This window comes from Sphaeramia orbicularis, chromosome 17, assembly GCF_902148855.1.
Source record: "Sphaeramia orbicularis chromosome 17, fSphaOr1.1, whole genome shotgun sequence".
In the NCBI taxonomy this organism is placed as follows: Eukaryota; Metazoa; Chordata; class Actinopteri; order Kurtiformes; family Apogonidae; genus Sphaeramia; species Sphaeramia orbicularis.
In genome coordinates, this window is record NC_043973.1 from 33,782,244 (window position 1) to 33,926,422 (window position 144,179).

At 37.6% G+C, this 144,179-nt stretch overlaps 1 protein-coding gene and 2 non-coding genes across 3 annotated transcripts; all 3 read left to right on the top strand.

Annotated features, from left to right (window-relative positions):
* The first annotated feature begins 7,545 nt into the window (after positions 1–7,545).
* Positions 7,546–111,509, top strand: LOC115437385 (vasoactive intestinal polypeptide receptor 2-like). Its single transcript, XM_030160612.1, has 13 exons — positions 7,546–7,575; positions 11,411–11,516; positions 41,004–41,117; positions 47,570–47,661; positions 61,429–61,526; positions 65,900–66,032; positions 71,179–71,329; positions 80,186–80,246; positions 82,270–82,339; positions 97,181–97,272; positions 107,617–107,746; positions 107,825–107,866; positions 110,849–111,509. Exons 1-13 carry the CDS (start codon positions 7,546–7,548, stop codon positions 111,020–111,022), a joined length of 1,293 nt encoding a protein of 430 aa, XP_030016472.1. The 3' UTR covers positions 111,023–111,509.
* trnan-guu (transfer RNA asparagine (anticodon GUU)) lies at positions 105,775–105,848 on the top strand. Its single transcript has one exon. It is a non-coding gene; the product is annotated as a tRNA-Asn (tRNA).
* trnan-guu (transfer RNA asparagine (anticodon GUU)) lies at positions 108,273–108,346 on the top strand. Its single transcript has one exon. It is a non-coding gene; the product is annotated as a tRNA-Asn (tRNA).
* Positions 111,510–144,179: the final 32,670 nt, after the last annotated feature.

Here is a 144,179-nt window from a genome sequence, read left to right on the forward strand (position 1 = left end):
ATTTCTATTCAAAGGGAAGAAGAAAATGGAGTTTGAAAGGCGTGGTCCTAAGCTGTTTTAGTCAGTAAGTGAAGTTTAGTGCAGGATTCCAAGACACAAAACAGCATTTGCAAATTCAGCATTCTCATGTGTGTCCATGTGACAGTGGATCACATGACCAACAGAACTATGAACAGTTCCAAACTATCACACATTCACACACATGGTGAAAAAACAGCTACTGTCAAACCAAACCTGTAGATGGAGTTATAAATATGCATTTTTTACTGTTCTTTAATGTTTTAATTAATGTCTGTTTTTTTAATGAAAACATCAGCTTGCCCAGGGAATACAGGTGGAAATTAGCACTAGTGCTACAACCTGGCACACTACATCTCTTCTTTTTAAGGTTACTGTATGTTTGTGCATTGTCCCTGTCTAAATAAATAAATAAAAGGAAGAAAAAAAAAGACATTTAGCTTTTAATAGATAAGGACAGATTTGGCTACTCTGCTGCTTGGCTAAGAAGCTACTAAAACTGACTGCATTTTACTTTTTACCAATGTTTAAGTTCATTTATTTTAAGGATAAGATGACAAAAAAAACCCCAAAAAACACAAAGAAAATATCCATGTAAATGTTAAAAAAAAAGTTCAATTTTATTAAAAGTTCCATTATCCAATATGGCTGCCACCCTGTGACATCACAATATGCAAATGCAGACTCCAAACTCACCTTTTCAGAGTAGTCTACCCACCGTGAGTTTTACTCTATTTTACATCTGCATTTCTATTTATCGTAATTATTCTGTTTTCTATTTTTTTTTTTACTTCTTTGTATTTTATGCATTGTCTGTTTTATCTTGTACAGTGTCCTTCAGGGCTGTTAGAAAATATCGGTTCTGCAATCTATCGCGATATTTCATGTCACAATACTGCATTGATATTAAAAAGTACTGTATGGATATTTTTAGGTATTTATTCAAATGCAGATATTGGGGAGGGTCATTTGTGTTTTTTGTTTTTCTTTATTGTTTATATCTTATTTATTATTATTTAACACTGTTCTATGAAATAATGGTTCTTTGAATCATCCTAAAAGCACTTTATACTGTCTGAGAGGCAGATGGGAGTTCCTTTAGAAACTAGGAGAATTAGAAACATGTTGTGATAGAACATTAGATCCTGTTCTGATCAAATAAAAATGTGTTTAGTATTTGTGCAGATTTCTGGAGTAATTCAGTTCTTCCAGGAAATAATCTTCAAAAATAAGAAACAAACAAAAAATTGCCTTTTTGACAGTATCATGACATATTGTCATATATTGTATCGTGATCCTAGTATTGTGATTTGTATTGTATCGCCAGATTTTTGCCAACGCACAGCCCTAGTGTCCTCGGGTGTCTTGAAAGGCGCTTATAAATAAAATTTATTATCATTATAAAGTAGCTGAGAAAATGTACTCCCATAATACCTGAGTGACAAATTAAAAGTCAATGCAAGTAAATATCATCATAATAGATGCAACGGTGCTGCTTTTGTTTCTGCTAAATTAACGTTCTTTCACGTTTTTTCCGTACTTAGCATAAGGCTTAGTCACTGATTGGTCTGTTGGTCAGTTTCAGTCCATGAAGATGTCAGCTAACGCCAAAAAAAAAAAAGAAAAAAAGATTGATTCAGAACGCAGAATTTTTAACTAACTAGACCAGGGCTGTCAAACTCATTTTTTTCCAGGTTCCACATTCAGCCCAATTTAATCTGCAGTGGGCCGGACCAGTAGAATGATAACAGGACAGACAATAAATAATGACAACTGCAAATTGTTTTAGCGTAAAAAACATGACATTCAATCATGCCAATATTTATATTTACAAACTATCCAAACAAAAAGGATGTGAATAACCTGAAAAAAATGAAATTTGTTAAGAAATATAAGCACAATTTTATCAATATTATGCCTCGACTTATCATTTATAGGCTACATAGGCATTACAGATCAGATCTGCAAAGGCACAAAACATTTAGTAACGGGCAGAATATTGTTCAAATTGCACTGAATTCTCTTCAGACATTTCAGGTTGTTTATATTTGTTCAGGTTAGTCACCTTTTATTGTTAAAGGATAGTTTGTTAATGTAAATGTTTTCATAATTTAATATTTTTTGCACTAAATCAGAGGGAAAAAAATGATGTTGTCATTATTTAGAGGTTATTATATTATTTTTGAGTTTGATGCCCTAACTTGCACTTTGTAAATTCATCCTGTGGGCCAGATTGGACCCTTTGGTGGGCCGGTTTAGGACCCCAGGCCGCTTGTTTGACACCTGTGAACTAGACTACACATGTCTCCATCCAGATCCCACTCTCTGAAAACTCCTCTAATTACATTTTTATCGTATTCTCAGCACATTGTGAACAGAATGCCCATTCACATCCATTTTTGTTTTGGTTCCAAAACCGCTGACAGTTCAGACAAGGTTTAGTCGTCCACTGACAGAACGTCCGTTAGTTTTAGGATGTTTTGTAGTGAATGGACTTGTTCCGGGTCCTGTCTGAATATCAAACCCCAGTATGTACTCCAGTCACAGGAAACACTCTGTATGTGCGTTGTCTCCTGTCTGAATCATTGTCTTCAGATGCAGTTCTGGCTTCAGAAGTGTGGTAAAGGAAACAGATAAGAGCGCTGCCTGCATGGTTTGACTGGCATGTGACATTTGGAGAAAGCACTGCAGAAGAAACTTCAGATGGCAATTTCAGCCTCTTTTGTGTGCTCTGATGGGCGGTTTGTGTGAAAATACAAGCAAAGAGGAGCATGTGACCTTCATGTATCCTGCCGGAAAAAAGTTTTTATTCACCCCATGCATTTGTGAGATATGACATTAACCCTTTATAGGGCATGTAGAGAAATACAATGACAAAAAAAAATCAAGGACACAGTAAGACTTTATTACTTTTGTGAAATTTTTCAAAATTTTTTATTGTCATGTAGAAAATCAAGGTCAACGAAGTTACCATATTTGGTTCTTTGCCCATCAGTGTAAAAATAAATAACTAAATGAATTAATAAATAAATAAATCTAAGAAGTATATATATATATATATACACATACACACACATATATAAATATATATATGTATATATATATATATATATATATATATATATATATATATATATATATATATATATATATATATATATATATTACAACAAAACACATGCAATATGAAAGGAACATGTATTTTATAACATTAGACCAACATCAGTGCTGGTCCAGACCCCTGTCCACATCCACATGACCCCTTTGAACATCAGTCCTTACATTAGTACCAGTACTTCATGGTACCGAGCAGTGGCGCCTGCTGGTCTTTCAGACAGGGGAAGCTCATTGTCGCTTACATCAAAAAAATTGTCCAGTTATTTGAACATAAATTTGTTCCTCCGTTCCTTGTGTATTTGTGTTTTCTTTCAGGTCAGTAAATGAACAGTTCATTTGGTTTCTGTGATTTCACAGCAGAATGTGTGACGGTATTAAACTGAACTGTGTCAGTGAAGGAGCAGATCTGAAAACAGCTGTCAATCAAACCGCATTCAGCCTTTGGACCTGTCCTCCGAACGGCGCGGAAGCTCGGCGTCCGGCCCACCCAAGCTCCTCCCACAGCTCTGTTCGCCCTCGGAGACGCCAAGCGTCCGGGGGTGGGACAACAGGGTGTCATGTGTCCAGTGCTGGTCCAGTTTGTAGTGTTTTTTAAAGCAGTTCCACTCAGTCCCATTGAAGTGCATGGACGCTGAGCGTCTATGGACAAATGCACTGAGCAGAGATGGAATGAGAAAACACAGACACGGGAATGGAGGAGAAGTGAACAACATCCAGTCCACTGATTTGGGATCAAACTGATTCTGAACCAACTGGTCTGTGAGATGAACTTGTTCTAACATGTCGTGGAGGCGTAAATGACAAAGAAATTGGTGGAGAATGGGTTGGTTGTCAATCAGGCCTTCCTTTATTGTGCACAAATGAGAAACTGACAGACGAAGCTCCGCCCTCTCTCAGAAGTCAGTTCTGACCTGTCCAGGAAGTCCGTCTAACTTATATTAGCCTGTGCTGAGCTGAAATGGGATTGGTTAATATGATGTATGACACTGTTGCTAAGCAGAAGAAAAGAAAATAAGATACAAACAGACAGAATGGAAGACCTTGGAGTTGTCCTGGGAAGTTTGAGGGAGTTGGGTTGTGCTGTATCTGTTGGTATCGTTAGAGACAAAGTAGCTTAAAAACATGCAGAAGTGAGAAACTGACTGAGAGGAAACATTCCTATGTAGACCTGTGGTTCCAAAGAGAATGAAAACTGAAGAGCTATCATAGGGGTCTGATAAACTAATAGAAGACTTATGGTCAGGATTAGAATCAGTATTAACAAACACATTTGGAGTCAATGAAATGTCAACACAAGTGAACAGATTTGAGCATTTAATGGGAGTCATTTTGGGGCAGATGAGCTTCCACTGCAGTCTGACAGAAAACACCTCTGGTCCCCAGATCATATTTGTCTCGTATATTCTGGAAACTGTCCAGCTGCTCTTCTTTTTCTAAAACACACTCCTTCCCATTAGTGTTTTACTCATATTCAGTAATATTCTGTAAATCAGGGCTTGTTATGGAGTTCAGGCTGTTCAGTAGTACTACAGTCGCAGTTTGAGTTGCAGTGTGATAGCAACTTTCATCTTTTTGGCTCTTTACCAAACGGGCTGACATTTGGGGAGTGTGATTTATACGCTGAGGTTTGTAGCGCTGCAAAGCTTAATTTATTAGGATATGTTGTGACCTTTACCAAAAAATAATAAAAACTTCTGAGATTTGGGAAAAGCATTTGGCTGTGATGTGACCTGATGACATTTTGAGTCATTGTTTTTGAGCTGATATCCATAAGCGTTAGATACTTTACACGTGTATCCTGTAAACACGCTGAGCGGCTCCAGTCTGATGTGTGTTCAACCTCTTCTCTGTGTGGGAAAACACTTTCTGCCATCTCCACAGTCACTATGAGCTACATTCAGCTCTGCTAATTTGTTTGGACGGGAGAAAATATGAGCTTGCTCTGGCTGCAGCTGAATCTGCATAAATGGCTTTGCTGTTTATTGTTCCAAGAGCTGTGAATTCTGGCTCAGCCTCGTCCATGTGTGTCGTGTGTTGTTGCGTGTTGTTGACAGCCAGGGTCGCCTCATGCCAGCGGATAAAGAGCTGAAGTCTGTCTGCAGGGATTTGACTGAGTGATGGACAGGAGAGGAATCTGTCAACCGGGTCCTGTTTCAGATGCAGCTGATCCTATCTTTGGAATTGTGAATTTATTTTGGTCTGCTGTCAAGACTGGTACATACAGTCAGTGGAAGAGCTGAAGAAAATAAGTCCAGTGAATTAACACATACAGGTACAGCTCAAAAAATTAGAATATCATGAAAAAGTTTAATATTTTTTGTCACTCATTTCAGAAAGTGAAACCCATATATTATATAGACGTATTAGACGTAGAGTGGAATATTTCAAGCCTTATTTCTTGAAATTTGGATTTTTACAGCTTACAGATAATGAAAACCCAAAATTCAGTGTCTCAGAAAATTAGAATTTTTTTTTTTTATTGACTTTATGGAATATTCTAATTTTCTGAGACAGATGCATGTCGTGCTACTCTTGAACTTCAACATGATTAAACTTGTAATCTCAAATACTGAAGCGACCTGTGCCAATGCAGAGGCCTTTTTGGTATGGTTGATATTTATCACATGCAGCAACGTGGTCTTTGCAGCTGTTTCACCCATAACTAGATATTAATTAATTGTCTTCATCACAAACTACAGCTATCTTGGTTCGTAAAATTAACTGTAATTATCTTGCCTTTGACTGCATATGTTTTTTTTCTTTATATTTATTTATTTGTAAAATGAGGTCCCCTGTTGCTCAGCAGAAGGGGTGGTACTTCAGCTCCATTTGTCACTCAGTCTAATTCTTCTCCATTCTTCTTCTACAGAATCACTGTCAGTAAGTATGAGCCCATATTGTGTTGGAAGCAGGTCATTTATTCATATTAGTGACCCTAGTTTCATTTTCCTACCTCCTTTAACTGACACAATACACTGATTTTTTTTTTTTTTTTTTTACAGAATTTGGAATTTGTCATATCATGTCTTTCTACATATTTAGGACAGTCCAAAATCTGTAAATATGAACCCATTACATCTCGTTAGGCCAGTTCTCAGTTCCAGATCCTACAGTCTAGTCTCAGTTGACTGTGGACAAATATGAAACAAAGAACCCTGGTGTTTTATTTACCAAAGGAAAATGTACAATTAATCATTATAAATTATTTATCATTATTATTAGTATTAGTATTTTCTACTTTGCCACTTGTTTCTACTAGTGTTTTAATTGTTTATTCTGTGATTAAAAAATAAATAAATAAATAAATATATACACACACACACACACACACATATTGTGCATACTATATTATATTATAATATTGTAATGTAACAAGCTACTTATTATTATTACTTTGCCACTTATTACTACTTGTACTTTTCAATGTGCAATTGGATTTTTTTCACTAATATTTTTTATAGTTATTGTATTGCTTTTTTCTTGTGTGTTTTTTTGGTGTTGTGCTGCTTTCGGAACTTCAATGTCATGAGAGCTCTGCCCCCCCACCCCCTTACAGCGCCCAAGAGCATGGGGACGTTTGCAAATTCTGAGACTGCCGACAGTTCGGTTCAGGTGAACGTTAGTGCCAACGATGTAGGATATATGTTCCGAAAAGTGTCACAACCTGCTGTTATTTACATTAGTTGGTTGTCCCCACAGGGATGAAATTCACTGAGCAGAAGTAGGGATGCAAAAACCAGAGGGGGAGTTGACCCCCCCCCAAACAAATCGTACCCTGATACTCGTACTTCAACTAGGAAAAAGAATATTACGTGCAAAAAAAGTGAAGAACATTAGATTTTTCCAAGCTTTCACACTGTAAATCTAATTTTGTGGAATGGAGTACGGTGTCACAGGAACAAAGGTGCATCTGCTGACTTTTAGCCGCACTGATTTGTATGAAAAAGGAAAGAAAATGACAAAAACCATCCGAGTACACACCAGGTCTTTGTTTAGGGTTAATTGGTTTGCTGTAGTTGGTTGTATTTTCTCTTAACAGGGTTTTCTCGTTCTGCATTTCCACTGCAGGTATGGTCCATCTTCAGTGTGGATATCATCACAGCCATGCAGTGTAAACGTATGACATCATCAGCAAAACATCCCACATATGTTTTTTCAGGGAAAAATAAAGATCCTGTCTGGGGTCAGTTAATTAGGATAGAGCCCACTATGGCAGAGATAACCCTGTTCCATGCAGCATCATGAGGACACTTGTTTACTGACACGTCGATGATTCTAGATCAACCAGTCAGTGATCTGCAGGATTTTACATCACATTTAATGTCACTTTGACTCCCTCAGAACCTGATAGCAGCTGGTAGTCTGTGCTGTCACACAGTGGAACTTCTAACAAAGCCATGCTGAGTCAAGATGAGTCCGTCTGGTAATGATGTGAAGCTGGTATGGATGTTTGTGTGGTGGCCATTGTCCAGGTGACCACACTATTTATGCCCCAATGCTCTGTGGAATAACCTGACACCTTCTAGAAAACAGCTTTATTGAATTTTTCTTACAACAACTGGGCAGACTTGTAATTAGTTTAGATCCAGTTCCAGTTTTCTATCTTTGTTCAGTCATTGCAGGTCAAGAAAACAGAAAGCTGCTTTACCTTTGAGACCTGCATCTTTAAACAGTGTTAATCCTGAACAAAACACATTCATGATCCATCGGCTCTGATGTTAGTCTAATTAAATACGTTTATACAAGTGCCAAAAGTTTGATCTGAGGCTGTTTTATTTCAATACTTGGATTAAAAAAGAAGTAATCAAGTGGTTCCAGGCACAACAAACCCTGCCCCTCGCACATATTGTAACTTACTTTGGCATCAATTCAGCTGATGTCAGCAGATCAATTACCTCTATATATGTGCCAGGTTTGAAGAAAATTAAAACAAAATTGATGTTTTTATAGACATTTGAAATTTCGCCCATTATAAGTAAATGGAAAAAAAAAAGATTTAAAAAATTCATCAAAATGTGAACTTATACCTACTTTTCCCAAAACATAATAAAATCTATTCTGGTTCATTGGCAATCTATAAACCCAATTTGGTCTGAATTTAACCAATAGTTTTGCTCCTGCAGACATGTGAAATTTCGCCCATTATAAGTCAATGGGGAAAAAATTCATAAGAAATTGAAAGTTAGACCTACTTCTTCTGAAATGTAATCAGATCTATTCTGGGTCACTGGCAGTCTATAAACCCAAGTTGGTCTGAATTTAACCAGTAGTTTTGCTGCTAGAGCATTAATAAACAAACAAACAAACAAACCAAACCAAAAACCATACCCTTGCCTCCTCTTCAGGGGGCGGGGTAATAAATAAAAACTCACAGACAGACATGTAGTTTTCTAAACCTGTGTTTGAATATGCTTAATTGAAAACCTTGAGGGTGTGTCCAGTGCTGACAGACAGACTTCATTGTTTCCTTGTAGAATCAGACACTGTTAAATCATCTGCTTCTCCTGGTTTTAAACACAGACAATGACAGGCTGGTCGTATAAGCTGCTTATCTCAGCTGCATTTTCATGTCATAACCTTTAGATTCGCCACATGTTCAAATATTTCCCTCATTTTACCTTTACCGGATGAAGTAGTAAAAGGACAGTAACTTTAGAAGATATCCACTGGACTTCACTATCCTGTCACTTGTTGAAAGTGAAAGTATTTCCTGACACCCCTGTAAGTCCATTTAAGATTCATGAACCTTTAATATTTAGGAAGTTATTAAGGAGGCAGATGAGACCCAACATTTTATTTGGATAATTTAATGGAAGTTATGTCCATAAGTAGTCCTCTCTAAAATCTGACGCGTTTTCATGCAATTTGACTCTACATCCCAGGTGTTTTGTGTCCGACTGTAGTGGAAGCTCCTCTGCCCCTAAAATGACTCCCATTAAATGCTCAAATCTGTTCAGTTGTTTTCCTTTCATTGACTCCAAATGTGTTGGAACACGTTCATCTCTCAGACCAGTTCGTACAGAATCAGTTTGATCCCAAATCAGTGGACTGGATGTTGTTCACTTCTCCATTCCTGTGTCTCTGTTTTCTCATTCCATCTCTGCTCAGTGCATTTGTCTGTAGACACTCAGCGTCCATGCACTTCAATGGGACTGAGTGGAACTGCTTTAAAAACCAATACAAACTGGACCAGCACTGGACACATGACACCCTGTTGTCCCGCCCCCGGACGCTCGGCGTCTCTGGGGGCGAATGGAGCCATGGGCAGAGCTCGGCCAGGCCGGACGCCGAACTTCCACACGCCGATCAGAGGACGGGTCCAAAGGCTGAATGCAGTTTGATTGACAGCTGTTTTCAGATCTGCTCCTTCACTGACACAGTTCAGTTTAATACTGTCACACATTCTGCTGTGAAATCACAGAAACCAAATGAACTGTTCATTTACTGACCTGGAAAGAAAACACAACCACTGGACTAACTGAGTACACTGAACTGAATTTACACGTTTTCTTGTTTCAGTTCCAGAATTGAATCATTTCTTGTTCAGTTTCATATGGTTTTGTAGATCATTACATCAGTCAGACTGAACTTACTATCGAACAGGTGCACACGATGGCAGACAACGCTAAAGGAACAGAGGATGAATTTATGTTTAAATAACTGGACAATTTTTTTGATGTAAGCGACAATGAGCTTCCCCTGTCTGAAAGACCAGCAGCTCCACTGCTCTACAGACTAACCATCTGCAAATGGGTCCAAACACAGTCATGTCCTTTCAGAGTGAACTTTAATTGATTACCATTCCAACATTTATTTCACTATAAAGTAGCTCCTTGTTTTGGTTAATCCCTTATGGTCCAACTAAAGCAAAAATTAATTTAAAAATAATAATGTGGGTCATTTAGCGACACTAATCTGTCAAACAGTCTATAAAATGTCCCATCAGAGAGATTTCAAATACCAGGTTTTGACCCAAATATAAATCCATCTTCAGAAGGGAACATTTCTGATCTATACGCACAAATGCAGTCCCACAAGCACTGAGATGTAATAAATGTGTCCCTGTGCAGTTCCAACAAATACATTCTCCTTCAGAAATGGGATTTTTTTTTTTTTTTGTAACTTCGGAGGCTAATGTCCCTGTCAGTTCTGTCAGAAAGCAAAGAAAATGTAAGGAGAGACTGAGGAGAATATTCAATTTGGTGCAATTTTCTCCAGTTGGTAAGAGATTTCTAAAGTGAACAAACCAGAATTACTTAAAGAGTTCTCATATTTTACTTAAATTACAGAAATTAACCCATAAAGACCCAAACAGCCACAATGACCAAAAGCATCTACTGATCTAAAACATTTAATAACTTCTGATCCATTAATCCTATCAATACATGTCAGTAATTGGTGTTAAATACAGTTCTTCGTCTTTTCATGGTCATCAGATAAGACCCATTTGGATGTTCAGAGGCTCCATAGCTACCATGGAAACACTGTCATCTTCTACAACATTGATTCACCAGTCAAACCCATGGAGTTGGATCAATGACAGTGGATGAAAATGCACATAGTTTACTGAAAATGTCACTTTTTCTTTGTATTTTTCAGTTTTTGGTATGATAACCCTCAAATCTAATTTCAGCACATTGATTAAAGTACATGATCAATAAAATAATCACCGGAAAATACTTGATTTTTACTGGAAAAATGCAAAATGTGCAGTTAATGACGTATTTTGCTGAAAAAGTCCCTTTTTCTTTGGTTTTCAGTTTTTGATATACCATAATTTCCAGTCTATAAGCTGCTACTTTTTTCTGACTCAAATATGATGCGGCTAATTTATGTTTTCTCGGCTAACGATCGATCCGGCTGTCGAAGAAGGAAATAGAGCTGCTGCACGTCAGCTTAGCATCAATGGATCAATGGTGAGACGTTGGAGACAGGGTGGGTGTGGATTATAGTCAGGTGTGGCCATTAGTCTGAAAGGTACGGTAATAACCCTCAACTCTAATCTGATCTTTTACAAACATCCACATGATCAGTGAATTAAATACAGGAAAATACAGGATGTTCACTAAAATAATGCAAAATACAGAGGATTATGTCATAATAAATTGTGATAAATCACTTAAGAAAAGTTAAATATAGAGACAAAATCTTTTGGAAGTTCCACAAAAGTAACACTGGGCCTTTAGGGGTTAATCCTCATATGTACCATTGACAGAGTTAGTATGTGTTGTGCTGCTTTAACATACAAATTGGATATTCTTCTTCCTCCCTACAGGCCAGCGGCCGACATCCAACCTGTAACTTCCTGTTGGAGGTGGAGAAAGACCAGATGGAGTGTCTGAGGAGGCTGAGGGAGGAGGAGGCCAACCGCATCCATAAAGGTCATGGTCACTCACCTCCAGACACAACATGCACTTCCTTTAATCCATGATCTGGTGCTTCATCATCAGAGCAGCTAAAGTCACAGTCTGTGTTCACACCAGACTCCACACTGTACATGTGCACGCCATGGGATTTACAGATGCACAGGACGATGGCAGCAGCTTTCACATTCTGCTTTAACCCTCTCTATTTAACCTTTCTTAAAGCTGCGGGAGACTTTCGTCACCAATTTTTCCTCAAATCTGTCCATCGTCAGTCATTTCAGGTTTGAAATAAACATGTGAAATGAAATGAAATATCCTCAGTATCATGAATTCGTAAGTCTTTCTGTGATTGCTCACCTGAATCTCTTCCCTCAAGGTGAAGAATTTCAAAGTGTACTCCACCAGAAACAAACCATATGTTTACAAGTAGAGCCGGTTGGTCACTCAGGCATCTTCGGAATTTTGTCACGACGTGCATTGTGGGAAGCGGAGGCTTGGATAGCCGCCTGGCAGCGGCAACAGCAACAAACATGACACAGAAACGGCTAGAGCTCCGTTGCCCTCCAGCCGTCTCCCCGTTTCAGCTCTTTCCGTGTTGTGTTTGTTGCAGCCATATGATATCATATTGTGCTGCCGCTGCCAGGCGGCTGTGCGAGCCTCCGCTTCCCAAAATGCACATCGCGACAACATTCCAAAGATGCCCAAGCAGAGGTTGCACTAGACATTTTTATTGTCCGTCATTTTGATGGACAGGGTCGTAAAAATTCCGTCGTAACATATTATTATCCGTCATTTCAGATGTTTATTTTTTAATGATAATCAGATCTATTTAGTGTTATTGAATGTTCCAAACCATCTCAGTGATGCAGCAGCTGTGGTTTCTGCTGGCTGATAAACCAACCTGATCTCACCACTGGTATAATTCTGTCCTCCACTCTGAACTGCTGTGTTCTCTGTACACATTCTAAACTGTCATGTGTTTGTTCACACACTGTCCAATCCATGAACTGAGGGTTAGAGTTCAGCTTCTGTGAAGCACAGATCTGGAAACAAATGAACATGAAATCAAATAACACAGTAAAGGTAGAACATGAGTACATAGAACACACCAAATGAAAGAAGAACTGGAGTATAACTTGCTTGTCAGTCATCCTTCACTCCATCAGTCCCTCTGTTTTCACTGCATTTATCGATGCCATCACATTTACTGGACTGGAAAGAACTGAGCAGACTGGGCTGTCTGCACAGTTTGAACTAAAGGAGCATCGAATTTAGGCTGAAGTCAGAGAAACAACGGTTACCCTCAGTGTTTTAATCTGTCAAAATGACGGACGGCCTTCAGAATTTTCCGTCACTTAAAAAAAAAATCTGTCAGTGACGAAATATTTTCGGTTAACGTGACCTCTGTGTCTGAGTGACCTACCGGCTCTGTTCGTAAACACATGGTTTGTTTCTGGTGGAGAACACTCCGAAATTGTTCACTGTGAGGCAAGACGTACAGATTTGTGATACTTAGGCTATGACCGGGGTTCTACAGATTTGATGAAAAATTGGCGACGAAAGTCTCCCACAGCTTTAAGTGATTTATCACCATTTATGATAATATTATCCTCTGTATTTTGCATTTTTTGGTGAAAATCAAGTATTTTGTTATATTTATTTCACTGATCATGTACTTTAATCATCATGCTGGACCTAGATTTGAGGGTTATCATACCAAAAACAGAGAAAACCTTAGAAAAAGTGACTTTTACAGTAAAATATATCATTATCTGAACATAAACCCAGTGTGTCCACCCACTGTCACTGATCCAACTGCATGAGTTTCACTGGAGAAGCAATGTTGGAGAAGATGACGGTGTTGATGACCAAACAAAGCAGGTCTAGTCACTGCAGAGGTGGACCTGACAGACCCTGGAGACCACACTGGACCTGACAGACCCTGGAGACCACATTGGACCTGACAGACCCTGGCGACCACATTGGACCTGACAGGACCTGGAGACCATATAGGACCTGACAGACCCTGGAGACCACGCTGGACCTGACAGACCCTGGAGACCACACTGGACCTGACAGACCCTGGAGACCACATTGGACCTGACAGACCCTGGAGACCACACTGGACCTGACAGACCCTGGAGACCACATTGGACCTGACAGACCCTGGAGACCACACTGGACCTGACAGACCTTGGAGACCACATTGGACCTTACAGACCCTGGAGACCACATTGGACCTGACAGACCCTGGAGACCACATTGGACCTGACAGACCCTGGAGACCACACTGGACCTGACAGACCCTGGAGACCACATTGGACCTGACAGACCCTGGAGACCACACTGGACCTGACAGACCCTGGAGACCACATTGGACCTCAGATTGTGGACTCACTGTCCTCATTGGAACTGTTACTGTCACTATCTTGTAATGAATGCATAGGGAAATGACCAAAAATAGTCACTTGCCTGATAAAGGGTTAAACATGTTTTTTTTTGGTTCCAGTGTTTGTCATTTCCAGATAAAAAGCAGCAGTCACTGATTATCAGACACACAGAAGGAGACCATTTAAGCGGAACATGCAAATTCTAGTCTGGTTTCATCCCTGATTTTCTGATCAGCCATCCCAGGACCAATCAAGGACATTTTGCTTGATTGGTCCTTTTCAAACTACTTGTTCAGCTAAATCTGCGGGGCTCGTCACTGCACTGATTCACACAAACACTGCTGAACAACGTCAAACTGTATTTGACACCTATTATTGACATGTATTGATATTATTAATGGATCAACGTGTATGAAACAGTTCAGATCAGTAGATGCTTTTGGTCAGTGGTAGATGTTTGGGTCTTTATGGGTTAATCTGTTTTATATTCCATCCTGCAGATTCCAGATCTGCCTTTTCTCACATTGGTAGCTCACTGAAGATCTCAATAGTTTATCTGCAAATGTCACACCTGGAATAGATGTGGATATAGGGTGAACCTGATAGGGCCTGGAGCTGACAAAATAGATGCTATCACATATTGAGATGTGACTTATGTCTGAATTGTTTTTCACACTTTTTGAAGGCTTCTCTGTGGAGGTGTTCTCTGTATCGTATCTACTCAGAGCAGCATTATATTCATGCTATTTGGAAAAATGTTGCAGACTTCTACCAACCATAGATACATACAGTGCCCTGCATGCATACTAGATTTCATTGGACCACTGTGTCTTTGTGTATACACCATGTTTATTCAATGTAAACATCCAGACTTGCATTATTTTTTTCTCTGTTTTTTTTTTATTATTAATGGAAGAGTTGGACTGCTACATAAAGTCTTCTCCAACTCTTCCCAAAGTTTCTCAATAAGATGCCAATCCACATACGGAAATGGTGTTTCATGGCTCCTGAATTAAGTTTTCATAATTTAATTCAAGAAAAAAACAGGTAACGCTGAATCTAGGCCATGTCGAGGCCATCCTTTAACTGCCAGATTTTTTTTTGCTTAATTCAAGCAAAAAAACGTTTAGGTGATGATGTCTTATTTTAAGTGTGATGAGATATTTGGACTAGAAATGAGAAAAATACACTTGTTAAGATTTAGATTTTTTCCAGTGGAGAAGATGACAGTGTTTCCATATTCACTACGGAGCCTCTGAACGTCCAAATAAGTCATATCTGATGACCACGAAAAGATGACAAACTGCATTTTACACCAATTTATTTACATGGATTCATGTGATTAGTGGATCAACAGGTATTAAACAGTTTAGATCTGATGAATTTGGATAAATATTGGGATATGAACTACCAAGGACATGTTCTGTATTTGGGTCATTTAACAGGAAAAAAAAAACCAAGTAAGGATAAATATTTGATTAAAATCCTCTTGGTAGCGTCTAAAAAAGCCATCATACAAAAATGGTGTAAAGAGGACCACCCTACCCTAAATAATAATAATGATGATGCCGTTAGGGAGGAAAAAACACTGAATCTAGTCCATGTCCAAACTTTTCCTGTCTGATCTTTTTCTTTGTCATTTTCATAAAAGTGCTCCGTAAACATGGAGTCATTACAGGAAGTATCTGCGTCCACATGAAACCACTGGAAATGATGTCGTACAAATGCCAGGCCTGTATGTGGTGTTGGAATACTCTGACAAAAGAACAGAGAAGCAGCTGTGGAGCATGTGCATAAAGTTTACTTGGTTCTCCTGGTCTGGTCCAGTATTTCCTCCTGGTTTCCCCTCTCTGCTGTAGATCCAAGAGCATGGAGTGAATATTGTAGCTATGGTGGTTTGTTGCTCATTGTAATGAAAGAGTAGCTGAAGATTTGGATTCAATATTTCCAATAAGATCAATAGTACTGTTGTAGCACCAGCACTGCTCTGTAGTCTGCTGCTGCTGTTGTTGTTGTTATTATTCCCTCCTCCAGGAGCTATTGTGATCACTTTGCCACTTTGCTTTGTGTGTGTTTGTTTGTTGGTTTGTTCTCAACTTCATGGTAAAACTCTTCCACCCATCTTTCCCAAATCTCCCCCACAGATAGGCCTAGGCCCTGGGACCAACCCATTACATTTTGGTCCAAGTAGGCCAAAGTTCAAGGTCACAGCAAGGTCACAACAATTTTCCATCTGTCATCATTGAGACATTTTCCAAAATTCATCCAAAATTCCAAACGACTCCAATTCTCCTCCAGTTGGATCCACCTGTAGCTTAGAACAATCTCTTGTATCTGGAACTAAACTGTCCACATCCACTGTGGAATGTGGACTCTGTGGACATTTACATTGAACACTGAAAATCCCATTTACCACAGATTTAAAATTAGAACTCAACTAATATTGATGTGAATTGAATCTAATTGGACAGACACATGACTGGTACCAAGCTGCAACTTTGGACCAAATATGGTTCCGCTTCATTTCTCTTCTGTTATGCTCTGTTGACTTTTGTTATGTTTTATGCACCATTTTCAAAAAATCCTAATAATTAGTATGATTATGAACATAGTAATTTAAACAGAAATAGTCGATCCACACATGCACACTGTTCAGGGTGCTTGGTGGACGTTTGCGTTCTCTGAACACTTGTTGTGAAGTGGCGTCTTACTTCTGGGGTGAAAGGTCAGAGAGGTGGGGCTATGACATCATCACTTTAGAAAAGTTATGGTTTTAGGCGTACAGACGAAGACGGAAAACTGGCAATTTCAAATGTATCCACTCTGGGACTCAGTTTCAAAAAGTTGCAGTTTCAGCGACTGAAAATGCTGGAAACTGGAAAAATCAAAGAAACATTTTATATTTTTTTATCAGGCATAATATAGGTGGAATTCCACTGAGGAAACCCACTTGGATTAGCACTTCAGCTGCACATAAACATACATTTTTGACTGATATGATACATATTTCTGGTTCAGAAATGCTTTACTTATTTGTGATTTGCAGAAAATAGAATGCCAGCATTTTATTATAAAAGCTTTATGTAAACTTTTGAAATGGAATCCTTAAACTGAAATGACTCTTTCCAGTCCTAAACTTCTTGAAGTGGACAGAGTACACGCTGTTTGTCACCCTGTCACCACAGTCCCAAATATTAGCAGAGGCTGCGGTGTTTACATTCTCTGCTGTCAGTCGACATATAATTAAGACGCCAATTTGTTGATGTGCCAGTGTTCTCATTGACAGTGCATCCCATTAAACTGAAACTGAAGAAAGCACACTGATGACAAATGCTCCAGTTTTACTGCACCAGATGACAGATTAATTACAGCAAATATCTGTGAATATTCTACTCTTCTGTTGAGTTTTTACCACCAGAAACACTGATTTGAAGATTAGGTCACATGACTGCACCTAAAATAATCACATCTCCTTTAATACTGAAAAAAATTATAACAATAATACTATGCTTTACTTCATGAATTCTTTAATATATTGGATGTTGGTTGTGCAATATGGAAGCAAATCTGTGTCATCAGAGATTGAAAGGTTGTATTTTGCAATAATTTAGGTTGAAAGGTTGAATTTTGCAATAATTTAGGTTGAAAGGTTGTATTTTGCAATAATTTAGGTTGAAAGGTTGTATTTTGCAATAATTTAGGTTGAAAGGTTGTATTTTGCAATTTTTTTTTGAATGGTTGTATTTTTACACATAGAGTTTCATATTCTGAATTCAATTATTCAAAAAAAAAATTTTTTTAAATTCAATATTCTTAATTATAATGTGTTTCAAATTCAATCTAAAAAAATTCAACCTAAAAAAATTCGATATATCATCTTGACCAGGCAAAACCAATGGAGTATGGAGCCACTCGATCTAACTTTCACCCAACCATACGTCGCGCTGAAGATCACGTGATGCTCACTTAGCTGCACAGGACGGGACTCCTGTGAAAAACCATGCTCTTGTTTCGCCGCCGTGCACATTCTTGGACCTACTCCCGGTTGCGCTGCTTCTTCATGATGGGGAACAGCAAGACGGGGTCTGGTACTGGAGACGCTCTCCCAGAAGCAACTGCTGCTCTTGTGTTTACAGTCCTATCTTGTAATCCACAGGCGGAAGACACACATATTCACTCTGTGGCATGTGTCATAAACATAAATATGTAGGTTTCTATTGGACATACGTAGAAACACAATGGAAGAATAGTCTGTAAACAGAGAATTAGTGAGGTCAGCAGAGCGGGATTGTTATTCAAGTTTATGTGAGGCATAAGAAAACAGACAAAATGAACTTTATGCATTTCAAATGGGTTTATTTACACTGAAGTCAAAAAGAACTAGGCTCAAATACAAAATGCTTTCAAAACTTGACAAAAGGGAAGAAAAATCCAGGTGCTGTTGCTGTGAATCTGCCTCTTCGTCCATGGACAACAACTGTAAAGAACACAACAAAAAGCCATGGTTTAATGGGACATGTTCTCCCCAGTGTGGACAATAACCCTGTCTACTGGAACTGGGTTCAGTTAACTACTCGGTTCAGTTCTGACTTTTATGAAACCACTGAGAAACAGCGTTGGAGACAACACGGAACTGTTACTATTAGCTTGTTGTTAGCATACCACTAGCTAGCGCTTTAACATCCCTAACGTTTGTACTTTACTTTCATCTCTAAAGTCGACTTTTTGTGAGCCATTAGCCATGTGTTTTAGAAACAAAACTTACCAGTATCGTCTACCGCTGTCTGAACTACAGACTCGCCCACAATCAAAAGCCTCCAGTCCGTGTCTGCTGTGTCCCAGTTCAGTGCACCTGTAGTCTGGTTCACTGGTCCCCTAAAGTCCAGTCCAGCAGCTCCAAATGGGTTTTTTTGAGGCTGTCCGCTGCGTCTGTTCTGGTCCCTGTAGTCCATCTTTAACTTCTTTAGTTTGTTTAGAAGCTGGTCCAGGTCCGGTCTTATCCAGCTCTCTTTATATTTTTTTCGAACCGAATGCCGGTTCATAGCTCGGTGCCGCGGCGCCGGTGCCGTGGTACCGGAAGTGAGCCACCGGTGGTGTTGGTGCCTCAATATGCACTCGCTGTCTCTCCGCTATGAACCGGCATTTTAAAAACTACAGCCAATGTTTTTTTTTTTTTTTTTAGTTTAATTTAGTTATTAGAGAAAGAGTAATAGATGGCAAAAAACAAGCAGCAGTGGACGGAGGAGGAGCCGCCGCGGCACCGGCACCGCGAACCGGCATTCGGTTCGAAAAAAATATATAAAGAGAGCTGGATAAGACCGGACCTGGACCAGCTTCTAAACAAACTAAAGAAGTTAAAGATGGACTACAGGGACCAGAACAGAAACAAGAGCATGGTTTTTCACAGGAGTCCCGTCCTGTGCAGCTAAGTGAGCATCACGTGATCTTCAGCGCGACGTATGATTGGGTGAAAGTTAGATCGAGTGGCTCCATACTCCATTGGTTTTGCCTGGTCAAGATGATATATCGAATTTTTTTAGGTTGAATTTTTTTTAGATTGAATTTGAAACACATTATAATTAAGAATATTGACTTAAAAAAAATTTTTTTTTTTTAATAGTTGACTTCAGAATATGAAACTCTATGTGTAAAAATACAACCATTCAAAAAAAAAAAAAAACATTGCAAAATACAACCTTTCAACCTAAATTACTGCAAAATACAACCTTTCAACCTGAAGTACTGCAAAATACAACCTTTCAACTTAAATTACTGCAAAATACAACCTTTCAACTTAAATTACTGCAAAATACAACCTTTAAACTTAAATTACTGCAAAATACAACCTTTCAACCTAAATTATTCCAAAATACAACCTTTCAACCTGAAGTACTGCAAAATTCAACCCTTCAACCTAAATTACTGCAAAATTCAACCTTTCAACCTAAATTATTGCAAAATACAACCTTTCAATCTCTGATGACACAGATTTGCTTCCATAGTGCAAACCCCAAACAATAGTATGAATTTTACTACATGAAAATAATAAAGAGACAGTTATAGCAGCTCATAAGGTAAGATAAGATAAGATAAGATAAGGCAGCAGCAACGTGTATTAACGTTGCTGTTGCTAACATGTATTATTATTATTATTATTATTATTATTATTATTATTATTATTATTATTATTATTATTATTATTATTAATACATTATTTGAGTGTGATGGTGCTGACTTCAGTTGTAGCTAAACTTTATCAGTGCCACACACGCTGATAGCAGACGCCTCCATATTTACTTCTGTAAACACAGTGCGTGCTGCATGTCACGTATTCCATCAGGACCTCTTTTGCACACAGGGGTCACTTCAGGGTCGCATTCAGTTCAGACTGAGAACTGATAGAAGTCGCATTTAATTTGTAATAAGAACAAGCACACAAAAAATTGGATTTCACAAAAAATCGGAACTGTGTGTTAAGACCTGCTGTGTGGGCGGAGCCTAAGTCAGTGTGAAAGGTTGTTGGTCTCTGTTGTTGGTCAGCCCTATGATGAGGTGCAGCTCTGTACACTTTCCCAGACTGACTGTAAAAGTCCAGTTAAAGTTGACAAACAGTGAGTAAAACTAAATTACATCAAGAACAATGTTATGCATTCAGATTGCTGCCCTTTACCATTAGTGCTGTTGTAGTTTTTTTTTTTTTTTTTTTTTTCTTACCATTATTGGTCTGTAATTATTGCTGTTCTTTACCACTTGTGCTATTGCAGTTTTTTGTTTTTACCGTTGTTGGGATGTAATTATGAAAATGTAAGATGAGTGTTAACTGTTACCGTGGTAACACCACCAGGAATGTACTTTGTTTCTATTTTTTACACACATTTTGGTTAAATAATGTAAATACTGTCAAATGAGTTCATTCTAATTTGGTTTAGGTCTATGTTGTCCATTTGTTCTGGCTTGAAGTCAAAGGACAGGAGTGAGGATTTAAAATGTTCTTATGTTCAGTTATTTGATGATGAGAATGGGGGTGGGATTAAATCAGGTTTTCTTCTTCCCACTCCTTTTCGAGTGTAGATGAATAATTTTTTGTTGGAATTTTGAATTTGCATGTTTTCTGTAAATGCTTGAAATAAACAAACAAATGAAAATGAATGAATGAAAATTATCACAGCAGTGGCTCAGATGAAGTTTTTTTTTTTTTTAATATCAGTTTCAATGTCTTGCTTTTGAAAGGACCCCATTAGTTTTAATTTGATATGTGGAATAATAGTAGCATATTTTAGTCTATATTTACATCTAAGTGTTGAATTAAACCTGCAAATGGAATTATGTCCTGTACAGGTCTGTGTTTAAAGCTAACAGTGCTTTTCAGAAAGTGAAAAACAAACTCATCCTCGTCTTTAAAGGGTAATATTGTCTAAAACTTTCCATAAACACACTTCCATTTTCCTGTGTGTTTGTGCAGCAAACGAGGTCGACCGTCCTCTCCAGTGATCTGTGGTTTCCCCCTGCTGTGTTAATTAAAGCTCAATGACATGAAGAAGAGAAAAATAATAACATGGCTCAAATCCTTTGCAGGAGAAAACTGCAGGGGATAGGAGTTTTTTTTTTTTTTCGGAGCTCATTCATTCATGTAGTTTAGTGAATATACCTTAGAGGGTTTCAGAACATGTCTGATACAGGGTCCTGTTCAGCCCCTGCAGGAGACAAACCCCAAACCTCATCAAAAGTTTGGAAAATTACATTTATAACGTGATGCCCTATTTGGCAGAACAGTGTTATTTGACAGCGCCAGTTCTAGAAGTGCTGTTTGACTGTCTGCCAATGACATTTGTATTAAAGTTGAGCCACAGATACAACTCTATTACAATTCAGGATCAATTACATGTACTCTCTCAGTATAAAAGTCAAAATTATTCCTATGAAGGACATTTACTGTCTGTTTCTGTGCAAACCTAAACTAAACCTGACATACTGTTGGGTGCTCTGGACAAAAATGACCCCAAGATCTTCTGAGGCAAAATTATGATCCATGATGACTTTCCCACCTCTACTAAAATGTCTGTTCCAACCAAACTTTCTTTATGTTTCTAAATTCCTGGAGGCTTAGTCTTTTACATCATTTTCAGAATGTTTTGACATTATCTAGATGAAATAAATGTAAACTCACATTTTCATTTACTTACAGCAGCAGTTTTCTGGACTGTCGTTTCCTTATTTGTCCTGCAGGAGTTTTATGAATGAATCAATAACCTTTTCACACACCAACAGAACTCTGACACATCTGTGCAAATCAGACTATTAGTAGAGAAGTACTAGCAGAACTAAAAGAACTACTAATAGTACTAGTAGAAACAAACAGTAGCAAGGCGGTAATAATGAAATAATAACAACAACAGCAGTAATAATAATAATAATAATAATAATAATAACATTTGTGTGAAATTCATCAGTTATCCCTCTGGTATCCCGTCCACCAAGGCCCTTACTAAGCACCAAGTGTGCCTTTTTCACACACTTGTGGAATAATGTCAAGAAAATTTTCCTAGTTTGTTTTGAATTCTTTTACTCTTTTTTCTATTTCATCAACTTGAGCCGTAAATAAAAATACCAAATACTCAATAATTGTCACATTTTTTAACCCTTTAAATGTCATGTTTGTAATGGAAACAAACCATTTTTTTTGGATACAAAAAACACTTTTTTTTTCCCCAGTATGCTACATAAAAAGTGGATCACATATTATGTGATTTTTTTCATCCTGGCATATGTCAATGATTAACCAATGTTGGAACACTGGTTAATCTGCATTATAATTTTTGGTGCTAGGTCAAATGTTCAAAAACACTAGCATCCGTCACAAAGTGTGCGTAAAATGCACACTTATAAATCAAACTATTAAATATTATATATTGATTTATTTTTCTGCTCTAATTTGATTTTATTTTTGTAAATCCAGCTCAGTCCTAATCATACAGATCAAATGTTAGAAATAGTGCATTTTAGGCACACTTGGTAGACAGATGCTAGTCTGGTCATTTTCTTTTGTTTACAATATGCACATTTTAGTTGGTGGACAGAATTTTAAAGATCATGCAAAAATGAACAACTTTTGAATTCTAACCTTAGTTAAATTATGAAAATAATATGAAGTTTTTTCAAACGAAGGGCAAAGTGTGCATAAAAGGCACACCTGGATACTGGAGGGTTAATTAAATATAAGGAGTGAAAAATGCATATATTTGTGTGAGAAAGTAGAGGATAAAAGTACAAACTTGTCCAAATGCAGAAGGGGTTTTACTGGAACAGGTTCATGAGATTTAAACACAGCGCAACAGTGACTGATGAGTCATATTTACCTTCAGTGTTTGAACTCTGGTGTTTGGCCCAAATACAGTCAGAGTCTGTGGATGGATGATGTGCATTTAACAAATCTAGAATGGAGAGGAGGTAGACCAGCATGAGTGAAGGAGGGAGCTGTAAATTCTGACCTTGTTGGATAATGTGTTGGCAGTTTCCTTCACCTTTGCTGATGTAGTGCAGACTGATAGTCTGAACAGCTGATCTGGGTTCTGACGTTCATCTGATTTGTCTCATCTCATCTTTTCTGTCATTTTCATCTTGTTGAATCATGTATAACTGATGCATGTGTGTATCACAGTGCTTCGGTGAGGTCAATATTTATGAATTCTTCCACGTTTTCCCACTGTCCTTCTGTTGGAATCAGGAAACTGCATTTGTACAACACAGTATTTTTATACTCATCCACTCTCATCCACCTTCTCTTGTGTGATTATTTTTGTCCGTATTTGTCTCTGTGTTTGTTCTTTGATTACCATTTAGTATTAACTCCGTATCTGTTTACCTGTTTGATGTGTGTTTGTCCCTTTGCTGTTTATTGTAAAGTGTCTTTGAGTACTTAGAAAAGTGCTATATAAAACCGATGTAGTATCATTATTATTATTATTATTATTATTATTATTATTATTATTATTATTATTATTATTATTATTATTATTTCCTCTGACAACTGGTGACCAAATAAAAACAGCTTTTTTTCATCCCGACCCAAAATTTGAGAAAGCTATAGATTAGGGCTGCACGATTAGTAGTTAAAAAATCGCGACCTCGATTCACACATGTACTCGATCTTATTTCTAAACACGGATGGTTCTTAAGGATTTTATTTCACGGCTGCATTACAAACAAACGCCCACAAACGCAGAACCGCCTCCGCAGCTGCCGCCTCCCTCAACCAGTGGTAAAGAGTCTTTCCAACACATGACCTGCTGCAGCTCAGTGAAGAAAGAGTGAATGACAGCAGAGGAACGACTGTGGTAAAGAGAGGGAAACAGATGAAAACCCCAGTGGGAGGGGCCAGAGTCCCCCACCTGAGCCGGTTCACATTCAGCGGTGTTCATGTCATGTCGGTTTGTTCTGTCGTCCAGATCCAAGTGTCTTTTCACTTTCACTTCTTCTTCTCCTTTTCTTTTCTTTCCCGGTGACGATAACTCGACCTTTAACCAACAATCTAAAGTTTTGCCCTGTCCAAAAATGTTAAATTAACCCTTTCATGCACAGTGGTCACTCCAGTGGTCAGTTTATTCTGCAGCTGTTCTCTTGTATATTCATGGGTTTGTTGTTTTAGTTCCATATCAGTTGACACAGTTGACGCTTCTGCACCATCCTATAATAATACACTGACATTCAGACCAGTACTGTAACTGTGCTGTTGTAACATAAACCTGATCTGCAGTGACATGTTTCAGTGGAAATCAATTATTTATTAGAAAAAAAAAGTTTCGTTTTTTTTTTTTGCATATTATCTCCATGAAAAGAGTAATAACTAGCATTAGAATATGTGAAAATGTGAGAAAACATCATATTTTATTTCATTGTTTTCATATCACTTTCTGATATTGGGTTTTAAACACATTTCTTTACTTCAAATTGAAATGCATGGACATTTTTGTAACTTTTTTGGAAAAAAAACCAAAACAAAAAACAACTTAATCACATTTGTCATGCCTATGGAGGAATAAAAACACTCGAGAAAACAATCTTAACTAAGGTTCTCATTATTAATGCATGAAAGGGTTAAAAAATCCCATTGTGCCGGTTAGGAAGTTTCTCTGCACTGCAAACTGCGGACTACTTGCAGTGATATGAAAGATGTGAATCAGAGGTTAAAGAACCCGTTTTCCTTGACAGCAGTCGATAAACATTTTGTGACAAAAATCGTGCTTTTAGAATCGTGATCTCAATTCTAAGCAAAAAACAATCGTGATTGACATTTTTGCCAGAATCGTGCAGCCCTAGTGTAGATATTCAGCTATAGATATGCTTTTAATTTGCTTATAGATTAGGAAAGTGAGATGTGATCACAAGTGAAAGCACCTGCAGTACCTCCACCCTCCGACTGCAAAGAAATCACTGAGCTGCACTTTGTCCCACATGCATACTCACTTTATTCTGCACTTCATTCTGCTCCACTGCAAGGGCATGGCTGTTAAAAGAAGGATGTATTTTAGGTGTGTTTACTTATGTATGTGTTTTTATGTGTCTGGGTTTTTTTTTTTTTTTTTTTTTTTTTTAGATATTTTTCGTTTTTTTTATCCTATTCTTGTCTTATTCCTGGGACATGATACAGCTGGATACAGCTCTGGAAAAACTTCAGAGACCACTGTAATGTCCTCTGAAATCAGCATGTGTGCATGTGTGACAGCCAGTCCAGTCCTGTGTCTGTTCAATTCCAACACAAGCACACCTTATAAAACTGAATAAACACCTGATCCATGTGGTCTTTAAGAAGGACAATATCTAAATATAATAAATATAGAAGTATATATAATAAATAAATATAGAAGTATAAACACCACTACAGTGACCATCACTATCTTCTTGCAGCAAGACTAGTTAGGTGGTAAAAACAGTGCTATTAGTACCGCAAAAGTAACTGGAATCCAGTGGCGGCTGCTCGTCTTCCAGACAGGGGAAGCTCGTTGTCGGCTTACATTAAAAAAAAAAAAAAAATTGTCAAGTTACTTAAACATACATTCGGCCCTCCGTTCCTTTTTAAGAAAATGCTCAGTGACCTTATCGTACCAAGTAGGCGTCTTTTCCAGGGACTGGACCAGTGTCCTCTGAATGTCCAGCAGAGCTGGGCTGCTTAGATTGCCTTGGCCCATTGTGTTGTGGGTGTAAGACTTCAGCCTTTTTAAACAAGACATGCTCCTTTCACTCCGACCAACAGTTTAATTGATTTAAACGGTGGTATCTACAAAACGATATTAAACTCAAACAAGAAATGATTAAATTATGTAACTGAAACAAGAAAACGCTGAAATTATGTTAAATTGAAACAAGGAAGTACAATGAGTGTGTTTTACTTACAGTGCAAGAAATGAACGAGTAATTTCGTAGTGGTTTCTCTCTTGATTTCACAGCAGAATGTGCGACGGTATTAAACTGAACTGTGTCAGTGAAGGAGTAGATCTGAAAACAGCTGTCAATCAAACGGGATTCAGCCTTTCGACTGATCCTCCAATCAGCACGTGGGATTCTGGCGTCCAGCCTGGCCGAGCTCCGCCCACAGCTCCATTCACCCCCAGAGATGCCCGGCGTCCAGGGGCGGGACAACATTGTGGCATTTATCCAATTACCGTCCAGTTTTGAGGCAATGAAAAAAATTGTTTCACTCAGTCCCATTGAAGCCCAGAGACGCCCGCAGTCTACGGACAAATGCACTGAGCAGAGATGGATGAGAAAACAGCACAATGGGAATGTATGAGAAGTGAACAACATCGAGTCTATTGATTTGTGATAAAGCTGATTCTGAACGAACTCGTCTGTGAGATGAACGTGTTCTAACACATTTGTAGTCAATAAAATGTCAACACAACCGTACATATTTAACCATTTAATTTTCGTAATTTTAGGGGAAGCCGGGCTTCCCTTGCAGTCTATGAGAAATCGCCACTGCTGGAATCAAAAAATAACAAGTGATGCCAGGCACAACATATTTCACCCATTAGAAGTAAATGGGAAGATTTCAAAAATTCATAAAAAATTTGAACTTTGACCTACTGTTCCCAAAGTGTAACAAGATCCTGTTGTGGGTCACTGACAGTCTGTAAAGTCTATTTGGTATAAATTCAACCAATAGTTTTGCTGCTACAGACATGTGAAATTTTGCCCATTATAAGTAAATGGGAAAAAAAAAAAAGATTTTAAAAATTTAAAAAAAATTTAAACTTTGACCTACTTTTCCCAAAATGTAACCACATCTATTCTGGGTCATTGACAATCTATAAACCAAATCTGGAATGAATTCACCCAATGGTTTTGCTGCTACAGACATTTTAAAATTTTGTCAATTACAACTAAATGGGAGAAAAAAGATTTTAAAAATCCATAAAAATTTTAGCTTTGATCTACTTTTCCCAAAATGTAATTACATCTATTCTAGGTCACTGGCGATCTATAAACCAAATTTGGTCTGAATTCAACCAATAATTTTGCTGCTAGAGTGTTAGCAAACAAACCGAACCAAGAACAATAGCCCTTATTTGGAATTTGGGAGAAATGTTGTCTGTCGTTTAGAGAATAAAACAAATGTTCATTTTACTCAAACACATACCTATAAATGGTAAAACCAGAGAAAGTCATCATTTTTCAGTGCTCTCTTATTTTTTTTCCAGAGCTGTATTTTGTTCTCCATGTCCTATATTGAATGAATGACAATAAATTGACTTTAAACCTTAGTAGGAGGACTGGTTTACACTCCATCTATTTTAATCTGCTTATTGTGATGATGATTTATGGCTCCACTCTTATACTGTCTAAAAAAAAAAAAAATTATACACAGAACTACAATGCAGAGGAAGTGTTTAATTCCCAAAGACAGTGATGCTCCTGTGGTTTCTGCATTACCTGAAGCCCTTGCATTGAAAATATTTGACCGGAGATGAGACTCCAAATGGAGTTGACGTCATATGTGGTACTGAGGAGCTTTATGCTTTGAGATGAAAGGTTCTATATGAAAGACATCCATCTGAGTGAAGATATCCTCAAAGGCGCTATGATGAAAAACATCAAACACGTGGTCCTACACCTTGAAGGAATCATTGTCAACTGAACATACAGATTACTCCTGTGTGGTATTTTTTCATTATTCTCCAGTGGACTTCTGTAACCATGGGTTTATATTGACTCAATGTTCATGCTTTGGCCTGTCCTTGATAATCCTATGAAGGCTGGCAGATGGAGAAAATCCCTGTGGCAGGCTGTGAATTTCACACCTAGACCTTCAGTGGTGTTCTGACTGACTTAATCCACCTTTTAATAACAGTACTATTCCATCAATACTATGTCAAAAACACAACAGCAGGTCATTATATCACAGACAAGTATGGAGGCAAGTATGAATGAATGTCATAATTAAAGCAGGAAACCCAGTGAAAAACACACCTCAGCAGGTCTGCTTCCACTGCAGTTTCTGATCAAGCGGTAACATGTGGTGTTCAACCGTCTCTGGCATGTAAGCTGACTAACTCAGTGTTTTTCAACCTTGACCCCACGTGGGGTCACCTGGAATTTCTAGTAATTGATTAAAAAAAAACCCAAAAACTTACTAATAAAAATATATATGGTGAGTTGTGACACAATCCCAATCCATACAAGACAAACTGTGGTTGTGAAACTGCAGCACTGTGGTTCTGTTTCTATGTCAAATGTTCATTGTGGTCAGTTTCAGATGCTGCAGCTCTTTCATAATTCATAGTTTCAGTTCTTGTTTGTTCAGTATTAATTGTCCTCCTTGTAAATCACAGCTGGACTGACTGAACATATCCTGACCCTTTGTGCAGTAATCTACACCTGGATTTACTGCCTCTGTCCACAATAATAGACATTATACAGACTAAATATCCTCTAACAATAATGTTCATTTGCAACATAGTATAGCAAACTATTACATGATCAAAAACAAATGAATTTTAGTGAAGAAAAAAAGTCTCTGTTTTGAATGTCTGGGGTCCTCAGAAATTTGTGATGTTAAAATGGGGTCACAAACCAAAAAAGGTTGGAACCACTGGACTAACTTCTTTGCATGTATTATACTTATTTGAGTAGGTATTTATAAGCACTTCAACATTATGTGTAACAAAATTTGGAGAAATAAAATTTGTAGGTGAAAAATGTCAAATTACTGCTCAGTAACATGTGGACTTGAAACAAACATTTTTTTTACGCTTTACGCAAACATTCAAAACATGTGGCTCTCCACAGAAACTGATATCAAGTCGAACAAAACCTTTTAGATATTATGTTCAGCTATGCTGAAAATACATTTTGGAGTAAAATATTGAAAAGTCTCTGTTTTATTGACATGAGAATGTGTTAACATGTGGACAGGTTACCATAGTAACACATAGATGACTCTTACCCATTGTATGCATCACCCAAAATATATCAACAGATCATTGCTGTCTGAAAGTTTCACTCAAACATCTGAATTATAAGTAACTGGAAAATTAAAAATTGGTATTTTTGTGATAACATCTGGACAGGACCTTTGAAGCAACTCACAAATGTTCAAACTCATAAATATTAATAATATTCACAAAATAATGAAAATCTAATACTTGAAACTTAATCATCTCTATAATCAACAGATTGAATAAAGTTTCAATTTTTTTAGATTTAATTTTTAGTGTGAAATTCGCGCCATGGCTCTGTTGTACAACGGATACAATAGAGTGCTGTACTGTAATAGAGTATTATACAATAGATGTACAATAGATAAAATCGGTTGTTGCTTTGTGGTATTTTAGTGGTATTTTAAAAAGGATAACAGTTCCATAAAATACAGATCTGTAGCTAAAAATGAGCCCAGTTAATAAATGATGTGTGTAAATGTACTGTTTCATGTTGATCGGACCCTACAGCCACAGCTGCACCTCGTACATCATCTCAAGCACAATCATCAATATTGAATGAATGACAAAAACATACAAATGCTAATATTATACATTATACTCAGCAAAACTTCTGCTTATTTTTTGGTGTGTCTTCCCCTGAGGGGGTCGTAGTGAGCTGGGAAAACAGCTGTTAAATCTGATATGTGATCTTATGTAAGTCACTACAGATGTGGTTTGACAGCTGAACTCGCTCTGACTAGAATGTTGTTTGACCGTCCAATCAAATGACGTGAAAATTCTAACGTCATTGTACACCTGCTGTATCACCGCTGTGTTGGTGACATGACATCTGACTGCTTAAAGCAACAGGTTCACTGTCCTGTATTTGAAGCTACAGATCCTGAACTTGATTCTACAAGACTTAAGGTGGATTTATTTTACCCGGTAACACATGATGGCTGAAATATGATTGGACAAACTCTAGCATACAGATACAGTAGCAGTGAGTGGCTCATCTGACTGCGTTTAGGACGGAAAAGTTCAGGAGATCCTTTGTTCCTACAGCCATTAAACACTTAAACAACCCTCCATCTCTCCTTCCCATCCCCAAGAAAGACTGGATTATGTGCACAAATTATTTTAGTTTGTTTGATTTTAAGCTGTTGTTATATTCTGGTACTTTCTATATTGTTACAGAACTTTTATATATATATATAACTGTACATACTTGCTCTGCTGTTGTGATTGTGGATTTTATGTGAGCTGTTGGACCCCATGAATTTCCCCCATGGGGATAAATAAAGTATCTATTCTATTCTATTCTATTCTATTCTATTCTATTCTATTCTATTCTATTCTATTCTATTCTATTCTATTCTATTCTATTCTATTCTATTCACTACTAGAAGCAACGACCAAGACAAAAGCAAGAAGAACAGACTATTGGGAATAATTTAATACATATTCATGGAATTTATTTGTTTGTTTTTTCATCTATCTATCTATCTATCTATCTATCTATCTATCTATCTATCTATCTATCTATCTATCTATCTATCTATCTATCTATCTATCTATCTATCTATCTATCTATCTATCTATCTATCTATCTATCTATCTATCTATCTATCTATCTATCTATCTATCTGAGAAGCCCACCACTCTGAACTGGAGATAAATAAAGTATCTATTGTATTGTATTGTATTGTATTGTATTGTATTGTATTCTATTCTATTCTATTCTATTCTATGCATGTTTTAGATGTATTCCTCTTCTTACACACCTGATTCAGATGTTCAGCCTATCACCTGTTAACGACCATCAGGTGTGTTAGAAGAGGGAAACACCTAAAACATGCAGGATACTGGCCCTGGAGGACCAGGACTGGACACCCCTGTTCTAGACCACCTCTCCAAAATCCTCAGCTTTCTCCTAAAAGTCTGAAGTGTCCCTCCCATCACTTTAAATATTGCCAAATAAAACAGCAGAGGTCTTTTTCTGCACGTTCCGCAGGCTTTTTAGCTTCATCAACTGCGTATCCATCATATGCAGAACTGTATAAAAACAACTTTTGCTGCTGACTGGGTTTGGCATTTTCACTCACCCGTTCACTTCTGTTCATGCGACGCTCGGAGGAAATGTGAGCAACACAGAATGTCCCTGAACTCAGTGAGACCGTCACAGAGCAGCGCTGGGTCACTGTCCCTCGTTGGCCCTCCATCCCTGCAGACAGTAATTGCGTTTCTCACAACCACATCCAGGCTGGAAGTGCAGGACAAGTCTCATCTCTGTGGTATTTTGGACAATGATGAGTGAATGGAAGTGAAAACTGAGTTTAAAAATAAAGTCTTCCCAGAAAAGGTTGGAGGTTAATGGGATACAAATCCTTAATGCACACAGTTTGTTTATCTAACTATGAAATCAGAGGAAAAAGCTGAGAACAGGCACTGTGCTCAGTCAACTGTCACTTCATCAACTGAAGAATAGAAGGCAGAGGATTTCCCTCCAGACTCTTACTGCTGTGCATTTACTCGCTTAAAGACGACGGATGTGTTTCACTGAGAGCGCACAGTGAAAAGACTGATCACTTAGCGGGTAGATGGAGTTTGTTCACGCACCAGTGGATCTGCACCACAGCCATTTTTACCCCCAAAGACATGTCACTCTACTTCCTCCTCCCTGTCCTCATTTTTCTCATTCTTCTTCGTTGTTATTCCCCTCATTTCCCTTTTGAAACCACCTCCTTTTCCCTTCCATCTGCTCGTCTAACTTTTATTCCTGTAATAGTGTGTCTGTCTGTAACCTGATGACCTCACTTTTCCAGATCTGGGGTCTGTAGCTGCTCAGACTGAGGTGAAGTTAAAAATAAGCTTCAGGTCCTTTCAAAAAAACAAGGTCATCTTCACTCTGACAGCGAATGGAACAATTACAGTAAAGCCTTTGCCTTGTTTACAGATGGGGCCATGCAACAGTAAAGATATGAGAGAATGGAAGAAGGAGGGATTCTGGAAAAAAGGCAATAAAAGACAAAAGTTTATGGAAAAAAAAACACAGATAAACCACAGTGAAAAAACAAGTGGTTCCAGACACAAACCCCGCCCCTTGCACATATTGGAGCTTATTTTGGCATCGATCCAGCTGATGTCATCGTGTCTCTACATGTGCTGATGTCATCGTGTCTCTACATGTGCTGATGTCATCGTGTCTATGCATGTGCTGATGTCATCGTGTCTATGCATGTGCTGATGTCAGCATAGACACATTTCACCCATTATAAGTAAATGGGGAAAAAAAGATTTAAAAAATTCATAAAAAGTGTTATCTTCGACCTACTTTTCCCAAAACGCAATCACATCTGTTATGGGTCACTGGTAATCCATAAACCCAGTTAGTATGAATTCAACCAATAGTTTTGCTGCTAAAGTGTGTAAACCAAACCAAAAACAATACCCCTAGCCTCCCCTTGGGGGGGGGGGGGGGGGCAAGGGGTAAAAATGCCTATGTGTGGTTATAATTTGCTAAAAATAAAAACCTAATGACTTTAATAATAATAATAATAATAATAATAATAATAATAATAATAATAATAATAATACATTTTATTTATATAGCGCTTTTCATAGAACTCAAAGACACTTTACATGCAGCAGATAAAAACAGAAACAGACATATTAAAATAAATTAAAAGCAGGTGCAAAAGGCAGGTGTATATAAAACTGTTAAACATTAAGATTAAACATTAAAAGCAATCTTAAATAGAAGAGTTTTTAAAAGGGATTTAAAGGTGTTGGGGTTGGAGCAGTGTCGGATAGAAGGTGGGAGGGAGTTCCAGAGGGTTGGAGCTGCGATGGACAAAGCTCTGTCCCCCCAGGTTCGGTGCTTGGCTTTCGACTTTTCCCTTGTACTGTCTATTTCTTCTCAATGTTTAAAAAATGAAAAACAGAATAATAGAACAGCTATGACAGAATAAATCACATATATTGATTTGTGATGTCAGAAAGTGATGCGCACACATGTTCTTTTTACTTTCGACACGTTTACTCTTTTCCTCCCTTGCTTAGGCTTTTTACGAAGCAGAAGTAAATCGAACCGACTCTGCAACAAAGGACCAGGCTGATAGTCCTGTTTGGAGCTGTCAGACCTCTAGGTCAGAGTTTGGACCTCTGCAGGAGCCAGCATCGCTGTCTGCAACAATCCTGCAGTTTTCCAAGGGATTCTGAATAATGAAGACATCTGCTACACCACCTAAAACAGGGCTGTCAAACTCAGTTTATTCCAGGGGCCACATTCAGTCCAATATGATCTGAAGTGAGCCAGACCAGTAAAATAATTACAGCGAAAAAGGAAAATGACATTATGAAAGTGTTTACGTCTACAAAGTTTCCTTAAAAATGTGAATATCATGAACAACCTGAAGTGTCCTAAGAAATATAAGTGCAGTTTTAAGAATATTCTACTTCAGTTTATCATTTACACATGTGCATTTCAACTTACAGATCACAGTGGATCTACAAACACACTGAACATTTAATAACAGGCAGAGTATTGTTAAAATTACACTCACTTCTGTTAACATATTTCCGGTTGTTTATATTTGTTCAGATTATTCACATTTTGTGTGAAAGGATAGTTTGTAAATTTCAACATTTTCATGCAATTTAACTTTTTAACACTAAAGCAAAGAGAAAAATTTGGAGTTGTCATTATTTATGTGTTATTATGATAGTGTTTTACTGGTCTGATCCACTGGAGATCGTATTGGTCTGTAAGTGGAACCTGAACTGAAATGATTAATGGCTTCATAGTAAAGTTTTCATTCACAAACTCATCCCACGGACTCTTTGGCAGGCTGGTTTTGGCCGTATGTTTGATACCTGTGACCTAAAATATCTGATTTATCCTGTTTATGTCATCCAGTTTGGTTCTACAGATTAACCCAGGTCTGTCAGACTCATGTTAGTTCAGTTCCACATTCAGTCCAGTTTGATCTGCAGTGGACCCAACCAGTAAAATAATAACTGTGAAAAAAGAAAAATTATATTCTGATCAGGTTTACATCGACAATGTTTCCTTAAAAATCTGAATAACATGAACGTCTTGAATTGTCTGAAGAAAAACAAGTGCAATTTTAACAATATTATACCTCTGTTTATCAGTTTATCATTTACACATGTGTGTTACAATCGCACAGATCATTTAATAACAGGCAGAATATTGGTACAATTGCATTTACGTTTCTGAAGACACTTCTGTTTGGTCATATTTCTTCAGCTTATTCACATTTTATAAACATTTTCATCTAATTTTACTTTTTTACACCAATAAATCAAAGAGAAAATTTGGGGTTGTCATTATTCATAGCACAGGTGTCAAACATGCATCCCGGGGGCCAAATCCGGCCCACCAAAGGGTTCAGTCCGGCCCTGGGATGAATTTATGAAATGCACAAATTACACTGAAGATATGAACAATCCTTTTAGTTCAGGTTCCACATTCAGACCAATTCAATCTGCAGTGGGCAGGACCAGTCAAATACTATCAGAATAACAGAGAAATAATGACAACTCTAAACTATTCTCTTTGTAAATGTAAATATTTTCATGTATTTACACTAAAACAAAGTATAATTTTGCAAAAAAATGTGAATAACCTGAACAAATATGAACAACCTGAAATGTTTTAAGAGAAGTAAGTACAATTTTACCAATATTCTGTCTGTTATTAAATGTTTTGTGTGTTTGTAGATCCATGGTGATCTGTCAGTTATAATGTACATGTGGAAATGATAAACTGAGGCAGAATATCATTAAAATCACACTGATTTTTTCAGTTTGTTCGTGTTATTCACATCTTTTGAAAGGAGAGTTTGTAAATGGAAACCTGTTCAGAATGTAAATGTACTTTTTTTGCTGTAAAACAGATAAAAGTTTGGAGTTGACATTATTTCTATATTATTCTGTTATTATTTGACTGGTTCGGTCCACTGCAGATCAGATTGAGCTGAATGTGGAACTGAACTAACAGGAGTTTGACAGTCCTGGTTTATAGGTTATTCTGATCATATTTTACTGGTTCTGACCCACTTGAAACCTAATTGGACTGTATGTGTCTGTATGTGGAACCTGAATTAAAAGGATTTTAATACCATTGACCGTTAATATCTTTAGTTTAATTTTTGCATTTCACAAATTTATCCCAGGGCCGGACTGGACCCTTTGGTGGGCTGGATTTGGCCCCTGGGACGCATGCTTGACACCTGTGGATTAAAACATTTCCACTCAATGAGAAAACAGATGTATTGTTGAGTATATATTTATATAAATGCATAAATGTGTTGTTTTCCTTTCCTATCTGGGCCTGACGTTACTAGGTTTATTTTCATAGATATTTTCCAGGTGGTCTTATGTCCCAGCAGCAGGGATGTTTGGGAGAAGGGCTGCGTTTTACTGAGCTCACTGTCTCCATTCATCTATTGCTAAAAAGCCTGGTTGACTGTTCAGTTTGCCAACAGCACTTTTGTACCCATTAAGGCCCATGCTGAAGCGCTGGATGCACTATTTTAAGAAGCAGTTTGTTTGTTTAGTTTCTGGAGGGTGGAGGGGAGGCAGTTTGGTGTTCGCTCTGTCTAAATCTGCCCTTCCCAGACCGTCCATCACCAAACCCCACCACTGTGCATTTTTATCTCCACATCTAAAACCAGAAAACACATGCAGCTGAAGATCCATGTATTTTAGATGGTGACGGTCCTCTAATAACAAATGCTGAAGTTTGGTTTGACCAACATATCCAGATTATAATGAGGAACATGCAGGGGTTGTTTCATAAATGCACCAAAATGTCAGCAGACAAAATTACAGTGTGTTTGAAGTAGACTTTCCATCAGCTGATATTTATCTGCCGAAATTTGTTTAAAAAAGAAAAGACCCAAACATCCACATATATCCACAAACTAGGGATGTAACGATTACTGGTATAACGATAAACCACGGGAAAATTCCTGATGGTTAGTATTACTGTTTAAATTCTAATTTTCATGATAACTGTGTTTGATTACTGCACTTTGAAAGAGACAGAGAGCGAGAGAGACTATCTGTCTATGAAAAAGAAACTCAAACAACTCAAACTTGATCTGGAAAATGGTCAAACAATGACCATAAGGTTCCATCTTTAATGCACATGTGTATGTTTTATGTTTACATGGTAATATTGGAATGTTTCTGCAACAGAAAGTACATTGTGCCTATTATATATATATATATATATATATATATATATATATATATATATATATATATGTAGATATATATATTTATTTTATTTTATTTTTTTTCAAAATCTAACTTGGTTAAATTATTTCAGTGTGTGTATTAGTACTTTTTGAACATTTTGAACACAATTCAACAATACCGTGATAATAATGATAACCGTCATAATTTCAGTCACAATAACCATGATATGAAATTTTCATATCATTACTTCCCTACCACAAACTGAGTCTGGAGCTACCACATTCTTCAGGTGCAGGACACAGTGTTATAAAACCAGCTTTGTTCCTGTCGCCGTCACTGAGCTCAGTAAAAAATAGTGACATTGCACTTTATTTACTTATTTAGTTATTTATCCTATTTCTTTGTTCTATTTATCATTGTTGTGACTTTTAATTTTTTAGTTTTATTTTATGTTTTATGTGTTTTTATCTTCTTGAGGCTTTTTTTTTTTTTGTTTCGTATTTTTATTGATGTGTGTACAAGAAAATGAAAGGTACATGCCAACACCATGGCACACTGATGTCTACATTAAGCAGGTTTGGAAACACCATTACTTTCAGATTTGCATATTTTGTAAGGAACAAATAACAATGAAACCTGACAATCAATACAATGAAAAGAATACTAAGACATAGTCAGAATAAAATATTTCAACTCGTGACATAAACATTAGAAAATAAATAAATAAGTAAGTAATAAAGAAAAAAAAAAAAAAAAAAAAAGGGAGGGGGAAGGGAATTACATTGTCTCAAAAAAAAATCCATAAACAGTTTCCATTAATTGTAGAATTTGTTCAAGTTTCCCTGTTTTGAATCTCTAATTTTCTCTGCTTTTAAACAGGACATGACCTCATTAGTCCATTGTTTGCTGGAAGGGGCTGTTGTAGATTTCCAGTTAAGGAGGAGGTGGTGTTTAGCGATCAGGGAGGTCAAAGTTAGTATTTTAACTTTTTTGCAGAGTCTTCTTGAGGTTTTTATCGTGTTTTATTGCATCTAGTTTTTATTTATTTGATCTTCTTTATTTATTTTATCCTTCTCCTTATCCATGCTGTTATACTGATGAATGGTGGAACACTGAGCACTTTTTGTCTGGACACTCGATCAAGTACCTGCTGAACATCAGGTTCAGTGTGTGTTTGGTTGTAATGCCAAATGCAATCACTCTGTCTGCCAAACAAATCAACCCACAGGTACAAATAAAGTAACCTTCAACCTTGAAGTGATGCCAAGGAAATCCTCTTTCCTTGGTACAGGAGGGGGGCAGAGGTTCCAGCCTTACGTAGGACTTTGTTCCATTGTTGAAACAGGTTGACTCTCACAACAAAAGGGTGAGGAGGCTCTTTGTCTAATGGCTTAGGGCGGAGGGTGCAGTGCGCCCAGTCCACCATGGGTTTACTGTCCAGGCGTAGCAGATCCCATAGCAGTGTGGCAACAAAATCAGTTGTACGGGGCGTTCCGAGCCGTCAGGGATCCCCACGAGATGTATGTGGTTCAGCCTAGAGCACCCCTCCAGATCTTCACATTTTTGCAATAAAGAGTCCAATTGGTTAGTTAGTGATGCTACTGTAGCCTGTAAGCTAGTTAGCTGGTTGTCATGGTCAGTAGCGGTGTGTTCAAAGCTTGCAATAGTTTGACTGTTGGCACTAATTTTCCCTTCCAACGGCCCAAGAGCCACCACAGTTTCTCTATGGATTGTCCCAGATATTATTTGCTGGAATTCTTTACCCGTGTGTGCACATGTTTTCCATCATTACCTCCATGTGCATTAACAGGTGGTCGTTAGCATCAGGCTCATCTTTAGCTTCGGGCTCAGGCGAGGAAGGAGGCTTGATGCGGCCTATTTTAGCCGCTCTGGATTTTCCTCAGGTTGCCATGATTACGCAAAAATTCTCCAGTAGACCAGGCCTGAGGAGATTGTAGATCAGTGTTTCTCAGCGGGGTTGGTACTGCCCCCCAGGAGGCTTTGGGACACCAGTGGGGGGCATTTGGAACGAGAAGGGGGCACTGAGACTGAAATGGGGCTATTAGTCTGCACTGTTATGTCAGTGGTGAATCACTGCCCCCCCCGTTCCTCCACAATAACGTATGTCACGGTACCCCCCCCCCCCCCCCCCCGCTACATTTACATTTACATTTATGCATTTGGCAGACGCTTTTTTCCAAAGCAACTTACAGGGGAAAACCAATCAAATCAATCAATCAATCAATCAATCAATCAAATTTTATTTGTATAGCGCCAGATCACAACAAAACTTCTCTCATGACACTTTACATGTAGGGTTGGTCAAATCCAGACTGAAGCCAATTTACAGAAACCAACAGAATCCTCCAGGAGCAAACACTAGGAGACAGAGGAGAGGAAACCTGCCCTTTAACAGCAGAAACCTGGAGCAGAGCCAGACTGAGGAGGATGGACGAGTGACAGGAGGAGAGAGAGGGTTAAAGAGAGAGAGTAAAGGAGGAGAAAAGAGAGAGAGAGATAGAGACTGGGGGAGAGGGGGAGAAGGGGGGAGGTAGGGGGAGACACATGGATGCAGTTGAGGATAAGTGAGTGATGACGATGAAGGCAGGAGAGAGGCAGGACCACCGCAGCAGGTCCAGAGATGATCCAGGGAAAACCTGTGAGGATCCAGGGAAAACCTTATTAATATGTTTAAAATGGAATGTGTGACAGTGCTAGAACAGGAGGTGGTCTGTGCAGAGCTGGGTCTGCAGGAGCTTCTTGAAGACAGGCAGGGACGCCTCTGTTCTGGTAGTGCTGGTAGAACGTTCCACCAGCGTGGAACGACCCATGAGAAGAGCCTCGTACCTATGCAACGTATAAGCTCGATCAGACCCACTCCCCCTGTTGGACAGGCAGGAGGGTCATGATTACATAAAGGGGCGTTTGCTCAAAAAAAGTTCAGAAACGCTGTTGTAGATGCTACTTAAAGCTGACGGTGCCAAGTAAAGTTTTAGAAAAAACCTGCAAAAATACATTTAAATGTCACGTTCCAGCAGAGCTACTGCAGACACGTCTTACATGCTCAACGCTCTACAGCACCCCCTGTACAACTGCTTTTAACTGAATCAGGATGAGAATAAACATTATAATAATTCAAATGACAAATACATATAATGGTATGTGCATTGGTAATCATAAATGTGTATCTTTATCCAGGTTATTATCAATGAATAATCGCAATTTTGGTTAAAGGAGTGTTCCCAGTTTGTAGTTTAAACAGGCCTGAGACTGTTGAGGTTATATTACAGAACTGTTTCTGACATTTACATGTGTGTGGTATTTCTAATATCCTTATTTTGGCCTAAATTTGGAAACTAGACTGTAATTAAACATGTTTATGGATCAGTTACATAAGAACTAATCTCTTTTGCAATTATCCTCAAGACTCAGCATCTTTTTTGCCTCATCTGTGCCCTAGATTCTAACCAATCCAGCCCTATAAATGTCTCTAAAGCGGACAGTAATCAGTTATTGGTGGACGATCGCTTTTTGGCATGACACCAGCAACGGCAATGAAAAACAGTACAGATGTTACGGGTCGTGAACGTGGTTTTCTGAAGAGTAATTTGAGGAGTCAGTTCATTCATGTATATAACCCTGCCCTGAACTGTGGTTAAATAGGCCCTGAAATGAGTGAAAGTGTGTGAATCATAGGTTTGTTCCACTATTTAAACAAATAACACTGCACCTCTGCTGACAGACATCCTGATGTTGCACATGATGTTTAGTCTTCTCACTATTTAGTTTAATGCACATGGAAACTGTAGAAGGACACGATCACTTCTTATTGTCTTTTTGATTGATTTTCCATCAAAAGTCATCATAGAATAGAATAGAATAGAATAGAATTGAATCGAATCGAATACATAGGTTGGTAGGTAGATGAAAGCAAGTTAAATTTCAGTTCCGTTTTCATGCTAGTGCAAGTGACGTTATGTGTAGACCACACCCCCCCCACTCTGACAGATCAGCAAGATATTGAATTTTATGAAAGGGCCCACAACGTTTAGCTTTCATGGGGCCCACAACTAGTAGCCCCCCCCCCCACCGACCAGACCAGCAAGAAAATAAATGAATAAATAAAGTAGAAAAGCACTCAGAGAGCACAGACCTCTGCCTTGGCGGAGGTCTGTGCTCTCTGAGTGTGCCCCCCCCCGATCACCACCAAAATGTAATCATTTGTGCCAGTATCAACATTTCCTGAAATTTTCATCCAAATCCGTCCATAACTTTTTGAGTTATCTTGCACATGGACAGACAGACAAACAAACTAACCAACGTCGGCAAAAACAGAACCTCCTTGGTGGAGGGAATAATTGAAGGATGTTGGGGTGGATGGACAGGTGAACCAAACAGGACTTAGTTGATTTTGAATTTCTGTTGGACATAAAACTTTACTGATGAAGCTCCTTTTGGTTTTACAGGTCCTGGCTGCAAAGGAGTATGGGATAGCATCGCGTGCTGGGATCGAGCTGAAATCGGCGAAACCGTCATCATCCCCTGTCCTCGAGTCCTTAAGACTGTATTTGGCAGAAATGGTAGGCTGTTCTTTCATCCATATGTGGAAATGTCCAGAATTTTACAGTCTTTAGAGAAAATCTGCTGCAGCTGCTCAAACAGTGTTTAGTGTTTAGTGTTTAGTAGAGGCATTGTGTCCCCTTTGGATCTGTCTGTCCTCAGTTCCACTCTGGTTTTCTGCAGTAGATTCCCTCCTTGTCCATCAGCCTTTTCCAGCCACTGACCAGATGGCACTTTGGATTTCCTCTGTGATCCGTACTCTGATTTACATTGATGACTAAACATTATGTAACCTCCCAGTGGCTGTTTGGGGCCGATGCTGCGCTGATGCCCCCCCCCCATCCCCCGTCTGAGACCGATCCAAATGCCCTGTTGTGACAACCCCCTCCTGTCACATTTTACAAAAAGAGGAAGGTCTCATTATGTAAAACAAGCAATTTGCATTGGCAAGAGCCTGAACCGCAGGTAGTCAAAATGTCCTAACCAGTTATTGGCAGAAATTCATCTTTTTTGGCATGTTTTTTTTTTCTCAGATTTTAGCCTCGTGTGACAGCATGTAATTTTATGCAGGAATGGGCCTTGTCAGAGGAAGTTCCTACTGAAGACATAATCAACAGTGGTGGGAAAAAGTTTCTGGACAGCCCATGCATTTATGATATATTGCATTAAGAATCTGTTTATGTTCACATTCCATTGGAAGTGACTGTACTGGTCTACTTTGTGGTTTGGCACCAGAGCTTGAAAAAGTGGCTTCATTTCATGCAGAACTGGCTCGACATCCTGCTTTGCTAAAAATATATTAGACAAGAAGGCAGATGTCTGAATGTCAGAAGGTGCTCAGTCAGCCTGTGCAGCCTCCTGCTCATAGAAGACCACAACTACTGTTCAGTTTCATGTAAGTGAAGAGGTCTGGAGGAAACAAGACCTCACCCACTTCTCTGGACTGTGTTTTAGAGCTGAAGGAAATCTGAGGGAAATCTATCAGTTGGTCGGTCGGTCTGTTTGTTTGTTTGTTTGTTACACCTGCATGACAAAACCTCTTCTCCCCAAGACCAAGCACCAAACCTCAGACAACCAAACCTTGTCCACTACCTCCTCCTGTCCTCTGGACCTGCATCCCATAAAACATCCCAGACTTCATAAGTCTTTCTTCTTTGTGGTTTATTGCTCATCACTGATGTTCTTGACATGTTTATATTATTCTGAATAATTTTGGATGGTGCGGTGGTGTACTGGTTAGCACTACAGCAGGTTCCAGGTTTGACTCTCAGTTGGACCAGAACCTTTCTGTGTTGAGTTTACCTGTTCTCCACACAGGTTTCCTCCATTTTTACCTTTAAAAAAAAAAAAACTGAAACAAAACAGGTCCATATAGGTTAATTCTACTGTCAGTGCCCATGGTGCTGGTGACAGTGCTAATGCTAATGCTAAAGCTATATTCTACTGTATGTATATTACAATGGGTAAAATGCAAAGACCAAATTTCCCAATATGGATAATAAAGCGAGTTCACCTTTTAATCTTAACCTTTTAATTACTAAGCCTGGTGCAATTAGCATTATCATTGTAATTATCATTTGTAATGGAGTTAGCCAATGTCAGCAAACAGCCAGGGACATGCATCACAGAGTGAGTTTAACAGATGCACGATCCCTTCAACTCACTTTGTAAACTCAGCCCTCCTGATGCTGGTCATGAGCACACACACATTCACAGGAAAAACACAGATTTGGCAGCAGGTGACCCTTCACCGGCATGGGCAGCTCTGAATCAGCCACATGCATGTCATGAAGAGAACAAAATTATATCATTATATTAATTATATCATTATAAACAAGCAATTCAGAAATTTAATACAAGCAAAAAAACAAACAAACAAGCAGCTACTGCAGCTTAATTTATTGGTCATTAGCAGTCAGAAGGAGTGGTTAGGCTTGTAGGTTAATTTATGATGACAATTTACCACAGCGATTTAAGAAGTAAATCAACCAGGTGTTGTGATACTGAAAAACTGGGACTGAACCAAAAGATAGAATAGAATAGAATAGAATAGAATAGATAGATAGATAGATAGATAGATAGATAGATAGATAGATAGATAGATAGATAGATAGATAGATAGATAGATAGATAGATAGATAGATAGATAGATAGAGACCTCAGCTTCACTCAAAAACACACACAAATTCCACACATGAATGTTACATATTGAAGCGTTAAAACAGAAAAGTAGCTACTGTCACATTTGAGAAGCTGCTGCCATGTTGGAGGATGTCCAGAGTTGGTAAAAAAAAAAAAAAAAAAAAAAAAAAAAAGAAAAGTTCCATGGTTTTACATATAAGCAAATAATAATGATAATAATAATCAAAACTACATTTGGTCCTTATCAGGTTTAATACTTATTTAAATAACATAAAGCGTTTCCAGTGTGTCATTATTTCTTTACCACACTGGAAAAAATGAAAGTCTTACCAAATGTATTCTTCTCATTTCTAGTCCAAATATCTCATCACACTTAAAATCAGACAGAATCACCTAAAGAGGAACTGTTCAGTCAGATAGAAGAACTGATTTATAGACAATAGATCTGGAAAATCTGATTTCAGGAAATCTTACCAAGATAATTTTCACTTGTTCCATTGGCAGATTTTTTTTGCTTAATTCAAGATTTATTTATTTATTTATTTTTTGCTTAATTCAAGCAAAAAAAATCTGCCAATGGAACAAATGAAAACTATCTTGTTAAGATTTCCTGAAATCAGATTTTCCAGATCTATCGCCTATAAATCAGTTCTTCTATCTGACTGAACAGTTCCTCTTTAGGTGATTCTGTCTGATTTTAAATGTGATGAGATATTTGGACTAGAAATGAGAAAAATACACTTGGTCAGATTTAGATTTTTAGTGCAAAAATTAAGTCAAAATGCAGAAGCAGTGAGTGAAAACTGTACTGCTTCCACAGGAATTAAGAGAATAACTGTCTAACGCTCTGGATGTTTTAGCCGGTTCTCAGGAGCATTCAGGTGTGTGTGTACACAAAGTCAAAGAGGAGAGACATCAGCAATGACATTAGAGAGGAAACTGTTGGTGCCCATCAACCTGGAAGGGGTCCTGAGGTCATTTCTGAGCAATTTGAAGACTATCATTCCAGACTGACAAAGATGATTCACAGGAGGAAAACATTCAGGACAGGTGGCAGTCTGTGCAGGGCTGGATGTCCCAGAACCTGGAGCCCAAGGTCAGAGAACCTGCAGAACAAGCCCAGACTCTACAGGCCTGGGTTAGCATGTTAAAGGATGTGAGAGACAGACAGACGATAAAGCCAGACAGAAAACACTCACTTCAACTTATTACTGCTGCAGGTGGTTCAGCAAGCTATTTTTGTGTTTTTTTGTTCAGTAAATAATGGTACAGTGGAGTCTTTTGTGTTGGTTTACATTTAATATTAGATGTCAGAGCTTGGGGAGAACTGGAGGAGTTTTTTTTACAAAGGTCTGATGGACTATTGGTATCAGTTTACATCCAGCTATCGTCCGTCCGTCTGTTGTCTGTAAGAATTGGGAAATATTGACTTTTGAATTTTGTAATAATTTTTTAAACTTTAAAAATCCCCATTGGTTTATAATGGGACAAATTTGAAAGTGCTATAACTGTAAAACAGTTGACGATATTGATATAATTGCTATTGGTAACAGACAGGAAGTCACATATGGGCTTTCTTTAGTGTTATGACCTTTGACCTTGAGTGACCATGAAAGGTCAAATGAATGTCAGTTAATTTCTTTAAATATGCTGTTGGACTACAGGACTCTTGGTCCTACTGCCACAGTTCTGTGCAAGGTTATTATCATTAACGAAAACTAACGAAATGATGAAAACTAGAATTGAAAAAACATTTTCGTTAACTGAAATGAATTAAAACTCAAATCAGAAGAAAAAACAAACAAACAAACAAAAAAACCGATAACTAACTGAAACTGTATTGTGTGCTTACAAAACTAACTAAAACGTTTAAAAAATTATGGATAAAATTCCCTTTGTTTTTGTCCTTGTCAATGTCAATATATGATAGAACATGTGAAAATTTAATCTAAGATCAGCAGTAGAACAGGTATAGAAGTCGGGAGGCCAAGGGTGAAAGTAGCAAAACTAAGCATTCAGAAAAAACGACAACTAATGAAAACTAGCAAACCTGCTCTAAAAACTAATTAAAACTAACTGAATTAGAGAAAAAAGTCAAAACTAAATAAAACTAAACTATAATGAAAAATCCAAAACTATTAGAACCTTGGTACCGTGGCACAAAATATCAGTTTGTTTATTGCCACAGACCAATCAAAAGTTAGCATTTGTACTAGAACCAATCAGGGATACTGTTCCATGAACTCATTCGCCTCTTGTATTTTTTTTTTTTACTCATTATCCTCTGGTTGCCACAGTACTGTGGTGATATATGGTGTATACTTCAGTGCATTCTTTTGTGCATTTTTCTACCACAGTACTGTGGCAATTGATGTAAGAAATGACAAATTAGTGATAATATATAGTACAGAATAGGAATTATTGTTCTAAATTCTCTGTATGTTGTTTTATGGTGTTTTTTGCTCTGGAGGCTGGAGAAGGTGGGCGGAGCTTCATGTTAGATGTGGCAGTGTGTCATGTGACTTCAGTTCTGTGTCAGTTCTGTGGATTCTGCACTCTGAACATTGTCCCAGTGGCTGATTTATATCAATGTTGAATTTACCCCCTTATTTGAAAATCTGTAGAAAAAAAAAAACAGCTACTTGGACAGGGAATTAAACCTGGGTCTTTCCACATTGCACTCAATACGTTATCTAGTAGTGAGCTGAACATCCACTGGACCTCATGTTGACCTATTCACCATAGAATTGCCTTGGTAGTTTTCAGGATGTACATGATGGTCTGGACATGATCTAACGAGGGCTCTGATTGGCTCTGTGGTGATAGACAAACCCATATTTTTTGCCACAGTACTGTGTCAATAGCCACTTCGTTTTTTTTTTTTTTTTTTTTTTTTATGTCCTCATATCTCAAACTATGCAATTCAAAGAGGATGTACTTTTTAAATGTCATGACTGAATATGTTGGTAACAGCTGCTGATTAGCTTAGATGTTTTGTTTTCTTTTTGTATCACATTTCTTCACATATTAACCCCATAAAGACCCCCAACTATTTTAGTCACAACTTCCAAATGATTTTTATCACCATTTATTACAATATTATTCTCTGAATTAATCATTTTTCAGTGAAAATCAGGTATTTTACTATATTTCATTCATTGATCATATAGAAGTTCATTAAAGCTCAGAGTAAATTCAGAGGTTATTATATCAAAACAGAGAAAGCTGTGTCTTTTCCAGTGGAATATATCATTAATCGAACATAAAACAAGCGTCTCCATCTGCTGTCATTTGTCAAACTACATCTGTTTTACTGGTGAATCAGTGTTGTCGAAGATGACGGTGTTTCCACGTTCACTGTGTCAAATGGGTCATATCTGATCACAATGAAAAGATGAGAAGCTGCATTACATGTATTAATAGGATTAATGGATCAACGGCTATGAATAGTTTAGATCAGCAGATGCTCTTTGTATGTTTTAGTTTTTATTAATGTCTGTTTTTTTTAACCCTTTCATGCACACTGGTCACTCCAGTGGTCACTCCAGTGGACGGTTCTTCTCCAGCTGTTCTTTTATACATTCATGGATTTTGTCGTTTTAATTCCATATCAGCCAACACAGTGGACGCTCATGCACCATCTCATACACTGTAATTCAGACCTTTACTGTCACTTTACTGTTCTTCATAAACCCGATCTGCACTGAAATGTTTGAGTGGAAATCAGTCACTTATTATTATTATTATTAGACTGTAATTAACAGTTTGGTTTTTTATACAACAAGGTTTTTTTTTTTTTGCAAATTATCTGTTAAAATGTGAGAAAACATCAAATTAGCTGCATTAAAAAGGTTTTTATTTGATAGTTTTTACACACTATAACAGTAAATATGTTTCTCTACTTCAAAAATTAAAGGCATGGTTTCCAGCTGAGTGGACTGGAGTGTATTTTTGCAACTCTGTGAAAAATAGGTTCATAAAAAAAAATAATAATAATAATCACATTGTTTTTTTTAATGCCTAGAGGAATAAAAACTCTCAGGAAAAAGAAAAGAATATTGATTAAGGCTCTCATAATTCATGCACAAAAGGGTTAATGCTAACATCAGCCTGCCCAGAGACTACAGGTGGAAATGAACACTAGTGCTATAGCCTAGCACACCACATCTGTCCTGTTTAAGGTTAATGTATACTGTGCATTGTCCCTGTCTAGAGAAGTAAATTATATACAAAAAAAAAAAAAAAAACGCATGTGGTTGTCAGTGGTTGTTTGGGTCTTTATGGGTTAAACTGTCATTAGTTTAATTCAACATGTCCTCTTCTTTTCCAGGAAACATTAGCAGAAACTGCACATCAGCCGGATGGTCGGAGGTTTTCCCAAACATCAGCAGTGTGTGTGGGATGGACACCAGCCAGGATAAGGTCAAATACCACCGCTGACTTTTCCCCTTTCTGTTTATTCTTAGTTTGTACCATAAACCTCAGTGTTCCACCTGCACATTAATGACTTGTGAACGTGCTTTCGGAAGTGAAGCTGCAGCCCAGCGTGGACCATTAGCCTGCTGTAATTGACAAAGCCTGCGGGGCTGGATGTTAATTAACACGGCTTCGTGGTGAAAGGCTGAATCTAAAAGGTCAATATGTCCAAGTGTGGACTGATACATGTTTAAATGTGAGGGTCTTTATGTGCTTTTCTGCCTGCTTTTGCATCAGCACAACATCATTAACCTTATATTTTCTATGAGGAATTTGGTGATAAAAGCTCATTTATCCATTAACAAGTCTCTTTTAGTGAATCATTATTACTGTACTGAGCTAGCTATGACGTTTTTTGTATAATAGGACGCACAAAAGCATTTCATTGACCTTATTTGGATGTCCGGTTCAGGTCAACTCTTCTTTACTGTGGGCTAAGCAACTAGACTAATGGTGTTAAACATAAGGCCTGTGGGCCAAAACCAGCCCTTCAAAGGGTGTGATCTGGCCCACATGATGAATTTAATTTGATTTGATTTATTTATTTATTTATTTCGAACATGCAAAGAAACAAAATAAAACAAAACAAAATAAAACATTTAAATGAACAGAATCTATCTTCAGCACATACAAGTCTGAATTTTGCAAAAGGAAGAGGAAGAAGAAGAATAAACTGATTTAATCCAACCCCTCAGTGCTTTTACACCTTTATCACTAACTTAATACAACAATCAAACAATACTATTTTCCTAATTTTTGCATCGAACCACAACTAATCCATAACACAGTAACTGAATTACACACACCAGTCTGTTCATGTCAGTGCAGACATACAAACAGACTCAACAGTTCAACAGTTTAATTCAATAATTCCAGCAGATTTATCAGTTCAACATCATCCATGAACAAACAGGCCTCAGTGTCTTTATTAAATACTGTAACCTCTGAAGAATCCATTCTTTATATGTTTTTAAACTGAATTCTGTTTGATATTTGTTTTATCTCCACACACAGTTTTCCTCCACAGATGGTCATACGGAAACTTTTGAACCTAGTGTGTACTTTATGAATCTGTAAATTAAACTTTCCCTTTAAATCGTAGCCTCCCTCTCATTCACTAAACATTTCTTGAATATTGCCCTGCAGTCAGTTATTCTTTGCTTTATAGATTATTTGAATAGTTTTGAATTCCACAAGGTCAATGAGTTTTACAGTTTTAGATTGTAAAAATTTACCAAGTGTAACGATTAAACTGAAGATATGAGGAGTCGAGGGCGTCAAGTTTGTTTTAGTTCAGGGGTCAAATAGAGCCCGACTGGCTATTATCAATAAAATAACAGCATTAAAAAACTATAAATAATGACAAGTCCAAGGTTTTCTATTTTTTTTTAACATGAAAAATTGGAGTAAAATAATGTTAAATCACATTATGAACATTTTTACATTTCTAATCCATCTTTTCACAAAAATAATGTGAATAATTGAATTAAAAAACTATGCTAGCAACTGTGGGCCCCATGAAAGGTAAACATAAAATTCAGTATCTTGTCAATCTGTCGGAGCAGGGGGCGTTATGTATGCGGGGTGGGGGCAGCAGTTTTATATGTGGGGGTGTCGTCCATAACTAATGTAACTAACGCTAGCATGAAACGAAAATGAAACTTAACATGCTTTCAACGTCCGACTCCCAGTTCTGTACCTTTCTTATACAGTGGATCTCACACGAAATTTTCACAACTTCTGGTCTGTACCCACTGGACCCCCTCCACTGCTCTACGCCCCCCCCCCCCCCCCGACACACACTCACACACAAACAAATGCTGGGCCCCATGAATTTGTCACGTTTTACTGCCATTTTACGGCACCCCAGAACCTATGGATTTTCTCTTAAACTACTATCTTAATAAGCTATGAATAATGACAACTGCAAAATTTTGACTTTGTTTTGATGTAAAAAAGTGAAATTTCATGACATTGTTTACATTTACAACCATACTTTTCACAAAAAAAGTTAATAACTCGAACAAATATGAACTACCTGAATTGTCTTGAGAAAAAAAAGTGCAGTTTTAATTATGCTATACCTGTTTCTGATGCTTGTGTGTCTTTGTAGATCCACTGTGTGTAATTTGTAAGTCGTAATGTGCATGGGTAAATACTAGTGAGGCATAATTTCAGGTTATTCACTTTTTTTTGATGACAGGATTGTTTGTAATTATAAAAATGTTCGCAGTTTTTGGCTTAAAAGAAAGAAAAGTTTGAAGTTGTCATTATTTATAGGTTTTTATGTTATTGTTTTACTGGTCTGCCCTGTTTGAGATCAAATGTAGCTGAATGTGGAACTGAACTAGACCAAACATGCAAAACATTACCTCTATATTTTAAACACTAGTGTCCCACAGATGAATAAAACTATGTGTGATTATATGTGCAGCTAAAATTTCCTTAGGGGGTCAAATGAGTGTCCATTTTTGTCCAAATAAAACCAGTTGTCCTAAAGTCATAGAAGTGTGTGTAAATAATGCTAATCCATTTGTGCACAGACTACTGATATTCTTTGACAGTGGAAGCTCTATTTTCATAAATACTGGATTTGGAATAGCACGTGTATGTGAAAACTTTTGCTGGTGAACGGACGTGACATTACCCATGATGCTCTGGTCAGTACCAGTACTTTATTAGGAATAAACTTATAGACTTACTATTGATAATTCTGCTCTTCTTCATAAATGTTAGTATTGTGGATCTAAAACAATCCCAGCTGACACAAAAACACTAAATGTGTCAGTGGACGGATGTGACATGGTTGTTGTGGATCCCATCATACTGATGCTCTGCAGCCATGTCAGCGTTTACACTAATGATCCCTGTGCAAAAACTAGGATCACAATTATTTATTGGACAGTTTATCATCAGACTAAAGAGGAAAGAACAATATAGAATTGTTCTTTCTGTATAAAAATGCTTCTTATTGTAAAACTGTTGATTTAAACAGTGCTGTGAGACATTCTTCATGTATGTATTGGTGTAACATAAGCAGAATGGATCAGCACCATACTCCAGATTGAACCTGTACAAATAAAACATGTGATATGTAGGAGAGAATCTGGGACGAAAAACTGGGGAATCTAAAAGAAGAGAAGATTTGTTTTTCAGCTCAGTTCAGTTCAAATAGAACTTGGCCATTTGTGACATGAAAATATAGCATTAATTGTGCTGAAATTGGACATTTTTGATCTGAAAACATAGTTCATATGAGCATCAACATGTTGAACAGAAGTGAAATCCTGTCCATTTGCAGAACTGTCATTTACCAACACAAAGTTCCTTTGGATTCACTGAGATTGATTTAATATGAACAAAGACACAAAGAAGACCTCTGAGCACATTTGAGCTGTGTGTGACATTAAAACTCAGGGTTTGTCTAGTTTTGTCTGTATTTTCCCTTCTGTGTCCACACAGTAAATCTACAGAAAGGATGAAAGTGAGGTGAGGAGGAGTGTGTGGGGCTCTGTGCTGGGAATTGCATCTCCCGTCCACTTTCACTGTTCGAGGTCAGCTGGGGTCACTCTGGCTCTTATTCTGAATCACCCATTGTGCTTGTTAAACTAACTGTCTCCATGTTTTTCGCTTCTGTTTCTGCTACTCTAGCCTCACATTTCTCTTTTTTTTTTTTTCCTTTCTTCTATGTGCTTTGACTAGAAATTCTTTATTGGCAAGTGTATTTGTATAGCACTTTGAAATACACAGCACATTGTCCTCCATGTACTGAACAAATATCAAGCAGCTAAAGCCATCTGGGTAATTTAACACAAACAAAAACATGTATGTAACAATGCATTAAAGCAGATTAAAACAAATGACTTAAAAGTAACTTAAGCAATGAGAAAGACAAGACATTTAGCCAAATAATGACAATAATAGTCACTTTTCCATTGAATCTCAAATTGTGCAAATATAACTTGTGCATAAAAATTTACCTAATGAAAAAACAAGTTTCACCAAAAGTCTCATTTTCCAATTAAAGTTTTTGCGCTGGCAAGAGGTGTTTTTTTTGGGTGTAGTACAAATGTTATATCACGCAAAACTGTAATGGAAAGAGCTTTTTTCACAACTAGAGTCAGATGAATTAAAAAACCAGATGCTGACGTACACTACAACAAGTGAAGAAGAAGAAACGTGTGTGTGTATGTGTGGACACACCAGGAAACCACATCATTTTTAATTTAGTAGGAGATAGAGGGGGAATATAGAATAATAATGAATCTATCTGTAAATCAACACCATATTTACATTTGTCTCCATGTTTATGGAATGACTTCCTGTGTCATCTCACGATAATAAACAAATCATCGCATTTGTGATTTAATGGAAAAAGCGACATTACACACTTCTGTTTTTCGACAGTTAGTAAATATGGGTGAAGTTTTGTGCAGATGTCCAACGGAAAAGTGACTAGTGACCCCTCAGACGGACCCCCAGCTTAAGGATTGAGATCCGTTGTATAATAGTATGGGGGGCATATGTCCTCCACTCCAACCCAGTACCCAGGGTTCACAGGTAACCCACTAATCCACACATCACTAGTGAGAGGGGCTTTATCAACAGAACACACCGCATTGGGGCCGGTTCACTTTCACTTTCATTTTGTAAAGGGAAACAGGAGACTGTTGTAGCAGAGTGGATGATTGGTGCGTGCAGTCGTGCATATCTATGTCACCCTGCTCGCTTATGCCACGTTTCCACCACATGGAACCGACTTGACTCAACTCGACTCTGGTACCAGGTCCTATTCCAGACCGTTTCTAGCTGCTCTCTTGCCCGCTGCAGCTCGTGTTGGGACCGGGAAAGATGTGTGTATGTGGGCATTGGGGGTGTGCCAGACTGTTTCCATTCCAGGATACTACCCACTGTACAGTACCTGGACGTCAGGGATGTGGCGCGTTCAAGCCCGGATTAACCATATGGGCAACTGGGCAATTGCCCAGGGGCCCGCGACCTCTGAAGGGCCCTGGGTAGCTCGGGCATAACAAAAATATCTGGTTATCTTTTGCTTATAAATGAAACTGTCCGCTGCCCGGAGCCATTGCACTGCACAGAAACCCTGCTCCTGCTGTCTGTGACCATGAGCTGAGACCCTCTCCTCATTGGTCAGTCCAAAAAGCAAATCAGCGGTGACGCAAATCAATGTACGTGCACTGAGCGGGATGTGAGACGTCAAGTATGTTTATTGTTGAGAGAAAGCAGATTTCAAGATGTTTACATTGCACTTACTTGTTGAATTCTGAGGTGACAAGGGGATTTCTGTTTAAAATTCATATCTGATTCCATCAGATTATGTTTGTGTTTTGTCTGTGGGCTTTTTCTGACAATTCAATACATTTGTGTTGGCAAAAAGTGTTCTTAAATGAATACTGGATACTTTGGAAATGGTTTCTTATTTATTTTTTGTGAAAATGGAGGACACTTCCCTCTCTTTCTAATGTAGTGGATCAATTTTAGATTATACTGATGCTAATGTGTTTTGTTTTCATATCATCATATGCAAGTGAGTGGCCTTGACAAGAGGCTATAGTTGTGCACTTGTAGTTCTACGAGCATTTACACATTTGTACATCAAAATGCATTTGATGATAGTTATTGAAGTATGGGGTATATTTACATATATTCCTGGAATTTATTCTGTATTTTGCCAGGTTATAGGGATCCTGGGGTTGTGATGATGGGGCCCTTGAATATTGTTGCCCAGGGTACAATGAAGTGTTAATCTGGCCCTGGGCGCGTTACTTCCGTGCCGTCTTCTCAGAGTCGCTGATAAACTTGTTCGTTGTGTCTCGTCCTCTGACCATGGTGTAGTTTTACAGTTTCCTGTCATCATGTGGATTCACCTACCGCTATTTTTACTGTCAGCTTCTGCATCTGTTTTTGATAAAAAGGTGGGGCACAGAGACCACTCTGACCAGTCAGTGGTCTGCAGTGTTTACACAGTGTCACCTTTAGTATCTGGTCCCCAGTCCTGGAACCTCAGCGGAGGAGAGACCAAAAAACTAGTACCAGGTACCAGATTCCAGGTCCTTTTTCGTAATGGAAACACAAATAGACAGAGTCAAGTCGAGTCAAGTCAGTACCACGTAGTGGAAACGTGGCATTAGAGTACCAGTCAGGTGAAACTGGATAATCTTCCACAGCACACCTGATGATTTCTCACACTGGTGTGGAAACACTGATTTAACCTACATTCCACAGTTTAACACAAAATACAGACTTTTCCTCCAATATTTTCCATTGTGATTCAGTTGTCACCATGTTGGCTTTATGGAGCCAGAAGTGACCATATCTGGACAAAATGGGTGGAACTATGGGAGCCCAAGGGGTTACATTGCATTGTATTACATCACATTACATTGCATTACATTACACTGTATCACACTACATCAAATTACATTACATTGCATTACATTACATTGCATTACACTACATTACATTGCATTGCATTACATTATACTGCATTACACTACATCATATTACATTACATTGCATTGGATTACATTACACTGTATCACACTACATCACATTACATTACACTGCATTACACTACATCATATTACATCACATTACATTACATTCTAATCTGTTCTTGTATTTTTAGTCTATAATTTTGCTTTTTAATCTTCTGTACGACACTGTTTTTAATTGTACAGCTGCTTTATGTCTTTAATCTACTCATGTATTTTCTTTTCTTTTATTATTATTATTTTTCTTTTCTTTTTATTTATTTGTTTTTAGTATTTATTTATTTATTTTTGGTTTTCCCCTGTAAGTCGCTTTGGAAAAAAGTGTCTGCCAAATGCGTAAATGTACATTACACTACATTGCATTCCATTATACTGCATTACACTACATCATATTACATTACATTACGCTGCATTCCATTCCATTACTGCATTACAGTCAGTGGTCCTCTAATCTTGTGAATAAACACCATAGCTGTATTCAAGCACAACCACTCTCCACCTCTTTTGTGGGGTCTGCATGGGTCTGTCCTTGGCTCATGCCCGACCTTTACACCAGGTTTCATGGAAGTGGGTGGAGTCAGGTTCTTGCCATTCCGCTGACAAACACACATCACTGCTCATAGAACATCCTTGACCACAGTAATTAAGATCCTGACCGTGATAGAAGGACTTCAGTTATGATCTAAACCAAACCAGACCTTTGAGTCTTTCCCACAAACAGCTCAGGAGAGGAAATCAAACACTTCTTCTTCTTCTTCTTCTTCTTCTTCCTGAGGCAGCAGATGAAATACCGCACACACAGGGAAAGACCATTCATTGGAAGATTGTAATCTCTGTGTTTTTGTCACCAGCAGGAAATTATGTCTTCTTTGGCGTTTCATGCCAGATGCTTAAAGTTTTCTCACTAACAAAAGACTTTGTCGTCACCCTCCCTTTGGTGTCCCAGTATAATGAGCCAGCGCTCAGATCTGATGCACAGCTCTGTTTCCAGCACTGGGGCTTTATTTCATCACATCCATGCAGAAACACAAGGGACACCACTGGACTGACACTTTTCCTGGTAATTGAGGTACTTCTGCTTCTGCTAATTTCACAGCGCTGACCCTGGCTTTCATTTCCATTTTCTTTTTTTCTTTTTTCTTTTTTATCCCCATTACCTGACACTAAAGTAGAGGGTGTACTTCTTCACTAAAAGCCCATTCTTGTAATTATTTAGATCTAAACTGGGGATTCTTGCTTCAGGTTTCTCAGGCACTTTAATCAGCTCCAGGGTTGCCTCTTCTACCTGCCGGGTTCTGTTTTCCATCTCTGCAATGTCTGCATCTGTTAATCTTCTGGTAACGTTCTTCATGTCCTCCTTGAGTTCTCTGAAATTATTGCCCCGCCCCCAAAGGGGAGGTGAGGGCTATTGTTTTTGGTTTGATTTGTTTGTTAACGGTCTACCAGCAAAACTATTGGTTGAATTCAGACCAAACTGGGTTTGTAGTTTGCCAATGACCCAGAATAAATGTGGTTACATTTTGGCAAAAGTAGGTCAAAGTTCAAATTTTTTCTGAATTTTTAAAATCTTTTTTCCCCCATTTACTTATAATGGGCAACATTTAAAATGTCTGTAGCAACAAAACTATTGGTTGAATTTATACCAAATTGGGTTTATAGATTGCCAGTGACCCACAATAGATGAGGTTACATTTTGGGAAGAGTAGGTCAAGGTTCAAATTTTTAATGAATTTTTTTAATCTTTTTTTTTTTCCCATTTTGCTTATAATGGGCAAAATTTTAAATGTCTGTAGCAGCCAAACTATGGGTTGAATTTATACCATATTTGGTTTATAGATTGCCAGTGACCCACAAAAGATGACATTACATTTTGGGAACAGTAGGTCAAAGTTCAAATTTTTAATGACTTTTCTTAAATCTTTTCTTTCTTCCCGTTTACTTAGAATGGTCTTCATTTGTCTATGCTGACATCAGCACACACATAGACATGATGACATCAGCTGAATCGATGCCAAATAAGCTACAATATGTACAAAGGGCGGGGTTTGTTGTGCCTGGCATCACTTGTTTTCATTGTGACAGCGAGAATCTTTCAACTCTTGGATTTTAGTTTGTAAGCTAGCCGCCTCATTAGCTACCTCTGCTGTTTCTGGACCTGTCTCTGAGCCTGAGTGGCTAGCCTAGCATTCTTTGTTTATTTCTTTGTTCAGTAAAATTTGTTCTCTCGTCTGCTTTTTTAGTTTTAGTCATATTCCTCTCTCTTGTTTCCGGCACATATAAATTTATCTGGTATTCAGGCTGAGAGAGGACATATTTTAAACTTTTTCGGGGCAAAACACAGAGTTAAGCTATTGCCATTTTGTTTATTCACCCCGAAGTCCCTAATTATTTATTTCCAATAAACTGAAAAAAGCTCTAATTCCTTTAAACCTACTTTCCCCTTCCCATTCACTTTTATTCGTTGTTCTCTTTATGTTAAGCTACATTCACACAGCAGGTCTTAATGCACAATTCGGATTTTTTGGTGAAATACGATTTTTTTTGTGTGCTCGTTCATATTACACCTCAAATGCGACTTCTGTCAGTTTTGAGTTTGAACTGAATGCGACCCTGAAGTGACCCACATGTGCAAAAGAAGTCCAGATGGAATATGAGACCACATAGGCACACAGTATGTTTATGGAAGTAAATATGTTTTTCCTGCCACTGCTCCTCCTGGGATGCAGAATTTTGACGTTTGTCGCATTTCAGTGACGTAAAGATCGGAGAAATGTGACCTGGCTGTTCAGACTCAAGTATCAGGATAGAAATATCAGACACATATCGGATTTAGGACCACATATGAAAGTGTCCTGGGTCGGATTTTAAAAAATCAGATGTGTTGTTCAAACTGTCTCTAACAGATCAGATACAGGTCACATATGGGCAAAAAAATCGGATTTGGGCCATTTTTGGCAACAGTCTGAACATAGCCATAGTCTCACTTTTATTTTAAGTACATTATTTTTACATGTTTATGTGGGAAAATGTTTCTTTTTGGTGTATTTCTAATCTAAATAGAGCAAAAAATGTCCAATATCCAGTGCCTTTGTTTCTCAAATCTAAAGGAATTTGACCCGGTTAATTGGTGCTGACACATTACAAGATTTTTCACAAAAACAGACTGGAAGCACGACAGCGGGTCACGGAGAGGGCAGACTGAATGTATGGAATGACAAAAGACTGGGAATAAAGGAAAACAAGCAGAAACGTGTTTGTTACTGAGCGGGGCAAAGTGTGCATGCACAGCTCATGGGTTCTGGAGGGTTATGTGAGGACACTTACAGTTGAGTTCCTTTCATTTCAGATCACAGAAGTCCTCCGTGTTCAGATGTGGGATCTGTTGTGGTGATGTGACAGTACATTGATGCTGTTTCCCATTTGGTGGGGGTTTGCTCTCATGCTTATGTAACAGCAGTGTCCTCCTGCTCACTTTGGTTTGGGTTATTTTGGTCATTTTGCTGCTTGGTCTGTGTCTACACATCTCATCTCCACTTTTCTCCCAACGCACTGATTTTGAATGTTTGGGATTTAACTCAACAATAATGGTTTCCTTTTCTGAGTTGAGATGCATGGTTCTCACAGCCAGCAACGTTACAAACAGGACGATCTTATAGAACAGTGTTTTTCAACCTTGGGGTCGGGACCCCATGTGGGGTCGCCTGGAATTCAAATGGGGTCACCTGAAATTTCTAATAATTGATAAAAATAAAAATAAAAAACAACATACTAATAAAAAATATACAGTGAGTTGACAGAGATAATCCCAATATATAACAGACATGATGAACTGTGGTTGTGAAACTGCAGCACTGTGGTTCTGTTTCCGTGTCAAATGTTCATTGTGGTCAGTTTCAGATGCTGCAGCTCTTTCATAATTCATAGTTTCAGTTCTTGTTTGTTCAGTATTAATAGTCCTCCTTGTAAATCACAGCTGGACTGACTGGACATATCCTGACCAAGGAAAATCCCATTCTCCCTTTGTGCAGTAGTCTACACCTGGATTTACCGCCTCTGTTCACAATAATAGACATTATATAGACTAAATGTCCTCTAACATTAATGTTTATTTGCAGCATAGTATAGAAAACTATTACAGGATCAAAAACAAATTAATTTTAGCAAAAAAAAAAAAAAAAAAGTCTCTGTTTTGAATGTCTGGGGTCGCCAGAAATTTGTGAAGTTAAAATGGAGTCATGAGCCAAAAAAGGTTGGAACCACTGTTCTAGGAGATGACTGAATATTCACTATAGTTCAATTATCACTGAAGTTGAGCTCAGCCCTAAACATGTACAGACTGAAATGCAATATAGTAAGGTTAGGGTGCAGGCTGAGGTGAATCCAAAAAGTGGACTAAACCACTAATTGCTAATATAAGTCCTTTTCTGTTCTTTTCAATTATTTTTCTATTTTCCTTTTTTTTGTACTAGAATTTTTCAATCATGTTATAAAGATTTTATAATTTTGTACTGAATTTTTTAAAATCATTATACTTTTATTATTTTATGCAAAAAAATTTTCAATAATTTTTTTTACAGATTTTTTTTTTTTTAACTTTATACTAAACTTTTTCAATCAATTTCTTTGTACAGATTTTTATTGTTTTTGTACTAGAGTTTGTACAGAAAAATCATTTCAGGCTCTTAAATCTGTATTCCTAAATGTTGAAATTGCACTCAGTGTTCATGTGTATGATGGTGACCAACTGTACAGAAGACAAGACTGAAACTTATAGATAGATAGATAGATAGATAGATAGATAGATAGATAGATAGATAGATAGATAGATAGATAGATAGATAGATAGATAGATAGATAGATAGATAAAATCAGCTTCATAGTACCACAGGGCAGCATCATTTAAACTGGCTTCTACTTATGTACATGGAAAATGACATCCTGAAAACCACTGACTTCAAGCCAGTAATAATTGCTGTGAGTAGTTATCATGGGGGCCCCGGGACATTGTTTTGCCCAGGGGCCCATAATGCTGTTCAGACAGCCCTGGTCCCTAATGGAAGTGATGAATCAGTTTTACTGTGACTTTTTCTCTTTTAATGCTCACCTCTTTCTTCAGTTTTACATCTGAAACATTCCAGATTTCGTGCCTCGACACCATGACAATCATCGCTTACATCAGCATGGATGGTGTTGTGATGCAGGAAGCTAATCTCAACAACATCCGTGTAAATTTCCAAGTAGGCGCCGTCTTATATAAACAATGAATAGATTTGGCATCAAAACACAACATGACAATATCTTAAAATGATTTGTGACTGGGAAAATTGTCACTTATGGATTCTAGTTTCTTTCACTGACAGTGTTTTGTTAGTCATAGCTGCAGTCACACAGTGGACAGGGTCATCATGTGTTTACATAGTGTTGCTATGACAACCAGCAGCAATAAGGTAGTACCATCTACAACGGAAACACAGCGAACTGAGATACAGAAAAGGCCACACTGAGCCAAGTCAAGTAATGAAAAGACAAGGTGATCTGATACCATTCATGAAAATGCACATATATATTATATAATAAAAAATCCAATGACGACATTAACTGTTCATACTACCACTACTATAATTATACTATGGATGTTTGTGTAGCAGCCCTTAGCATCAATGAGTTCAACTGGTACAAATCTGAATTTCATCATCAAGCACCGTGAAACTAAAACACAAACATTTGTACATAAGTTATTTTGCAAAGTTTACTGAGGTTACATTTTCTTTAAAAGCACAGACATTATTACAAGCAAACAAGACATATTACTCATAATTAAAATTGTAATTTAACACACACATATTTCAAACAAAAGAACAAAACATGCCACTACACCCTTATGAAACAAAAATATATGGCAATATATCGAAAAATATTATGCATTATATTAAAAAATACATTTCCATATATGGGAAAGTAGTGCATATATTTTCCAATATACTGCAATATATGCTTTAATCATATATTGACACATATAAAACATATATTGCAATGAAGACAAAAGCTGCCCTATATTTTTACATATATTTTTATTGAAACTCAATTTCTTTCCATTGACAAGTTTACATAAAGCAGATATTTATCAACACTTACATTACTTGGTATGCATAATAACATATTTCATGAAAATATGCATCGTGATATACATGAAAAAAGTGTTAGCTGATAAAAGATGCCTTCTTAGTCATTTTGGCAACATAGGATGAAAAAGATGTACATATATACATGCATATTTTTTGAAGTGTTTTACTAAATATATAAATACATATATTTAGTAATACACTAGACAGTATATGTATGTATATATGCATACATACATTATGAAGTGTATTACTAAATATATAATGACATATATTTACATATATAAGTAAATATATTGTCATATATGTTTCAATATATGGAAAGCGGCAATTCCTTATGTATTTTCCAATATATTGTAATATAATACAAAATATATTGACACAATATATTATTCTGTATATTTTAAATATAAATATATATTATACAGTAATATATTTTTCAGTCAGTAATATATTGACAGTCAATATATAGAGAAATATATTTTCTTTGCATAAGGGCAGTTAATTCCCACATACCTTGCTCCGCCTACCGAGGGTGCAAACTCCTCACTCATCCAGTGAATAGTCAGAGGTATGTGAACCAAACTGCACTTTGACAAAAAAAACAAAACATTCCACATGACTATCAAGCTTGATACTTGTTCAAAATAATGTGTCAAACAAATCAAACTCACATGTTCTCTCTGCTCATCTCACTTCTGTTCAGCACAGTCCTGCTCTGCTCTATGCGGCCAAACAGGTGTGAGCCAATCAGCCTCATTAGATCCCAAAAGGGGGTGTGGCCACAATAAAACAAAATGGGAAGAAAATCCAACAGAAACCAAAAAAAAAAAAAAAAAAAAAAAAAAAAAAAAAAAAAAGAAAAATCTAGAATAATAAACCTGTCAACCTGCCACTAACAGTTTGGTTTTGCATCCTGAAGAAAATATCAATTATTCACACATGGTATAACCTCATTTCTCAGGGAAAAAAAATGTAATTAGATATTAGTAGGATATACAGAGTATGGATTTGAGGCTGCAGTGTGTTTGTGTTGTCTTTTATCAGCTTTCTGTCTGTCTGTGTTTCCTCTGCAGCTGGTCTTCTACGTGGTTGTGCAGGCCTTGTACACTCTGGGCCACAGTCTGTCTCTGATCGCCCTCACCACAGGAAGCGCCATCCTCTGCCTGTTCCGGTGAGAGAAAATGATAATTATCTTTTTTTTTTTTTAACCCATAAAGACCCAAACATTTATCACCAGCCAAAACCATCTACTGTTCTAAACTCTTTAATACCTGTTGATCCACTAATTTTATAAATACATGTAAATAACTGGTGTAAAATACAGTGACGTGTTTTCATCGTCATCAGATATGACCCTTTTGGATGTTCAGAGACTCCATAGTGAATGTGGAAACACCGTCATCTTCAACAATGTAATGTTCACCAGTAAAACCCATGGAGTTTGATCGATGACAGTGGATGGAGACACTTGGTTTTTGTTCAGTTAACTATATATTTGACTGAAAAAGTCCCTTTTTCTGCAGTTTTCTCTGTTTTTGATATAATAACCCTCAACATTAATCTGAGCTTTTATAAACATCTACATGATCAGTGAATTAAATACGGGAAAATCCATGAGTCATACTGATAAAATGCTTAATACAATGGATAATATGATAATAAATGGTGATAAATCACTTAAGAAAGGTTAGATATAGAGAAAATTTCATTTGGGAACTGACACTAAAGTAGCACTGGGTCTTTATGGGTTAACTTAGATTTTATTGTTACATTTTAGAAATTTTACAACACAAACAATTAGAACGTAGTGTCAGTTGCCGTCCTGTATATTGTCCATTTTTTCCATCGATCTTCACAAGTTTCTTGCTGTCGTCTTATGATATACATAAGTCTGTCCATGGTATGAATTACTTCCACAATGTCTCTCCAGTTATTTAGGGTGGGGGGGTCCTCTAGGGGGGGTCCTTTTTGCACCATTTTCATGTGATGTCTTTTTTAGATGATGCCAAGAGGATTTTAATGACATATTCATCCTTACTTGGTTCTTCTTTTCCTGTTAAATGACCAAATAGAACACAGAACATGTCCTTGGTAGTTCGTATCCCAGTATTTTTCCATATTCTTCACTGATATTTTTCCAATATTGGGATAATTTTGTGCACTGTCTAAAAACATGAGCATGACCCACATCCTGTTCACCACACACCCTCCAACAGGACTGAGTGAAAGATACTGAAGCCTTTTGGATCTGTGGTGGTAGAAAAAAAAAATTCATTATGTTTTTCCAACAGAATATTTTCCAGTTTCTGGAATTAGCTGTAGTCACTTGAGTTTCACATGTTTCATTCCATGTGTCATCACTTGATTCTGCCAACAGTTCTTTTTCCATTTATCTCTAATACAGAGTTGAAGTTTTCCTGTCAGACACCAACCCCTGATACAGTTTGGATCTCACTTTTCCTCCTTCGTTCTCATACGCTTTAGCCACAGTTTCAGTCATCTGGTTTATTTCACCTGGGGGTCTGGTCTGATCTCTTTATGATAACGGTCTCTGATCTGAAAGTACATAAAGAAGTCACCATGTTCGAAGTCAAAGTCCTGTTGTAAGTTTTGAAAGTTAATAATTTCCCCTTTTTTGATAAAAGCCTTAAATATATTTAGACCCTTATTTGCCCACTCTTTAAATGTAGTATTCACTGTCCCTGGTTTGAAATTTCTATCATAAGCCGACCAGCTGAATGAAAATGCTAATTATGAAGTATTACAACATGGGTTAAAACCGCAGTAATCCAGTTTGGATGAACACTGTTTTCATGGCTGAAAACAAAAGGAGAATTTGAGAAATGATGAATAGCAGTGACGCAAAACAGCTAGCTTGTGTTCATTTCATGCCCAGGTTTTTTTTTTTTTTTTTGGGCGGGGGGGGTGTCAGCTTTCCTCCTGTTTGTGTGCTTTTTGCCAGCAGTCTGATGAAAACTTGCTGGATTAATTGGGTTTTAAATGAACGGGCGCCAGCAATTAGTCACATTTTCATCTCTCAGTTTTATCAGTAATTGCCGACAATATGACTGTGTTTGTGTGGCAGCCTTCATATATTCAGTTCTTTGATTTAAATTATGTTGATTGGCTTTTTTTTGGGTTTCATTATTAAATATTGTTATATATACAGCAGATAAACAAATCTGTCCAGAGAGGTGACATTACAGCTCAGCTCCATAATTATAATTTAACACTCACTTTGTGTTTCTTTTTCACCGATGGCTGTAATTTATATTTATATTTCACACAGTGTTTCTCATCAGTGACAACAACCATGGCTCCTGCCATTATCTATTTCTTTCTTTCATGGTCTAATGATCAGTGAAAGTGTTGAGTCTTATATGTCCATGGATCTCAGGGTGTTGTTTGCATTCCAATGCACAGTGAAGAAAATCAAACTAAGCACACAAACAACACTTTACAATATTTTAGCCAGGTAAATAAGTTCCTGGTAATAAAAGTTCCCGGTATTTTGGTGGAAAAGGGCCTAATATGCACAATATGACTGATGCAGCAGAATCTGACACCAGAGTAAACTAAAACAGACCCAGTGACCTTGGTTAATCAGCACATAAGTTATTTCTTATTATTTATTTATTTATTCATTAGGGGCAGTGCATATTAATGAACATCTGCAACAATTGCAGCTGTAAATATGTCGGTTGTAGCAGCAGTGCTCATTTCCATCTGTACTAAAGATGTCAGTGTTTTTGTGAAAGCAGAAAAGAAAGAAAGATGCTGTTGGTTCTCACGTTGATTCCATTCAGTTTCTTGCCGTCATAGTGTAAATCACAGATGTTAACAATCACAACCACATGTCTATTATTTCATGAGATGAAAAATAACCACAGAACTGATAACATCGAGGAGCAAAATAATGCTTCAAAACAGCACGGATAAGCAGATGTGAAATTGAATTACCATGGTAACAGGATGACTGTCGGTTACTACACCTGTGTAAAATCATGAATACCTCAATAGCGAAATATAATAATTTAACATATTTGATTAATATACAATCCACAAGCTGCTCTGGCCTCACAGCTATTTTAATTCAATAAAGAGAAAGTTAAAAAGGTTTAACCCACGAAAACCCAGTGTTGCTTTTTTGGTAGTTCCAGAATGAATTTTTCTCTCGAACCTTTTCTTAAGTGGTTTATCACCATTTATGACCTCCACCAGGAGGCACTGTGATCGCTTTGCTTTGCTTTGCTTTGTTTGTTGGTTTGTTTGTCTGTTTGTTTGTTTGTCTGTTTGTTTGTTAGCAAGATAAGTCAAAAAGTTATGGACGGATTTTCATGAAATTTTCAGTAAATGTTGATACTGGCACAAGGAAGAAATGATTAAATTTTGGTGGTGATTGGGGGGAGGGGGGCACTGATCTGTCTTGGCGGAGGTCTGTGCCCCCAAGTGCTATTCTTGTTATAATATTATTCTCTGTGTTTTGTGTGTCTTCTATAAAAATCATGCATTTTCCCATATTTAATTCACTGATCATGTAGATGTTCATAAAAGCTCAGATTAAAGTTAATTGTCATCACATCCAAAACAGAGAAAAATGAAGAAAAATATAATTTTTTCTGCAAAATCTCTCATTAACTGATCATAAACCCAATGTGTCCATCCACTGTCACTGATCCAACTCCATGGGTTTGACTGGTGAATCAATGTTGTAGAAGATGACGGTGTTTCCACGGTAACTACGGAGCCTGTGAACGTCCAAATATGGTCATATCTATATGACCATGAAAAGATGAAGAACTGTATTTTACACCAATTATTTACATGTATTAATAGAATTAATGCATCAGAAGTTTTTGAACATTTTATATTGGTACATGATTTTGGTCAGCAGTGGTAGTTTGGGTCTTTATGGGTTAATGAACATCTACATGTACATGTGCCAGTCTCTCTATATCTCTATCGCTCTCTCTTTTCTCCTCCTTTACTCTCTCTCTTTAACCCCAACTGGTCAAGGCAGACGTCCATCCTTCAGGAGTCTGGGTCTGCTCAAGGTTTCTGCCCGTTAAAGGGAAGTTTTTCCTCGCCACTGTCACCAATCACAAGTGTTTGCTCCTGAAGGATTCTGTTGGGTCTCTGTAAACTTAATTTGATTCTGATTTGAATTGATAAAGCACTTTGTGACTCTGTCTGTGAAAAGTCCTCTATAAATAAAATTTACTTACTTACTTACTTACTTACATGATCAATAAATTAAATATAGGAAAATACTGGATTTTCACTGAAAAATGCCAAATACAGAACATAATGTTAGAGTAAATGCTGATAAATCACTTAGGAAAGGTTAAAAATGTAGAAAAATTCCTTTGGGAACAGCCACAGAAGCAGAACTGGGTGTTTATGGGTGAAGTCTGAAAAAAGGACCTTTGACCAGAAACTAGAAATGGCATCAGAGTATATGGCACTAAAAAGAAAACCTCCTGTCAGATGTTGTAGGTGGAACACATACTGGACTGCCCTCATGTTTTTGCTCCATATTTACAGGAAGCTCCACTGCACCAGGAACTACATCCACCTCAACCTCTTCTTCTCCTTCATCCTGAGAGCCGTGGCCGTGTTGGTGAAAGACGACATCCTGTTCAACCGAACCTCCCAGTGCTCCAACCAGCCGTCACTGGTGAGCTCACTTCCTGTCCCCACTGAGCCCTCAGGGTAAAATCATGTATTAACAGCACGGTGCTATAGAATGAAGGCATTTCCCAGTTCCTTAGCTCTTTGCAGTTAGTATCTAATAAAATCACTATTAGGTTTCAGCTGAATTAGATTTTTTAATGGTTTTCATGCCTTTGTGGCTGGAGGGAGTATTATTCTGTCAGGAGCAAATGATCACATAGACTGAGGGATGGGAATAAGGGGTCAAAGGTCAACATACTGTGACCTAACAGAACTCATTCTTGGACATTTTTAAAAACTTCATCAGCTAATTATGAGACAGTTTCCACATGAATGTGCAATAAGACAGAATGATGACATTTTATATCCAAAAGGTCAAAGGATGACTGTGGCATCATAACGTTCTGCTAAAACATTATTCATAGCCAGAATTGTCTGAATTTGTGTGGATTTGCACTGAAGGGATGTGGGTGCTTCAGTGAAACTGGTACTTAAAGGAGTGAGGTTTAGCTTTTTTCAATGGAATTCTTCCTTTTCTCTCATGTCCCTGTGGTCTCCATCAACTATAAATGCTCTGCTTGGCTCTGAATTCTTCATTCATTCAACTCCACAGGTCCATCTGCAACACTATTTCTGACTAATGACACCACAAAGGTGGTTTTCAGCGCTGGCCCTTTAAATGCAAATGAGACACCTCAGGCCCGCCCCCTCCAGGTTGTTGGCTGTGCTGCTCTGTCTCATTCAACCACTTGTGTTCGTTAATACAACCAACAACTGAACATTTTAGGTAATAGGCTCCAAGTTTGGACATATTTCAGTTTTTACTCCAACTGCTGATGCTGACAAACTATTCTGTCGAACTGGAGAAATATTCATCTGAAGTCTGGACCTGATATGTGCAAATGTTGTGAAGGAACTAGTTATAAAACGTAACAAATTTAGAAGGAATTAAAACAGGTTGTAGAAATACACTTGATTTTTGCAGGAATGAATATAAAGATAGTTTTGCAACAGCTGGAGGGTTCAAATTTAAACTGTATGAACTATTAGAGTCCAAATACACAAAGAAATGAAGCACAGACTAAGAAAAGTGGGTTTAGATAAATATGAGCCTTTTAAAAGCAGGACAGATGGGCTAAAATTCAGACCAGATGTAGACTAATGTTATGAAGCAAGTTTGGAAACACTTTGGGTCTATTTTAAAAATAAATATTTCCTGAGATAAAAGAAACTATTTTTCAGATAGAACACTCATGCTTATAAAAATCCTCAAGTAACACAGTAAAAAGGAAATGAAAATTATACAATGCTATTTTTTCTAATATCTTTTTATTCTCTCACAGGTACATTTTGGGAATGGAAGGAAACATGCAAGGCAGAGTGTTTCACAAAAATGACCGCTGCTGCAAAATCACTCACAATTTATATCCGTTTAACTGGGCAGGTTCCACATGTAACACGAGTGGACACAATGGGTTACACACGAAACCTGGAATGAGACTGCCAATTCATAAAAAAACCTGTATGTCTGGATTAGAAAAATCACTAGGATCGACAAATTTATCACAGTGTCTTTATTTCTAGTGGTGTATAAGACCAGTTACAGCCATGTTTTCAGATCTAATGCACTGACACCTGGGGGATTCTATGAAACTGGTCCTAAAAACAGGACATGGGGCTAAAAATTCAAACCAGATGTAGACTAGTGTTATGAAGCAAGTTTGGAAGCACTTTGGGTCTGTTTTAAAAAGAAACATTTACTGAGATAAAAAAGGAACTATTTTTCAGATAAAACACATTTTTGTTATTTTGCAATATTTTTAATACAATGCATACAATACAATACAATACAATATACAATATACTGTATGTAACACAGTCAAAAGGACACAAAAATTACGGACTACTATTTTTTTTTAATATCTCTTTATTCTCTCACAGGTACATTTTGGGAATTGAACTAATTATGCAAGGCAGAGTGTTTCACAAAAATGGCCGCTGTTGCAAAATCCCTCACAATTTATATGTGTTTAAATGGGCAGGTTCTGCATGTAATGCAAGTGGACACGAATGGGTTACACACAAAACCTAGAATGAGACTGAGATTCGTGAAAAACCCACGTGTTGATTATAAAAACCACTAGGATCAACAAATTTAACCCAGTGTCTTTATTTCTAGTGGTAATAAGAGCATTTACAGCCATGTTTTCAGGTCTAATGCACTGACACCTGGGGAGCTGTTCATGTCCCAGTTTTGGTCCTATTTTTGGCCCCAATATTTTATTTAAAATTTGTTTATTTTGGGATGGTTCAGAGCAAGAGGCTAGTTTTTTTGTTTTTTTTTTGCATTTTTGTGAGTTCATCATTAGGTCCATCCTGGGGGGAAATATGTCTACATTTGTCTTTTATTATTGGGTCTAAAAAGATAAACCCAGTTTAATGGAATCACCCATGTGTGAAGGATCCACATTTGACAGTTTGCAGTTTGATGCTTTTTGCAGCAGCGTAAACATTTAGAGCATAAATTGCATTTCTACCACATTTTAATCTGTGAATAAGATAAGCAATAACTTTATTGATCCTTTTATGGGGAAGTTGCAGTGTTAACAGCAGCAAAAATACAAACAAAGTGCAACAAAACAAGCAGAAACTTTCAAGAAATATAAAAGAGAATGTCATATTTATATTACTCTTTTTTTTTTTTACACAAATACATACTATTTAAATATATATACAATATAATTGTACATGGCATTGATTTGTATTTGACATGGAGGTATTTACTGTGAACTGTTGTCTGGTTCGATGAATAATGAATACAAGAGCTGGAACACTGACAATAAGTCCCATAATATGTTGTATTATTTTGTGTGGGAAGTTGGAATAAAAGGTAAATGACAGTAAGTGGAATAGAAACATATTACTTTAATAAATACAGAGAAACTATGTGTGCATGTTGAACTGACAAAGAGACCGCGATGTTTAGTGAAAAACAAACAGAAATGTGATCATGGATGAGAACCAGTAATGAAAGGCAACCAAATGTCAGACAAAGCTTTAACAAACTGTGGAAGAGTTTGAAATAACTTGGTAAGAGTGAGTCCTTGTGAAAACATGATTCAAATTATTAAATAAATTCCAATTCTTACAGTAAATGATGAGTTTGGACAGACCTTGGACAGTCTTGGAACTGCAGTGTGTCATTGTTTGGCATTGAACAAGTCTCATTTTAGTTTCAGATTTCATAAAATTATGTTAATTGTGAATAATTTAGCATTTATATGTGATTTTTATTTTGGTTAAAATTAATCTACATTGTCGAATTAAACTAGAAAACATAGTGCAGTTCTTTCTCACTCTTTTTTATTTTCCCTGAAACACTTTTTTTCTCTTTTACTTTTCAAAGAGAGCTCCACGAAAAAGAATTTAAAGCTTTGAAACAGAATAATTTAGGAAGCAAAGCCTGTAAAAATGAACTGAACCATGTTTGACAGTGTTATTTAGCAACAGCTCCGTAAATGACTGTAAACGTGTCTGGTATAATTGCAGGACGCTCTGACCTTTACGCTCGTCTGGACTCACCGATGTGATCTTTACATTAAAGCAAATCCTCCAGAGGAACTCACTGATCCCCTGGATCAGACTCATGTAAGGTCAGTTCCACATTCAGCTCAATCTGATCTGCAGTGGACCGGACCAGTCAAATAAGAACAGAATAATATAGAAATAAGGTCAACTCCAAACTATGATAATAATAATAATAATAATAATAATAATAATAATAATAATAATAATAATAATAATAATAATAATAATAATAATAATGATAATAATAATAATAATAATAATAATAATAATAATAATAATAATACTTATATAACGCTTTTTTGGACACTCAAAGACACTTCACAAACAATCAAACAAAAAGAACAGAGAAAGAAAGAGGCTGAAGAAAATGCCAGTTTGAACAGGTGACTTTTCAGCAATGATTTAAAGTTTTATTTTGAGTCTGAGTTCCTGATGTTCTGTTGAGTGAAGTTCCTGGGGGGGGGGGGGGGTGGGGGGGGGGGGGGGGGGGGGGGGGGGGGGGGGGGGGGGGGGGGGGGGGGGGGGTGGGGCGCTGCAGCGAAGGCTCGGTTTTCTCTGTGTTTTAGAGTGAAAAAGTCAAATTAAACAATGAAAATATTTAATATATATTATTTATTTATTTATTTATTTATTTAATATATATTATTTATTATTTTTTTATTATTTATATATATTATATAATATATATTATATATATATTTAATATCTACAAACTATCCTTTCCATCAATGTAAATAACATGAACTGAAAAAATCTGTGTAATTTCAAACAACACTATTCTGCCTCTGTTTATCATTTACATATGTACATTATAACGTACAGATCACTACAAACACACAAAACATTTAATATCAGGCAGAATATTATTCAAATTGCACTTAATTCTCTTTAGACATTTCAGGTTGTTCGTATTTGTTCAGGTTATTCACATTTTTTGTAAAATTATACTTTGTTTTAGTGTAAATAAGTGAAAATATTTACATTTACAAAGAGAAAAATTGTCAGTTGTCATTATTTCTCTGTTCTTCTGATAGTATTTGACTGAATCCTGCCCACTGCAGATTGAACTGGTCTGAATGTGGAACCTGAACTAAAAGGATTGTTTAATATCTTCAGTGTTATTTTTGCATTTCATAAATTCATCCCCAGGGCCGGACTGGAGCCTTTGGCGGGCCAGATTTGGCCCCTGGGCCGCATGTTTGACACCTGTGACCTGGTTGAAAACTACAGTATATACCTGCATATCAGAGTAATTAGCATTTAGCATAAAGACCTGATTAACCCTGAAGGATGTGTTGGGTGCAGTGGGCTGTAAGGACAAACAAAAGAACAAACAGGGTTCAGTTCAAAGGTTAATGTGCTTCATTTGTATGCTGATAGGTTTGTGACATTTAACATTCACAGCTTAGATGACAAAAATCTATACCTTAGTTCTGATATGTGACCTTTAGGTTCTTTTCTACTGTCTTTTTTTCCGTGTGTGTGTGTGTGTGTGTGTGTGTGTGTGTGTGTGTGTGTGTGTGTGTGTGTGTGTGTGTGCGTGTGTTTGTGTGTGTGTGCAGGTGGGTTGTAAAGCCAGCCTGGTGTTTTTCCAGTACTTCATCATGGCTAACTTCTTCTGGCTGCTGGTGGAGGGTCTGTACCTCCACACTCTGCTGGTGGTCATCTTCTCAGAGAATCGCCACTTCATCGTCTACCTGTTCATCGGCTGGGGTAGGTGATGATTTACAGGACAGTCATATTCAACACAACGACCACACGTGCTACACACACATTCTGGAAAGGTGATGAGCCCTTGCATTATGTCATCGTGTAGGAATCATTAAGTGGGATCTTTACGTACTTGGGTTTTTGTTTTTAGCTCACAGGCCCAAAGGACAGGAGCTACTGGGAAGAAACTGTGTCCACTGTCTACATCATTTTTGCCATCATCTTCGACGTCTTTGTCATCGTCTTTGTTGTCTTCATTAGCAATTTCTTCAAACATCTTCTCCGACAAAACTACTGCGCGGACTTGTTTCAAATTTTATAAGTAGCTTCCTTGGAACTGTGTCCGTTTTCTTCGTCATCTTTGTCCTCATCTTTGCCTTTGTCGTTTTTGTTGTTATCATCTTTGTCTTCGTCATCTTTGTCGTTGTCGTCTTCATTAACAATTTCTTCTAACATCTTCTCCGACAAAACTACATTGAAATTTTAGTGGCTTCCTTGGGACAATAGTTACAAAGTTTGTTCCCAGTTTTGAGAAATGTATTCAAAATGTGCCTTCATTTATAATGGGTCATATTTGAAAGGTTTATGACACGGAAATGGTTACAGATACCAGTATAGTTACTATCAAACACTGATAGGAAATCATATCTGGATTTTCATTTGGGTCTATGACCGTTGACCTTGAGTGACCTTGAAGGGTCAAACTAAAGGTCACCATTGTCCACAGTTCAGTCTTCTTCTTTTTGTACATATGTGTCACACTCTAGGCCTGTGGTCCACATCTGGCCCAGCATCCACTCATATCTGTCTGCATGTTTGGGAGCACACAGCTGTGGGAGAAGCTGCTCTGAGTGATGAGGTTTAACAAACCTGCACACAGGAGTCACCTGATGATGAACAGCTGCTGTCCACTCTGACAATGTCCACAACACAGAACCTCACACCAAACCACCTTCAGAACCTCACACCAAAACCAAACCAACTTCAGAACCTCACACCAAACCAAACCAACTTCAGAACCTTACACCAAACCAACTTCAGAACCTCACACCAAACCAAACCAACTTCAGAACCTCACACCAAACCAACTTCAGAACCTCACACCAAACCAACTTCAGAACCTCATACCAAACCAACTTCAGAACCTCACACCAAACCAACTTCAGAACCTCATACCAAACCAACTTCAGAACCTCACACCAAACCAAACCAACTTCAGAACCTCACACCAAACCAACTTCAGAACCTCACACCAAACCACCTTCAGAACCTCACACCAAACCAAACCAACTTCAGAACCTCACACCAAACCAACTTCAGAACCTCACACCAAACCAACTTCAGAACCTCACACCAAACCACCTTCAGAACCTCACACCAAACCAAACCAACTTCAGAACCTCACACCAAACCAACTTCAGAACCTCACACCAAACCAAATGAACTTCTTGCCAAGAAAAGATGCCAAGCATCCAGCTCTGGCACAATGGCCTAAAAGCAAAAAAAATTGAATGTTTTTATTTGTTGTTATTTTAACTTTTGCTGTAAAGTGCAATTTTTATTTATATTTTCAGGGTTTTTTTGCAGCATGCTCATATTTTGATTTTTTTTTTTAATATTTTGAATTCATATAATTTTGACAGGAGATATTTTTATGAAGAGCAAAATATTTAAATATATTTAAAGTTTAAGTTTAGTTTTTTTGGAATAATGTTGTATCCTGTCTGTTTCTATTCATATTTATGTTCAAAAAGCATTTAGGTTTAGTCTGTTCAATAAATGTTTATCCTGTTTGGGCTGTGACCTAAAGTCAGCTTTGAGTTTTGGTCCTCTGTGCATTTGAGTTTGACGCCCCTGTTCTAGTTGGACTGAGCTCCTGTTGAGTTCTCACAATTAATTAGTTGAGTTCTCCTCCAGTGAAAGTACCGCCCACTTCCAGCACAGACAGAACCTGACAACCTCATAAATTCAAGTTGTTATTGATTCTTGGTAGAACGTGCTGGTGAACTACAGAGCCACTGGTTCTATTTATAGTTTTATTTGACTGTATTTGGGATATTTGTTTGTTTGTTTGTTTGTTTGTTTGTTTGTTTGTTTGTTTAACCAATAAAAAGTATCACCGGGCTTCTGTTAAAACAGAACAGCTCTGCTTTAGTCTCATTTTGCAGCAGAGAATCCATGAAGAATGCATTAGACAGAAACCACAGACAGACCTGAACAGAAGGAAGCATATGATTGGTTATATTCACTCTAAATCTTGCCTTAAGGGTGTACAAGGATGTGAGTTTGTTTGATTTGTGATTTAAAACCACTGTATAACAATCTAAACACATTTAAATTCTCTCCGTCACATTGTTTTTCCAGTCGTTCACTCAACACTGCAACTTCCTGGTGTTCAGTGAGCACAGAAAAGAAGCAAAGTACATAAACAACAAGCAAGAAATGTTAGATATTTTACCTTTAATCTCTTTTTTAGTTTCATAAGCATGAGTTATTTAGAACTGTTTTTGTTTTATTTCACCAATTATTAGTTAATTGAAGTGAACAGCTTGTAACAGAGGTAAGTGGAACATGTCTGTGTGCATGGCGGCCCACAGTTTCCACTTGTCACTGGTATTTTTGCTAATTAGTCTGAAGGCGACACAACATACATGTGTTAACATTAATGTGTGTAGTTATGTCATGGTTATAGATGTGAAGAGGAATTATTTGCTTACAATTCATTTTTGGCTCTTATCTCAGTCAGTGGAGTTGAGGAACTGGAATCTTTAGCAATTAGCTAAAGAAGAAGAAGAGTGTTTTTTTTCCAACTGAAGAAGCTCACATTGAACTGTCTGACTGACTCTTTAGGTCAGATGGTATTAGTTTAGATCATACACAGGGGATTAGGGCAGTGCTTTTCAACTTTGGGGTTAGGACCCCATGTGGGGTCGCCTGGAATTCAAATGGGGTTGCCTGAAATTTCTAGTAATTGATAAGAATAAAAAAAAACAAAAACAAATGTACTAATAAAATATATGGTGAGTTGACGATCCCAGTCCATAACAGACAAACTGAGTCTGAAACTGCAGCACTGTGGTTCTGTTTCTGTGTCAAATGTTCATTGTGGTCAGTTTCAGATGCTGCAGCTCTTTCATAATTCATAGTTTCAGTTCTTGTTTGTTCAGTATTAATTATAAATCCTTGTAAATCACAGCTGGACTGACTGGACATATCCTGACCCTTTGTGCAGTAATCTACACCTGGATTTACTGCCTCTGTCCACAATAATATACATTATATAGACTAAATGTCCTCTAACATTAATGTTTATTTACAACATAGTAAAGCAAACTATCACATTATCAAAAACAAATTAATTTTAGCAAAAAAAAAATAAAAATAAAAAAGGCTCCGTTTGAATGTCTGGAGTCGCCGCAAATTTGTGATGTTAAAATGGAGTCATGAGGCTAAAAAGTTTGGGAACCGCTGGATTAGAGGAATAGGCTGTTTCTCTGCTTTCCTCTGCATTTTCCATGACCCTAGTATTACCTTTAAAATTTCAGTAATTGTAATTTTATTATTAAGTAGAAAAGAAATTAGTTACATAGCTAGTGGAGGTCCTTCCAGTGCTGTTCTAACACTTTGTTTTGCCTCCGATTAGCATCATTTCCAGCAGCAGTCAGTTTTCTACTTTATACTGTGTCTGTTGGCGAACAGAACACTGACAGTTAAAGACCTAGAGCCTTGTGCTGCCTTCATGTGCTATGGAAATTATAGGAAATACTACTTACGAACTCAAAAATTGCACATGAACGTCTCCTCATGTCATATTTTCCACTGGGGAATGGGGAAATGTGGAGAGGAGTGGAGTTTGCATATGCTTCCAAAGACATGCATTAATAGGTTAATTGATTAGCGCTAAACTGCCCATAGATGTGAATGTGAGAGTGACTGGCTGTTTGTCTCTCTATAAATGTGTATAAATGTCCCTACGCCCCCTCAAGGATTAAGTTCAGAAGATGAACAAATGAATGAACAAAAAAATGCTGTAGCAGATGAATTAACACGTGCAAAATGGTTTTACCTGCGTAACAGGTGATGATGAATTGTGTCAGCCATTTTTCATTTCACTACAACAACAAGAACACTTGAACACAACACACTGATAATTTTGAATTCACAAGTGGGAAGGATCATCTTCCCGACAGCACCTGAAGGCAGCATTCATTGCATGAGTTTCAAAAACAGAACTGAAGACAGGATGTAGAAATGAAATGTGAGAGGCATCATTATTGATTATTATTTACCCAAAAAGACCCAGTGCTAATTCTGTGACAGTTCCCAAATGACTGTTTTCTCTCTATTTAACATTTCTTAAGTCATTTATCACCATTCATTATAATATTATCCTCTGTATTTTGTACTTTTCAGTGTAAATCATGTATTTTCCTATATTTAATTTCCTATACTTAATTTAGATGCTCATGAAAACTCAGTGTAAAATCAAAGGTCATTAAATCAAAACGGCAGAAAAAGATCTGTTTTAATTGTCAACACTACACCATCATAGAAAAGTAATAAACATTTATGAAACATAATGTGAAACAGCATTGATAACCCGTTCAAAACAAGTAACTGGGATGGTTTTCTAACAATGCGTGGTAAAAATGTCCTGAGATCTGAACATATTAACCCTTAAAGACCCAGTGCTTCTTCTGTGGTAGTCTCCAAATGATTTTGTCAATCCATTCCTGCATTCCTAGTTGATTTATTACCATTTATTATAATATTATACTCTGTATTTTGTGTTTCTTTCAGTATAAATAATTTATTTTCCTATATTTAATTTTCTGATCATGTAGATGTTCATAAAAGCTCAGATAAAAGTTGGGTTTTATTATATCAGACACAGAGAAAACTGAAGAAAAGGGGACTTTTTGGGCAAAATCTCTCATGAACTGAACTTAAACCCAGAGTGTCCATCCACTGTCACTGATCCAACTCCATGGGTTTGACTGGGGAATCAATGTTGTAGAAGATGACGGTGTTTCCATGGTAACTATGGAGCCTCTGAACGTCTAAATGGGTCATATCTGATGACCATGAAAAGACGATGAACTGTATTTTAGACTAATTACTGACATGTATTGATAGAATTAGTGGATCAATAGGTGTTAAACATGTTAGGTCAGTAGATGCTTTTGGTCGACAGTGGCTGTTTGGATTTTTATGGGTTAATAAAACCTCTCACCTTTAATTTCTACCATCTGACATCTGTTTCCTCTTGTATATAATTCCACTTCATGTCACATATTAGATATAGAGCCAGTGTATCACACACATTCTGACCACAGTGTTACTTGTGCTTTTCCTCATGAGGCATATGTATTCTGTAAGCAGCTTTTAAGCCTCAAATCTCCAATAACACTCCCAGGCTCACATGAGCTTCTCCACCTCCACAGTCCAGAGGAAGTGTCTGCACTGTGTCATACTGACACCTGTGGTCATCTGTCGAGCATCAGCATTCGGACGTGGCAGGTGGTAGGATTCAGACCAGTCTGGTCTGCTTGTCCCCAAACATGAGTATGAATACGATGAAATCCAAGATAACACCAAACAGCGTCAAAGAATGGCATAAGGCGCGTCAAAAGTTAGTGTGGATACTACTACTAATGGATTGGATTTATATAGTGCTTTTCTAGACAGTATTTACGTTATTGACCCATTCTTCATTGGCTTTCACATTCTCCCTCTGGTGGTGGTAAACTACATCTGTCCTGACAATCTACGCTTACGGCCCCTCCCACCACCACCAAACATTCATACACCAGTGTGGGAGGCAGGGAGGGGGAAGTGTCTTGCCCAAGGACACAACAGACTGACTAGGACAGAGAGGGATTCGAACCGCCAACCCTTCGGTTATTGGACAACCCGCTCTACCACCAGAGCCACAGCTGCCCCTCATATGCAGTACATAGATCATATAGGACCGGATCTACTAAGACCCCAGTTTGCCTGGACTAATTTGTTTGCACAATCTAGAATTTTGCGTGTGGGGTGTGACCACGGTGTGTGGGTGATTTACTCAGATGGCTTGCGCAAATTACAACAGGTGTAAAGTCTTGCAGACCACCTTATTTAAATGAATGGTTTAGTGTGTGCTACTGCAGACAATACACTGTAAAAAGTGCTGTGGGATAAACCAGTGCTGATGGAAACAGTGACTGAATGAACCAGACACAAAGAAATGGAACGCAGGAGGAGTTTAGTCAGAGAAGGTATTAAATGAGTCATTCATGCATGCATTTATTTTTCATTTTAAAGGGGTGTGTGTGTGTGTGTGTGTGTGTGTGTGTGTGTGTGTTGTGGGTGTGTGGGTGGTGGTGGTGCATATGTCTCTGTTATTTTTTCTTCTGTCACTCCATAAATGTTCCCACAGGGTGTAAAATGCGTCGTGTTCATCTGGTTTCCTCAGTTCTTTGTCTCCTCTCCACCTCCGTGTGTGTCCTTACCCATCCAACCCGTCTGCTCCTCCTTTTGACACCTGTTAAATACACACTCAGTTTCTCTCAGCTAAATTTCTTTCAGGTTTGATAAATCACTTTGTGTGTGTTAAATTAATATATTTTCTTTTTCTCCTCCCAGCACACACACAGTTGTGTGTAAACGCCTCATATTTCAGATTCAATGTGGTAAACGTACTAACTGATGCAGACACACTATTTTACACCTCTGAAACACACAACCCTTAGTGTCACTGTTAGTAAATCAGTTTAGACAGTTTTTTGTGTGTGCAATGAGTTTGCACGTTTTAATACACACAAACCTTTGATAGATCCGGCCCTGAGTGTGTGTTGATGCTTTGGTGCATAAAGTCAGTGAACACAGCTTTTCTGACACTGGAGACGCCACTAGGTTCTTTCAGCTCATCCTTCACTCCTTTCAGCAGCTGCACATATGGACTGAAGTCTGGAAGGAAAACCACAGACAGATTTGGTGATCATACTGCATATCCTCATTATGTTCTCATGATTATATTAACCCATAAAGACCCAAACAGCCTCTGGTGACCAGAACCATCTACTGATGTACAGCAGTTTTGTGTTTTGTGCACAGTCAGAATTCAGTCTGATATGTGAGGACTTTTGAGTTGCTTAGTGAATCTGACATGTGAATTTAGGGTAGGTGGAGGATGGGGTAAGGAGGCAGGAGATTATAGACTAAACTTCATCCCACTCCTTATCGAATGTTTGACTTTCTTTTATATAATTGTTTTGTTGCTTGATTTTAGATAAACAAACAGTACTGATGTAAACTGTTTAATTCCTGTTGATCCATTATTTCTATCAATCCATGTCAATAATTGGTGTAAAATACAGTTCTTCATCTTTTCATGGTCATCAGATATGACCATATTTGGACGTTGAGAGGCTCCGTAGTTACCATGGAAACACCGTGATCTTCTACAACATTGATTCCCCAGTCAAACCCATGGAGCTGGATCAATGACAGTGGATGGACACACTTTTTTTGTGTTCAATTAATGATAGATTTTAGTGAAAAACTCACTTTTTCTCAAGTTTTGTCTGTTTTTGGTATAATAATAATAATAATAATAATAATAATAATAATAATAATAATAATAATAATAATTTATTTGTAAAGCACTTTCAATCAAAGTGCTGTACAGATATAAAATTAATCACAATAAAACATGAAAACTAAAAACATTAACACAGTAAAAACAAATCAAGACATATAACACAGAGTAAACAAGTGGGTCTTGAGCTTTGCTTTAAAAACATCCACAGAGCATGCCTGCCTTATGTCCAGAGGAAGACTGTTCCAAAGTGTTGGCGCACGGAAAGAAAAGGCTCGCTCACCAACAGTCTTTTTCCTGACTTTAGGCACAGTCAGGAGGCCAGATCCTTGTGAGCAAAGGGCACGAGAAGGTGCATACAGTCTAACCAGCTCCGTTAAGGAAGAAGGTGCCGCTCCATTTAAAATTTTATAAGTCAATAAAAGCACCTTAAAATCAGCACGAACCTGACATGGAAGCCAGTGAAGAGAGGCCAACACTGGGGTAATATGATCATATTTCCCAGCTCCAGTCAGAATCTGAGCTGCAGCATTTTGCACCATCTGCAGGACTTGGAAACTTTTTTTGGGTAATCCTGAGAGAAGAGCATTACAATAGTCCAAATGAGATGTTATGAAAGCATGAATGAGGACTTCAGCATCTTTGTCACTCAGGATTGGTATAATATGTATATGTAATCTCAGCATGATGATTAAAGTATCTGATCAGTAAAATAAATACAGGGAAATACCTAATTTTCACTGGAAAAAAAAAAAAGAAGTAAAATGGAGGCAAGGCAGGTTTATTTCTGTAGCACATTTTATGTACAAGACAATTCAAAGTGCTTTACATGGAACATTAAAAGCATTACAGCAGAAGCAGTAAAAAGTATAAGTATGAGAAAAAACAAATGAACAAAAAAAAACACATAAAAAACAGATAAACAGATAAATAGATAAAATAGATAAGCAGATAAAACAGATAAAAACTTTAAGCTTTAAAGAAACAGTGCAGATCTGAACTGATGAATACAAACAGCTGAGAACAGGTGGGTCTGTAACCTGGATTGAAATAAACTGAGTGTTTCAGCTGATCTGGACAGAAATGGATAGGATAATATTATTATAAATGATGATAAAATATTTAAGAAAAGTTAAATAGAGAGAAAAAATAATTTGGAAACTACCACAAAAGTAGCACTGGGTCTTTATGGGTTAATATGATGATTGGAAAATAGATGAATCAAATATGTGGCAATGTTTCATATGTTTCCCTCTTTGTTTTTTGTCTTTTTGCAGGAATCCCCACTGTGTTCGTCTTTGCGTGGGTGATGACGAGGGTTTACTTGGAAGACACTGGGTGAGTGTGTCCATCCGCCAATCATCCATCAGCATGGGAATGTGATTGGCTCTTTGTATTCTACCCACGTCACAATGCCCTTCAAACATATTACCTAGATTAAGTAGCATTATCTTAATTTGCATGCCACGCGTCGTCTGACATATTTAAATCATCTTTTATTTGTTTTGCATCAGGCAGATTAGTGAGCTCTGATGCTGCCATGTTTACACTGCACTTCTTACTTTTCTTTTATTAGGTAATAGCATGCAGGGATGTTTTAATCACAGAGGACAGAGCTCCATTTTGGTATTAGATGACTGCATTTTATTTCATTAAGGCCACAAATGACATTTTACTGATTGAATTCTCCAGCACATAAATAAGTGTTTGTGAATCCAGCTGGGTTCAGGGAGATAAAGACACAAACCTCAGTCCGAGTGCAATTGAGCCGGTGAGAGTTTTCAACGGCACCGCTCGCTCCAGCCTGTGTTTGCACATGAGGTCAGCTGACACTGCAGCTCATTAACAGGAGTCACAGTCAGTGGGCGTGATCTAAAAACAACACTTTGAAAGTGCTCTCCAGCAGCAGTGACAGCGGAGCCATCTGATTGGAAGAGACAGCGAGTATACGCTTCAGCTCCGAGAGAACAGACAGAGTGAAAAATGGAAATAAAACCAGAGCATGAGCCTTCATCCTTTAACTGACAGATAAGAAATACAGCAGAGAGTCTCAGGGGTCGGTTTCTAAAAGTTCTGTTTGACTGGTTTATTGATCAGTCCAATGTCAGTTAATGAAGACACATTCAGACCAAGGAGTCACAGCGACATTAGAGCTGTGTATTGGCCAGAATATGGTGATACGATACAAATCACAATACTAGGATCACCATACGATATATCATGATACTGTTAAAAAGGCAATTTTTTGTTTGTTTCATTTTTTTTTTTTTTAAATGATTATTTCTTTGAAGAATTGAGTTCCAGCACAAATCTGCACAAATACTAAACACATTTGTATTTGATCCCAACAGGATCTAATGTTCTATCACCAAATGTTCAAACTGTGTTCAAACTGAAATTCTGTTTTACAGACATTCCAGTTTCAGATCCTGTTCAAATGTTCAGATTCTATTAGTTCACAACTAACATCAGAACAGTATTTGAGTTCAATCCCAACAAAGGAACCAACATTATTGTATAAAAGAGTGTGAAATAAGAATAAATAAAATAGAAACCAAACTAAAATCAACCTCCACAATATCTGCATTTGAATAAATACCTAAAAATATCAGTACGTTTTAATATCGATACAGTATTGTGAATTGAAATATCGTGATATATTGCCAAACCGATATTTTCTTACAGCCCTAATCGACATGCGCATAAACTTTGAAACTGAAAACATCTATTTGCTATGTTGGGAAAAGCAGCCACTTTGTACTAGCATTATATAAGAAGATAGATAGATAGATAGATAGATAGATAGATAGATAGATAGATAGATAGATAGATAGATAGATAGATAGATAGATAGATAGATAGATAGATAGATAGATAGACTTTATTAATCCCCAAGGGGAAATTGAAAATAGTCACCGCTCCACAGAAACAGTCAAAACCACATCAACAATAAATAAATAAATACAGAGTTTAAGTAGCTAAAATACATTAGGTTAAAAAGAAAGTAGAATTGAAAGACAAAGTGTGTATTCTATCTAACACGTTAAACATATAAACATTAAAAAACCCCCGAGGACAGAAGTGTTCTTCTACCTGCTGTACGCTCCACCACAGCTGCTCCTTCTGTCTCCTCCCACTTAAAGACGGAGAAAGGAGTTTTGCAGCTAGATGGAGTTTGTATTATATTGAAATATCAAAGAATGATGATAATGAGAGCTGCAATTATTCTGTAGTTTTGATTAGTTTATTGTTTCCCTTTTTCACAGAACCCACTTTTTTAAAATGACAGGAAATAATAGAAACAAAACTCACAATTTGTTTTCTTCATGATTTTTTTTTTTTTTTTTTTTTTTTTTTTCAGTTGCTGGGAGAGAAATGACAACCCAGTACCTAACTGGGTGATCAATGGGCCGATCGGATTCTCCATCATGGTATGTCACTGTTCATTAACTCTTGTTTGTCTGCAGGCTTTTTAGAATTTATCATCAACTGTATTCCAGAGTTACCTTCTGTTTCCAAAGAAGTTACAGGTGTTTTCAGCTTTTATAAAGGCTGTCTGATTAACTCATTAACTAAGACAGTCTTTCTGAGCCACAGCGCATATTTTACATTAGAAAAATCACAAGGCACACCACCAAACAAATATTTTACAAAAAGTATATTTATTGAAACATAATGCAAATCTAGTCTGAAGTCACTTCCTCTGTGTGAAACCTGGGCCTGTTTAGTCCAACACAAAGCTGATATTGTTGGAGGAATTGAAGAAAGACACACAGGAATCTTCCTCAACAGCACTGAGTCTCTCTCTTTTTCGGGGGGGGGGGCATCGGAGGTGCATCGGAGGTGCATCGGAGGTGCTCGGGCACATTGTCACAGGACGTTTGGAATAAGACAGCTGACAGGGGTGTCTCAGCGGCCCCTTGGATGGACCCCTGGATTGAGGTCCGTTTCACAGTAGTATGGGAGGAGCATCTCCCCTGTAACAACCTGATACCTGAGTTTCGCAGGTAACTCACTAATCTGCACATCACTAGTGGGGGGGGCTTTGTCAACAGAACACACAGCATCAGCGCCGGTTCACTTCCCTTTTATTTTTTGTTTTGCAAAGGGAAACAGGAGACTGTTGTAGTGGAGTGGATCATTGGTGCATGCACTCGTTCATATCTATGTCATGCTGCTCGCTTACAGAACCAGTCTGGTGAAACTGGATAATTTTTCAGGGCCCACCTGATGATTTCTCACGGCTCACTGGTTTGGAAACACTGAACTAAGACAACTGTTTACCTTAAGGGTTAGGGTTACCTATTATGCTTCAACTTTTTTCTGATTCGTATCGTTTTAGTTGTTCAGACTGAAATAATATAGGTACGTATTTGTTTATATTGTAGCAGAGACATGTTTACTTCATACAGACAATACGAGGTGCGGCAAAAAAGAAACGAGACTTTTCTCATAAAGGTTTTATTGCAAAATCTACAGAGACATTACTCATTGTCCCCCTCAAAGTAATCCTCCTGGAGTTAATGCACTTCTGTAATCCCTTCTGCCACCCACTGAAGCGCTTGGGAAAGTCCTCCTCCTTGATCTCCTCTGCAGACACAGAATGAGCTCCTACTAAGGGGCCGTTTACACGGCGTCGGATCCAGTCGACTCCGGGAAGATTTCATCGCGGATTAGCCTTCTGTTAACATGGAAACGGTGCCTAGAGTGCCTGAATCCGGAAACTTTTGATACCAGGGTCCAGGGTGGAACGTTATCGATACGCTCCGCATTCCAGCTCCGTGTTAACGCAAGTCGGAGCGTTCCGGGGTAAAATATGATGTCATCGCATGCACGCGCAGCCAAGAACCGCCAGTTATCCCACTCCAGGCCAGTTGGTGGCAGTAATGCGCCTCCAAGCTGGTTTGCCAGCCTCTATGACACAATAAAGCTGCAGAAAAAGAAGGAACAACCACAACAACAATGGCCGGTTTCAGAACAACATACGTGCTGCTAACTGTGCTCAGCTCATCTGTCCAGACAAAGAAGTCCTGCGTCTTTATACGACCACTCGCCATTGTTGTTTGTAAATAGTGTTGTCCGCCTCGTCTTCTTCTTCTTCTTCTCCTCATTTAAAGGCTGTCTAAACCGGAAATCGTTTGTGCGCAGGCGCGTGTTTTACCGCCACTGTTTCACTACAGCTCTACATCGCCAGCTACTGGTCTGGCATGGCCACTACAGTGTATTCAGCCGTCCTCGCGGACTCATGTGAACGCAGATCGTTATCATAGCGGCTTCGTCTTAACGCGGAATGATTTTATAACGCAAAGGAGAAATCTTTGCGGAATTGGATCTTAGTGTTGCCATGTAAACATAGCCTAACACTTTCTTCAGCCTTGGGAAAAGCTAGAAGTCACATGGTCCAAGATCTGGGGAATGAGGAGGGTGGTTGAGAGCTGTGATCTGCTCATTGGCCAGGAACTACCTGACACTCAGCGTAGTGTCATGGTGGAACAGCCAGAACTTGATCCTCCAGAGAGCCCGCCTGCTGCCAAACCCAGGCATGGAGGTGACTGAGAACCTCCTGGTAGAGGGGTTAACTGCTCCACCCTCAGGCATGAAGTCACACTTCCACCTGAAGTGAGGGTAGGTCCCGAAAGGCTGCCTGGAAGAGCTCTAATTTGACCTTAAAACTAGAGCAAAAACAACAAGACAAAGTCCATTTGATTCAAAAAAAGGTGAAGAGCTTTATTGGCCTTAAAATGCATCCAAGGAAATAAGCAAATAATGACAATAACAACAAAAAAATAAGCCCACAGGTGTGCACAGCCCTTCTGTAACTGCTATAAGCAATGTCAGACCCCCTCCATTTAAAGGCTAGGCCCCTCCCACTGGACCATACCATTTGTAACTGGAACTAATTAAACATTTCATCTCACTCCATAGGTTATTTTCCATAGTTATATTACAAAACAATTTATGTGTTTTAAACTCACATCAAAGGACTCATCTAATTACTTCTAGAATCTACACCCCCCCTTTTAATACTCAGATTACCTGGTCTGGTGCAGTCCGACAGGCGGAGCCTATTTTCCCAGTTTAACTCAGGCACTATAAAAGGCAGCCTGACCCTTCAGGTCCTTTTCCACAGCCCAGAACCAGGAAGCACTATGGAAGGAAAGGAAAAACACAATTAGGAACAAAATCTCCAAATATAGAATTTATCATAATTACAGACCTAATTCAACCTTATTTGTGTTTGTGTGTTTTTGTACCATGTCATGTGAAAACAGCCCAGCAGACTGACTGGTGTTTAACTGTAGCCCAGTGTGTGCACCACCAGACCATCAGTAGGATGAAACCTGGCCGCTGTTTACGCTGTGGAAGGAGTGAGCGTGTGGTGGATGATCAGTGGCGGGGGGGACGGCCACACATGAACTCATGATGGACCACTCCTCTGACTGGGGGTCCTCGTCCACCCTCTCACAGCCTCTCTTGAAGCATTTGTGCCGCTGTTAGAGAAATATGATATTAGATGATTCTCTGTAAATCCCAGGTGTTCAGAGCATGAGTCATGGATGGATGGTGATGACATGTCCTGTAAGAAAACACCCAGGACACGTCCACCATTTCTGCTCTATCTGCATGTTTTCTGTCTGCTGGTGCCAGTTCAGGACCAGAGCTGCCTGCTGCCTTTGGGAGATCAGGCCATAGAGGGTCCGGTCCCATGATGTTTTTTTAAATCCCATTTATTTTTCCAGAAGAAATTAATCCTGAACAAAAGTACTTTCTCTTCTGTTTCCATGGAAATGTTAAACCTGAATAAAGGTTTACATGAGGTATTAATGAGGTAGAGAAGTGAGTAAAAGGGTTCTGGCAGCCCTTCTGTTAGCTTAGCTTAGCCCTTCTGTTAGCTTAGCTTAGCATAGTCACTGCATTTCCATGGTCACACGTATCGAGTTTTTTAAAGATGATTTGTCGTCTTTTGTAAGTGATTTTGTGAAATCCGATTCTCTCTAATTATTTCTTTAGATCTGCGACTTACTGCACTCATACAATCTTGGGACTGTTGTGTTGATGGAAGTTGGAAAATCTTTTTGTTGAAGGGATACATGCGCTAAATTAGCTTTGCTTTAGCGTTTTAGCTTTGCATTAGTTTTTATTTCCCAGATTTTATTCCTGCAGTAAGTCACATGACCATGATTTGAGCCTCAGTTTGTGATCATATTGACCCCAGCGGACTAAAGGAATGATTAGGGAGAACTGAATTTACCAAAATCACTCCTAAAATACTACAAATCACCTCTAAAAGCCTGGCTACGTCTGACCAGAGGAATGAAGCCATTATGCTAAGCTAGGCTAAGCTAAGCTAACAGAAGGGCTGCAGTTCAAACTGTTTCTCCCACTTGTGGAACTCATTAGTTCATGACAAATGAATGAATCCAAAGCCAGTGTTGAACTGTTCCTTCAGGGTTTTCCAGGCTGGTAGATCCCATCAGAATAGCCCACTGGAACGCTTTGGGAAGACTAGACTGCAGTGCATATTCTTCCACCAGCGCAGAATGTGTGCGTCATTGCCACAGGACAAGACACTGAGCATGTGCAGAATGGAAGGAATAAAGTCCAAACGGAATAAAGGGTTTACATGTCCAGGAAGAATTTAGACCGCAGTTAAAAGAGGACTAAACCACTGACTTTAATCAGGTTTAAATTTAATCCCAACTTTTCTCTTTCAACTGGAATAAGGTGTTTACATGGACATCTGAAATAGGATCGAACCTTTAATCAGATTAAACCAAGAAGAACAGTTGTCATGGAAACGCACGGAGTGTAGGTGGGAGAAGAGTACAAAGTGAACCCATGCATCACCATGTTTTGGATACTTCAGCCAATGGTGAACTGGATCAACGTCATTATGTTTGGACACTTGTCCACTGCTTGTATTCTCCATATTCTTTCATATGAACTTCGACTTCCTGGTGTTAGTCAGTCAACTGCTGCATCCTGTTGGATGGACTTGACTCCTTGCCGCAAGTAAAGTCTTCTGATTCCAGAATCCAGGGACTCTGTCTTGATTCTTAGATGGTATCCCAGAATTTTTCTATCAGCCACTCAAAGACTTGTGGCCACACCATTGCATCTTCTCCGTAAGCCTCACGGAAAAGTTTGAGACACTCTGTTGGACTCCTCCCCAACTTAGCAAGAAATTTCATCAAGGAATTAATTCTTTGCTCGGTGTTTGTTATCGCTGTGCTACACAAAAGTTGTGTGACGAGGCCTAACAGCACTATGTTACACAAAAGCTTGAAACAGAAGAATGGAGTGAGAGGAGTGAACAATATTATAGCAGACTATGGGTGAGAAGTTGCACAACACAATGAAATAAGCGCTTAGCCAATAGGCATTGAGTCATGAGCATAGCTGCCACTGTCTCGTTTCTTTATTGTTACACCTTGTATATAACACAAACTGTGAACTCCAGTAATGGACCGATAATAAAATAAGTACATATTGAAAGATTTAAAAGGTATACTTCAGTTTACCTTTAAAAATACCAGACCACGAAAACAGATACAGCCAAATGTCCAAGATCCAGGCACTGAACAAGTGGGAACTTCTGATATGTATAAAACATTTTTTTCAGGACACAATACAAAGCAATCGAAGCAATAGTTTAAAACTGGTGCACAATGGGACGGCAACAAATTCCTAGTGAAGTCAGTGCTGGCTTACCCTTTAAGTGTGCTGAAAGCAAATTAATTAGTATCTTCAACTTGTAGAAGTGAATGGGGTATTCATTAGTGTCTATGGATATTTAGGAATTAATCAATTTATTTTGATATTTAATTATTTAAAAAACACTTTACTTCAAGAATAAGACAATAATGACAGAAACACAAAGGAAATCCACAAAGAAAAATTTACAGTATATAAAGTGTCCTGCACTGTTTACGACACTCATTCTACAGTAGCACACAGACTTACTTATATACAGACATGTCAGAGTGACGTCCCTGCCTGAACAGACACAGAACACAGGTTTTAAATGTGATCTGTGCACACATTTCTGCCCACACTAGGCTCGTCTTCCACTGGGTGCAAAATACCTTGTTGCCAGGGTACACTATTTACTCTACAAAGTACACTATCCTTTTGATTCTCAGCATCTCCATTACAACCTGATGACAGAGCAGTCTATGTAAGCACTTATAGTTATGTTGAATGACAGTTGTGTAATGATAAAACTGCAACAAGTTTCCTTCACAGTTGAGACAGATCCAAAAACAATCATTAAAATCATATTAAATATGTTCACATTTTTGTGGTGCAGTTTTCACCAATCAATCCATTTTTATTTATATAGCGCCACATCTATACAAAAGTTATCTCTTGACACTTTACATTCAGAGCTGGTCTAGACCAGACTCTTGATAAACCAGTTCACAGACACTCAACAGAATCCTCCAGGAGCAAACACTTGGTGAGGAAAATGTCCTTTTAACAGAAACCTCATGCAGACCCAGACTCTTGGAGGATGGTCGTCTGCTTTGACCAGTCCAGCCAGTCCTTTGGTTTCTGAGGCAAAAAAGTTTGCTATAAATGCAGATAGTTGATTAATTGGCCCAAAAACCAACGCAGTTTCTACTTAAAAAATCAGGACCCTGCTTTTGATTTTAGAGATAGTGGAAAGGCCACCCCTAGAAGACCTGCTAGGAGGTGTACTGTATTTCTAGGGGATATATTCTAATCGATAGAACCAGGATTCTGAAGAGTTTCTAAAGAAGTAAAAGGAAATGAAAGCTCAGTTCTGTAGCAAAGGGGTGAACAGTGCAGACCTTTTTAGATTCATATAATGTGTTGTGTTTCATCATATTTGTAGCCGTAGAGGGCATTACAGTGTCAGTCATGCAGATAACACCGTGCATCAGTGTGTGTGTGTGTTATCTTTAGAGACAACCAGATGCACTGTTAGTTAAATGTCTGATGTTCAACACTGAGATCTGAATCAAAGAAAGCAGTTTGGAGCTGGTTCACAGGGGTTTAATGTCAGCAGGAGGTTAATGCCAGTGCTTGCGCGGATGTCCACATGCAGTCCTAAAGTCAATAGAGTATATTTACTTTTTTTTTTTTTTTTTTCTAAAGCATGCAGTGCAATTACATATAGATTTAGAAATAAGGTAGATGTGAAAAATCTACTATGGTACAGAAAATGTAGTACTTGATGTTAAACCATTTGAAAACTAAATCCACAGGCATCAGTGAGTCTCTTCACATCCTTCTGCATCCATATGTGGGAGCACCTTGTGACGAATGGTATTAAGTTCACAGGATTTCCCGCTGTGTGACGTGGCAGTGTAAGCTGTTTCAACCTTTAAAGGTCTCAGCAGGTGGGGTGTACTCTGCAGGAGATGAAGGTGTGGACGTGATGTGGAAGATCATTTATGCTGCTGCAGCCTGGAATGTGCATGCAATTTGGATAAAAAAAATAAATAAATAAGACTGTACGAGTAGTTCAATCTCAGGAGCGCACATTCAGAATTAATACAGTAAGATGGTATTTACAGTTGCAATGCAATAAATACAATCAACGTGATGGCAATATGAAGCAATAGAACACTGCAGTAACACGGTCTGTGCATTAAGAATAATTCAACTGCACTTGCTCATGATGAAAAACGTCAGTTTCGTTTACTTCTGTTTTACACTGTCCTACTTGTGCTAATGCAAATGTATGTCAACACACACAAGCTCCTTCTTCAATAGCCAGTGCTGCCTAAAGGCTCGTAACACTTTGCCAGTTTGAGTTATTGTCGCATTGAATGAGGACGTACTGTACAATAAATACAATTCAATGCTCAAACTAGAAAAGCACTCGGAGAGCACAGACCTCCATCAAGGCAGATCAGTACACCCCCCCACACACACACACCAAAATGTAAGCATTTGTTCCTTGTGCGAGTATCAACATTTCCTGAAAATTTCATCAAAATCCTTCCATAACTTTTTGAGTTCTCTTGCACACAGACAAACAAACAGACAAACCCAGATGAAAACATAACCTCTGCCGTTCCTTGGCACAGGTTAAAAAAAAAATTGGCTTTTTCCCCTGATCCAGTTTGTACAAGAAAAATTAAGCAAAGAAGTTAGCAGATGGAGGTAGAAACAAGTTGCATGTTTTGATGCATGTTGACTGTAATGGTGAATTTAAGGAGGTTTAGATACAAGTTTAGGCTCAAATCTACAGACAAAAGGGGAAAAATAGGGAAGTGACAGGAAAATTAACAAAAGAAAGAAGGAACGTATTAAAACTGCATAGTCCTCGGTGCTAGAATGCTATTTTTTAGTGCTGTAATTATGAAATATCTTAATTATCATTGGCATCTGTTGAGAGTCTTGTTTGGCAGACAGCTGGTACTAATGACTAGTGTGGATTTTACTTTTTTTTTCTCCATAATTTTGAGAAATCTTTGCCTTTATAAATGACAGCAAGGATAGACAGAAGGGATCATGTGCAGCCAAGGACCTGGTCTGCAGTAAAGCCCCCATATGTGGTGGGAGTTATATTCACATTGTACATTTTGGATGCATTCTGTGACTTTTTATCTGTTTCTGACGAGAACTGTGTGATATACATGATATAGCTCATTCCATATTCTGCTCTGCAACCTGTTTGTATCACTGGGATGCAAATCATACTCATTATGATGGTATTTTTGTCATGTGGGCACTTTTTCCACCACAGTGCAGACATGAAAATAGCATGTAGGCAACACACACAAACACAGAGGAGAGTGGATATGATGCAGAGCACATCCATACAAGAAGTGTTGTATGGAAGAGTCCAATCACAGAATACTAGCTGGTTCTAGAACTAGAGATGGAGAGTGGAATCCAGTGTTTTCAACCTTGGGGTTGGGACCCCACGTGGGGTCGCTTGGAATTCAAATGGGGTCGCCTGAAATTTCTAGTAATTGATAAAAATAAACATAAAAACTTACTATTAAAAAAATATATGGTGAGTTGAGAGAGACCGTCACAGTCCATAAACGACATGACTCTGAAGCGGAAACTGAAGCACTGTGGTTCTGTTTATCTGTCAAATGTTCATTGTGGTCAGTTTCAGATGCTGCGGCTCTTTCATAATTCATAGTTTGAGTTATTGTTACCTCCGCCATGGAGGTAATGTTTTTGTCAGTGTTGGTTTGTCTGTCTGTCTGTCTGTCTGTGTGCAAGATAAATCAAAAAGTTATGGATGGATTTGGATGAAAATTTCAGGAAATGTTGATACTGACACAAGGAACAAATGATTAAATTTTGGTGGTGATCGGGGGTGGGGGGGTCACTGATCTGCCTTGGTGGAGGTCTGTGCTCTCCGAGTGCTGCTAGTTTGTTACCTCTGCCAAGGAGGTTATGTTTTTGCCAGGGTTTGTTTGTTTGTTTGTTGTTTGTTTGTTTGTTTGTTTGTTTGTTTGTCTGTCTGTCTGTTTGTCTGTCCATTAGTGTGCAACGTAACTCAAAAAGTTATGGACAGATTTTGATGAAATTTTCAGGGTTTGTTGGAAATGGGATAAGGAAGAAATGATTAAATTTTGGTGGTGATCGGGGGTGGGGGGGCCAACGGGGCCCATTTCCAACAAACCCTGAACATTTCATTAAAATCTGTCCATAACTTTTGAGTTATGTTGCACACTAATGGACAGACAAACAGACAGACAAACAAACAAACCCTGGCAAAAACATAACCTCTTTGGCATGGGGGGGCCCACGGGGGGGGCCACTGATCAGCCTTGGCGGAGGTCTGCGCTCTCCGAGTGCTTCTAGTTCAGTATTAATTGTCCTCCTTGTAAATCACAGCTGGACTGACTGGACAGATCCTGAGCCTTTGTGCAGTAATCTACACCTGGATTTACTGCCTCTGTCCACAATAATAGACATTATATAGACTAAATGTCCTCTAAAATTAACAATTATTTGCAACATAGTATAGCAAACTATTTTAGTTTCAGCAAAAAAAAAAAAAAAAGAAAATCTCCATTTTGAATGTCTTGTGTCACCAGAAATTTGTGATGTTAAAATGGAGTCATGAGCCTGAAAAGGTTGGAACCACTGGTGTCATCGATTAACCTGTGTCAAAGTTTTACAAAAGAGGAGGACTGTTTCGCTTGAAAATATACAACTTCCCTCTGAAAATGTCTCCTCTGGGTCCAACTAAAAACATGAATTCATTCATTTTCTGGAACTGCTTCATCCTTCAGAGGGTTGTGGGGATACTGGATTCTATCCCAGCTGCCAACTGGTGAAGGCGGGGTACACTGTGGATGTGTGGCCAACACTGAATATTAATATAGATGAGCTGATGTCATTTTATGCAGTTGTGCACCAGCGTAGTAAGGCCACTTTTCCAAGCCTCCATGTTGAGACACATACCATCCACACTAACAGTGATATTTTTCTCTGGGTGTCTGTGTCTTGTTTTAGGTCCAAAAAATTGAGATTTGTAGAAACACTTTCCAAAGTGTGCAGATTTTCTCTGGTTTGTCCATGTGGAGACGGAAAATTGAGAAATTGGAAAATTATGGAATTGCACCCCATTTTGTGCATGTCTGTTATTAGGTTGTGCCATGAACCTGCACCTGAAACATCAAATATAGGTCCATATATGACCTGCAGATGGAGGTCAGCATGTATACCTTTGGGAGACAGACTGGACAGGCGTTCTGAGCAAATCCACAGTTTAAGTTTCAGAAACCAGAATGTCTGTATTGTAGGGATGCACTGATACCACTTTTTTCCAGACAGAGTACAAGCACTTACATTTGATTACTTGCCGATACCGTGTGCCGATATGAATACTTAATAATACCATTCCAGTTCTTAGTTACTTTTAAAAATGTGCTTTATTGTCGTTGTCATTAGTCTGACTGGAACAAGTGCTGCTACTGACATTTAATGTGTTGGAATGAGTGTTTGTCAATTAATCCACCAGGGGGCGCCGCTCTGAATTAACCATACTGGACAAATACCACGAAGAAGAGGAAAGTTTTTTGAGAGGAAGAAGAAACCTTTGCCTGTTAATATCTTCAGTGTCATTTTTGCATTTCACAGTTTCATCCCACATGCCACATTGGACCTCTTGGTGGGCTGGTTTTGGCCGTGGACCATATGTTTGACACCTCTGCGTCTGATACGTCCAGTCTTATTCACAGTTCTAAATCCAACTGAAACAATGGTTCATCCAAGTGGTCGTAGCAGTGTGTGGTCATTTTTGTGTAGAGATATTTTTCGTGTGGATTTGATCTTTTTAGAAATGTAGGAAGAAAATATCAATTTGGAAAAATATTCATGTTGTTGTGAACAGAGTAGAGACGTAGAATGACGTTCTGACAGAATCTGTTTAGAGATCTGTAATTACAGCTGTCAATCATGTATTTAAACCCCCGACCTGCCGAAAACCTTTGTTTTTTTACCTTTATTTAACCAGGAAATGACAATGAGGGCTGTTTATGGATGATGTTGAATTAATACAGGGTGGGGAAGCAAAATTTACAATATTTTGAGGCAGGGATTGAAAGACAGTGTATGACCAATTAGTTTATTGAAAGTCATGAGAATTTATTTGCCACAAGAAAATGTACATAATAGAAAATGTTTTTATTCTATGTGTCCTCCTTCTTTCTCAATAACTGCCTTCACACACTTTCTGAAACTTGCGCAAGTGTTCCTCAAATATTCGGGTGATAACTTCTCCCATTCTTCTTTAATAGTATCTTCCAGACTTTCTCGTAATAGTTTTGCTCATAGTCATTCTCTTCTTTCCATTATAAACAGTCTTTATGGACACTCCAACTATTTTGGAAATCTCCTTTGGTGTGATGAGTACATTCAGCAAATCACACACTCTTTGACGTTTGCTTTCCTGATTACTCATATGGGCAAAAGTTTCTGAAAAGGTATGGATAATAGTGTTAGGTATGATCATGACATCAATATATGTTTGGTTTCAAAACAATTGACGTAGTGCCTGCTGAGAAAAAACAACTAAATGTTCATTGTAAATTTTGCTTCCCCACCCTGTATATGTCAAGGTCAAAGTTACTTTATTTATACCCGTAGGTAGATGTGTTTTGCAGCCTGGGTGATAGCTTTGATATTACAACAACACATACATTGAACATGTTAGACAGGTACTTGATCACGCCTACAGACAGGACAAAAAGACAGGACAAACAGTGTTCAGTGTTCCACCATTCATCAGTATAGCAGCATGGATAAGGAAAAGAATAAAATAAATAAATAAGATCAAAAAAATAAAAACAAGATGCAATAAAACACAATAAAAACCAGAAAAGATAAGAACAATCCGGGATAAAAACCAGGATAAGAACTTAAAATTTAAAAATTTAAAGTCACAATAATAATAAACAGAGCAAAGAAATGGGTTAAAAAACTAAAATAAATAAATAAAGTGCAATGTCACTATTTCTTATTGAGCTCAGTAACGGCGACAGGAACAAAGCTGTTTTTATAAACGCTGTGTCCTGAACCTGGGACTAAGAACCTCCGTCCAGAGGAAAGGAGCTGAAACTCACTTGGTAAAGGATGGGAGTCATTATTAAGAACTGATGAAGCCATCCTCTGGACCTGTTTAGTGTACAGGGAGGCGGGACAAGACTGGGACTGACCAATCAGGCGACTGGACCATCTGACTATTTGATTTGATGATTTGATATGCTGTAATTATTGAAGAAAATTGTTGAGTCTGTTTGTATGACTGTACTGCGATCATCATATTGTTGTGTATAATTCAATTACTGCATTATGGATTTGTTGTGGTTGAATACTAAAATTAGGAAAAATGTATTAGATACCAAACTGGAAGAAAAACTCCGAGGCCCTCTCTTTAAACATTCAAATGCCTTTATTACCATGGCACGGTCATATCTACACCTAAAAAACACTACACATTTCGGCTTCTTCGTTTTGACTTCCTGATGAAAGCTTGAAGCCAAAAGGCGTAGAAGTGTTTTTTAGGTGTAGATATGACCATGCTATGGTAATAAAGGCATTTGAATGTTTAAAGAGAGAGCCTTGGAGTTTTTCTTCCAGTTTAGTATCTATTTTATGAATCCCTTTTTCCAAAGAGCACCTGAAACAAACTCTTTTTTGGTCCTAGAAGCGTTCCTTCACATGAATTTTAGGAAAAATGTATTGTTCGATTCTTGTTTTAAGTTAGTGATAAAGGTGTAAAAGCACTGAAGGGTTGGATTAAATCAGTTTATTCTTCGTCTTCCTACTCCTTTTGCAAAATTCAGACTTGCACATACTTGAATACAGATTCTGTTCATTTAAATGTTATTTTGTTTTTGTCTTAATTTGCTTTGTTTTGTTTCATTTTTTTTCTTTGCATGTTCGAAATAAATTAATTAATTAAATAAAAATCAAAAAAAGTCCCATTGAGATTAGGAGTCTCTTTTACAAGGAGACCAGGCCAAGGTAGCAGCCATACAAAGTCCAACAACAGAAAACACACACATGATACACAATGAACTACAAAACACAAGAACAACTGTTCAACCAGAATGGCATCAAGAAAAACAGTGACATTCTTCCTTCACTGCATTCTCCATGATACTTTTAAACTCATTAATAGAAATGAATGTGTGTAGATTTACAGTTTTTTGAAGATCATTCCTCAACCATGGTGCATGATAGGAAAATGCTGTTTTTCCAAAGTCTGTCTGATCTCAGGGAACAGTCAAAAGCATCCACCTGGAGGAACGTAGATGAAAACTACTAGAGCTAACAGAAAGAAATCCATCGGAAATCAGAATCAGAAAGAAATCCACATCACCACATGGGGTAGATGCTCTACAGCCTGAACCTACAGGACAGGACATGTAGAATACTCATGTTCTCTCAGACCACTTGAATTACAATCACCTGAAAGGCAATTGTGCAATTTTTCCACAATCCGTGTGTTTCCATGACAACTGTTCTTCCTGGTTTAATCTGTTTACAGGTTCGATCCTATTTCAGATGCCCATGTAAACACCTTATTCCAGTTGAAAAAGAAAAGTTCAGATTAAATTTAAACCTGATTAAAGTCAGTGGTTTAATCCTCTTTTAATTGCGGTCTAAATTCTTCCTGGACATGTAAACACCTTTATTCCGTTTGGACTTTATTCCTTCCATTCTGCACATGCTCAGTGTCTTGTCCTGTGGCGATGACACACACATTCTGCGCTGGTGGAAGAATATGCACTGCAGTCTAGTCTTCCCAAAGCGTTCCAGTGGGCTATTCTGATGGGATCTACCAGCCTAGAAAACCCTGAAGGAACAGTTCAACACTGGCTTTGGATTCATTCATTTGTCATGAACTAATGAGTTCCACAAGTGGGAGAAACAGTTAGAACTGCAGCCCTTCTGTTAGCTTAGCTTAGCCTAGCTTAGCATAATGGCTTCATTCCTCTGGTCAGACGCAGCCGGGCTTTTAGATGTGATTTGTAGTATTTTAGGAGTGATTTTGGTAAATTCAGGTCTCCCTAATCATTCCTTTAGTCCGCTGGGGTCAATATGATCACAAACTGAGGCTCAAATCATGGTCATGTGACTTACTGCAGGAATAAAATCTGGACAAATAAAAAGCTAAAACGCTAAAGCAAAGCTAATTTAGTGCATGCATCCCTTCAACAAAAAGATTTTCCAACTTCCGTCAACACAACATTCCCAAGACTGTATGAGTGCAGTAAGTCGCAGATCTAAAGAAATAATCATTGAGAATCGGATTTGACAAAATCACTGACAAAAGACGACAAATCATCTTTAAAAAACTGGATATGTGTGACCATGGAAATGCAGTGACTACGCTAAGCTAAGCTAACAGAAGGGCTAAACTAAGCTAACAGAAGGACTGCCAGAACCCTTTAGCTCACTTCTCTACCTCATTACTACCTCATGTAAACCTTTATTTGGGTTTAACATTTTCATGGAAACCGAAGAGAAAATACTTTAGTTCCGAATTAACTTCTTCTGGAAAAATAAATTGGATTTAAAAAACATCATGTAACCGTACCCACTGACACTAAAAACCCATCAAACACTACAACTTCGAGTGCAGCTCCTTTTCTTCTTTTTTGCTCGGCTATAAACTGCAGAACTCTGTGTTCTTTAGGTCTTTTATTTTCATTCATCGTTGAAATCTTTACGTGGATTAAAAATGTCCAACACGGCAAAAAAAGAAACCCATCCTTCACAGCTCGCTCTGACTGCTGTTTCCTGTCTCTGTCTCCAAGGTGAACTTCATCCTGTTCATCAGTATCATCCGGATCTTGGTTCAGAAGCTGAGGTGTCCTGACGTGGGCGGCAACGACCAATCACAATACAGGTATGTCACAGCAGGCACATATTCGCTCTCTGAATGGCAAAAGCCTACGCAGCGATGTAAATCCTCGGCTCTTCCTACTAGGATTTACGCTCAAAGGGTCTTTTTTCAAGCGATGGTTAATGAAAGTTGACAGAGTTCTTCAGCATTCACACGTCAGTAAATAAAAGCCACAACCGCTGCTGTGGATAAGAGAGTCAGCTAAATGCCTCAAAAAGTAAGAGCTGGATAATGTGAAACGTGCAGAACAGTTTTTTTTTATCCTCTCGGTGTTTGCTGTCTGGAGAGATAAGAGTGAGGCTAACATTCATTCGGCACAACAGCGTTTCATGATGCAGCTTTTATGGTTTTAAGAGTAGCGGGGTGAAACCTCCACGCCTCCGTTGAACAACACTTTTCAGTGTGGTTTTGAGTCTTGGCCCAGTCAGAGGCGGTGTGTTGAATCTTTAGGCAATTTTAGCCTCCAGTGGAATGTGAGCTGCGCTGAGTTGTCAGGTATTCTCGTGTCCTCCAGCTGCGAGAGTCTGAACCTCAGAGGTGAGAGGTGATGAGAAGCCTGGATGGGCTGGCTTTGCTCCTCTGCAGTCGGGCTCACATCCAACATCAGTGCAGGGAAGTTCAGAGGAGATCTGAGCAGAGCCGACAGCTGGGGACTGATACCCAGACAACAGATTTTACAGTTTCCTACAGCCATTATGTTACTTATACAATTGATACTAACAAAAAAAAAAAAAAATCATACAAAAGCAGTGCTCATTTCATCCTAAGTCACACAAGATAGGTATAATTTAGCCATGTTACTTAAAGGGGTGATATTTGTTTTGGTTTTTTTTGCTTTTTTTTTTGGTTTTATCAAATATTTTATTGATTTTCTGATGTGAAAGAAGAGATACAATACATGTTCAACTAGAAAAGCACTCAGAGAGCGCAGACCTCCGCCATGGCAGGTCAGTCCTCCCCCCATCACCACCAAAATTTAATCATTTGTTCCTTGTGCCAGTATCAACATTTCCTGTAAATTTCACCAAAATTCTTCCACAACTTTTTGAGTTATCCTGCTAAAAGACAGACAAAAAAACTAAAAATCTGTCTCCCCCACCTGATCACCACCAAAATTTAATCCTTCCTTCCTCGCGCCAGTACCAATATTTCCTGAAAATTTCATCAACCTCCCCCCATCACCACCAAAAAAGTGTATCATTTGTTCCTTTGTCAGTATTAACATTCCCTGAAAATTTCATCAAAATCCTTCCATAACTTTTTGAGTTATCTTGCTAACAAACAAACAGACAAACCCGATGAAAACATAATGTCCTTGGCAGAAGAAATTAAAGACAAAGTTTTTCGATACAGAAAACAAACATGAAACTTGCAACTACCAAAAAAAAAGCCCCCCCCCCCCCCCCCCCCCCCAAAAAAAAGAGAAAAACAAGAACCATTGATTTACCTTTAAAGCCCCTCATGATACAATAAATTAAATAATAAGCTGGTGTTAGAGTTTGCAGAAGAAGTCGGAGGGTTTTTGAGTTGTGGAAGTAAGTCATAAAGGGGCCCCACATCTTATCAAATTTCACATCAGAGAAGTGAGGAGAATAGCGGATTTTCCAGACCGAGATAAGACATGCAGTCCTCACCACTGAGCATGAGTGGGTGGGTTAAAACTATATTTAGCTTTTTTAAATGGAATTCTTCATTTTCCCTCATTTTCCTGTGGTCTCCATAAACTGTAAATGCTCTGTTTGGCTCTGAATTCTTCATTCATTCAACTCCACAGGTCCATCTGCAACACTATTTCTGACTAATGACACCACAAAGGTGGTTTGGAGCGCTGGCCCTTTAAATGCAAATGAGACACTTCATGCCACGCCCCCTCCAGGTTGTTAACTGTGCTTCTCTGTCCCATTCAGCCACTTGTGTTCGTTAATACAACCAACAACTGAACATTTTAGGTAATGGGCTCAAAGTTTGGACATATTTTCAGCATAGACTACAACCACTGCTGCTGATAAACTATTATGTCGAACTGGAAAAATGTTCATTGGAAGTCTTGTATATGTGCAAATGTCGTGAAGGAACTAGTTATAGATGGAACAAATTAAGCAGGAATTCAAACAGGTTGTAGAAATCCACTTGAGTTTTGCCAAAATGAATATAAACATAACTTCGCAGCACCTGGAGGGTTCAAATTCAAACTTTTGGAACTGTTAGTGTCCCCAAATACACAAATAAATGAACCACAGACTAAGAAAAGTGGGTTCAGCAAAATATGACCCCTTCAATATCAGACTAAAAAAATGTGTGAATGGTGACTCATTTTTTCTATATAAATAATTAACAGGACGCTACTATATTGTTACCCCTTATGGCGGCTTCCAAATGAATTTTTTTTCTACATGTAACCTTTGCTGAGTGATTTATCACCATTAAAAGTATTATATTATCCTCCACATTTTGTGTTTTTCAGTAAAAAAAAAAAACAAACAAACTAGACTGGACTGGTGACTCCACTGCTCACACTTTAAAATGTAATAATACTATATTTAATTTACCCTTAAAGACCTATAACTATTTTTGTGGTGACTTCTAAAACTTTTTTTCTACTTTTATTCTTTCCCAAGTGATTTAATACCATTTTTAATATATTACCCTGTGTGTTTTACATTTTTCAGTGAAAATCAGGTATTTTCCTGTATTTAATTGACTGATCATGTAGATGTTCATAAAACTTCAGAGTAAATTCAAAGGTGATTGTATAAAAATAAAAATAAAAACTGAAGAAAAAGTTACTTTTTCAACTAAATATATCATTAACTGATCAAAAAAAAAAGCATCTACAGCCACTGTCCTTTGTCAAACCACGTGGGTCTTACTGATGAATCAGTATTACAGAAGATGACGGTGTTTCCACATTCACTACAGAGTGTTGGAAAGTCCAAATAAAAAGCATATGATGCCACTGAAAAGCTGAGAGACTGCATTTTACTAGAATTATTTAAATATATTGAGAGGATTAATGGTTTAGAACAGGGGTGTCAAACATGTGGCCTATGGGCCAAATCCAGCCCGCAGGATGAACTTGGATAGTATAAAAATTACACTGAAGATATCATAAACTTGAGTGTTGAACTAGTTTTAGTTCAGGTTCCACATACAGATCATTGTGATCTCAAGGAAAATAAAAAACATAATAACCTATAAATAATGGCTCCAAATTTTCTTCTTGGTTTAATGTGGAAAAAATATCATGTTATGCCGATGAATAATGACAACTTCAAAATTTTCTCCTTGTTATAGTGCAGAAAATAACATAAAAAAACCCATTAAATTATGAAAATATTTACATGAACAAATTATCCTTTAACAATAAAATGAGAATAATGTCTCAAGAAAATTAAGTGCAATTTTAACAATATTCTGGTTGTTAAAGTGTTTTGTGCCTTTTTAGAACTGATCCATAATGCACATGTATGAATTGAGGCATAATATTGTTAAAATTGCACTTAATTTTCTCGAGAAATTAAATTTTTTTCAGGTAATTCACATCTTTTTTGTTTGGATAGTTTGTAAATATAAATATTTTCATAATTAATTTTTTTTTTGTTTTGTTTCTTTTGTACTAAAACAAAGAGAAAAAAAAAAACAGGAGTTGTCATTATTTATAAGTTATGCCTTTTTTTTTTCAAAGTGGACTTTGGAAGGTTTGACTTGTTTATGTGCTTTTTGTGTATTCGTTTTATGTATGGAAGTCTGTCTATAGCTATTTAATGTACTGCTGCCCGTCTTGGCCAGGAGACTCTTGAAAAAGAGATTCTTAATCTCAATGAGGTTTTCCTGGTTAAATAAAGGTAAAAAAATAAATTTTGGTCTGGCCCACTTGAGGTTAAATTGGCCTGAATGTGTCCCCTGAACTACAATGAGTTTGACCCCCCTGGTTTAGAACATGTTAAATAATTTAGATCAGTAGATGCTTATGGTTGTCTTTCAGGGTTAATATTAGTGCATTTCAACCAATATCATAATGAATCGAGGGGAGATGCATCTGGTTTTCACAAAAAAAAAATGTTAAATATGATCTGTTTTGGCGTGTGATATTCATCTGGTTTTGTGTTAAAAGGACTGTAGACATGGTGCTATAAATAAAATGTGGCCAGGTGGAACTGACGATGACCTGGATTTATCTAACCAGACCAGTGATATGGAGCACAAGCTGTTTTTAATGCAGAGCACCATTTGTGCCCATGGTTACAGTCAAACATGGTCCATTTTCTATTGACTCTGATGGTATGTAGGAAGATTCAGAAGGAATTTGAGAACGACAACTATGATGCCTAAGTAATCTGACTGCACTTCCACTGGTTATGTATGAGGTTGTATGGGTCTACACAGGTGAAACTGCAACTGAACGGACGGCACCCACAATATGATTCTGAAAACTTTTACAGTTTTCATAAAGTGGCTGATATGGAAGTCTGAATGTCCGTTTGGATTCTGTTCATCTCGGCATAACAGAACTGGTTAACAGTGCATTACATGGAATTATCGCTGGTGTTCTATGTCTGCCTGTGGGTCTCCGCAAACATCTGACTAGTACTGGAGGGCCAAGTGGTCGCTGAGGCAAAGACTCGGGCATGGGAGGAGTTTGGTGAGGTTATGGAGGAAGACTATCGATTGCCTCCCAAGGGATTCTGGCAAACCGTCGGGTACATCGGGGGGGAAGGCGGCAACTCACCCACACCGTGTACAGTGTTGACGGGGAGCTGCTGACGTTAACGGAGGATATAGTTGGGTGGTGGAAGGAATACTTTGAGGAGCTTTTCAATCCCACCAACACGTATTCCATGGAGAAATGAGGCAGAGAGACCAGGAGGCAGATGGACCAATCTCTGGGACAGAAGTCGCAGAGGTAGTCAAACTACTCTGTAGCAGTGGAGCCCTGAGGGTTGATGAGATCTGCCCTGAGTTTCTCAAAGCACTGGATGTTATAAGGCGGTCCTGGCTGACCTGACACGCTTCTACAACATCATGTGGACATGGGAGGTGGTGCCTTTGGATACTGGAGGGGGCATGGGCGTTGGCCCATCCAGTCCACATGTGTTTTGTGGATTTGGAGAAGGCTTATGACCGTGTCCTCAGGGGCATCCTGGGAGGGGTGCAGGGTGGATTTACCGGTCAATCTACGTTCCAACCCTCGCCTATGGTCATGAGCTCTGGGTAATGACCAAAAGAACAAGGTCGCGAGTACAAGCGGCTGAAATGAGTTTCCTCTGCAGCGTGGATGGGCTCAGGATTAGAGAGAGGGTGAGGAGCTCGGACATCTGGGAAGGACTTGAGTAGAGCTGCTGCTCCTCCATGTCAAAAGGAGCCAGTTGAGGTGGTTCAGGCATCTAGTGAGGATGCCTTCCAGTGTTTCAGGTGTGTCCATCCAGGAGGAGACCTCAGGGCTGACCGAGGACACGCTGGAGGGATTGTATCTCTTGGCTGGCCTTGGAACACCTCTGGGTTCCCTCAGAAGAGCTGGTGGAAGTGACTGGGCTTCTCTGCTGAGGCTGCTGTCCCCACGACCCAGTGAAGTGGAAGATGACGAGGTTCTATGTCTGAAAATATGTTTTTGTCCCTGGGTGGGCTCAAACCACCAACCTTTCGATTAACAGCCTAATACACTAACCGACTGATAGACAGAGACTTACCTACTGTAGCTATGCAGCTGTTCTCGGCGTGGCGCAAACAGTGCTGATCATCCACTTACATGCCGCGTTTTCACTATGTGGAACAGCTCTGCTCGACTCCACTCTGGTACCAGGTCCTATTCCAGAGTGTTTCCATTCCAGATCCTCCCCTCTTTCCAGTACCTGGTCATCATAGTGATGCGGTGCGTTCCTTCTGTCTGGTCTGCTCACAGTTGCTGATAAACTCACTGGTTGCCTGTTGTCTGGTCAAACTCCTGCTGAATGTTTGCGTCTGAACCTCCTGGACAAACCATGGTATAGTTTTACAGAGTGTCATCATGTGGATTCACCTACTGACAGATTTACTGTCAACTTCTGCATCTGTTTTTAGTAAAAGGGCGGGGCACAGAGACAACTCTGACCAATCAGAGGTCTGCAGTGTTTACACAGTGTCACCTTTAGTATCTGGTCCCCTGTCCCGGAACCTCAGAGGAGGAGAGACCAAAAAACTAGTACCAGGTACCAGACTCCAGGTCCTTTTTCGTAATGGAAATGCAGAAGGCCGAGTCGAGTCGAGCTGAGCCGACACCACGCAGTGGAAATGCAGCATTAGTCACAGTAATTGATACACACTGGCTATTATTATTTGTGAGCTAGCGGCCAATGAGGCTAGCATCGCATATTCATGATACAGGAGTAGTTCAGGATAGAGAATCACAAGACACCTATGAAGAATGGAGGCTGTGAAAGAGTTAGTGTGCATTTTTTACTATTTATCACTTGACAAATACCAGAGTAAAGTCAATATCGTTTAAGCGTGTGGTCTATTTTTCACCACATTTATTTCTATAATTTCAGTCTTTTCTGATGGGGAACTGAAACCCTGAAATCTCTTAAATGTACCAGATTTCCCCAACAAAAATACGTATTTTGTGGCCTGTGTGGTTTTGTCACATTTCTGTTTTAATCTTCCTCAAAGTGACAAAAAATCATTTGATTATCAATGTCAGATTCTTCAAAAGGAACAATAAAACAAAACACAAAACCCTGTTTTGATTTTCATTTTGCTTTTTTTACACAGTACCTGTCTCTATTTGGTGTCACTCCCTACAGAATATCACCAGACAACAGGAGATGTGTTTTGTTTTTTAAAATCCACCTAAATCTGTCTTTTGTGATTATATAATGGCACAGCCTGATACTGTGATTATTTCTGCAATTCAGTTAATTGTGCAAGCATAGTTAATACTCTGGTTTTATCTGAGAAGGAAGCTGCACAGGGTGACACTTCATGCCAGTGGTAGATCTGACTTTTCGTCTATTTCGGATGCTAATCCAGTTCAGGTGAAAATTAAGCCCCTGTTTAAGCTGCTGAGTTACAGAGTAGACCAGCAGAGTCAAACATGAACATAGACATGGTTACCCTACCCCACTGACCATCCATGTTCACACTAATGATAGCCAGTGTGTCTCAGTGACTGTTACTGTGATTCAGCACTGTTAGCGCTGCGCTCATAGCACAGTGGTTAAGTCTCTGTGATGATTTGGTTGGTTTAAGACTAAAAAAAAAAAAAAAAAAAAAAAATTACCTGCCCCTGCCCCCCCCCCCCAGACTCTGGAAGGACCTACCCCTGTCCCTCTGTGTGGTCGACTCCACAACTCAAGACATTTTTATTTAGGAAAGCTTTTGGTTGATGGATTTATCCTTTTTATTTATTTTATGAGGTTATTCTTATGCTGTTTGTTGCACCCATTTTATGTACAGCACGTTGTGATTTTTATCTGTGAAAAGTGCTTTATAAATAAACTTTACTTACTTTACATGCAAGGTTCTAATAGTTTTGGATTTTTCATTCTAGTTTAGTTTTATTTAGTTTGGACTTTTTTTTCTCTAATTCAGTTCATTTTAATTCATTTTTAGAGCAGGTTTGATAGTTTTTATTATTAGTATTATTTTTTTTTCTAAATGCTTAGTTTTAGTTTAGTTTTAGTATTAATTTTTGTTTTGTCATATCTTTTCTCTTCTTCTCTGTCGTCGTATTCAAATAAATCCCAGACAGGACTCTGTTGCTTTCTCCCAACTTTAGTCTCCATGTTTCCAGGTAGAGTGGGAACCAGAAGACGACTGGAAACCACAAGTGAACACAAGTGACGGACCCTTAAATATCATACGGTGCTGCTAGCTATAATTGCTTGAGGGAAATAAACTGATTTCGTATCAATCTGACACTGACAAAGACGAAAACGAAGGGAATTTTATCCATTATTTTTATATCTTTTAGTTAGTTTTGTAAACACACAATACAGTTTCAGTTAGTTATTGTTCTTTTCTTTTAATTATAGTTTTTATTTATTTCACTAAATGAAAATGTTTTTACAATTCTAGTTTTCGTCATTTCGTTAGTTTTCGTTAATAATAATAACCTTGCATACATGCACATATTTGCCTGATAAATTCATATATATGTCCTCCTTATACATGTAAATCATATTCTTCTCATACATATTAGACATTCTCATTTCCTTCAACCCTTAAACACAATCCAGAGAAGGGGGTAACAGTCTTGTTTCCTCTTCACTTACAGTATGCTGAAAGGTAATTGTGGTTTTATATGAGCACGAGGCTGCACAGGCTGACTGGAGCCAAGCCACAAAGTAGAGCAGCAGGGTTTCTTCTGATGGAATGTGACCATGAATGTGAGCAGACATGGATACCTGCTCCACTGGCCACTAGCTCACAGCTAAGAATAACCAGTGTGTGTGGATTACTGTTACTATACCTGGGTGAGCTGTGCTGTTAGTGCCGCTCTGAGAACAGCTGCGCTAGTCCAGTAGTCAAGTCTCTGTGGCGCAATCGGTTAGCGCGTTCGGCTGTTAACCGAAAGGTTGGTGGTTCGAGCCCACCCAGGGACGAACGTGTATTTTCAGACATAATTTACTGACAATAAATTCATATACTGTTGTCTTATACCAAGATCCACATAATACACATTAAATAATGCTGTGTTTTATATATCCGTTAAATTATGGGGGCAATCCTGGTCCAGAGTTTGAAGATTCAGCAGCTTACCAAAGGGTCGCCAGCTAAATTCCCCAGATCAGCAGACAAATTATGGGCTGATGTGCCGTTGAGATGTTGAGATTTCCTATAAAAAACATGGTCCAGGGAAGGTGATAGTCTTTTTCCTCTCAGATCTCTTCAGTTTGAGTATGCTGAGAGGAAATTGTGAAATTCTTACCCAATAGACCTACAAAAGTATCAAGTACTTTAGTTTTGCCCTCCCTGTTTAATCAGAGGACAATTAGACATCTGATCTGCCTTCAGTTTCCACTGCACTCCTCACAATAGCGCTATAGTTGTGTTGAGCAAGGCACCCCCCGTCCCCCCATGCTATAATATGTACTACTATAACTGTGTGAGTAACCCTGTTAGTGTCGCTCTGCAAACAGTGCTAACCGATTGCATCACACAGACTCTGCTGCTACTGCAGAATAGGAGCAAAGTCTGTGTGATGCAGTCAGTTAGCGCATTAGGCTGATAACGGAAAGGCTGAGGGGTGCAGCCCACCCAGGAAAGAATACATATGTTATTATGGGAAGGTTAATCAATCAATCAATCAATCAATCAATCAAATTTTATTTATTTAGCATCAAATGACAACAAAAGTTCTCTCATGACACTTTACATATAGAGTTGGTCCAAACCAGACTGAAGGCAATTTACAGAAACAACAGAATCCAACAGAAGTAAAGACTAGTGAGAGGAGAGAGAGGAAGGAAAAAATACCTTTAACAGCAGAGAGAGAGAGACAGAACGAGAAGAGAGTAAGTAGAGGTAGTACATGTACAGCGAGAGCAGAAGAGAAAGAGAGAGATATATAGTGATGGATGAATGCAAAAGTACTGTAGTAACAGCAGAGAGAGAGAGAGAGAGAGAGAGAGGAAGAAAAAGTACCTGTAACAGCAGAGAGAAGAGAGAGAAAAGAGAGAGAGAGAGGAAGGAAAAAGTACCTGTAACAGCAGAGCGAGAGAGAGAAGAGAGAGAGGAAGGAAAAAGTACCTGTAACATCAGAGAGAGAGAGAGAGGAAGGAAAAAGTACCTGTAAGAGCAGAGAGAGAGAGAGAGAAGAGAGAGAGGAAGGAAGAAGTACCTGTAACAGCAGAGACAGAGAGAGAGAGAGAGAGGGGAAGGAAAAAGTACCTGTAAAAGCAGAGAGAGAGAGAGAGAGAGAGAGGAAGGAAAAAGTACCTGTAACAGCAGAGAGAGAGAGAGAGAGAGGAAAAAGTACCTGTAACAGCAGAGAGAGAGAGAGAGGAACAAAAAAGACATTTCAGGTTGTTCATATTTGCTCAGGTTATTCCCTTTTTTTTTTGCAAAATTCTACTTTGTTTTAGTGTAAATACATGAAAATATTTACATTTACAAAGAGAAAAATTTAGAGTTGTTATTATTTATATGTTATTGTGGTAGAATTTGACTGGTTTGACCCACTGCAGATTGAATTGGTCTGGCTGTGGAACCTGAACTAAAAGGATTGTTTGTATCTTAGTGTAATTTTTGCGTTTCACAAATTCATCCCCAGGGCCGGACTGGACCCTTTAGTGGGCCAGATTTGGGCCCCGGGACGCATGTTTGACACGTGTGCCCTAAAGTAACAGTTTGTTGTGGTCTGTCTTTCAGGAGGTTGGCCAAATCCACTCTCCTGCTGATCCCTCTGTTTGGGATCCACTATGTGGTCTTTGTCTCTCTCAGTGAATCAATCGCTGAAGATTATAAAATATTTTTTGACCTGGCCCTCGGATCATTTCAGGTACAAACATTATTTTTTAAAAGGATTTGGACCGCAGTGGTTCTTGATGTCTGATATAACAGTGTGTTCTTTTTACAGGGTCTGGTGGTGGCCATCCTGTACTGTTTCTTAAACAGTGAGGTAAGCTTTCACGATATGAAACAGCAGACACAGACAGAGGAGCAGAACTTAGCTTCACACTTCCAATCCACATCTATTTAAGTTCAAAACATGTGAGTGTTTGATTACAGAGAAACAGCCATAATAAAGCAATTAGACTGGTTCAGTTCAGTTAGAAAAGAGAACAGCTGGAGAAGAACTGTCCACTGGAGTGACGACTGTGCATGAAAGGGTTAAACTGCTGAGTTCCAAAGTACACCAGCAGAGTCACCTCTGATGGAATGTGCCCATGAACATGAACAGACATGCATACCTGCTCCATTAGCTGCTAGCTCACAGCTAATATTAGCCAGTGTGTCTCAGTTACCGTTACTAGGACTCAGTTATCAGCAGTGTTGGTGAACAGCCGTTTGCCAGAGGTAGATAAGTCTCTGTGGCGCAATCGGTTAGCGCGTTCGGCTGTTAACCGAAAGGTTGGTGGTTCGAGCCCACCCAGGGACGACCTGTTTGTTTGTTCAGACTGTGGGTGTTATAATGGGAAAATGAATCAAGGGGACAACTTGGAAAATCAGCTTGTGAGGGTCACTAACTCTGTTCCCAGACTAACAGAAACTGTTAGCTGATTTAGCCTTGAGCACAATGCTTTAGTTTCACCCTCCCTGTACAAGATTCTATGTGTAATCAGAGGACAATTAGACAATCTGCTATTCATTTCCTCCATACCCCTCACAATAGCACTATTGCTCTCATACTATTCAACAGTTGCAGAAAAAATTATTAGACCATCCAAAGTCATCAAAAACAATGGTTCTGCAATCCAGTCCTAACTCCTGTGTGTGTCATGTGACTAAAACAGACAGAAATGAAAACATGGAATGAATAAAAGCACTGTTTCTGTCAGAACAATGACACAGATACTGATGGAAGAACTGAAGGGATTTGGGTTTTTATCCAGAAAACATGTTAAATGGATAGATATCAGCTGTGAAATTAAACTACTGTGAGCTATTTGTGTTGTTCTCATTATATTTGTCCAAACAAATGGACCTTTAGTTGGACCAGGCATTAAAATGAACAAGAAACTAAAGAAAACAAGGGTGGACTAAGAATTTTTTCTTCGACTGTATATTATAAAAGCCAGGTGGCCTCTGTGTGCATGCATGTGTGTGATTCACACTAAATCCATACAGAGCTGACAGCTGCAGTTTGAAATACTTAAGTATTTTTGGTCAAGAAACAGACTAGCAAAAACGGCAAGTTGATAGGACTGATATTTTGGGAGAGGTTAGTAATTTTGGAATACAATAGCCTTATAATCCTGTTGCCATGGCAGAATGCTGCAGTGACTGTAGGACAAATGCGATACAGCATGCATGAATACACAACAGCAGAAAAACCACCACATGTAGAACACACAGATCCCCACAGGTCAACGCACTAGTTACAGATATAACCCTAATACATGGATATACTAACACACAAGTATGGGAAGAGTATGGGTCACTGTCTTTTTTCCAAAAGTTGTCTCTCATAGGTTTTCATCCTCATCTTAGCTTTCACTGCCATGGGAGACCATTAGAGTGACTCACCACTCCCTCCAGTGGTTGCATATATTCACATTAGTCGCTTTTCCATTGGACATCTGCGCAAAACTTTACCCATATTTACTAAATGTCGAAAAAACAGATGTCCGTAATGTCGGTTTTTCAATTAAATCACAAATGCGATGATTTGTTTATTTATTATCGCGAGATGACATGAGAAGTCATTCCATAAACATGGAGACGAATGTAAATATGGTGTTGATTTACAGATATATTCATTATTATTAAATATTACCCCTCTATCTCCTAAGTTAAAAAATGATTGGGTTTTCTGGTGTGTCCACACACACGTAACGTAACGTACGTCAACATCCAGTTTTTTTTTAATTCACCTGACTGTAGTTGCGAAAAAAGGTCTTTCCATTGCAGTTTTGTGTGATATACCATTTATGCTACACCTGGTACGGTTACATGATGTTTTTTAAATCCCATTTATTTTTCCAGAAGAAATTAATCCAGAACTAAAGTCCTTTCTCTTCTGTTTCCATGTAAATGTTAAACCTGAATAAAGGTTTACATGAGAAACGTTTATTGGGTTCTGGCAGCCCTTCTGTTAGCTTAGTTTAGCCCTTCTGTTAGCTTAACTTAGCATAGTCACTGTATTTCCATGGTCACATGTAGCCAGTTTTTTAAAGGTGATTTGTCGTCTTTTGTCAGTGATTTTGTCAAATCCAATTCTCTCTAATTATTTCTTTAGATCTGCGACTTACTGCACTCGTACAATCTTGGGACTGTTGTGTGGACGGAAGTTGGAAAATCTTTTTGTTGGAAGGGATGCATGCACTAAATTAGCTTTGCTTTAGCGTTTTAGCTTTGCGTTAGTATTTATTTCCCAGATTTTATTCCTGCAGTAAGTCACATGACCATGATTTGAGCCTCAGTTTGTGATCATATTGACCCCAGCGGACTAAAGGAATGATTAGGGAGAACTGAATTTATCAAAATCACTCCTAAAATACTACAAATCACCTCTAAAAGCCTGGCTATGTCTGACCAGAGGAATGAAGCCATTATGCTAAGCTAGGCTAAGCTAAGCTAATGGAAGGGCTGCAGTTCAAACTGTTTCTCCCACTTGTGGAACTCATTAGTTCATGACAAATGAATGAATCCAAAGCCAGTGTTGAACTGTTCCTTCAGGGTTTTCCAGGCTGGTAGATCCCATCAGAATAGCCCACTGTCCGTGCATTTACATGACAGCTTTTCTTCCTGGTTTAAACTGATTAAAGGTTAGATCCTATTTCAGATGCCCATGTAAACACCTTAAATGTGTCTTCAACAATGCTCTTGTACACTTGACGACTTGACAGTAAGACCACCCTGAACCCTCCTGGGCTAAACAGAAACATACCTGAGTGCCCAGACTTCGGCATTAATAGAAGTGTCCTTTCTACCGTTGCAGGTTCAAAGCGAGCTGAAAAGAAAGTGGCGGAGCATGTGTCTTAACTGCCGTCTGAGCAGAGATCGCCACTTCAGCAACACCTTTGCGTCCCGGAACGGTTCGGAACACTTGGGCCAGTTTCACCGCAACTCCCGAACCCAGTCCATCCTGCAGTCTGAGACCACCGTGCTGTGAGGACCTGTAGTGATTGGTTTTTCAGAAAATAATGCTAACGCTGTAACCCGAAGTGAAGTACCACATGGGTGGGACCTGCAAAATCGCTCAAGAGCAGATTTTGGTTTCAGCTTTACAAATCTGAGGGATTCTCTACTGTAGATGTTCCTTCAGTTTTTCCGCTTTGTGAGGTGTGCTTGTGTCGGAGCCAACCAGGAGCCTTTTAATTCAGTGTTTCTATGTCTGTGACGTGAACAGGGATGCATTTTGTGAGCAGATTTTGCCACACTGGTACCCTAAGATGTCTAGTCTGATCTTCATGGACCTGTAGGCCATGAAATGCACCTACTTTGATTAGTGTATGTTGCATGTTGGACACATTTAATTCAGTATTTATATTTAAAAATATTTATGAAAGACATAGTGCCATTCTTCTCTTCAGGCCAGAAAACCTGAGGACTTATGATTGCGCTCTTAATGCAAAAAAAAACAAAAAAACAAAAAAAAAAACAGGGCAAACTAAAATCTGCCTGCTGTAGGTTTAATGCTCTGTAAAATGGCAGCTGTTGACACAATAATGATGCTGGATTGTCTGAGCCATGCTGACTACGTCTTATTAATATCCAAGTTTAGACTGACAGTAAATAAATAATATTATCCATCGAATGTTATATGTGCAACTCTTTTCATACAGATGTAAACAGTTCAAAACGCTTCACAGATGATTGAATAAAACATAGAGTAAAATAAATACATGAAGAGTAGTACAAAATATAATGAAACCGATAGAAAATAGGATAAAGCTACATAAAATCAATAGAATATGAGTAAAAAAAAGTAATTGTAAAAAAGCTGAAAATCCATAAAATCATACAACAGATTATAGGTTAACATGCATTAGATCCATAGAAAATAAACAGAAACAGAAAATAACACTAACAGTATACATAAACTGTAACTGGTGAATAAAATGTGGTCAGTAACATTAATCAAATGGCAAATTATCAAATGATCCTGCCTAGGATGATATTCAGAACTGATGAGCTGACTGACTTGGAATCTGTGCCATATTAGCCTTTTAACCGTGAAAGACTGTTTCTTTGGCTCCTCCCACAAAGGTCTCTGTACAAAACAACTCCTCATTACACCGCCAAGTCGCACTGGGCCGACGTAGGCTCAGGTGAAAAAAAAAAAAAGAGCCTCTGGTAAAGCTGTACTCGTTAAGAAACTCTTTAATCCAAACTCACAGATGTATAATTTGAGTAAAGTTGGAATATTGTTAAAGTGCGAAAACTCCCAGGATCAGTAATTCACAAACTAAACTTTGGTAAAACATCAACATTGTGTCTTTATGAAGCAAACTGCATGCTACATCTACAACTTCATCAAAATGAGCCATTAAACCATTAACTGATACTAAACTTAAAATGTGTTCATAAGTTCAAAAGGCAATCACCCTGATGATTTTAATTATAGGCTTTTATTTTCTTCTAAAGCTTTGTTAACAGTAGGATCTGAAAGAACAATATTACAAAATAGTGGTTCCAAAATAACAGCACATATCAATAGCCGTCTGCTAATTATATGACATTATGAATTTTGGAAATTTTTGTAAACTACTGAGGTAAACCAATGACTGTGTTTGCATGTACACTAGTATCCCAGTTGTGATCATATTCAGGATATTGTGTTTACATGATATACAAAGAAATGTAGACACTCATATTCTACTACAGATAAATACTAGTATCCCAGTTACTCATTACTGCAGTTTGTGCAGATGTTTATGATGTTTACAACATAACAAGGTCATTTAATCTGACATCTCAGTAACTGGTTCCAAACTGTAACCCTATAACGCCAAACGTATCATATTTGATACATGAGTTTTGAAGCCCTCTAAATGATCAGTGTGATTTTTATCGTTTTGAAAAACCTGGTGTATACAATTAGATACATGCAATACACAGATAATCCACCAGGGGGAGGAGTTCATTCACCAGAGGCCTTTGGTGACACTACAAGACTGACATTAATGAGGAAGAACTGGGACCATTTAGAAAAGGAATTAACAATTTTTTTAGACATGTTTGTGTTCTGTAATGTTTTTGTTTGTTCAAAAATAATTATATTTCAGCATTGAGACCTGATGTATCAAATATGATACAAAACTGAAACTCATACATGGAAATTGATATTTGGGAAAAAAAAAAAATTGGTAGTTCAGAAGGACCAATAAAGGCTCCAGTTTAAAATAAGTGGAATTTTCTGTCAATAATATAATGGTTCAGGCTTTACAGGGTTAAAGTTGCTGTGACAATAGAACACAAGGTCACTTTACTTTATAACAGACAAAGCTCTATTGAACACCAAGACCATGTAATGGGTTTGTCTCACCAGTATTCATCTATTATAGGCAATTGTAGAGGAGCTGAACAGGTGAACATGTCCTCCAGCTGTTCTTCTGTCACTGTCAGTGTGGAGGAGGAGGAGGAGGAGGTGAGGGTCTGCAGCTGGGACTGAAGGCTGAGCTTCAGTGTGATGGAGTTCACTGACTGTGTTCAGGTTAAACCACATAGTCATGTTAGAGTAGTTTCTTCACTGTGACCTGACTTGTTGCAGACAGACAAAACTTCATGTCTCTGTCGCTCTCGTAGTGAAATGCTGTCATTCCCACCAACATGTTTGGATTTATTTTACTTCATGTTGTACCTGCGCAGTAATCTGCAACTGTCAGTAACTGAGAGAAGATACTATCCCAGCTGTCAGGATAAGGTTGTATCTGGGATAATGAAATCAGGATATGATGTTTACATACAAAAATACAAAGATGGGATACTGCAAACATCCCAACAGTATCTGGGATACTGATGTGCATGTAGATGTAGTCACTGATGTGTGGTGTTGGGGACACTATAATGGACAACAAGTGGTTCCAGGCACAACAAAGCCCGCCCCTCGCATGTATTGTGTTTTATTTTGGCATTGATCCAGCTGATTTCATCATGTCTATGCGTGTGCTGATTTCAGCATGTCAACTGCCTCTATATATGTGCCAAGTTTGAAGTAAATTGAAACAAAATTGATGTTTTTATAGACATTTGAAATTTGGCCCATTATAAGTAAATGGGAGAAGAATTTTTTTTTTCAATTAATTAAAAAAAAAATTGAACTTTGACCTACTTTTCCCAAAATATTACCACATCTTTTCTGGGTCACTGGCAATCTATAAACGCAATTTGGTATGAATTCAGCCAATAGTTTTGCTGCTACAGACATGTGACATTTCATCCATTACAAGTAAATGAAATGTGAGAATTTAAAGACTCATAAAAAATTTGAACTTTGACCTAATTTTCCCAAAATGTAATGAGATCTATTGTGGATCACTGGCAATCTACAAACCCAATTTGGTATGAATTCAACCAGTAGTTTTGCTGCTGGAGTGTTAACAAACAAACAAACCAAAAACAATACCCCCTGCCTTCCCTTTTTTTTTGGGGGGGGGGCGGGGGGGGTGAGAATATAGATAGAATATAAAGTATTTTCCCCAATGAGAAGTTTGTAGAAGCACATAGATCCAACTCATTTGGATAAAAATGAAGTTCTAGCTTGTTTTCTGCATTACAATGGTTGGCTTTGTTTTACGTTTAGCTTATAGATAGACAGTCATTCCAGATTTTAGATCAAAAATGAAATTTCAATACAGTTGGCTCAGGAGGCAGCAGCAATTTTTAAATATGCATTATATATACACAAAAAGGCACTGTACAGACAGGATAGAATAAGTATGCATACAAAAACTATGTCTGGAGTATAAAAAATTATGGTTCTCTGATAAAATCTATTTTCAGTAGTGAATATTGCACAGTTATATTGCATATTGGAACAGTTCTGTGTAGGTGAGGGAGGGAGATATTATGTTGAGTTCAGCAGTCTTATTTTATGTGGAATGAAACTGTTTCTGAACCTGGCTGTTCTGCTATGAAGGCTACAGAACCTCCTTCCTCAGGCCAACAGCAAGAACAGTCCATTATGAATTATTATGAATTATTGATCCTGTAAATTCATATCTACAGTATAAAACTATTGTAGCTTTCCTGACACCACAAACTAGAGTATACATGTACATAGGGCTCTTTTTCTTCACCTGACCCTTGGCGTGCTCAGTAGCCTGATAGAACTAGCACTATCACATCATCGACACAGATCAGAAGTTGAGTTTGAACTGAAAAAATTCAACCACAGCACCAACGGTATTGCACATATTCTGTGGTCTTCTGTCCAAACCCACCCATCTGATACTTATACGCCTGTTTAAATGCTCGCAATGACTTAAACACAATTAAAACCAGGTCAGCACGTTGTTGTTGTTGTTGTTTCCAGGCTAATGGTAAAAACAGGGTGTTTTTGTATAATTTACAAACTGCACTTTTAATGTACATTGTATGGACTGCTGTAACTGGGAAGTTCTGTGCATGCTCCAAACCCTTTATCTGTGCTACGATGGATGTGCTTAGTGATCTGTTGTAATGAATGCTGGTGCTCAGACAGAAGATGTCACTTAAAGCTGGAAGAGACAAAATCAGGAAAAAAACACACTTTCCATCTGCAGCTGTTTCCTGTCATTCCAAATCAAAAGACTAAATATAAAGATGACTTGATGAAAAGTTTCTGTTAGGAGCAGTAGAGTCGGATTCTGAAGAATCTGAGGAAATAATATTTGGTATTTGCAGTGTTTTTAACACCCATACCTCTGTGAAAATACCTGTGAGCAGCCAAAACACAAAAACAGAGTCCAGAGAAGGAGGTGTACATCTGGTTTCCATTTAGACCACTGGAATTATTATATGCTTTAAGGTGATTTTTTGCCAAATGACACCTATAGTCTACCAGGTACTGCAGTGTTAATGAAAAGGTCCCAGGTTTAAAGGGGTCCCATATCAGGACTAGAAAAGCACTCAGAGAGCGCAGACCTCCGCCAAGGCAGACCCCCCCCCACCCCCATCACCACCAAAATTTAATCATTTGTTCGTTGTGTCAGTATCAACATTTCCTGAAAATTTCATCCAAATCCGTCCATAACTTTTTGAGTTATATTACTAACAGACAGACAAAGAGACAGACAGATGAAAACATAACCTCCGCCGTTCCACTTAGCAGAGGTAAAAATGCATCTTAGGTGTGTTTTAAAGTGTATATAACGTAGTGTACAATCAAAGCTGGGCATCCTGTCATGATACCACACTTAAAGTCAGTGAGGTCCGAAGTGCAACCCATTCCTTCACAGATGATTGTAGGAGCAGTCTACATTAGTGCTGCAACTAACAATAATTTTAATAATCGATTAATCTGTAGATTATTTTAGTGACTAATCGATTCATTGGATAAACACAAAAGACTCAATTCTCAAAGATTGGTATTTAACCCAAAGCAATATAGGCAGCAGACAAATTACTAATGATTACATTCCCGCAATGGCTTTGGGTATAGTTAGCCCGCTAGCTAGACTTGTTATGGCTTGACCAGCTCCAGTTATAGGTTATCAAACTAACGTTGTATGTATTCATTCCAGTCAGCAATAGGTAAGGTTAGTGTGGTGGCCTGATAAACGGAGATGGATGAAAACATTAGAATTACAAGTGTCTACTAGTATTACTAGTGTCTAAGTAGCTAGTGAGCTAAAGTAATCACGACGTGTAAAGCCACAGTGTTTGAGACAGAAGCTTAGAAAAGTAGCTTTGGCATGAAATGGCATCAGATCATTATATTTTATAGTGTTTTGATTTGGATTAAGAGGAAAAGCTGCATTGTTTGTCCTGTATTCAACTCTTGCAGCTTTACAGCGGTGTGTATCCACCAGGACTCTGGTGAAACTGGTTGTACAGTCACTGGATGTGTCATACAAGAAACACCCAAAACACAAATGAAGACACTTCGCAGTCGATGGAAGTGAAAGTATTTGTAAACCAGAGAAATACAGTCTTCAAAATGGAGTTTGTGAACATCACATCACAACAAATGATTGTCTCCTGATGAAACAGACTCTGAAACAAACTTCACTGAAGTGCACAAACATGCTAAATACTGCATATTGAACCTTTAATTAAACTAAGTTCAAACCAAAGTGTGAAATCCTAGTTGAAACACTAATAACTCCACCTCCTGCAGAAGTTTAACATGCAGTAAGAAAATGTTTTTGTATAGTGTTAATTTCTCTTACTGTACTGTACAATACTGTATGTCTGTTCGGCACCAAAAGGAGGCGCTAAATCACATACATGAACAATCTTGTGCAACTTTTTTGATCTGTAGATAGATTTTCTCCATTTTATCAACTACTACACACAAAAATAAACAGAGTATAAAAATGAGCAAATCAGAGGCTTAAATTAGAGTTCTTCTGAGGGAAAATTGCAGATTCCAACCACCACTGCAGGATTTCTAACCAATCTGTATTCATGCAGAGATTCTTATCACGTCCTCCCACAATTCTATTTTGTGTCCATCCTACATGCAGAAAGCATGTTTATTCTTTGAGGCATTACATTTATTTAATTCTGAACAGATTAAGAACATTTTCAGGTGTTTGACTTGCAATCCTTACATTAAAAACAAGCACTTCTGCAAAAATCATAGGAACTAGTCAGAGCCTATAAACGTCACATTTCTGCCATGATGAGCATATTTGGATTTGGGCGCTTCAATGAAACTGGGTTCATTTTGGTACCTGGCACTTTGTCAACTTTTTCAGTCCTAATAATAAAAAAGAAATTTAGACTTATTTCCCCCAAAGATGGACCTAATGGTGACCTCAGATAAATGCAAAAAAAAAAAATTGGTACTTTTGCTCTGAGCCATCCCAAAAATTAATGAATTTGTAATAAAATATTGGGGCCAAAAATAGGACCAAAATTGGGACATGAAAAGCTCCCTCGGTGTCAGTGCGTTTGATCTGAAAACATGGCTGTAAATGGTCTTATATAGCACTATAAATAAAGACACTGTTAAATTTGATGACCCTAGTAGTTTTTCTCATCCAGACATGTGGGTTTTTCATGAATCTCAGTCTCATTCCAAGTTTCGTGTGTAACCCATCGTGTCCACTTGCGTTACATGAAGAACCTGCCCATTTAAACACAAATAAATTGCGAGGGATTTTGCAACAGCGGCCATTTTTGTGAAGCATTCTGCCTTGCATAATTACTTCCATTCCCATTCCCATTTATATATATATATATATATATGTATATATATAAATGTGTTTTATCTGAAAAATAGTTTCTCTTTTATCTCAGTAAGTATTTATTTCTAAAATAGACCCAAAGTGCTTCCAAACTTGCTTCATAACATTAGTCTACATCTGGTTTGAATTTTTAGCCCCTTTGTCCTGTTTTTAGGACCAGTTTCATAGAAGCACCCATTTGGAAATTTAATCTTATCTAAGTTTAGCATGACGGTGGAAAAAAACACAAAAATGTAGGAATTTGTCCAGTTGAAAGAGTCAATATGCTTCAAACATACTGTGAAAAAATATCCTCAGCAATGTCATACAATATGCAGTGAACCTGTCTGTGCACAGATAATTAATATAGGTGTAATTTCATGTTTTTATCTTCTTTAAACAACTTCAAAAGGAATTCAAACATCCCTTGACATGCACCAGTCACAGCAGAGGCACCGAGTGGATACCTTTAATTCAAAGTAAATATTAATTCTTTTGCTAATGAATGGGAACTCTGGTTGGTTTAACTCATGCAGCAGTTGCATGATAATCTCAGTGTTTGCCTTTTACTTCACTGTCGCTTTATGGCTGTCAATGTGTCTTTTTCTTGTAGAGGCTAATGTAAATTTTGTCAAGAAGTGACAGGAAAAATGAATAACTTAATATTTTCTTTTTCTTTACATGCTGTATTTAATTGTACCCACCAGACAAAAAATATCTGGTTTCATTTGACTTAAGGCATACAGACTAAGACTTCATGTTGTACAATCATTTTTACTCTAATCATTTGTAAAACGACGCACTCATGTTAAGGTGTTTTGTGAACAATGGATTAATTATTATTTATTGTCCAGTATAAGTGCCATAATGTGTTGAATTTGCACTGCCATTTATTGTGAAAGAGTAGGATTTAGCTTAAAATAACTTGTTGATACAAATTACATTGAACAACAACGTCTTCTAAATTCACCTGCTCTTTAATGTGCCTTAAAATTATATTTTAAAAGGAAAATCTAATCCGGATCAATTCTTTATTGATTTCTAGAGATTATGAAAGGGGTCTTATGAGTCAGGTTTCTACCCAAATGTATTGAAAATTTTAAGTGATTTTATTTTTTTGTTGTTTTTTTTTTAGAAAATATATGAAAAAAAGGCTAATTTATTTATGTTTCTGTCCTCTACTGTTCCAACTCTGAACCTGAATCTGGTTTTAGCTTTACCCCCCAAACCACTGGTAGATATCGGACACTTTTTTTGCTCATAAAACATTTTCCACTTGCTTTTTAGAATACGTCCTATTTTGTCAAAGCCGTGTTTCTGTGGCTGCTTCATTTTACCGTATAATGTGGCATTTATGTTTGTTTTTGCAGTGGTCCGGTCTAACCCACACATGTAAACACAATTAAATGGACAGTATGGATTATGTGCTGCTAGCATTTCTCATTCAAAACAAAAGCTCACATAGTACGCAATGTGATATCATAAATTGCGTACAGACAGCACACCACTTTTAATTGGCGTGTTATCTGTACGCATTATAAGCTTTCCACATGTAGGTTCACACCGCATAAAATAACACGTGATTAGCACAATTACAGACTGATCTCATGAAATCGCGTTGTATGCCACACCAGTTCTTATGGCATTTAGCATGCTATACGTACGCATTTTCATCCTTTTGCGTATTATTCAACGCCATTTGATCACATGTCAATGTACGACACGTTCTCCGGTTTACAAATCCATAACTGCTAACACTAACCCCAACCACTAATTGCGCTAATTGCTAACCCTAACCACTAACTGTCAACATGATATCATGAATTGTGTACAGATGGCATGTTGTCTGTACACACTGTAAGCGTTCCGCATGTATGTTTATGCCGCGTAAGATAACGTGCAATTAGCGGTTAGCACAATTACAGACTGATCTCATGAAATTGTGTTGTATGCCACACCAGTTCTAATGGCATTTGGCATGCTATACGTACACATTTTCATCCTTTTGCGTGTTATTTAACGCCATTTGATCACATGTCAATGTACGCCAAGATCTCCGGTTTACAAATCCGAAACTGCTAACCCTAACCATTAATTGTGCTAATCGCTAACCTTAACCCCTAATTTTCAATGTTATATCATGAATTGCGTACAGATAACACGCCACTTTTAATTGGCGTGTTATCTGTACGCACTGTAAACTTTCCACATGTATGTTCACACCACGTAAAATAACACACGATTAGCATGTTACAGACTGATCTCATGAAATCGCATTGTATGCCACACCAGTTGTTATGGCATTTAGCGTGCTATACGTACGCATTTTCATCCTTTCGCGTGTTATTCAATGCCATTTGATCACATGTCAATGTACGCCAAGATCTCTGTTTTACAAATCTGTAACTGCTAACACTAACCACTAATTGCACTAATTGCTAACCGCTAACCCTAACCACTAATTGTCAATGTGATATCATGAATTGCGTACAGATGGCCTGTTGTCTGTACGCATTGTAAGCTTTCTGCGTGTATGTTCACGCCGCATAAAATAACACGCAATTAGCGGTGAGTACAATTAGCGGTTAGGGTTAGCGTACTGCACATCACACAGGCATCGCTTTTGTTTTTACCATTAATAATAAAAGCCCAAAACGTACATTACAATATGTAACTGAACTTCATCACTCATTTGAGTAAGAGGTAACTGAGTAAATATTTGCTGATGTATATTCACATTATTTTGTTCTATTGAACGAGTTAATGTTAACCTAGTAAATGGGATATGACCCATTACAGGCGACCAAATGAAACCGACTGTTAACTATGAAATAATGATGTATTTCTTCAGATATTTCCATTCTACCATGTGTTTAATTGTATTTAGACATTTATTCACTGAATCTTTTTTCCATTGCACTTACTTGATTTAACCTTTTTATTTATACATCAACTTCTCCATTTGTAAAAACTTTTTTATTGTGATATTTGACCTTTTTTCCTGTAGATACACTCAAGTCTTTTTATGTGTAAATTACAAATGCACATAAACTGGATGGAAATGCACTCACAGATACATTAGGATATCTTCAGTATTGTACATGAGAATGACTGAGAGCCGAGGATCGAACCTTATGGAATACCATATTTCAGATCAACACAGGAAACTGCCATCTGCATTTGAATCTAGTGTCACTTCAACATTCATAGTTGTTGAGGATTAATATATTATTTACCAGTAACAAAAGAATAGTAGTTAAAAGTTGTGTTAAAAATATGAAGATAAACAAAGAAACAACAGACATTTGAATAATTCCCCATTATAGCTGTATGCCTTAAGAAAAGTGTTACCAAACTGATTACAGATGATCACCATGTTACTTGGTGTGTCATGAAGCATCTGTGTAACTATTAGTAGTTGAGAATATATATAAAAAAAAAAAAACATCTGCAGACCACCATAGATCATACAGTGTCGGCTTGTTGAGTGGTTTGATCTGTAATGTTGACTGACATGATGCTGAGTGTCATGTATCTGTTGAACACATTTATTTGTACAGACACTATGAATGTCATGCAAAAGATAAATGATAAAGGCAATCTTTGTAAGCATTTCACTGTCTGAATGGGACTTTGTGGACACTCCTGTTTCTCACACTTCACAAATACTCAGTAACTGTATTTTCCCAGTTCAAATGTTCTGATGGTACAAACAAACATATGAATTATGACATGGTCCGCTTTATTTATAGTATGATCATCCATAAGTATTACTTGATTATTGTTTCTGACTATTGTTTCTGAGAACACAACTCTGAAGAGCATCAGCTGATGTTACTGTGTAAAATAAGCCATGCTTTTGCAGGTTAGAAAGAAATCTTCACAAATCTCTCAACACAAATTCCGGTGTTAATTTTCTTCTTTTTTTCCAATAACATGATCTAAAGCTGGGATGTCAAACTCATGTTCTCTCAGGTTCCACATTCAGCCCAGTCTGATCTCCAGTGGACCGGACCAGTCAAATAATAGCAGAATAACCCATAATAATGACTACTCCAAATGTCTGTCTTTGTTTTATGCAAAAAAATAAAATAAAATAAAATAAATAAATAAATAAATAAAATAATAATAATAATAATAACAACAGTAAATTATGAAAATATTTACATTTACAAGCTATCCAAACAAACAAGATGTGAATAACCTGAAATAAACTTAAATTTCTTAAGAAAAATACATGTAAGTTTAACAATAAACATTTTTTAACAGGCAGAATATTGTTAAAATTGCACTTTATTTTCTTTAGACATTTCAGGTTGTTCATATTTGTTCACACTATTCACATTTTATTGTCATAGAACAGTTAACATAAATATTTTCATGATTGAATCTTATTTTTTCTAAAATAGCGAGGGGAAAATGGAGTTGTCATTATTTATAGGCTTAATGTAATACAAAATTTTTCACATTAAAAAAAGGAGAAAATTTGGAGTCATTATTTATAGATTATGCAATTATATTTTACTTGATCATATTGGCCTAAAACAAGTTCAGCACCCTTTACTGTTAATATCTGCAGTGTAATTTTTGTATTTTGTGAATTCATCCCGCAGGTCGGACTGGAACCTTTAAGCAGCTGTTATTGGCCCACATTCACTGTCATTGTCTTGTAATGTATGTGGAAATTACCAAAAATAGTCACTTGCCTGATAAAGGTTAAATGTACAATAATATTTGCACATGGTTGTGTGTTCACATGGATGGAAGTGTGATCCAAATGATTCTTTCCTTGACCCGGTAGGACCAAAAATGGCATCTGTCATATGACGGCTCAAGGTTTCAAGGTAAGAAAATCCTGACAATTGCACAAAACATGCCTGAGTGCCCTGATGTTGTTGTAAAAATGGCCTTCACTCAGATCCTCTGTGTGATTGGAGCTCTTCTTAGGTCTAAAAGGACTGAACAGGAAACACACGGACGCCCAAACACATGAAAACATGTTATTGAATGTGTTTGGCGTCATTGTGCATCACCACTGCTCTTCCCTTTGGTTCCGCTTCACATTTACATCCTGTTCTTGGATTTTAATGGAATATGGAATGAAGATGTTTTACAGAAGAAGCTGAGGGAAAAACTCTGACTAACAAGCAGCCACACCTGTTTACAGCGTTCACCAGAAGGTAAGCACACCTTTACTGAGACTGACGTGCTCATAAGTTTACATACACTGGCAGAATTTAGAATTCTTTGGCCATTTTTCTGAGAATATGAATGATAGGCAAGGCAAGACAGGTTTATTAATATAGCACATTTTATGTACAAGACCATTTAAAGTGCTTTACATAAAACATTAAAAGCATTACAGCGGAAGCAATAAAAAGTATAGGCATGAGAGAAACAAACAAAATAACATCAGATAAATAGATAAAACAGATAAAAACTTTAAGCTTAAAAGAACACCAACTCTATTCAAATGCAGCTGAGAACAGGTGGGTCTGGAACCTGGATTTAAACAAACTGTTTCAACTGATCTGAGGTTTTCTGGGATTTATGATCATACAAAACCTTTTCTTTCACACATTTGTAGTGGTTTTAGTGGTTTTAGTGGTTTGGTGAAGCCAGTTATTATCAACCAAATGTGTTCGCTCTTTTTAAATCATACTGACGACAGAAACTATCCAAACTAAAAGCACCTCCGCCAAGGCAGATCAGTGCCCCAGATTTGGATGAAAATTTCTGAAAGTGTTGATACTGGCACAAGGAACAAATGAATAAATTTTAGTGGTGATCGGGGGGGGCACTGATCTGCCTTGGCAGAGGTCTGTGCTGTCTTTTCTAGAAAAGCACTCAGAGAGCACAGACCTCTGCCAAAGCAGATCAGCTGATTGGCTCGACGGGCCAATCAGAGCTGACCAGCTGATAAATGACACGTCAGCAGCACATCAGATGACGCTTCTGAGGAAGACTGGAGTCACATTCGAAACTATCAAGCAGGAAACATCTAAAAACTATACCTTGTCTGAACAAAAAAAAAAAGAAAAGTATATTTACTCTGAGCTTTCATGAACATCTACATGATTAGTAAATTAAATGTCAGAAAATACCCGATTTTCACTGAAAAAAACACAAAATACAATAAATAATATTACAATAATTGGTGATAAACCACTTAAGGATGGTTAAATATGGAGAAAAAATTCCTTTGGGAACTGACACAAATGTCACACTGGGTCCTTATGGGTTAAACAAAAAGTTGCTTTTATTTTTTTTTATTTATTTTGTTTTTGCATATTGTCTCCATGAAGTGAGTAAAAATTAGTATTAGAGTATGTAAAAATGTGTGAAAACGTCAGATTAGCAGCATTAAACATGTTTTTATTTCATAGTTTTCACACAGTATATCAATAAATACATGTTTCTTTGCTTCTAAAATTGAACGCCTGGTGTCCAGCTGAGTGGATATTTTTGTGACTCTATGAAAAATAGGTTAATAAAAAATTTTAATTACTTTTTTTTATGCCTAAAGAGGAATAAAAACAAAAAAAAAAAAATCTTGATTGATTGATCATTATTTCCTTTTTTTTTTTTCAGTCCCATTGGCTGGATTTGACCCTCTGGTGGGCCGGTTTTGGCCCAGGGCCTTCTGTTTGACCCCTGTGCTCTACATGATGGGCATTTGTCCATAACACCGGTCCAGTTCATGTACCAAAGGGATCCACGCTGACCTCCATCTGCTGCAGATCACACATTGATATACACTCCTGGATGTGAAGTCTCATATGTAACTTCATTACACAAAACAATAATTAACATGAGCCGAATCCAATGTCATGGTTTTCCAACCTGTCTGTTTTCACACAGACACGCACAAACCCTAGTAGTGGGAACTACACAGTGCTGTTCCAACTGGAGGAGAGGTCCAAATGTGGAAAAACTGAAGGGTTTTGCTGAATATCTGCATTTGTGTGGACGAGGAAGCATTGCACAGGAACTCTCCCAACAACTTGACAGCTGTCGTAACGTGCACAAGGTCCAATTATTCTACTGTAATAATGAAACTGCCCAGATTTTATTCTGATCTGAGAATTATATCACTGGAGAATATGACAATGTGTGAATGAGAGGGGAGAGACGACTTCAACTATACACTAATGATGGTTGAGTAAGTGGTGAATAGAAAAGTCAGAGTCTGTAGAAGTGACTGAACACTGGTCTCCTGGGTTTAACTCTTTTCTTTTAGTGTTTGTGATTCTTATTCTGCTCCAACCATCCCCACCCTCCGTCTAAGGCAGGGCTGTCAAACTCCTTTTATTCCACTTAGACAACCCATATGATCTGAAGTGAAATACAACAAAAAAATTCTGATTATCATGAAAATGTTTACGTGAATAACATAAATAACCTGAAATGTCTTAACCTCCTGAGACCCAGTAAGTCAACATTTTCACCATTTTACATTAAATTATTGCCTTAATTGGAAACAGCATGATGCAACAGTTTTTTCAGATACATTTAAAAAAAAATAAATGAATATAGTGTCCTTATCAGTGCCGTTTTTTTTTTTTTTTTTAAAGTATAGCTGTGAAACTCTTGTCCACTACAGAGGAGATAAATGCATTGCTGGATCTCAGGGGGTTAATATAAATAATTGCAATTTTTTAAAAATTTATTATTTATTTTTTTATTATTAATTATTTATATTAACATTCTGCCTCAGTTTATCATTTACATATGTGCATTATAACTTACAGATCACAGCAGATCTACAAATACACAAAACATTTAGTAACAGGCAGAATATTTTTTAAATTGTACTTAAGACATTTCAGGTTGTTCATATGTGTTCAGGTTACTCACATTTTTGGTGAAAGAATAGTTTGTTAATGTAAATACTTTCATGTAATTGTGCTTTTTTTTTTTTTTTACTCTACAACTATTATAATAGTGTTTTACTGGTGCCTTGAAATGTGAAAATGATTTTGACATCCTTGGTTGTTAATATCTCTGGTGTAATTTTGTGTTTCACAAATTCATCCCACAGGTTGGATTGGACCCTTTAGCGGCCGGTTTTGGTCCACGGGCCGTATGTTTAACACCTGTGTTCTGAAGTTTGTCCCTGCTTTACAACATCACCTGATGACAAAGCACCATTTTTCCCTTTTTTTTTTTTTTTTTTTTTTTAAATTTTATTTAATACGCACATATTTATTCAATTGCAGGATTGCAAAATTGAGCTATAAACGCTGGTTGTTTTAATCTCCTTTAAAAACCAAAAATCACCCAGTCTTGTTCATTTTCAGAGGGCTGTGATGTTTCAGCTGAATGACCATGAAGACCAGTTTTCCCTGTAGCGAATTACAATAACACATCAGTGGTGTTATCGTGTAAGTAGTGCATGAAAACTGTAATATTTATTTACCCAAACACACAGATGGAGGTACACTCGTGATGGTTCAAATTAGATTTTACATGGAGTTCACGCTCAAGAGCTAGAGCTGGATCTACTCAGATCCCAATTTACAGGGGTTGGACAAAATAATGGAAACACCTTCACCTCAAGATGATAATGCCCCAATCCATACAGCTAGAATTGTTAAAGAATGGCATGAGGAACATTCTAATGAAGTTGAGCATCTCGTATGGCCGGCACAGTCCCCAGACCTCAACATTATTGAGCATTTATGGTCAGTTTTAGAGATTCAAGTAAGACGTCGATTTCCACCACCATCGTCTTTAAAAGAGTTGGAGGGTATTCTAACTGAAGAATGGCTTAAAATTCCTTTGGAAACAATTCACAAGTTGTATGAATCAATACCTCGGAGGATTGAGGCTGTAATTGCCGCAAAAGGCGGACCTACACCATATTAAATTATATTTTGTTGATTTTTTAAGGTGTTTCCATTATTTTGTCCAACCCCTGTATGTGCGCAATCTAGAACTTTTCATGTGGGGTTGAACTGCGGTTTGTGGGTGATTTATTAAGAGTGCCTGCATAAATGACAAAAGGTGCAAAGTCTTGGAGACCGCCCCCTTTAAATGAGGATTTTGTGTGTGGAACTGGAGCCAGTAGACTGTATAAACTGCTCTGGGATACGCCAGCACTAACGGGAACAGTGACCGAAATGATCCAGACTCACAGTAGTGGAACGTTGGAGGAGTTTAGTCATAGAAGGTGTTACATGAGTCTTCCTTGTGACTGGTTCTAAATCATCCCCTCGTTCATCTAGAAGTTCTAAAATGGTGTTACTGGGCAGCAGCACCGGATTCATTTTAGAGGGGGGCGGTTATGGGGGTTGTTGAATTGAATGACTGTCAGGCACACATACTTCTGTCCCACTATAGCCTGATGTCAGTGTGTATTTTTAATCACAATCATCAGTGAAGTGCTAAAGTGTGGGGGGGTAGCATACGTCTCAATTACTTTTTCTTCCTTTGTTCCAAAAATGTTCACATGAGGGTGAAAACTGCGTTCTCTGCGTCTAGTTTCATCGTTTTGATGTCTCCTTCCTGTGACAATAACCACTTCCATGTGTGATCAATGACACGTCCAACCCATTTGCACCTCCCTTTGGTAAATACAGACACAGTTTCTATCAGGTAAATTGCTTTTGGGTTTGATAAATCACTCTGCGTGTGCTAAATTAATATATTTACTTTTTCTCCTCCCAGCACATGCACAGTTGCGTGTAAACGGCCCGTATTACATATTCATTACGGTAAACGTACTAACTGGATGCAGACGTGCTATTTTGCGCCTTTGAAAGATGCAACCCTTAGTGTCACTGTTAGTAAATCAGTTTGTACATTTTTTTGCATGTGCAGTGAGTTTGCACATGTTTTCATACACGCAAACCTTTAGTACAAGGCTGTCAAACTCATGTTAGTTCAGTTCTACAGGGTGTCCCATAAGTCTCCATACATAGGAGACATAATACATATGGTTCTAACATGTATTTCTTTATATTTCTTCTTTATAGTTCTTCAGCAGTGGAGGACACACATTGAAATGTGTTCCCGACAAAACGGCAGTCATATAGAGCATATTATATAAATAAAAATTGTTTATGTCAAGAAACGTTTATTTTTCCTATGTATGGAGACTTATGGGACACCCTGTACATTCAGCCCAGTTTGATCTGCAGTGGGTCGGACCAGTCAAATAATAACAGTGAAAAAAGGAAAATTCTGTTCTGTTCAGGTTTGCATCTACAAAGTTTCCTTAAAAATCTAAATAACATGAACAACTTGAATTGTCTTAAGAAAAACAAACGTGATTTTAACAATATTCTGTCTCGGTTTATCAGTTTATCATTTACACATGTGCATTACAATCACACAAAACATTTAGTAACAGGCAGAATATTGATAAAATTGCATTTACTTTTCTTAAGACATTTCCGTTTGTTCATATTTGTTCAGGTAATTCACATTTTTTTGTAAAAGTATAGTTTGGTAATGTAAACATTTTCATGTAATTTTACTTTTTTACATCAAAAAACAGAGAAAGTTTGGGGTTGTCATTATTTATAGGTTATTCTGATAATATTTTACTGGTTCTGACCCAGTTGAAATCTGATTGGACTGTATGTGTCTGTATGTGGAACCTGAATGAAAAGGATTTTGACACCATTGACTGTTAATATCTTCAGTGTAATTTTTGCAGTTTTTCACAAATTCATCCCGCGGGCCGGACTGGACCCTTTGGCGGGCCGGATTTGGCCCCCGGGCCGCATGTTTGACACCTGTGCTTTAGTAGATCCAGTCCCTAGTGCATAAAAAAAAAATAATAATAATAATTTATGGAAGGAAGTATGAATTTTTAGCCCCAACTTTAATGATAAAAAGTTTCAGTTCCACATAACAGCACAGCTACACAGATGTAACACAACGAACAGTTTTATCAGATCCAAGTTTGTCATTTTGTTCGTCCCTTTTCCTTTTCCGTGTCTGATGTCCTTTCTCCTGATTGGCTGCGTCCGTGGGGTTTCCCGGCCTCGAGGTGGTTGAGCTGGATGTTCAGTCATCTCTGAGAAGATGACTTGGCCTGATCAGAGCTGACAGAGCGACTAGAGGCAAAGACGGTGCTAATTGGAGGGAGAAGGAAGGATGTGAGTGCGCTTCATGTTAAGGCGACAGTCATTGTCGCTGGTTGCTATGCACGGAAAACACCAAGAGATGTCCAGAAGGGGGAATGGATTCTGTACTGCAGCCTGTTCATCAAGCAGAGGAAATGAGCACAAAGAACACTGGAAAAAGGAGTTTATAATATAGGGAGAGAATTTAATACAGATACTTTCCACCACTTGTGCACATCTGTGACAGCCTAGACTTAAGTTTAGAGACAGATGATGAATTAACCCTTTCATGCACAGTGGTCACTCCAGTGGATAGTTTATTCTGCAGCTGTTCTCTTGTATATTCATGGGTTTGTTGTTTTAGTTCTACATCAGTCGACACAGTTTACGCTTATGCACCATCCCATAATAATACACTGACATTCAGACCAGTACTGTAACTGTGCTGTTCTAGATAAACCTGATCTGCAGTGACATGTTTCAGTGTAAATCAATTATTTGTTAGAGAAAAGAGGTGGTTTTTTTTTTGCATATTATCTCCATGAAAAGAGTAATAACTAGCATTAGAATATGTTAAAATGTGACAAAACATCAGATTTTATTTCAAATACAAAAAAAATACATGTAAGTTGAAAAGAACAGCACTTTTAGAACATTACAACAACGTACAGTCGTGGAAATAATTGTTAGAGCACCCTTGTTTTCTTCAGTTTCTGGTTCATTTTAATTCCTGGTCCAACTACAGGTGCATCTGTTTGGACAAATATAACAAGAACTACAAAAACAGCTCATAAGAGTTTAATTTCAGAGCTAATTGACCTGAGATAGTAGCCTCACTGTTCTCACTGTAACTGCTGATGTCTTGTAATGTATGCGGAAATAACCAAAAATAGTCACTTACCCGATAAAGAGTTAAAGGTGCAGGAGACTTTCGTTGACCAGTTTTTCCTCAGATCTGTCCATCCTCAGTCAAATCCTCAGCTGAATCTCTTGCATTACGGTGAACAGTTTCTTAGTTCCATCCACTACAAACCAAACCCATGTGTTTATTTTTAGACTAGGAGGGAACTCTGGCATCTTCACATTTTTTTGTTGCGACGTACATTGTGGGAAACGGAGGCTCGTGCTGCCACTACAGGCGGCTGGGAGGTTCACACAGCACGAGCCTGCAAGAGATTCAGGTGAGTAATCACAAAAAGACTTGGTGATACTTAGGCTATGACTGAGGTTTGACAGATTTAATGAAAAACCGGTCAACGAAAGTCTCCAGCAGCTTTACAGACAAACACCATTTATAGTCTGTATGAAGAATGTACAGGGTGGGGAAGCAAAATTTACAATATTTTGAGGCAGGGATTGAAAGACAGTGTATGACCAATTAGTTTATTGAAAGTCATGAGAATTTATTTGCCACAAGAAAATTTACATAATAGAAAATGTTTTTATTCTATGCGTCCTCCTTCTTTCTCAATAACTGCCTTCACACGCTTCCTGAAACTTGCGCAAGTGTTCCTCAAATATTCGGGTGACAACGTCTCCCATTCTTCTTTAAGAGTATCTTTAAGAAAGTCGACATTGCTGTGTGATGTTCTATTGGTAGCATGTTCTAAACGCCCCAAATAGCAGAATCCAGAGGGTTTAGATCTGGGCTAGAAGGCGGCCATAAACATGATTCCCAAAAATTGCTAAAGTTGGATTTGTTGCTGTTGTCAACAAGTGTTTTGGTGTTCTTGTGTACGATTTTAACTTCAAATCATATTTTACTGCATTTCTAACAGTCTTGTCTACCTCAAGCTCAATTGCCATTTTTCTCATGGATTTGGTTGGATCCTTTAGGATCTTGGATTTGAGAGCTTAATAAAACCTTTGGTACGTTTTTTGTTGCTTCCTCCACTTCCAGACTTTCTCTGTAATAGTTTTGCTCATAGTCATTCTCTTCTTTCCATTATAAACAGTCTTTATGGACACTCCAACTATTTTTGAAATCTCCTTTGGTGTGACGAGTGCATTCAGCAAATCACACACTCTTTGACGTTTGCTTTCCTGATTACTCATATGGGCAAAAGTTTCTGAAAAGGTATGGATAATAGTGTTAGGTATGATTATGACATCAATATATGTTTGGTTTTAAAACAATTGAAGTAGTGCCCGCTGAGAAAAAACAACTAAATGTTCATTGTAAATTTTGCTTCCCCACCCTGTATTTACAAATCCATGTTAGAACAAGTTGTGTTAAGGCACAACACTTGGTGTGGACCCAAATGCAACGAGACACTAATATCAGTGGTCCAAAAAAAAAAAGGATTTATTTAACAAAAGTTCACAAAGTACAAAAATGGATAAACAAAAAGAGAAAGCACAACATGCTCTACATTAACCTAAAAAAACCCTAATAACTAAAAGAGAAGTACAACGTACCCTATACGAACTAAAAAGCCTGAGGTAGATTAACATAAGGTTCAAGATTCTAGATACTTAACATTAGTTGGTCTTTCTCAAGATCACAGAAACAACGCATTGACGACAGACAAAGGGAGAGGGGAAGAATATATAGGAAAGGTAGGGATCATGAAAAAAGGTAAACGACACGCACATCCAAAATTAGAGGTGTGCAGGATCCCAAAAAGTAGAACGTGAAAAAATAAAGGAAGGTCCGCACAACCTGTGAGCTCCCAAACCATTTAATAGTGACGTTTGGGGCCGAGGCCCTTCATCAGACTGAGGACAGAAACTTACACAGGTGTTTTATATGTAGCGTCTAATCACAACACGTGACCCACGTTATACGTCATAACAGAAAAAAGTATTAAAACTTTTCAAACATATGATCAATTGTAAATGATCAAGAGTCAAACATTTCAAAGTATCCACAAATACAAAATACACAGGTGTTTTATATGCAGTGTCCGACCACAATAGCACGTGACATGCAATATACGTCATCTTAGAAGAGCAGAAAATAACTTATAAAGCCTTGTCATACGTACAATCAATCATAAATCATAAAGTGTTTCAAATGTCTACAAATATACATGATTTTTAGTGATCAAATTGCTTTGCACTCATATTTGTAAACAGATAATCTAATTTCTACAGGTCCATGTAGTTATACTGTCCATCTGAATGTGGTGACAAACACCACAGCATGTGTGCACAGTTCTTATTAACAAAACTACAAAAACAGATTTACAAGAGCAAAAACAAAAGAAAAATTGTTTTTAAAAAATTAATATTGGGCAACGTTGAGATACATCCAAATAGACATCTAAACTGCAGTGTTGGAGTGAGGATATATATACTACATACACTGGAGTGAAGTGGTCTATATGAAGATTAATTTTAGGAACGTATGAGAAATTGTGAAGAGTCTATAAACATGGTGTGAGATCAAATTCTTCATTGAGGCCTTTGGGGTTAAGTGTATCTAAAGTGTAAATCCAAAAAGCCTCCCGTTGGAGTAACAAGCGGTTGATATCACCCACTCGGCTGGGCACACTGACTTTTTCTGTGCCCAAGTACTTTAGCATACTGACACTGTGTTGTGCTTGTGTAAAATGTATGGCCACTGAGAAGTACAACGTACCCTATACGAACTAAAAAGCCTGAGGTAGAGTAACATAAGGTTCAAGATTCTAGATACTTAACATTAGTTGGTCTTCTCAAGATCACAGAAACAATGCACTGACAACAGACAAAGGGAGAGGGGAAGAATATATACGGAAGGTAGGGATCACAAACAGGTGTGGGCACTTACATGAGGAACACCAAGGTGCAGGCAATGATGGGATTAGGCAAGACAGAGACAAGATTGACAGCACACAGACAAAAAACAGGAAAGTGACCACCATCACCAAAATAAAACAGGAAGAGACCCAAACCCCTAAACTAAATCAACATAACCGTTGACACGTGACAAGTTGGCTCTGTATAGAAAATATACATTCAGAAAAGAGCTGTCTTTCATCGCAGTTGTTGTTTTCTCTCATTGTACGTCATTCAGGCCTGAAATACATTCTAAAAAGCAGCTGGACAGGGGAGGTTTAGGACAAATAAAGGACATCAGTGAAGTGGCTGAGACGGTTCACAGCATGAATGTAAAAGCTACAGGACCAGAGGACCGACACAATAAATGCCATATTCATGTGCACTGTGTTATGCAATACGATGGTGACTACATTAAATGATTAAATAACCTTATTCACTTTGACTAACCAAATAGAATGCATTAGAAAATTACATTTAAGGGCATATATCATGTGATCTGGAGTGAAATGCACAGCCTGGCCAAGTAAATAAATAAATAAATGAATAAATAAATAAAATGTCCCCACCTGGACTTAAGCAAGCAAACAGGTAGTAAATAGTGTTCCATTGAATATTTACTGATGTGAATAATATGTTTCAGCTGCAACATGTTCTTTAACCTATAAACTAATGAAATGGGATTCTTATCGCTTCTTAAATAACCTTTTGTAATCAGTTTGTGAAGGAACATAAAAACTAGACAATGCCACAAACCATCAGATTCATCAGGTTTGTGACGTAGTGGTTTAAGAAGCATGAGACATCATTTTCACACAGAGTCCAGACCAAGGTAATTAACATTAACAAAAACTAACCAAATGACCAAAACTAGGATTGAAAAAACATTTTCATTAACTGAAATAAATAGAAACTATAATGAAAAGAAAAAAAACATAATGAACTGAAACTGTATTGTGTGTTTACAAAACTAACTAAAACGAATAAAAATTATGGATAAAATTCCCTTCGTTTTCATCTTTGTCAATGTCGGATTGGTACGAAATTGATTTATTTTGCTTTAGTAATTTTAGCTAGCAGCACCATACGACACTTGTGGTTTCCAGTCGTCTTCTGGTCCCCACTCTACCTGGAAACATGGAGACTAAAGTTGGGAGAAAGCAGCAGAGTCCTGTCTGGGATTTATTTGAATACGACGACAGAGAAGAAGAGAAAAGAGACGACTAAACTAAAACTAAACTACAACTAAACTAAAACTAAACTGAAACTAAACTACAACTAAATAAAACTAAACTACAAGTAAACTAAACTACAACTAAATAAAACTAAACTAAAACTAAATAAAACTAAACTACAACTAAACTAAACTACAACTAAACTACAGCTAAATAAAACTAAACTAAAACTAAAAACTAAACTACAACTAAACTAAACTGAACTACAACTAAATAAAACTAAACTACAACTCAACTACAACTAAATAAAACTAAACTAAAACTAAATAAAACTAAACTACAACTAAACTACAGCTAAATAAAACTAAACTAAAACTAAAAACTAAACTACAACTAAACTAAACTAAACTACAACTAAATAAAACTAAACTAAAACTAAATAAAACTAAACTACAACTAAATAAAACTAAACTACAACTAAACTAAACTAAACTACAACTAAATAAAACTAAACTAAAACTAAATAAAACTAAACTACAACTAAACTAAACTAAACTACAACTAAACTAACATTAAACTACAACTAAACTAAAACTAAATAAAACTAAACCTTAACTAAACTAAAACTAAACTAAAACTTAGCATTTAGAAAAGAACGAAAACTAATAAAAACTATCAAACCTGCTCTAAAAACGAATTAAAATGAACTGAATTAGAGAAAAAAAAGTCCAAACTAAATAAAACTAAACTAGAATGAAAAATCCAAAACTATTAGAACCTTGGTCCAGACCTGAACCTCACTGAGAATCTTTGGGATGTGGTCATAAATAAATCATGTGGTCATAGAAATCATGAAAAATAAATGAAAAATTATCACATTATCACATATTTCAGTGTTATTACATAATAGGGCCTTACAAACACACTTGGACCAATTCAACCAATGATGAAAGCGTCTGCGTCTGCTGCGTCAGTATTATCCACAGTCTGTAGTTTAACGTCCAACACAAACAGTGGCTTGTTTTAGTATTTGTACCAGTTTTGTCGCTGCTGTTGCGTTATCATACAGACAGAATTTTCATCAAAAATCAATGAGGAAAAATATTTAGTAAAACTGTGTGTTAGTATGGATGGAGCATTAATCCTGTCCACTTCTGCCATGTCTGTGTTATTCTGGGATTTGCAGCATTTTTTTTCTTTCTTTTGTGCGTTCATTCTCAGTTTATTTCCCTGTTCAGGTCTGTGGAGCCTGTGCTGGCGCTGATAAAGTAAAGTTTATAAAGTATGTAGGTGTAAATTCAGGTGCTTCACATTACAAATATAGCATGGATATTTACTGACGGAGCAACTAAAATCCTTCAGAAACGTAACATCTCAAAAGATCATAAGGTAAATGACATGCGTGCTGCAAGATGAAACATGTTTCTATCTTTGAACAGGCATTTCTCTGTAGTGTGTCTGTCTTAAACATCACAACCAAGAGATAATATCAGGACATTTCAGTGAAAAACAGACTTTTCCCTGTTTTCAGTAAATAAATCACATGAAACACAGATGTGGAATGTTCATTTACAATCACTGGAGGTGCACAGGTTACTCTGCTCCACTGGGAAGACGATGCTCCAAAACCCCCCCACAGGTGTTGAGATGTGATGAGAGTGAAGGCCAAAGATGGAGGGGTTCAGCCTAAGGGTTCAATGTAAGGGTTCAGCCTAAGGGTTCAATGTAAGGGTTCAACGTAAGGGTTCAGCCTAAGGGTTCAATGTAAGGGTTCAGCCTAAGGGTTCAATGTAAGGGTTCAATGTAAGGGTTCAGCCTAAGGGTTCAATGTAAGGGTTCAGCCTAAGGGTTCAATGTAAGGGTTCAATGTAAGGGTTCAGCCTAAGGGTTCAATGTAAGGGTTCAATGTAAGGGTTCAGCCTAAGGGTTCAGCCTGAGGTCAGAACGATGACCCATGTGTGTGATTTCCTCTAATATGACGATAATCAACCACAGGCCACAGGTACTGGTTTAATGACTTTAATGAGTTTGAAAATGATACGAACCGTTGTGAGGATCAGTAAATCTGTCCGTCAGAACACAATATTAATACCAAGACTAATACTAATACTGATACTAATACTAACACTAAAACTAATACTAACACTAATACTAACACTAATACTAATATTAACACTAACACTAATACTAAAACTAATACTAATACTAACGTTAAAACTAATACTAATACTAACATTTATACTAACACTAATACTAATATTAATACTAAAACTAAGACTAACACTAATACTAACACTAATATTAATACTAATACTAAAACTAAGACTAACACTAATACTAACACTAATACTATTAATTCCTACTAACACTAATACTAATTCTATGCTAATACTATTAATAATACTAATACACTAATTCCGACTAATACTAACACTACTAATTCCTACTAATACTAATACTAATGCTAATGCTAATACTACTAATTCCTACTAATACTAACACTAATACTAATACTAACACTAATACTACTAATTCCTACTAACACTAATACTATTAATTCCTACTAACACTAATACTAATTCTATACTAATACTAATACCACTAATCCCTACTAATACTAACACTAATACTAATACTACTAATTCCTACTAATACTAATACTAACCCTAACACTAATACTATTACTAATACTACTAATTCCTACTAATACTAATACTATTACTAATACTACTAATTCCTACTAATACTAATACTAACACTAACACTAATACTATTACTAATACTACTAGTTCCTGCTAATACTAACACTAATACTAATACTATTACTAATACTACTAGTTCCTGCTAATACTAACACTAATACTAATACTATTACTAATACTACTAATTCCTACTACTACCTACAAAAGCTAACTCTATACTACAGATTAGAAGTGTACCACATACAGGCTCAGCATATATACATGTGATAAAGGATAGATACAAACTAAAAACAGTGTTTAATGTTACCTCGTATTTATCCTTTATTTCCTGGTTAAATTAATCAGGGATTCACTGGGAACCTCCATTTCCTACAGTCTGTTGGTGTCAGTGAAGGTGTCGTAGGGATTCTCCAGTGGACAGAGCTGTTTGAAAACGGTGTGTTTTTAATGAGCAGTGGGTGACATAGTGAGGTACAGATCAGTAAGCATGAAGAGCTGGATGCCTCCAGCCATCTGGTCGCTCCATCTGTCAGAAACAAACATCTGTTTGCCAGCGCCTCTCATCTGAGGAACACCACGGCCTCTGATTCACTGAGTGAACACAGCGAGAAGGAAAGTGAGCGGCTGCAGTCACAAACACAAGTCAGCTTTGCATCCTAATGTTTGACAAAACTGAAACAAATGACCAGAAAATCTGCAGATGGAGATCATAATTAATGATCATTTCCAGTCACTTCTCTGATGGGGAAAACCCAATATGAGAATATTAACACAAAAACAGTTGGCAGTGCCTCAGTCCAGCAAACCATTAAAAGATAAGGGTGGGGTGGGGTGGGGTGGGGGGTGAATAAAATGATAGCACTATGACTTTCTGAAGATATTTTTGTCAGTATTTTTGTTCAACATGATTTAATGTAGTTTTAGTTTGATAATCAGGTGATAAATCAGTGAATCTGATGCTCATGTATTTACTTCTGTCATCAACAGTTTGTATTTAGTTATTTACTCATTCATTTCATTACAATAGCAAAAATAGATGGATATGAAAGTGTTAATTGTTGGTTTAGAGTGAAAAATAATAATAATAATAATGAATGATGATTATATGACACTATTTTTCTTCTGGAGGAGAGATGTCAGCCTGAACGTGTTTTCCTTGATCAAAATCACAATAAGCTTTATTAGATGATGTTTTTAGCGGTTTTATTCTGAGCTTTTTTTTTTTTTTTTTTTTTTGTTAAAGCATTGTGCAAAAAGGTTTTACAATTATATATGGAATAATTCCACCTCAGATCTGTGGATTATATCATATAATTAAAGATATTGGCTTCATATTTTCTGCATATATTAAAGCCAACAAGCTCTTTCTACTCACACAACTGTTTTCACTGTAGACATTGTCATACATCAGCAATGACAGCGTGAGGTTTTTTTGTTTTTTTTTAACGCCTCATGACTCAGAAGATTTTATTTCTTTCAGAAAAGTTGTCACTGGAATGGTACTGTAACATAAAAAAATAAGTAAATACAAAACTTTAAAAGATCAGATGTGCTTCATTGTGGAGATACAACTAACCCCAAACTATTTTATTTTATTTTATTTTATTTATTATAAGTCCAGAAAATTGCATCCATCATTAATAGCTTAAAAGTAATGATTTATTGAATTTATTGCATTTTTTCCACATTCATTTTAAAAAATTATATCCAATTTTTAAGGCTCAATATCTCAAACATGACACTGCAAAAATCTAAATCTCACCAAGTGTATTTTTGTGATTTCTGGTCTAAATATCTCATCACACTTAAAAGAAGACAAAATCACCTACAGAGGAACTTTTCAGTGAGATATAAGAACTGATTTTTAGACAATAGATCTGGAAAATCTGATTTCAAGAAATCTTACCAAGATTGTCTTCACTTGTTCCATTGGCAGATTTGTTTTGCTTAAATTAAGCATTAAGCAAAAAAAAAAAAAAAAAAATCTTGAATTAAGTAATCAATCAATCAATCAATCAATCAATCTTGAATTAAGCAAAAAAAAAAAAAAATCTTGAATTAACCCCCCTCCCCCCCAAAAAAAATCTTGAATTAACTGAAATAATAATAATAATAATAATAATAATAATAATAATAATAATAATAAACCTTGAATTAAGAAAAAAAAAAAAAAAAAAAAAAGGAAAAAACAAATCCGCCAATGGAACAAGTGAAAATTACCTTGGTAAGATTTCTTGAAATCAGATTTTCCAGATTTATTGTCTAAAAATCAGTTCTCATATCTCGCTAAAAAGTTACCCTTTAGGCAATTCTGTCTGATTTTAAGTGTGATGAGATATTTGGACTAGAAATGAGGAAAATACACTTGATGAAATTTAGATTTTTGCAGTGTCATGGAGAGATACAGCTGTAATTCCAATAATATTATATAAAAGTCTGAAGCAGTCAGGAGGCTTCAGGAGTTTCATCCAGACTGACTCAGTGTTTTCACTCATATTATCACTGCACCAGTGGATACAGTGTGTTAATCCTGCACTAAGTGTTACTATATTCAAACATCCTTAAACCCAAGCAACAGAATTGTCAAATGTCCATCATTGCTTCAAATACGCAAATTTATAAAACCCAAAATACCACTGATATTGAGAAAAAAAAACAAAAAAACAAAAAACACTACATACACAGGTTACATTCAGGCTCGTTCACGTTTAGGCAGAAAAGTAACTTTGTTAACGTTAAAAAGCAGTCGTGGTTCAGACTTAAAATAAACTAAACATGATAAACATTATCACAAAGTTGACCTTCAAATAGGATCCAAACACTGGCCTCCTGTGGGGACGTCCACAGACATACTGTACATATTCCACCATAAACATTCCCACCTGCCTCCTGGGGATCATCACAGTCCCTTTAGTGATATTATATCTCACACACAGATAGACTGTGTGGTCTTCTAGATAGACAGGATTATGCAAAAGTCTTAGTCCACCTTTAGCTTTGTTGTTTTTGCTCAGTTGAAATGAACATACGTTTTTATTTTCCAGTTTCTTTTCTTCAGATACAAGAAACATGTGCACAGCCTTAAAAGACACACAAAATAATGGAACTAAGTTGTAACAGGCTTAGTACAGAGGCTGAACCCAAATGCAAGACCAGTAGACTGACTAGAAGTCAAGAGTGTTTATTAAACACAATCACAAAGGTTAGAGCACAACACAGAATGAAAAACAAGTCTGAAGACGCTGGGTTCTGGGCTAGTCTTCTGGACCGTGAGTGGGGTCAGCGGGTGGCCAGCGTGGCCGAGCCGGAGAAATCCCAACGGAAACCTGACTAGAAAAAAGACACAGAGGGATGTCAGAATACAGACCAGGTCATACACGGGTAGGCTACACAGAAGGCAACCGGACATGAGGGGCAGACTAAACTCACGGTCAGTAATCCAGGCGAAGGGTCGAACACACAGGTAAACGATGGAGGCTGAGGTACACAGGGTTTAGGCAGAATCAGAGTCGGATAAACGAACCAGGTCACAACAGACGAGCAGGCAGAACAGGAACAGGCAGAATCGGTGGTTGGAAGACAAAACGGGTCACAACGGGCAGACAGACTGACAGGAGCCAAGAAACACTGGTAAATAAGCACACGAGTGTAGCAAACAAACTGGAAAAGACAGAGAGCAAGACACAGGGTTTAAATACACAAGAGGGCAGGAAGACAATTAGACACAGGTGGAACACATCAGGGTGGAGTCAGGTAATCAGGAACAGGTGAAACAATCAAGGAGGGGAAGTAAAGACACCAGACAAGACACATGAGGGAAACTTAACAAAATAAAACAGGAAATGACAGACAAAACAGAAAAGACAGACAAGACAGACAAAAATCCAGACACTGTCTGGGAGCCGACATGACATAAATATGCTGTAAAGGCAGAGGTGGAAAGTTACTGTAATTGCGTAGTTTTTGTGAGTAATTAGTAATTTTTTAAATAGTTTTTGAAATACGTAACTTTTACTCAAGTACATTTTGATTTGACATTTTGATTTTCTTTTGCTACATTGGAAAAAAAACCCTGTTACCGATTAAAAAATCAAATGCAGGAAAAAGCAATCAGCCTGAACTGAAAGGAACTTGTATGCCAGTGTGTGCACGGAATTCCAAACCTGAAACAAACGTCCTGGCCCTTAAATAAAAGTTTCTGAAGGTAGGGAAAAGGAAATGAGCTGCACTACAGCAGGAGGCAATGAGGAATTAGAGAAGTGTCTTAAGATTCACTTTCACTTTGTTCCGTCGTATGGTGTGGTAGTACTCACTGTGTGGTACGTACGGACATTCAGAGGCTCTGTAGTTACCATGGAAACACCATCATCTTCCACAACATTGATTCACCAATAAAACCCATGGAGTTGGATCAGTGACAGTGGGTGGACACACTGGGGTTATGTTGTACATCAGGGCTGTCAAACTCATTTTAGTTCAGTTCCATATTCAGCCCAATTTGATCTGCAGTGGACCAGAACCAGTAAAATAATGACTGAATAACCTATAAATAATGACAAATCCAAGTTTTTCTTTTTGTTTTAGTACAAAAAAAACCCCAGTTAAATTATGAAAATATTTACATTTTACAAAAAAGATGTTAATAACCTGAAAAAACAGAAATTTCATTTGAAAAATTAGTGCAGTTTTAACACTATTCTGCCTGGACTTATTATTTCTACATGTACATTTACACACAGTGTTCCATAAACATTTGGTAACAGGCAGAATATTGTTCAAATGTTGGAGTTTGGAACTAAAATTTGAACAATTTCTCCAATATTCCATCTGTTATTATTATGAGCACAACTGCAGATCCTAGTGGATCCATAAATGCACCAAACATTTAGGAACAGGCAGAATATTGTTCAAACTGCACATTTCAGGTTGTTCATCTGTGTTTTTATTTATGTATTTATTTGCATTTGATTGTGAAAGAATAGTTTTGTAAATGTCAATATTTTCACAGTATAATGTTATTTTTTTCACTTCAATTTTTTCCACATAATTTTTCACAGTAAATTTGTAGTTGTCATTATTTATGGGTTATTGTGTTGTTCTTTTGACTGTCGATCACATTAGTCTGTATGTGGAACCTGAACCAAAAGGATTTGTTCAACCTGGACTGTTCAGGTTCAGTTATGCACTTTCATCCTGCAGGGCCGCAATGGAACCTTTGGTGGGGGGGTGGGCAGATTTGGCCCCCGGGACACATGTTTGACACCTGTGTTGTTAATGCTATATTTTACTGAAAAAAGTCACTTTTTCTAAGATTTTCTCTGTTTTTGGTTTAATAACCCTCAAATGTAAGCTCAGCATGATGACTAAAGTACATAATAATAATAGTAATAATTTCTTTTCTTTTTATTTATTTCTTTTTATTCCTTTTTATTTATTTGGGGGTTTTTTTTGGTTTTTTTTTCATGATCAATAAATTAAATATGGGAAAATAACTGATTTTCACTGAAAAAAATGCAGAACAGTGAGGACAATATTATGATAAATCACTTAAGAAAGGTTAAATAGAAAGAAAAATTAATTTGGGAACTGCTACCAAAGTACCACTGGGTCTTCATGGGTTAAACTTATGCACAAAACAACTCGTCAAAACTCAGTGACACCCTTGAACGTTGACGTCTTCTGTGCAAATTTTTTTGAATTTCCCACATTCATCCCAATTTATCCGCATATGTCTTTCCGAGAACAGGATGCTGCAGCCGTAGTCATGTTTTCTCCATCTCCAGAGCACAGAGCATTTTATGTCTTTATTTTCTGTGATGTGTCCTCTACCTGTCACTTGAATCTGCTGAGATTTTGTCTGAAAGAGCTCGGAGGGGACGGGCTGGTGTGTTTGTCTGTGTTTGTGTGTGAACGAGGGGGTTCGGTCGCTAAGACTGACAGCCGAGCGTGGGCAGTTGGTGGCCATTGGAGGCTTGATGTTGTCGGAAGTCAAAGGTCACAGACGAAGCTCATCCTTACGGTAACAAGCGGAGGAGTCGGGAGGGAGAGCTGTCACTCCGCTTCAGCCGACTACAAGGAAAATGTGTCTATCAAGATGGTGTCAAACACTCCAGCCACATTCCACCCCTTCACCTTGGAGGAAGTTCAGACAAATCGATTCGAATGAAAATCAAATTTATGACTCACCTTGACCCCGTCAACGAACGGGCACATCACCTTCTTGTCCCCAAGACTCTCTGACAGCCTTTTACCATGGAGCTTCTGGACCACAGGTGTCAAACATGTGGCCCGGGGGCCTAAACCGGCCCACCAAAGGGTCCAATCCGGCCCTGGATGAATTGACAAAGTGCAGTTTCTATTTGTTTATTTATTTATTTACTTACTTACTTACTTATTTAATTTATTAAACAGGTAATTCAGTTGAAAATTAATTCTCATTTCCAAGGATGACCTGGCCAATATACAAAATTATCCCTCTGGTATCTGGGTGTGCCTTTTAGGCACACTTTACACTTCGTGTTAAAAACCTTCATATTATTTTTCACAATTTAAATAAGGTTAGAATTCAAAAGTTGTTCATTTTTGCATGATCTTTAAAATTCTGTCCACCAACTCAAATGTGCACATTGTAAACAAAAGAAAATGACCAGACTAGCATCTGTCTGCCAAGTGTGCCTAAAACGCACTATTTCTAACATTTGATCTGTATGATTAGGACTGAGCTGGATTTACAAAAATTAAATCAAATTAGAGCAGAAAAATAAATCAATATATAATATTTAATAGTTTGATTTATAGGTGTGCATTTTACGCACACTTGGTGACAGATGCTAGTATTTTTGAACATTTGACCTAGCGCCAAAAATAATAATGCAAATTAACCAATGTTGGAGTTAATCATTGACATATGCCAGGATGAAAAAATCAAATAACATGTGATCCACTTCTTATGTAGTATATTGAAAAAAAAAAAAATTTTGTGTTTTTTGCATCCAAAAAAATGGTTTGTTTCCATTACGAACATGGCATTTAAAGGGTTAAAAAATGTGACAGTTATTGAATATTTTGTATTTTTATTTACGGCTCAAGTTGGTGAATTAGAAAAAAGTGTAAAAGAATTAAAAACAAACTGTATGAAATTTTTTTTTGACATTATTCCACAAGTGTGCTAAAAAGGCACACTTGGTGTTTAGTAAGGGCCTTGGTGGACAGGATACCAGAGGGTTAACAAAAAATAAA

Coding starts and splice junctions, on each gene's coding strand:
- LOC115437385 (XM_030160612.1), top strand. CDS start 7,546: ATGAGTCCGTCTGGTAATGATGTGAAGCTG. Junction 66,033..71,178: donor GCTCCAACCAGCCGTCACTG/GTGAGCTCACTT, acceptor GTGTGTGTGCAG/GTGGGTTGTAAAGCCAGCCT. Junction 107,747..107,824: donor TGGCCCTCGGATCATTTCAG/GTACAAACATTA, acceptor TTCTTTTTACAG/GGTCTGGTGGTGGCCATCCT.